Genomic DNA, 144179 nt, shown 5'->3' on the forward strand with positions numbered 1-144179 from the left:
TTGGGCGGGTCTTGTTGACCAGTAAGACCTAATGGAGGGCTTTTTGACAATACCCATATTTAGGGTGAGCCCCAAAAAAAATTTTCATTCCTGCAAATTGGTGGGCGTCCAATCTCTGGCATGGGTGGATGAAGGTTTCTGCCTTATATATTGCGTGGCATATAAATTTGTTTCGTGGACAATCTGATTTAGGATGTCGTCCGTTATAAATAAATGGAAGTAATCCATTTGGACAAAATTTGTATTGTCCACGGTTATGCCAGGAGTGGCCGTAAATCCGTGGATTCTAGGCCCAAAAGATGGGGCAGGTGCCCATACAAGAGCCTGTACTGGAGGGACGAGGCTGTCCCGTGCTACAGCGCTACTTGGCCCTGCGCTTTCATGTTCTGCAGTTTCGACTGCATCAGGGACAACGTCCCCTGAAGATGAACCTGAAGTGACGCTGTCATCGTCACTACCTAAAACAGGTTCCATCTCGGACGCCATCTCTGATGCGGTCTCCGACTCAGACCACAGCATGGCGTATGCCTCCTCGGCGCTAAACAACTTCCTCGCCATAACGTAACTAACATTAACACTAACTAAACAAATTTTTTTTTTTTTTTTTTTTTATAAAACACACAAACTAACTGCTATATATATCTACACTACTGCTAACAAAAAAATAAACCGCTATTGCTATATATATTATATATATGTGGATATATATATAATTATATACTCCCTACCTGCCTATTCTAATAGAATAAAAGAAAGGTAGATAGATAGAAAAAAAGATAGATGGATAGATAGATTGTATAGATAGATAGAAATCTATCTATACAGAGAATGTTTTAGTGTAACAGTATTTTTTTTCACTGTATTCTTCTGGCAGCAATTCTCCCGAGTCTCTTCTTCTCCTCAAACTGAAACAATGTTTGAGGAGAAGAAAAGAGGCAGGAGATTTACTGCCAGAAAAGTCAAAATAAAACAAATGTGGTCGCTGTGATAGGTTTTCACAGCGACCACATGATCAGGGACCATCAGATTGGTCCCTGATACTCTGCCCAGTGCCCAGAGCTGTTGGTAACAGCGAGGGCACAGGGCTGTGTGCACGCGATCGCGTGCACACTGTTTTCTATGCAGAAATGCATGTGATCGCTGTGATTGGTTGTCACAGCGATCACATGTTCAGGGGCCAAAAGATTGACCCCTGACATTCTGCCCAGTGCCCATGGCTGTTAGCAACAGCCAGGGCATAGAGCTGTGTGCACGCGATCGCGCGTGCACAGTCTCTGAAGTGCGGCCGTATATATACTATACGCCGGACTTTAGAGACCCTGACCGCTGGCCGTATATTTGCGGCCAGCGGTCGGGAACCTGTTAATAAAAGGCCGTGGCCAGAATTTTTAGCACCACTCCAGTGTCGTGTCTATTTAGTTAATTTGTTAATTTTTGACAATGGTTATTTTTATTATAATGTTAATAGTATGTTTTGTAATCCCATGGACTGGTTCACAGACACAGTATGAATGTCATCACTTCAGATTAGAACATGTGTATTATTAGATCTATTGGGATCTTTCCTATGCTTGGAATATAAACATTGTCCATGATTCAAATTGAAAAGGGGGGGGGGGTTTAGCCTAAATTATGTAGTGATCAATAGTGAATGCATAGTAACCATTGACTGATAAGTACATATCACTATGAGGGGTGAGGGCAGTCTACTGCGCTATTGATTCCGTTAAAAACAACTGAACCCTGTCACAGTGGTGACAAACGGAAACCATTAGCAATGTTTCAGTTTCCATTGAGATCAATAGTGACGTAAACGGAAGCTAAGGTTTCCATTTGCCTTTCCGTTGAGGGGTTCCCCCGACGGAAACCTCCGATGGAACCCCTTAACGGAAAGACAATGCTGATGTGAACACAGCCTAATAAAACGCAAGTGTGAACTTAGCCTAACACTGATGTCATATGCTCCCTCCTCTTAGTGATATATATCTACCAGAATTAAATAATGGACAATGCTTATTATTACAAGAGATCGTAATACACCTTATAATGCACATGTTCTAAACTGGGAACCCAAATATATCTGTGGATCGGTTCAATATATGCGCTGGGCAATTAGTTTATTAGCTGAAGATAGAATGATACAGGATTTTTTTGAGATGAGAGAATTAGAATATTTTTATATAAATTAAGAAATGGTCTAAATAGATTCTAGAAAACCAATAGATTATACATAACGGAACTAAGTACAAGGTTGTTGCGGAAGACGTCAATGCGGTAGTTGATAGATTGACTGGAGCACTACAGGTTAGATTGATACTAGTGAAGAAATTCTAATAAAAAATAAATTCTGCAGGACTCAGATCTATGTGATGTTTGGCGACTCTATGATAGAGAAATAATACACATATTTCTCTGCACAATCTAAGGCTTCGTTCACATCTGCGTTCGGGTTTTGCGTTGCTTTACTCCGCCAGAGGAGCAGCACAATGAAAAACCCGGAGTCACCTGATCTGTTGCATGAGGGAAAACAAACGCGCCCGACGGGAATCCAATTGATCAAATAATTATATTATTATGCTCCTGTGGTGATGTGTGTCAAAAATCTATGTACAAAGATATAGCATTTTATTTGTTTTCAATCAGTTTTTATTGAAAAGTAAAGCATATTACAAAGTGCCAAACATTGTACACAATGTAACAGTGTAATGACTGAGTCTTCATACAATGTGAATATCTACCGAGAGCAAAGATATAAGAATTTTGGTAAATAATAACATCTTAACATATGAATAAAGCAATAAAATATTACGTTTTGGGAGGGGGAGGGAGACGAATAGGGGAATTGTAGTGCGGACTGAATTCAGTTTTCTAATATTATGTTAGTTATTTACTGGATGTACGAAATAGCTAAATAGGTTGAGGATTTTATTCCTGGGAGTTGGCAGAATGATGCCATGTGTGGCTTGCGATAATTTCCATTATGAGCAGCAAACGCTTTCCAAGGTTTTAATATATTTATCTGTGGTCATCGTTTCCCAATGAGCTAGTCCCTCTATCCTACATACACAGTCGAGTCACATTGTTATGACCACCAGGTAATATCCAGAGTAACTGCCGTGGGCAGCACAGACAGCAGCTAGACGGGCTGGGAGTGACTCAATAAGGTGCCGGTAGGTTTTCTCAGGTATCTGGAGCCATGCTGACTGCAGAACATCCCACATTTGCTGGAGGGTGCGTGGAGGAGGATCCATAGAGCGAACAAGACGGTCGAGGTGATCCCACAGATGCTCAATTGGGTTCAAGTCTGGTGAATTAGGGGCCAGGGAGATACTTGGAATTCTTGGTCGTGCTTGTCCAACCACTGTCAGACATTTCTAGCCGTGTGACATGTCACATTGTCTTGCTGGAAGATTCCATCTGCTCCAGGGAAGACAAACAGCATGTATGGGTGGACATGATCTCCAGCAATGGATTCATACCCAAATCGGTGGGAACAGAGAATGCCATGAAAAAATTCCACAGACCATAACGCTGTTCCACCAGCTTGTGTTTTTCCAGCAATGGTTACAGGGTGTTTGTTCTCTGATGTTTCACATCTGACACGCGTATCTCGCCCATTCGATCGATGTAGCAGAAAACGTGACTCATCAGAGAAGGCAACCCGTTGCCAATCATCGGTGATCCAAATCCAAATTGAAGTCTTTTTTCCACTGCACCTTTATTAGCATAGGAGCAGTGACTATCCGTCTCTTTCAGAGTCCCATACGTAGTAAGGTTCGCTGAACTGTTATGTTGTTTGTCCCTCGCGCACCTTCGCAGCCGATGTTCACCTCTCACATCAATGGCACGTGATGATCCGCAGTTTTAATGGCAATTATTCCCAATGGTGCCATTTGTCCACTCACAATACACTTTCACCACAGCAGCACGCGAACAGTTCACAAACTGCGCTGTTTAAGAAATACTGACACCCTTGGCCCGAAAGCCAATAATCATCCCTTTTTGCAACTCTGATAAATCGCCCCTTTTACCCATGGCAACAACGAGTGATATGTGTTCAGACAGCCTATCGCACACCTTATATACCCACAAGGCCAGCCCACTACACATCACTTAATTCATGGGCTACGCGCTGCCGACTTTGAAAGTAGGAGGTGGTCATAATAATGTGACTTGAATGTGTATCTACTTCACATTGGTTTTTTTCTTCTCAGTTGTATAGATGGTGCATCTACTTTGCGCTATAACAATGGGATCAGTAGCTCAGCTGTAGTTAGTGAGAACATTGGAAGGTTATGTTTACTAGGTGTACATTCAGGTGATAGCTTACATAGTAATATCAGACCTGGGTCAAGAGTTAGATTTAGTGAGCAAATGTTGTCTATTTCAGTTTTATTTGTTTCCGGTATTTTTTTAATTAGTGGATAATGCCCACCATATATGTGATAGTGTCCATATTCCCTTATTACAGCTCTAGCATGTGTTTGGATTGATTAGGAATAAAAATATGTGCGTATTATACCATCTGGTTATTAATTTAAAGGAATTTTAAAGAATTTGTATGAATCTGGAGAAACCATGTGATTTTGCTAGTATGAAGTGTATTTTCGGTTTTGGCAATGCGATGTGCGGCTCAGGCTCTAGATGAACAGGTTTGTATATAGGGCTATGCTCATACAGGTTAGAAAATGCATTCTGCCAATCCTGTGATTTATTGAGAAGAGATTCCGACCATGTTAGACATTGAGGCGCTGAATACAACGTGTGGAATTTTTTTACAAGTAGTTTCAAAGTCATGGGTTTTCTAATAACATTTTTGAGTTGCATACCTGTCTTACTAAATAAGGCTTCCACATTTGGCCATGTTATTGCCTTAACCAGAGGTGTAGCTAGGTTCTGCAGCACCCGGGGCAAAGATTCAGTTTGGCGCCCCCCCCCCAACCTCTTTCTCGACATCTACTTCCCCCTCACCATGTTTGTTTTCTCTACGAATCGACGTGTCATTTCTTTTCCACATTTATTTTTATGTAACTCGAGGATAAAAACATTTGTACATTTTACAAGCAATATAGTTCTATACACAACACCAGTATAGTGCTCAGTACATAAATACATCCCCAGAACCAAGCCCAATACATAAATACAGCACTAGCACAAATACAGCTCAATTTAGTGCAACCCCCTGACGTATAGATTCACACTAAATTGTTTCCAGCTCCCAGCATGGCCCGAACAATGGTACGGATATGCTGGGAGTTGCCGTTTCACAAAAAAGAAATCATATTATAATCATACCACGCATCATCTCGCTCCAGATCATACAGTGACTACACAACTGATGAGAGGCAGAATGAATATTTACATTAAGTGACTCACCGGTGACGTCTCAGAATCTAGTTTTTTTTCTCCATCCGGTCCAGACCTCTATGATAATTTCTGCCGGTCACAGCCCATTTCTGCAGTTTGCCGCTCAGATGTCTTCAGCTTCTAACTTTTCCAACATTTCTACACCTATAAACAAAGATAAAGCTCTCATTATACCACATACTACGCCCCTAAATATAATAGCGCCATACACTGCACCTCTAATTATAATAGCACCAGACACCGTGTCCCACACACACACTGTGCCCCCTGTAGATAGTGCCTGCCATAGAGTCCATTGTAGATCGTGCCCCACATAGAGCCCCCTGTAGATAGTGCCCCCATATAGCCAACCCCTGTATAGTGTCCCACATATAGCTCCCCCTATAGTGCTATACAGATAGCACGCCCCTGGAGCAATCAGCAATGAACACAATGGTTTTGTTAAGTAGAGACAGGGTAAAGACAACAGTTTGATAGAATATGCAAGGTCCAATAGAATACCATTAGTCCTTCTTAGCACTGATGCCGAGAAGGCTTTTGATAGGTTGATCTTCCCTTTTAATAGATAATCTTAATCTTAAGAAATTTGGTATACCTCAACTATTTCTGGAAGCTATACTTTCCCTATATCACCAACCCTGCACAAGTGTAAGGGGTAAATAGTATACTATCGAAATCCTGCACTGTGCCAAGGATGTCATGTGTCTTCAACCCTCTTCATAATGATCATGGAAGCCTTAATACAAAAAATAAGACCGGACTCCTGGGATTAAAAGTAGCTTCTCATACACCCACGTTGACAGCATTTGCAGATGACTTACTAATTCTAACTACCAATCCAGCTCCATCTATAACTTCATTAACCCAACTGTTTAATACTTTTGAATTTGTCTCAAATTTCAAAATGAACTTCGACAAGTCGGAGATTCTTAATATCTTCGCTCTTAAAAGGTCACTTCAACACAGAACCCAGGGATTCACGAACCTAAAGACGCTGCACAATTTTTCCATCTTAATTACTTACCCCTATTATATAAGATAAAACAAAAAACATGCTACATTCATTAAAAATACTATATATGGAGCAATTTTTTACACAAACAATTTATTTGTCCTTTAATTAAATGAGTATATTTTAACTCATAACTACCTTTCTTACAGTAAATTCTTCCACCAGCTCAAGGGCACCGGTATGGGAAGCCCATGTGCCCCGACTTACCTGCTCCTGGACTGGTGGGGAGGACAAAATGGTGTTCTCGGAGGTGATGAAGAGTGGACCAAACATCTGGTTCTAGATACAAGATATATAGATAACGTCCTGGTCACCTGGTCTGGGGAAAAAAATTGGATTTGTGGACTTCATCAAGCACCTCAACACAAATGATTTTGGTTTACATTTTGCTTATGAGATTGACCTATCATCGATTGCATTCCTAGATGTCCAAATAACTAGGGGTGAAGACAATAGTGTACAATCGACCTTCTTTAGGAAGCCTACTGCGATGAATAACTTGTTTTTAAACTGCCCTATTTTGCACGTGGCTGCACTTGCAAACTGTTGTTATGGCAGCTGATTTTTGAAAGATATTGTTTGTCCCCTGATGAACTGTGACGCATTCATAGGGAATAATTATTAATTATTAAATCAAAGTAGATAAGTCATAGGGAAACGCGTTGGGACATTTATATTTGCTTTGCGATATTTGTTTGATATGAACATTAACTGTACTGTCTCTTTGGAATGGTCTGATTGTCTGATTAATGTTTGTCCCCACCAATAGGGACCTGTCAGGGTACATAAAAGAGGTTCCAAAGTAAGGCCGCTCTTACCAGGGCAGCCATTCTGCTTCAGGCAGGGTCTTAGGGTTGATACAGGGTGAAATGTACCTAACTACGCAGATATCCTACTTTACCCTACCTTCTCATTCAAAATGTATCTTGTGTTAACTTAGTGCGACATAGTTATAAATTCTTTATTGTAGTGTATTTTGTGTTATAACAGACGAGTGTAAGAAATGGATACATACCAAAAGTCATGGTCTAGCATAGAAAGGACGCCAACACCCGACGCGCGTTTCAGCAAATTCCTACGTCTGGGGGTGTTTTGGGCTCCTACCACTGCATAGCGGCCGTTCTGCAGAACTGCAGCTTTGCTCCTATTCAAGTATATTCATGGTGGGATTGTCTTAATAATTATATGTTTTTAATTTTTAGCTAATGTTATGGAAAATATAGCTAAATATTAACGGTTTCGAATCTGCCGCACCATACCATCTGGGAATACAGTTTGTTTACCATTGTCATTATGACCCATCAGTCCGTGACGTTGCATGCCATGGGAAATTGTAGTCTTACATGTAAAAAGCCTTTCATGCTTGTGATTGGCTCAGCACGAGCCATATATATATATATATATATATATATATATATATATACACACACATACATATACATACATACACTACCGTTCAAAAGTTTGCGGTCACCCAGACAATTTTGTGTTTTCCATGAAAATTCACACTTATATTTATCAAATGTGTTGCAAAATGACTAGAAAATATAGTCAAGAAATTGACAAGGTTAGAAATAATGATTTTTATTTCAAATAATAATTTTCTCCTTCAAACTTTTCTTTCGTCAAAGAATGCTCCATTTGCAGCAATTACAGCATTGCAGACCTTTGGCATTCTAGCTGTGGTAATCGGGAGAAATTTCACCCCATGGTTCCAGAAGGCCCTCCCACAAGTTGGATTGGCTTGATGGGCACTTCTTGCGTACCATACGGTCAAGCTGCTCCCACAACAGCTCTATGGGGTTGAGATCTGGTGACTGCGCTGGCCACTCCATTACAGATAGAATACCAGCTGCTTGCTTCTTCCCTAAATAGTTCTTGCATAATTTGGAGGTGTGCTTTGGGTCATTGTCCTGTTGTAGGATGAAATTGGCTCCAATCAAGTGCTGTCACAGGGTATGGCATGGCGTTGCAAAATGGAGTGATAGCCTTCCTTATTCAAAATCCCTTTTACCTTGTACAAATCTCCCACGTTACCAGCACCAAAGCAACCCCAGACCATCACATTACCTCCACCATGCTTGACAGATAGCTTCAGGCACTCTTCCAGCATCTTTTCAGTTGTTCTGCATCTCACAAATGTTCTTCTGTGTGATCCAAACACCTCAAACTTCGATTTGTCTGTCCATAACACTTTTTTCCAATCTTCCTCTGTCCAATATCTGTGTGCTTTTGCCCATATTAATCTTTTCCTTTTATTAGCAAGTCTCAGATATGGCTTTTTCTTTGCCACTCTGCCCTGAAGGCCAGCATCCCGGAGTCGCCTCTTCACTGTAGACGTTGACACTGGCGTTTTGCGGGTACTATTTAATGAAGCTGCCAGTTGAGGACCTGTGAGGCGTCTATTTCTCAAACTAGAGACTCTAATGTACTTGTCTTGTTGCTCAGTTGTGCAGCGGGGCCTCCCACTTCTCTTTCTACTCTGGTTAGAGCCTGTGTGTGCTGTCCTCTGAAGGGAGTAGTACACACCGTTGTAGGAAATCTTCAGTTTCTTGGCAATTTCTCGCATGGAATAGCCTTCATTTCTAAGAACAAGAATCGACTGTCGAGTTTCACATGAAAGCTCTCTTTTTCTAGCCATTTTGAGAGTTTAATCGAACCCACAAATGTAATGCTCCAGATTCTCAACTAGCTCAAAGGAAGGTCAGTTTTATAGCTCCTCTAAACAGCAAAACTGTTTACAGCGGTGCAAACATAATTGCACAAGGGTTTTCAAGTGTTTTCTAATCATCCATTAGCCTTCTAACACAGTTAGCAAACACAATGTACCATTAGAACACTGGAGTGATGGTTGCTGGAAATGGGCCTCTATACACCTATGTAGATATTGCATTAAAAACCAGACGTTTGCTGCTAGAATAGTCATTTACCACATTAACAATGTATAGAGTGTATTTCTGATTAATTTAATGTTATCTTCATTAAAAAAAAAGTGTGCTTTTCTTTCAAAAATAAGGAAATTTCTAAGTGACACTAAACTTTTGAACGGTAGTGTGTATATATATATATTATATATATATATATATATATATATATATATATATATATATATCGTGTACGGTAATAAAGTGTTTGTATAGTAATTGTTCTACTTTGAACTATTGTGGACATGTATACTTTTCCTTTAAATAGTTGCTTGTTGCATGCAGATCTAGTCTTTCTTACGCTGGTTTAGCACCACAGCATTTACGTTTTTCAGTGGTTCCCGACCTTTGTCATTGGTGTCGTGCTACATGCGCAGCACCTGGGCTATGGCAACCTGGACAGTGTTCAGTCAATACCGCAGAATAAACTTTACTGATCGCGATCTACTCAGCACCAGTCGACAATCGACTAATTGCGTGCAAACGATGGGTTGCCAAACCCTGTTTTAGAGGAACAAGGCAAGGCTGGCCCCTTTTCTCCACTTCTTTTTACTATTTTTGTGCAGCCTACACTCAAAAAGGACAAAAAGTTGTTCGTTTTAGTGACTGTAAGACAAGATTTGCAATTTTTGTGGATGATGTGAAAAGCCGGTCAATGTGTCCTTCCTTACCTTTCCTCAACAGATCCTGAGATGAATGGCGCGAGACCCGCAGCTTAAAAAAATATGATTTTTGTATACTCTATGAGGACATGTTGCAATTACGTATTGAATTTGTGTTGTGAAAGTTTTTAACTCTACTCACAGAAAGGTAAGGGTGGCACATCGGTATGTTCTAGCTGGCATGAGAGGGCAGCATCCATCTCACAACATTTCAAGGCAGGATTGGTCCCTTATAGACAGTATTTAGGGAGAACGTTTAGGATAGATGAACAGAATACTAGCTGCAGCGCTGTCACCTCTACTCTATTTTCTAACTCTCTGAGCCTGAAAGCGAAAGTTGGCTACGGTGCCCAATTTTAACAAATGAAATTTACTAAAGCATTAACATGATTGCTAGATTTAAATAGACTGTATAGGCATTTTCCTCAGGTAACAGACTTATTTTTTCATTTCTTTTAAGCCTAAATCGTTTCAAAATTCCCCTGCTTCCCTTCACACAGCCAAGTTAAATACTTAAAATTTTTGGCTGTTGCCAGCTCCCTCGGGGAGCTTAATATAGGACTTATTATTGATTTCAATGGGAGGTATAAATGTCTTGTAGTCCCTGCTGGCAGATATCGTTCTATTGTGTTAAGACTATGGACACCTTTGCATTATTTTATGTAGGCTCAAATTTGATTTCACATGATTCAAGCTTAGCATTCACGAGAAGAGGGGCTGGAGACTGTCAGGATTAAAGAGGATCTGTCACTAGTTTATTAATTCCCGATCTCCTAACTAATAGGTGCTGTCATGTTGATAACTAGTCTAATTTTTTTTTCAAAAACGTTTATTATATGCAAAGTTATTATCATTTTTCTAAAGTTTACTTTTTCTTTTCTCTCTGGACAGTGTAAAGTTTTCTGTATGACGCTGTCCAACCATCATACAGCTTCTCCCACTTCCCTGCCCAGCAACACCGCGTGATCATATATTATACAGCTTCCATTCCCGACTGTGTTTTCAACTAGTGATACCTCCGGCTGTTTCAGCAGGAACTTCTAGGTGGTCCACAGCCAGAGATACGGCTATTTGAAGTGACCCCCCTTCCCTCCAGCCTCAGTCTCTCACACTGTGTGAAGCCGCTTCATGCTGATAGGACAGCATCAGAGGCTGTGAGGGAGCTCCACCTCAGGAGAGTCGCTGGTAGTGACACCCACTTGGCTAGTATAACCTCCTTTGCATATTTAGAAAAAAGCTCAGAACTTCTAAAATAATAAACTTATTGGGACACAATTTTCACTAGTATTATCAGTGTGACAGCGACTATTAGATTAGCTAGGAAATCGGGCATTACTAAACTAGTGACAGATCCTCTTTAAGACTAAATGGAATCAAGCGGCTTGAAATGTATTTTAATACATTCGAGCTGCAGAAGCAAAACAGAAAGGGTGGAAACACAGTGACACACTGCTGGCCACATGCGGTGGTGAACGGTCACACAATTATGCTGGTAATACCACAGTTATACCCGTTAAATTGTTCAATCATTCGTCACCCATGTGGGCGTGGTTTTTAATTTTTAATAATTGCAGAAATCAGTTATTCCAAATAAAACATGCAATGCACTAAAAAAGAAAAATTATGCATAAGCCATTAACCCTTTAGTGAACAGTCTATTTTGGACCTTAATGTCTGATTTTTTTCTTGTTGATTTTAAAAGCCATAACCTTTTTTTTTTTTTAATAATTCCATAAACATAGTGATGTCAGGGCTTATTTTTTTTGCAGGACAAGTTGTATTTTTTAATGGCACCATTTTGGGGTACATATAATTTATTGATTAACCTTTATTAACTTTTTTTTAGGGGGTGTAATGAAAAAAACAAAAAACTAATTCTGCCATACTTTTTTGTCTTAAATTTACGCCATTTACAGTTTGATGTAAATAACATAACTTTATTCTGCCGTTATAACGATTATGGCAGTACCAAATTTATATTGTTTGATATGTTTTACTGCTTTTGCACAAAAAAAACACGCACTTTTACAAAGCATTTGTTTTTGTGTCGTCATATTCTAATAGCCATACGTTTTTTATTTTTCAGCTGACGTTGTTGTATGAGGTCTTATTTTTTGTGGGCCGACTTGTAACATCGGTACCATTTTTTGGCTACAAACTACTTTTTGTTTGCTTTTTATTGCATTTTTTGGAAGGCAGGATGAACATAAAACAGCAATTTTATTTTTTACCGTGTCCACCGTGTGAGTAAAATAACATAATAGATTTATCGTTTGGGTCGCTATGAATGTGGCAATAGCAATTATGTGTAGCTTTTTAGTTTGGTTTTTGTATGCATAATGAATTTTGTAAGGGGGGAAAGTGTTTTGTTTTTTTTAATTTTTCTTACTTTGCATTTTTCAATTATTTATTAGAATCTTTTTCAAACTATTTTTTAGTTCTTTTTTAGTCCCACCATTTGTCTTTACTATGCGATCATTTGATTGCTTTAATAACACTGCAATACTTCTGTATTGCAGTGTATTATGCCTGCTAGTGTAAAGCGGACAGACATTATATTATTTATTAATAGGCATACACTAATGGCTGACCTAAGGTCCATTTCTTAAGCCCCGACTGCCATGGAAACCATCGGCACCCCACAAACACGCAGCGAATGTGCCAATGGGGTGACAAAGGGCGCCACCTTCCTCTAAAAGGACCTAGATGCCATATTAGATGCATCCAAGGGTTTAAGCACATGGAATCTCGGGTAACTCCGATTTCGTCCCTTAGAGAACGAACCGGCTGTCTTTAGACAGCTTGATATACTATGCTGGGCTTATAACACAGCGCCATGAAAAGGCGGCGCTGTGACATAAGTAACATTAATGACAGACGTGAAAAGATGTATGGGCGGTTATTAAGATGTTAACGCTACGGCTATGTGAAGAAAAGAAGGGGGTGTGGAGCTCTTTATCAGAAAATTTTTGCTCTGACCACAATAAGGTTATATTATATATTTTGGACCGGTTAAGACTGAAGACAATCTCTGAAACAATTATAAAATCTTTCAAGCGTACCTAACTTTTCAGAATAAGCGGTTATACAGTGAAGGAAATAAGTATTTGATCCCTTGCTGATTTTGTAAGTTTGCCCACTGTCAAATACATGAACAGTCTAGAATTTTTAGGCTAGGTTAATTTTGCCAGGGAGAGATAGATTATATAAAAAAACAAAAACAGAAAATCACATAGTCAAAATTATATATATTTATTTGCATTGTGCACAGAGAAATAAGTATTTGATCCCTTTGGCAAACAAGACTTAATACTTGGTGGCAAAACCCTTGTTGGCAAGCACAGCAGTCAGACGTTTTTTGTAGTTGATGATGAGGTTTGCACACATGTTAGATGGAATTTTGGCCCACTCCTCTTTGCAGATCATCTGTAAATCATTAAGATTTCGAGGCTGTCGCTTGGCAACTCGGATCTTCAGCTCCCTCCATAAGTTTTCGATGGGATTAAGGTCTGGAGACTGGCTAGGCCACTCCATGACCTTAATGTGCTTCTTTTTGAGCCACTCCTTTGTTGCCTTAACTGTATGTTTTGGGTCATTGTCGTGCTGGAAGACCCAGCCACGAGCCATTTTTAATGTCCTGGTGGAGGGAAGGAGGTTGTCACTCAGGATTTGACGGTACATGGCTCCATCCATTCTCCCATTGATGCGGTGAAGTAGTCCTGTGCCCTTAGCAGAGAAACACCCCCAAAACATAATGTTTCCACCTCCATGCTTGACAGTGGGGACGGTGTTCTTTGAGTCATAGGCATTTCTTTTCCTCCAAACACGGCGAGTGGAGTTAATGCCAAAGAGCTCAATTTTAGTCTCATCTGACCACAGCACCTTCTCCCAATCACTCTCAGAATCATCCAGATGTTCATTTGCAAACTTCAGACGGGCCTGTACATGTGCCTTCTTGAGCAGGGGGACCTTGTGGGCACTGCAGGATTTTAATCCATTACGGCGTAATGTGTTACCAATGGTTTTCTTGGTAAAAGTTCCCCCCGTGTAGTTTTCGGCTGAGCTCTCACCTTCCTCAGGATCAAGGATACCCCACGAGGTGAGATTTTGCATGGAGCCCCAGATCAATGTCGATTGACAGTCATTTTGTATGTCTTCCATTTTCTTACTATTGCACCAACAGTTGTCTCCTTCTCACCCAGCGTCTTACTTATGGTTTTGTAGCCCATTCCAGCCTTGTGCAGGTCTATGATCTTGTCCCTGACATCCTTAGAAAGCTCTTTCGTCTTGCCCATGTTGTAGAGGTTAGAGTCAGACTGATTCATTGAGTCTGTGGACAGGAGTCTTTTATACAGGTGACCATTTAAGACAGCTGTCTTTAATGCAGGCACCAAGTTCATTTGGAGCGTATAACTGGTCTGGACGAGGCTGAACTCTTAATGGTTGGTAGGGGATCAAATACTTATTTCTCTGTGCACAATGCAAATAAATATATATAATTTTGACTATGTGATTTCAGGTTTTTAAAAAAAATATAATCTATCTCTCACTGGTAAAATTAACCTAGCCTAAAAATTATAGACTGTTCATGACTTTGACAGTGGGCAAACTTACAAAATCAGCAAGGGATCAAATACTTATTTCCTTCACTGTATGTGTGTACATGAGGAGAAATACTATTTCTGGCCATTATATGGACTTGTATTTTGCATTTTTAGAAGTTTTCTCCTCTGCAGGCTCTCTCCAATTCTCTATTGTCTGTGAGCTAGTGGCTGGAGCCTAACTGCTATCATGACTTCTATTCACTGGAAACATAGGGATAACGTCGAACCTGCTCTCTTATCTCTATCACATTATATATATATATATATATATATATATATATATATATATATATATAATCTGGAGCAAGTCTGTCATTTTCACAATGCTCACCCTTCCATAGACTTGTACAGGCAGCAAGTCTGTCTCTTTATCTGCCTGCTCCTCCTCCCGTCTTCATAAACTTGTATTGGCAGTGTGTTTGTTTCACCCTGCTCCCCCTATCCTCCCCATAGATTTCTATGGACAGCTTGTTCGTATTTCTCTGCTCTCCCATCTCCAAAGACTTGTATGGACAGCGTGTCTGTGTCTCCTTCTCGCTCTACTCCCTCTTCCTGCTCCCCCTTCATAGAATTCTATTAACGGGCACTTTTTGAAGCCTGTTAATTCTGCTATGTAACTAGACAGATTTTGCTTAACAGGGAGTGGGTGGACAGGATATCACAGGATGGGAGACACCTAGTGGCAGTAACTTCACACAGAATTTGCATGGATAAAACAAGTACATTTGAAATGGTAAGCATATTAGACCCCTATTCATCACATTTATTTATTTTTATTACATTATCACACAGTTCTGACACTTTCATACATACACATTTCTTTTTTACCATACATTCACACCTTAGCACTACACTAACACTCATTTATCGCACACCTTTGAGCACTTAGTTCACCACTCCCCTCAAGACTAGTGGGAGTGGCAATCACTATTTAATGCACTCTCCTTCTGAAGCATTTTTTGACCTGTCTGCGTCCTGCTGGGAACGGGTTTTCACCCACCCACCTACCTAGTAAGTATGGCCTTTTTGTGGTTTTGATATTACAAAGTTGATCTATATCCGGTAACTATTAGCATAAGTTGTTTGAAAAGTTAGTTAGTCTATTTAAGTGTTCACCCATAACCAATTCTTAAATGATAAATGTTTTAAAGAGCAGAGATAGGAGAGAGCAGGAGCTATTACTTTCTATTAAGCCTATGTGACAAAGTGATACGCTTAAACCCGCTGAAAATGCTAACAACTTCCTGGACCTGCTGTAAGAGAGATCAGAGGCATACTTGGTTGAGATCAGAATAAAATTACACGGGTCAATGATCAGAAGAACAAGCGCTCATTCCCAATCATTGCCCTGTGTAAACAGAGCAGCGTTCAGCTGACAAACGAGAAAACGCTTGTTTGTCAGCTGACCGGATATTTTATTGTCGATCAGCGCTCATATAAAATGGCCCTTACTGACAGTGCAAGATTTCTTAGCACAGAGGAGAGCTCCATTATTTCTGTGCACTGTTTCTGTAAATTATAGTTCAGGCTTGTCACCAGTGTTGGCAAACTATTATATGGAGAGTTGTTTGGCTGCCATAAGAGATCCCATTAAAATAGTGAGCCAAGATGTCACCAATAAAAACATCTTTAGGTTATCCAGGGGAAACAAGATATGCACATTGGTTACAGAATGAGTATTTTTTTCACTTATCTATCAATAGGATCCATGGAAAGACCAGTTGATATGGTTTTCCTTTTATAAAACACGGAAAAGCAAACAAACATTCTGTACTTGACACTGCAAAAAAGCTTACTTCAGGTGGTACAGTGGTTTAGAAAAGTGTATAGGATATCTTACAATGGTGACTGACTCAACACACCAGACCTGTCAATCAAATTATCTGCTCTTAAAGGCAAAGTCCACCTTCACAACCCATTTATTTTTATTGCTCCAATACAAATACAATACACAATGAAGCAACTTTTCAAAGAGTCTTCATTAAAATCTCCTACTGTTTTGGGTCTATAGCTGCTATGCAGATCTAAACATAGCCTACTCAAAGCTCCTATACAGAAATGTGTCTCCATGGTAACAGACAACGAACTCTGTGTAGTCTGATGCTGCAGTCATATTGCCATCCATTTGTCACCTACTTCTTGCTAATCAGGGACAGATGGAAGAAAGTATTACTGCAGGATCAGGCTACCCAGGGTTGTTTTGTAGTCCGTTACCATGGAGACACATATTTCTGCATAAGAGCTGTAGATCGGATATTCTAATGATTTGCAAAGTTGCTCCATTTTAAATTTCTACTGCATTGGAGAAATAATAATAATGAATAAAATAAACCTGTGAAGGTTGACTAGTCCTGCTACAGTGACACCACCACACAACATAAACGTCTATGTGTGAACCTGGGGAAATTAGGTTTTGGTCCATACGACCACAATGTGTGAACACAGCCTTAAGATGCTGATGGCTGTGTGCAGTGACACAGCAGAACCCTCAAACCCCTCAGCCCCAGAATGAAGAACACAAATCTGGAACACAATGAAGATAGGCTTGGCTGTAGTCTTTCCTTAGTTGTTTTTCTTTCGGGTTTCTTTTGCATTTTGCGTCACAATATCATCAATATGGGAGAATCCACCATGTTGTTTGGGTGTGTGTGTGTGTGTGTTTAAGTTTATTATCCATGCTTATTTAACCTCAGCTACAAATAACACACTTGCATTAAAGGGGTTATCCAGGTTGTAAACCTTGATGATCTATCCTCAGGATAAGCCATCAATATTAGATCGGTAAGGGTCCGAATGTCGGCACCCCCGCCAATCAGCTGTTTAAAGGGGCCACGGCGTTCATATGATCGCCACAGCCTCTTCATTGTTTACATGGTTCTTCTCTCTGTTCGTACTTGCATGCACTGTTACATTTGTACCAGTCATGCAAGTTATTGCACCACTAACGGCGCGTGCATGTGCGAACAGAAAGAACCATATAATCAATGAAGAGGATGCGGTCCCTTCAAATATTGATGGCCTTTCCTGAGGAGAGGCCATCCATTTTTTTTAACCTAGATAATCCCTTTAGGCTGGGTTCACACGAGCATGTTACGTCCTTAAAGGACGGAACGTATTTCGGCCGCAACTCCCGGTCCGAACACACTGCAGGGAGCCGGGCTCCTAGCATCATAGTTATGTACGACGCTAGGAGTCCCTGCCTCTCCGTGGAACTACTGTCCCGTACTGAAAACATGATTACAGTACGGGACAGTTGTCCTGCAGCGAGGCAGGGACTCCTAGCATCGTACATAACTATGATGCTAGGAGCCCGGCTCCCTGCACTGTGTTCGGTTCGGGACTTGCGGCCGAAATACGTTCCGTCCTTTACGGACCAAACATGCTCGTGTGAATCCAGCCTTATAGAAATATTAAAAACACAACTAGCTGTAGGATGTACTTGGAAGTAACTGACCCTTCACTCCTCTGAGGTCAAGTGAAGGATGAAAAACTACATTATTAATGAAAAGCTTACTACCTTAAAACAGGGTACACTTAAGAAATTCCAGAAAACCTGGGACCCCTGGACCATGTGTGCTTTCCCTCCCCAGCAGACTTCAAAATTCCCCCTCCATCTTCTATTTAACACTGTTGCCTCAAACTCTTATGTCTCATATCTTATGTATATTGTTCTGACACTTACTATAAAACACCTTGAGGGTAAAATTCCGTTTGGAATTTTAAGGCGGCTTTGCTCTGCCTGCACAGGGTTTTTCGCCCGCGGCCGTTGAGCGCCACGGGCAAAAAAACACTGCGAAATACGCTTTCTCTGCCTCCCATTGATGTCAATGGGAGGTCAGAGACGTAAACGCCCGAAGATAGGGCATGCTGCTTCTCTTTCCTGCGAGACAGTTTATCTGCTCCCAGGAAAAAACACCTCCGACTCCCATTGAAATTTTTCAGCGTCAAAAAACTCAGTGTGAACATACCCTAAGACTTGGTGATTCTCCTGTTGTATTGTTTGAAAATACAATAAAAACCATGTTTAAAAAAACCCCCCAAAAAAACACAACTAGCACAAATTTGAAATGTGTAATTTTATTGAAAATCAAAGATTTTGGTCGCTATTCTTCATTAAAGGACCAATAAACTCACCTATCATTTCCACCCTCAATTGCCATTCTGGCTTCACAAAATTGCTGGCTTCTCTGTACATATTGGGGTGGGGGGAGGAGGAGGGATATTAGTCCCATGAACAATTTCAAGGACAAATAAAAGTAGCCAAAAACGTAAAATACTTGTTGAAAGATTCAACCATTTTTGTTGGAATCTGCTAACAATCTAATGTGTATTGTGGGCAACAGACATTAGACTGTGAGAGGATCCTGCCAAAACTAGATCTGCCAACAAACATCTTAAGTATATGGCTTTTAAAAAGGTTTTAGGAGGTAAAAAAAACAAAAAAACAGCACCACTCTTGTCCACAGGTTGTGTCTGGTATTACAGCTCATCTCTATTCAAGTAAATAAGCCTTAGCCGAGTGCCAATACCAGACACAGTCCGTGGCCAAGAGCGGCGCTATTTCTGCACAGATGATTTGAATATACTGTAAGATATAAGGTCCCCTGAATACAATAAGGCTTCAACAAGTTTAGTTTGCAAATATTTCCCCCATGGGTATCCAGATGTTTTTACACTGGGTGGCATGATACAGGAACTCTTCTCCTTCTCCCTCCTGGTGGTTCTCCCAGTCTCTGGTAAGCCCGTAGTTTACCCAGGTTCGCTTACAATTTTCAGCAGATGACCACTCCATAAATTTAGATCCCTGTTGAAAGCGAATAATATAAAACAGTTATTGACATCTGAATATAAATTCTTGGAAAGGAAATTTTAGCACTAAAACTTCGACTAAAGCCGTATGGGTTTCCCTTGTTTTTTTTTTTTTTTCTTTTAATTATTTGTGTGTTGCTACATTCAAAGAGCCACAACTTTGCAGGGCGAGTTGTATTTTTTAAAAGCACCATTTTAGAGTACATAAACTTTTATTACGTCTTTTTTTTTGGGGGGGGGGGGGAGGGGAGAAGCAATTCTGCAGTTATTTTTCACATTTTCTTTTGTCTTTCACCGTGCAGTTTAAATAATGTGAATATCTTTATACGGGTGGTTACGATTGCATCGATGCCATATATGCGTATCTTTCTCTGACACTTTTGCAAAGTAAAATCTCTTTGTATGGAAATCAATTGTTTTTTTGTTTACTATGTAACACTTTATTTTTTTAAATAAACTTGATTAAACTTTGTTTATTTTTTTTAGTCTCATTACACCAGTACTCCGTATACCAAATCATTGTTGCCAGTCAGTGTAAAACGGACAGCCAATCTATTAGGCCCATAGCCGAAGTAACCCAGTGACAGAAGGAGCCCCCTCCCTCTTTAGCCACATAGATGCCGCAGTCGCCATTGATCACGACATCTAAGGGGTCAACTGTCCAGGATTGGAGTTCTAGCCGATCCCGTCTGTTATATTGCGATGTTGGCTGTATATTACAGCGGACACTCGCTGCTGCGGAGGATGATGGCTGACGGACAGCTCCTGGGCATACCACTATGTCCTATTTGGGTCAAAAGTCTAAAATTAGGATGTAATGGTATGCCCATTTGTGCGTATGGGTTAATTGAACCTAATTACATGTTATATCACAATGTAATAGTCTCGTGTACTAAATACACATCACTTGTAACAGAGGAGTCTGCAGCCTTATAGAATTATTATCAACGGGGCAATAAACTAGAATGAGCATTTCCACTCAACCTTATAGGAATACTCTTTAGAATTGAGAACATTTGTAGGATTTTCTAACTCCCATTGATGTCAGTGGAGGGATGACCGTACTTGTATGACATCGCACCAGGAACCATTCATTCATGTCACTGGTGGGGATTTTAGCTGTAAGACATCCACCAATGAATTGTAATGATCATGACATGACTGATTTGCAAGGTCCTCGTAGAAAACCCCAATAAATACACACTAAACATGTAAGCAAATGGCCTGAGGTGGTTTAGTTTGGCAGATGTCTAAAGAATCCTGACAGTAGGAAAGTAATACACTTTAATGTGAATGGATTTGGTTTGTGCCAATACAAATGTTAGTGTTCAAACTCCTAAGCAATGAAACTTGTTACGCTCACAATTACTTGGCATGCCGCTTGGATTATGAGGTTAGTATTCCTATACAGACTTTAAGTCTTACGGCTTATAAACATTTTTACTTGGATGGGTATTCTGCGCTATGTTGGTTTTACTCTCAAAAGGTGAAAATGTTATGGCGGTGAACCTACACGTAATTCCTATCTTATCGGGTAGAACAAGTGCCGGCTTAACCACCTGGAGGATACCTGCACCATTCTGGGCTTCGTGTCGTGCGGAGGGAAGGAGCTGCGAGGAGGAGTTTCTGGTCTGTAACTTAAGACCTTTAATGATATGTATATTATACATTTTCAGAAATGATTATATTAATAAAGAAGTAAGAAAAAGAGCGGTTTGATTAATGTCAAGCATCCTTGACCCAAGTCTGCCCTCAGTTCAGTACTTAGGCCATGACTGGAAGATCTAAATATTTTCAGTCCAGTTGCTAGGGACAGACTGCTTAACAACCCTATAGAAAACCTTCAATTGTTAGCGTGTGTGTCCTTAGCAACCAGTCTGTCTCAATTGCTGCACTCTTTAGAAAATAGTGTAAAATACAGGAACCCCCAACAGATCCCATTAGAAGTCATCGGAGTCTATCAGGATCTTTGGGTATCTACTCGAACACAAATCCGGCATACTGGTCATGGCATGGCTCCGTTATCAACGGAAGCCATGACGCCAGTGTGAATAGAGCATTACAGAAAGTAAACGGGAAGAAGAATAAGCTGCGTTACCTGTTCAGAGCCAAAGTACCACATGGCTTGTACATCTTGGTGCTCCACAAGATATTTGGACATATGGTCCCGACCACCAGTAAGTATGTTTACCACCCCTCCTGGAAGGTCTGAGGTGTCAAATACCTAGAAAAAGCATAATTAAAAACAATAAGTGCAAGAAACCTACACCCAATACAGATGAACAGGAATAGTTCAAAACACCCGATGACTTTAATAAACTGGTATCTGGGCAGAATAGGGGCACTGGAGCACGGCCTCATCCAACATCCCTCCGCCAGGGTAAGCTTCCCAATATTAATATTCAGTTCACCCCCGTATCATCTACACAGATGTGGGGTGGTCATTAACCCTGCTCCCCTTTAATTACACGCTAACCACTTTTGCTCTGAGATATTTCAGGATGAGCCATCCGTTGTCGGTTTATAATTTGTATGTATTGAATAAAGATTAATATTTTCACATTCGATTTTGAGCTCTATTTAGACAATGTAGGGAAAAGTAAATTAAACGGAGTAAAGAATATGTACATTGGTAGCTTGTGTCTTCATGTTATTAACCCCTTCCCTCTGCAGACATATTTTTTTCTTATTCAAATTTTTATTGAGTTTCAGAACACAAAATTTACAAAACATAGTGGAGGGAAGGCCTCCACACCTAAATAAAAACAAACAAGGTCAGTGGACCAAAGCAAAAACAAACAAAACACCAAAAGGAAAATCAATAATGTGCAACACATCTCAACATGAAAAAGAGTGGTCGGTATACAACAGTAGCATGAGTAATCCTAGAGGCATAACAACAGAATGTACAGCGAGACCACTTAATTCAAACAGAGAAGAAGAGGCACATTACCCTAGACAGGGGAAGAGAAAGTATAGAAAAAGGCCCCAAGAGAGGGAGGGATAGGAGGGAGGGGAGAGGACAAGGGGATCCTGGACTCCAGTTCTGGCGTATTATGAATGAAAATCAGCAGCGCGCAAAAGCCATAGTACATTTCACAGGGGCATAGGCCGACTCAGGTTACCGCCGTGAGGTAGGAAGGAGAAGAAAGAAACACTATCCAAGGAGACCATGTAGACGTGTATTTTACCACAGATGCCGGGGAGTGAGCCACCAAGTGTTCCATTCGCTGTATCAAGGCAACCTCCCGAAACCACTCATCTAATGTTGGGGGTATTGCCGTTTTCCACCTGCGCGGGATTACTGACTTTGCTGCCTGAAGGAGATGTCTAACTAGTGAGCTTTTATAAACTTGTATTGGCATCGGGAACATGAATAAAAGAGCTGCTTCCGGAGAGTTGGGGACATAGACTCCAGTAACCTCCAATATTAATTTAAGCACCGCATCCCAAAAACTCCTCAACAAGGGGCAACTCCACCAAACATGAGACATAGAACCTCCTACAGCACCACAACGCCAACAATTGTCAGGCACAGACGGATACCATTTATGGAGCGCAGCCGGGACCCTATACCATCTAGAGACAATTTTGTAACTAGTTTCCTGGGCCCTAATGGCTATAGAGACTTTTTGTGAGAGGGAGAAACACCGCTTCCATTGTGCATCAGTAAATGTAGTATGTAATTCTCTCTCCCAGGCCCCGCAGAAGGAGGGTAGTTGTTGGGAACGCTGTGAAAGGAGTAATTTATATATTGTGGATATGGTATGGGTAGGTGGCTGGGAGGAGACACATAGGCGCTCAAAGTCCGTCAACAACCTGTGAAGGTGTGCGCGTCGGTTAACTGTTCCATAAAAATGTTTTAACTGGGCATATTCATATATATGGCGAGTGAGGGGCACGGCATCGGGGCAGATGGAGGTTAGGGGGAGAAGAGAGGAAGCGGAGAGGACCTGAGCAAAATACATGGGGCCGGTGGGCGGCCTGCCTAGGAAGGAGCGACCAGCCTTACCAGCAGGAAAGGCTGGATTATCTGTGATAGGAGTTAAAGGACCCAGGGGGTCTATAAGCGAACATCCAGGCCCTAAGGACCTCAACGCCATGAGGGTATGGTAAACAACAAAGGAGGCTTGAGTCGGTCTGTTCCCGGGCAGGATCCACGGCAGGGATGATAGGGTACTGGGACATAGTTGTTGAGCCAAACGGACCCATAGTTTTGATTCTTGGTTATGAAAAAAATCTAAAACACGTGCGTGAGTTGATGCCAGATAGTAGAGCCGACAATCCGGCAGACCAACCCCACCCGTACCCCTGGAACGAGTCAGCAGAGCCCGGCTCAGACGTGGACGACCAGTCGGCCAAATGAAGGAGCCGAAGCATCGCTGAAGCCGCAACCAATAGGAGGATGGAATAGAGATGGGGATCGTCTGCAGGAGATAAAGTAAGCGGGGGAGGAGAGACATCTTAATAATATTGATACGACCAAACCAGGAAAACTCAGTCTTATGCCAGGAATTAAGATCAGTGCGAAACTTGGCCAGTAGGGGGATAAAATTATTTGTAAACAATTGTGTAAGGTCCCCACTTATACGGGCACCCAAATATGTAATACCCCTGGAGGGCCATGAAAAGGGGAAATTACTTTGGAGAAGCGATACTAACGGGCCTGGAAGAGAAACATTTAACGCCTCAGACTTAGAGAAATTGATTTTGAAATTAGACCATGTTCCAAAACGAGACAACTCGGACATCAGTGAAGGGAGAGAGACATGAGGGTCTGTGAGATAGACCAATAGGTCATCAGCAAATGCCGAGCACTTGTATTCCTTCCCTCCAATGTTAATACCCTTAATATCCGTGTTGCTCCGAATGGAGGCCATGAGGTGTTCCATAACCAGGACATACAACAGGGGGGATAGGGGACAGCCCTGTCGTGTGCCATTGTAAATAGGGAAAGGTGCCGAGAGGGAGCCATTTATTTTTATTTGGGCCGAAGGCGTGCGATACAATGCCATAATTTTTGCCAAGAGAGAAGGTCCTATTCCCACATGCCGAAGGGTTTGGTAAAGTGCAGGCCACGATATTCTGTCAAATGCCTTTTCAGCATCCAGGGACAGGATCATGAGCGGGATTCGGTTAGTCTGGGCGTGGTGAATGATATCGAAAGTTTTAAGGGTGTTGTCACGGGCCTCCCGACCAGGCACAAACCCCACCTGGTCCGGGTGGATTAGTTCAGGCAGGTATTTATTCAATCTATTGGCGAGCAATTTAGCGTACATTTTTAGGTCTACATTGAGCAAGGAGATGGGACGATAACTGGAGCATAATTGAGGGTCCTTACCCGGCTTAGGGATCACTACGACATGAGCCAAGGTGGAACTAGGAGGAAACAGGACCTCCGGGGAAATAGAGTTAAAAGCTAACAACAAAAGCGGTAGCAACCGGTCCGCCAACACCTTGTAGAACTTGGCAGTGTAGCCATCCGGGCCAGGACTCTTCCCCCCTGGGAGATCGGTTATAACCCTGAGGAGTTCCGAGGAAGTGAAGTCCGAATCAAGTTCCTCAGCTATCTCCCCAGACAACGGTGTGAAGGGGGATGAGAAAGAATCCCGGTCCGGCGGATGGGAGGGGGCGGGGGTGGGAGGGTCAAGGTTGTAAAGATCAGAGAAAAAGCTATGGAAGCACTCCGCTATCTCTGGGGTCGTGTGAACAACTTGGCCAGAAGGAGCCTTAGTATTTGGGATGTGTGACTGGGCAATTCTAGTTTTTACAGCTCTGGCCAACATACGTCCGCTCTTATTGCCAAACTCGTAGAATTTACTGCGACAGACTTGGAGAGCGCGCTGCTGGGCAGAGTCCAACAGCCGTCTGGCGTCCTGTCGGGCAACCTGTAACTCCCGTAAAATCGGAAGAGACAGCGCACGTTTGTGAGCCAGTTCAAGAGCGCTAATTTTTTGGAGAGCAATTTTAAGGGAGTGGGCCCTTTCTCTTTTAAGGCGCGCCCCGTGTTTTATGAGGACCCCCCTGAGAACGCATTTAAGGGCTTCCCAACGAACCAAGGGGGACGTGTCATCTTGGGCATGATCAAGTGTGAAATGTTCCACAGTTTGAAGCAAATCAGCATGGCACACCCCATCCAGGAGCAGGGACTCATTCAGTCTCCAAGTCCAGGGGCCTTTAGTGATGAAGGGGAGATGTAAAGTACAATATACCGGGGCATGGTCAGACCACAGGATACTGCCAATGGACGTAGAGGCTACCCAGGGGAGAGCATGTTGCTGAAGGAAAATGTAATCCAAGCGACTGTAGGTGCCATGCGGATGGGAGTAAAAACTATAATCCTTATCCGTGGGATGTTGAATGCGCCATGCATCACACAGTTGAAGTTGTAGGAGAGCTCGCCTCGCCCGCCTAATAGCACCGTATGCAACACTAGAACGACCAGTAGAATTATCCACCGTCGGATCCAGAGTAAGGTTAAAGTCTCCGCACAGCACCACAGTCCCCCGGACCACCGGAAGGGCGGTTTCTATAAGTTGAAGAATGAAGGGCACCTGACCCTGGTTAGGAGCATAAGCGTTAATCACCGTGAATTCCCTCCCACCAATATTAAGCACTAAGATGAGGTATCTCGCCTCGGGATCCACAACAAGATTGACAACCTGATGGGGGAGAGACTTGTGAAGGGCTATGGCAACTCCACACGATCTGGAGAGGGGATTATTACTGAAATGCCACGTAGTGTAGTGTTTGTGCTTGATAGTAGGGGCATGTCCCTCCTTAAAATGTGTCTCCTGGAAGCATGCGATGTGTACCTTACGCTTGTGTAGATGGTGTAAGATTTGCGCCCGCTTTTCAGGAACATTCAGCCCCTTCACGTTGAAGGAGGCAATATTAAGGTCAGCCATGGATGCAGACTAAACGGCTCACTGAGGTATGCCGGGTAGCGCACGAAGGATCGGAGTCCAGGATCACCAGGAGGGAAGCAGAGGAGGGAAACAAGCTAGGAGTAAAGAACAGAGCATTAGAGAAAAACACAGACATAAAATCAAACAAAAAAGGCAGTACGAAAACAACTGCCGCACAAACTAAGCGCACAATTGCGGAAGACCAAAAATTCGGTCCAAAACCTACAGGGGGAAGGTGACAACTATGCATAAGAGTTATCCGCACTCCCTAGCGTACAATAATATAAGTATTAACAGCTTAACATCATTTGCATACTTTAAATAATGAGAGAGGAAGACATTGGAAGGCATCTGAAGGTAATACTCAGAGCAACAAGCAATCTTGAAATCAGACATCAAGTAAGTAAGTAACAGGAGGAATTCCAGGAGCGACAGTCCGGATCATCATGCCGAATGGGCGGTCTCCATGGGTGGAGTAGGATCACGTTCTTGTCGGCGTCTAGATCGTCTGCGAGGTCCACGCGGAGGACGACCCTCCGCCACAGCCAGGGGCCCAGAGAACGGGCGTCTCCCCCGCGATCCCCCGCCAGCAGAGGATAACAACGAGGGCCACTCCGGTAATGCAACATGAGGAAGGTTCAAGTCCCGCAAGAAACCAGGCAGGTCGGCCGGGGATCGCACAGTATAGGTACGGCCCTCCTGTCGAACCATCAGGGCAAACGGGAAGCCCCACCTGTAGATGATGTCCCGGTTCCGGAGCACCTCCAGCAGGGGTTTGAGAGCAGCTCTTTGCGCCAGCGTGTGTCGAGATAAATCCGGCAAAATACGCAACTGCGTGCCTTGGTGGAGAATGATGGGCTGCCGTCGGATTTTTTGGAGGATAGAGTCCTTGATTGCGTAAAAATGGATTCGGCAGATGACATCCCTCGGCCGAGGATCATCAACACTTACAGGGCGGAGAGCTCTATGTGCCCGGTCGATCTCTATATGGGTATTCGGCGGACGGCCTAGTAAAGTATTGAAGATGGTGGAGAGAGTCGAAAACAGCTCAGACGCAGGAACAGATTCGGGCAATCCTCGAACACGTAGGTTGTTCCTCCTATTACGGTTTTCAATATCATCAAGGTGCTGCTGCAAAGTGAACAACTGAGCTGAGTGCTGCTGAATAGTGGATTGGATATCTGCAATAGTGGCATTATCAGCCACCCGGTCCTGCGTAAGAGTGTCCACCCTCGTAGAAAGTGAGGAAAGTTCAGCACGAAACTGTGTAAACTCCAGCTTGCATTCTTCAACGATCTGTCTGGCGAAGGACGTCATATCAGCCCTAGTAGGCAACAATTGAACAAGCTGGCGGATATCTGAGAGAGTCGCCGGCCGATTTTCACATATAGATCCAGACGACGGGTCAGTAAAACTTAATCCCCTACTGGCTGGGGTGTCCACTTCAGGCGACGGGAGTGGGTGCAATTGAGGACCTTGGCCACTTGCAGGTAGTGCAGGCATAGCCCCAGGGTGCTGGGGAGCTCCCATAGGCAGGGTCGAGGCTATGGTTGTTGGGGCATTGGGGAAGCTGTGCCATGCAGAGCCAGAGGACCAAGAGGGAGAGGCCCCCACCAGCCCAGGGTCCCTGGGTGGGAGGGGAAGATCTGGAGCTATCAGTCCCACAGCGTGTGAGGTGAGCTGGGTGATGGGAGGCTCAGGGCCTCGGTACTCACTGTGCCTCCTAGCTAGCTCCTCCAACTGCAGCACTGCAGGCAGGGCAGGTGTGGTGTCTCTCACTCCCGGGGATGGTAGTAGGCCGCTGTCGGGTCTCGGAAGGAGAGGGCCTGCAGGCCATGAGAGCAGTGACGGGGGAGGGTGGTGTCCTGGCATGCGCAGGCCCTCCGGAGAAAGCCGGCCGCCATCTTGAGAGGCCACATGGTCCTGTGACAGGTGAACGGCGTCCGCCGCTTCAGGGGCCCCTAATGCCTCCCAGCTAGACCGGGGATCTGGTGCCTCTGGGTCCGGTACCTTCTGCGTTGGCACACTCTCTTCCGGAGCAGCTGAAAGGAGGGCCGTGCTCTCCAGAGCAGGCCCGCATCCGCACGCCTCATGGTCCCGGCGGCCATCTTGGAGATCGGCAGGCGCTGTCGGCCGTGCCGCAGGAAACATCACAGCCCGGGAAGGAGACAGAGGACCGGGGACCCTCAAGATCTGCACCTCAGAGGGTGAGTGGACGTGTCCTTCTGCCATCCCCGGCCCCCCTGTGCACTGGTCCGTTGGGGATGGAGAGGTCGGGCGGCCATCTTGACCTCCGGCCTCGGCCCGCGTCGCAGCCCGCAGCTGCATCTGGGGCTGTCGCCCAAAATACTCCCCGATATCGCGCTGGGGCGATGAGGGGCATGTAGGGGCTGCTGCCTTCGTTTTTTTTTGATTCTTCCCCATAGCTGGGAGCGGATGTCAGCCGATTTCGGGAACGCTAAGAGAGGAGCTGGAGAGAGCACGTCTTCACTCTCCCATAGCTGGCCACGCCCCCCTGCAGACATATTTTGTTGATTTTTGCTTTTTCCTCCCCCCCTTCCAAAAGCCATAACTTTTTTCTTCTTCCATCGATATAGCCATATGAGCGTTTGTTTTCTGTGGGACGAGTTGTAGTTTTTCACAGCAGCATTTATTGTACCATTTAATCTACTGGAAAACTGGAAACATTTTGTTGTGGGGTGGAATGGGACAATAAAAACAGTGATCCCCCCCCCCCCATCGTTTTTTGGGTTTAATTTTACGGCGTTCACCGTACGGCCAAAAATGACATGTTAACTTTATTCTGCGGGTCAATACGATTACGGGGATACAAAATTTATATATATTTTAGTACAGTTACAAGGAAAATTGTTAAAAACATTTGCAGCGACGTATTCTGAGCGGTAATTTTTTTTTATATTTCTGTCAATTGAGCGGTGTGGGGACTTTTTTGCGGGTCGAGATGTAGTTTGTAGTTGTTCGTCAATCCATTCCTGAACAATATTTGCAGTGTGTCAGGACTCATTATCCTGATGGAAGAGGGCACTACCATTAGGGAATAGCGTTACCATGAATGGGTGCACTTGGTCTGCAACAATATTGAGGTAGGTGGTACGTGTCAAAGTAACATCAACATGAATGTCAGGACATAAGGTGTCCCAGCAGAATATTGCCCAGAGCATCACACTGCCTCCGCTGGCTTGCCTTCTTCCCATAGTGCATTCTGGTGCCATCTCTTCCCCAGGTAAGTGAAGCACATGCACTCAGCTGTCCACATGATGTAAAAGAAAATGTGACTCATCAGACCAGGCCACCTTCCTTCTTTGCTCCATGGTCCAATTCTGATGCTCATGTGCCCATTGTAGGTTCTTTTGGTGGTGGACAGGGGTCAGCATGGGTATTCTGACTGGTTTGAGGCTACGCAGCCCCAAATGCAGCAATCTGCGATGTACTGTGTGTCCTCACATCTTTCTATCATAGCCAGCAGTAACTTTTTCAGTAATTTGCGCTGCAGTTGCTCTTCTATAAGATTGGATCAGACGTCCTAGCCTTTGCTCCCCCGACACATCAATGAGCAATGAGCGTCTATAACAGTCACCGGTTGTCCTTGCTTAGACCACTTTTGCAAGGTACTAACCACTGCATACCGGGAACACCCCACAACAGATACTCTGACCCAGGCTTCTAGCCTCACAGTTTTGCCCTTGTCAAGGTCGTGCAGATCCTTACACTTGCCCATTTTTCCTGCTTCCAACACATCAACAACTGACCATTCACTGGTTGCCGAATATATCCCACCCCTTGTCAAGCACCATTGTAGCAAAATAATTAATATTATTCTCCAAGAAGTGGTTTCATTTCATGGCTGATGGGTCAGTCTATGTGAATGAATCACCTTCATATGAAACGATTATGCACTAGATTTATCTTTATTGAAAAATCACAACAATTTTTTACATATCTACACAAAAAAAAAAACTAATGTGTTAAAGTGTGGAAAATTCACAAAAGGAAAAACAGTTAAACTTAGATGATGAATATGAAAATAAACAAAAATTATTTATAAACATGAGAATTCTAGTGCAAATATAACAACAGAGTGTAAAAATAATAACACGTCCCTTGTAAGTAGGAGTCCTGCAATGTCTCCACACACGACCACAACCACGGCTTCCTCGGGGGAGAGCATTTCTGTTTCACTGTTTTTCCTTTTGCGTATTTCATTCACCTTTGCAGATTACAGGGGTTTTTGTAGGGTGCATTCACATTTTTCTAACATTACAATATATATTGGCCAGGTTTACCATAGTTTTATGTGGAGTTGTACATCATTGAGAAGCAAAAAAATATATGAAAAACTAAAATGTCTTCTCTTTTGAAGGGCAACGTAGTGCTGCGTTGTGCATGTGTTTTACCGCGGTTTGCAGTGTGGTTTTTGGCCACATGGTTTCTACATATGAAATTCATGCTTTGTTGTTTTTTTTTTTTTAACGTATCGCAAACCCAGTCCATCAATCATGCATGGAAGGAGAAAGTACAGTGTCCCAAATCAAGTTGGAGAAACGAAATACAATAATGCTATAAAACGGATAGAACAGTAATATACCTGAATGAGTTACAATATTTATGTTGCTCACAAGTATAGATACAAAAATGAAAAGGTGCTTATTTAGAAATATTTAGATACATCCAGAGTACACTTTGAATCGAGCCATAGGGCCGACACTTCCCGATACTTCAGGGTATCAGGGCAACCTCTATGCTGGTAAGTCACATTTTCATATGGAATGACGGTATTGGTTCAATTTATTGACAGACAGATCGGTTCATTGACAGTATAGATAATGGCAGGCTTTGGCCAGTAAATACATAATCCAGAAAAACTGGAAAAGACCTTTACTAACTGTATGGCGTGATGTAGTGACTTATCTGGATCTTGAAGGAAAAGGACCATGTCGTCTGTGTAAAGACCTACCACACTTGTTCCTCCCCCAAATGATACACCAGTTACCAAAAGGAGAGTGGCGGAGCCGTATGGCTAGAGCCCTGATAGCAATAGCAAACAGGACAGGTGACAACCTTAACATGTACCTCGGAAAATAGGAAAAATTTGTAAAGGGAACTCTATTCGCTACCACATTGGCCAGGATAGACATGTATCAGCAGGATCCAGGTATGGAACTTGGGACCAAAAAGAAAGCGCTGAAGACACGCAATAAAGTAGAAATCAAAAATCAAAGGCCTTCATAGTTTCAAGAGACTCAAGGACCCAGGGCATATTCTGTGACCCACCGAATGTGATAGCGGTTTGAACTCTCCTTATGTTTATGGTCGTCCACTTCCAAGGCATAAAATCCATCTGATCTGGGTCAATAGACAAAATGACCTCGATCAATCTACTAATTAGCAACTTGGTCAATGTTGACTGCAACGTGTTAACTAATGAAATTAGCCTATAAGAACCACAATCCAGGCCCTCTTTAAAAGAGAAGATTTTAGTGGGAATATTATGGTAAAAAGAAGAGAGAGGGAATTATGATCTAGAGCTTGAAACAGCGGATCATGTAACAACGGGGAAACCGGATCAATATATATCTTTTATATACTTCAACAGGGAGACTATCTGGCTTGAGTGATTTGTTTAATGCCACGTCCTGTATGTCCTCCTGAATCTCCTCTAAAAGTACTTGTGGCATCTAATCGAGCAACTTGGTCAGCAGCTAAGGTGAAGAACACAAGATCCTGAAGATATGCTAAAACATTGGAGGTTTGATACAAAGTCATTGTCGTAAAAGTTGGCATACAAGTTAATAGCCTGTGCCCGGCTAATCTCAGCGGCAAAATAGTAACTTATTTTAGGACTGAGTTGGAGCCAATTTCCAGTCTAATCAGATGGGCCAACAACTGGCTGGATTGCTTAACCATGTAAAAAAAAAATAATAATTGGCTAGTAAAAAAAAGTTAACAATTAGTTTTAAGATGTAGGCTTGGTTTACAAATGAGTGACATACCTAACCAGTTAGTCTTATTGCTTGTAGTCGGATCTAAGATGTATATATGTTTCACCGGTTACTAGTGTCTCTAGAAGTACCTTGTTACATACAGTCGTTTTTTTTAAATATAAGATACAGTAGACCTAATTCACCATCTGAAATAGGCGTTAAAAGAGTCCCAGCTAGGAGTACCGGGAACATCAGACTCTATGATTTGTAAATAGGAGGAAATCTGATCAGAAATTCGATCCCTTCAGTTTTAACCAAAAGCGATGTATTTTCCAGGTTGTCAGAATCTGATGTCCTGGGAATTCTACGTTTAAGAGGATCGGTTACTAGTTTATTAACGCCCTATCTGATAGGTGCTATGATGCTGATAACATCCTTCATGTGCCACCAGAACCACTGTTCTAGGTGGTCCACAGCCGAAGATATGGCTATTTGAATTGATCCCCCTTTCCTCCAGCCTCAGGTTATAATCGCAATGTGTAAATGGACCTTAACCCCTAGCCGCACCACGACGCAATTGTACGTCCATGTGGCCAGTGTCTTAGCGCACAGGGACGTACAGTTACTGCGTGGTTCCCGGTGCACACTGTCGGCGACAGTGTGCACCGGGAACCGGGAGGCCAGCTGTCCCTGACAGCTGACACTCCACTGTATGCCGATCAGTGACTTATTTCCACTGATTTCGGCAATTAACCCCTTAATTGCAGAGATCGATTGCAATAACCGCATTCAGGGGTTTCTAGCACATCGGCAGACCTCACAATGAAATCCTGAGGTTTGCAGATGGCTAGCATGGTGATCGGAGGCCAAGTAATGGCCTCCGTGTCTGACATGTACGGAAGCCTCCTGATAGACTTCCTGTCAGAGTGACAGGAAGTCACTGCCGTTCGCGATGCACACTGTCGGTGTCCCTGACAGCTGACACTCCACTGTTGCCGATCAGTGGCTCATTGCCGCAGATTTTGGCAATTAACCCGTTACATGGGGTGCTCGATTGCGATCTAGGGGGTTTGTATCACATCAGCAGCCCCCATCCAATTGCTGATGCTTGTGATGGCACCCGGGGGCCAGACAACGGCCTTCGGGTCTGCCATGTATGGAAGCCTATGAGGACCAGCCTCTAGTTGGTCCTCGTAGTCTAACTGTCAGAGTGACTGTGACGTCACACTGACAGTTGGAATACGTTACACACCACCTAGGTAGTGTAATGTATTCTAGCAGCGATCAAAGCTGCAGGTAAAAAAAGTAAAGAAAAAAGTAAAAAAAGTTAATAAAAATGTTTTACAAAAGTGTAAAAATAAAAGATTTTTTTTCCCTATAAGTCTCTTATTATAGTGAAAAAATTAAACTGTTAAAAAAAGGTACACATATTTGGTATCACCGAGTTCGTAACGACCCAATCTGTAAAACTATAACATTGTTTTTACCGCACGGTGAATGCCGCAAAAAATAAATAAAAATAAAAACAATGCCAGAATCACTATTTTTTGGTCACCACCCCTCCCAAAATATAGAATAAAAAGTGATCACAAAGTCGCATGTACCCGAAAATAGTACCAATAAAAACTACAACCCGTCCCGCAAAAAACAAGCCCTTACACAGCTTTTTTGACTGAAAAATAAAAAAAGTTACGGCTCTCAGAATATGGTGACACAGAAAATGTATTATTTTATAAAGTGATTTTATTGTGCAAACGCTGCAAAACATAAAAAAACTATATACATATGGTATCGCCGTAATCGTACCGACCCGCAGAATAAAGTAAAATTGTCATTTATAGCGCATTAGGAATGCTGTAAGAAATAAAGAATTTAAAATGCCAAAATCACTGTTTTTGGTCACCAAAACTCTAAATAAAATGTAATAAAAAGTGATCAAAAAGTTGCATGTACCAAAAAATTGTACCAATAAAAACTACAGCTCGTCCTGCCAAAAATAAGGCCTCACACCGCTCAATTCATGGAAAAATAAAAAAGTTATGGCGTTTGGAAGGCGGGGAGTGAAAACTAAAATGGAAAAGCAAAAAAGGATCAGTCATGCAAAGGTTAATTAATTTCTATTAAAAAAATAAATTATTACCACATGTGGGGTATTGTCATACTCGGGAGAGATTGCGTTACAAATTTAGGGCGACTTTTTCTCCTTTATCCCTTGTGAAAATGAAAAAAATTCAACATTTTAGTGGACAAAAATGTTTATATTCATTTTCACGACCTAATTCTACTAAATTCTGCAAAAAAACCTGTGTGGTATAAATGCTTACTATACCCCTAGAAAAATTCCTTGAGGGGTGTAGTTTCCCAAGTGGGGTCACTTTTGAGGTGTTTCCACTATTTTGTTCCCTCCAGGGTGTTGCAATCGCGACATGGAACTAAGAACCAATCCAGCAAAATCTGTACTCCAAAATCCAATCAGCACTCCTTCCCTTCTGAGCGCTGCCGTGGGTCCAAACAGCAGTTTATTACCACATATGGGGTATTTCCGTAATCAGGAGAAGATGCTTTTCAAATGTTGCGGTGCATTTTCTTCTTAATTCCTTGTAAATATTACAAATTTCTATGTCTTTTCAGAAAAAAAGTTGTAGATTTTCATTTTCACAGACTAACTCCAATAAATATAGTAAAATACCTGTGGGGTCAAAGTGCTAACTATACCCCTAGATAAATTCCTTGAGGGGTCTAGTTTTCAAAATGGGGTCACTTTTGGAGAGTTTCCACTTTTTGCAAAAAATATTGAGTTTTATTTCTCTGGTCAAACCTTCTGTGTTACACAATTTTTTTTATTACAAATGAATTTCGGCAAAAAAAAGAAATTTGTAAATTTTCCCTCCACTTTGCTTTATTTTCGGTGAAACGCCTAAAAGGTTAAAGAGGCTCTGTCACCAGATTTTGCAACCCCTATCTGCTATTGCAGCAGATCGGCGCTGCAATGTAGATAAGAGTAACGTTTTTTTTTTTTTTTTTTAAAAACGAGCATTTTTGTCCAAGTTATGACCATTTTTATATTTATGTAAATGAGGCTTTCTAAAGTACAACTGGGCGTGTTTAAAGTTATGTCCAACTGGGCGTGTATTGTGTGTAACATCTGGGCGTTTTTGTTCTTTTACGAGCTGGGCGTTGTGAATAGAAGTATCATCCACTTCTCTTCACAACGCCCAGCTTCTGGCAGTGCAGACACAGCGTGTTCTCGAGAGATCACGCTGTGACGTCACTCACTTCCTGCCCCAGGTCCTGCATCGTGTCGGACACATCGGCACCAGAGGCTACAGTGGATTCTGCAGCAGCATCAACGTTTGCAGGTAAGTAGCTACATCGACTTACCTGCAAACGCTGATGCTGCTGCAGAATCAACTGTAGCCTCTGGTGCCGATGTGTCCTCGCTCGTCCGACACGATGCAGGACCTGGGGCAGGAAGTGAGTGACGTCACAGCGTGATCTCTCGAGAACACGCTGTGTCTGCACTGCCAGAAGCTGGGCGTTCTGAAGAGAAGTGGATGATACTTCTATACACAACGCCCAGCTAGTAAAAGAAGTAAAAACGCCCAGATGTACGCACATAATACACGCCCACTTGTACATAACTTTAAACACGCCCAGTTGTACTTTAGAAAGCCTCATTTACATAAATATAAAAATGGTCATAACTTGGCCAAAAATGCTCGTTTAAAAAAAAAAACAAAAAAAACCCGTTACTCTTATCTCCATTGCAGCGCCGATCTGCTGCAATAGGAGATAGGGGTTGCAAAATCTGGTGACAGAGCCTCTTTAAGAAACTTTCTGAATGCTGTTTTGAATACTTTGAGGGGTGCAGTTTTTAAAATGGTGTGATTTATTGGGGGATTCCAATATATAAGGCGCTCAAAACCACTTCAGAACTGAACTGGCCCCTGTAAAAATAGCCTTTTTAATTTTTCTTGAAAATGTGAGAAATTGCTGCTAAAGTTCTAAGTCCTGTAGCATCCTAGAAAAATAAAAGGATGTTCAAAAAACGATGCAAATATAAAGTAGACATATGGGGGATGTTAGCTAGTAACTATTTTGTGTGGTATTACTATCTGTTTTACAAGCAGATACATTTAAATTTAGAAAAATGCACATTTTTGCAAATTTTCTCTAAATTTTGGTGTTTTTCACGAATAAATATTGAATTTATCGACCAAATTTTTCCACTATCATAAAGTACAATATGTCACGAGAAAATCTCAGAATCGCTTGGATAAGTAAAAGCATTCCCAAGTTATTACCACATAAAGTGACGTCAGATTTTAAAAAATTGGCTGTGTCCACAAGGCCAAAACAGGCTCAGTCCTGAAGGGGTTAAAGAGTGGGAAAAAAAATAGTACATTTCAAAGGTGTACATTGCCTTTTTAAGCTACTTTTCTAAATGATATTTAGTTATTTTAAAGTAAAAGGGGTTTTCCACCTATAAAAATAATTTAGACTGTCCCGCAGGTGACCTAAACTAATATTTATTTCCAGGGATGTACAATAAAGCTGTTACTTAGGCTATAAAAGCCATGTCTTACACTTTCTTCCTGCAGTTATTTTCCATGATGCCAGCTACGTTTATTTCTAATATACTCGAGAGGAAGCTAGCTACTTCCTCCCTCACTGATGTCACTATTAAATTACACTTCCCAGAATTCTTTGTTTTTCAGCTTGTTAAAAAGTTATTTTGTAGCCTTGTAGGCTATAAAAGAATGAAAAGCAATCCCAAGTTATTACCACAAAAAGTGACACGTCAGATTTGAAAAAAATCGGCTGTGCCACAAGGCCAAAACAGGCTGCGTCCTAAAGGGGTTAATAAGTGGAGCAGTTGTCCGTAGAAACCAATCAGATTCCCACCTCTCAGTTTTCAGAAGACGGTTGCAAAATAAAAGCTAAAATGGGATTGGTTGCTTTTGCTCCACTTTCTCCTAGCACTAGTTTTGATAAATCTCTCAATTGTGTTTAAAAGGGGTATTTCCAACTTAAACGGGATCTGCCATAAGGGTCTGCCAGGGACCCGCATCTATCCTCAGATTGGTGGTCACCCGACCCATGTCCCGCCTGGTGAGGCGGCCACCGGTCGCTCCATGCTGGCAGAGACAGAATGGAGAGACAGTCAATTGCTCGGCTGTTTCCATACCTCTGATTGTAATAAATGGAGAGCGCTGTGTATATGTGTGGCCTCCTCTCCATTCATTCTCTGCCTGGATGCGGTGGACGGTGATAGGAGATCGGTCCTGGAGACATATATGGTGTATCATGTGGATATGCCATAAATGTTTAAAGAGGATCTGTCACTTCTTTATTAATTCCCTATCTCCTGACTAATCTAATAGGCGCTATGATGCTGATAACTACAGCGTAATATTTTTTCAAAACGTTTATTATTTGCAAAGTTATGTGCTTTTTTCTAAATATGAAAACATTAGGAGCGCAAAAAATATAATCAATTCTAGACAGGGATTTTTGACTAGTTGAGTAGCAAGTATATTCTAGAGGAATGGGACGGTGATACCTCCACAGTTCGATCCAACCACAGTATCAATCAGTTGGTGTAGAGATAATATAGGGATGTCCTACCAATTTAATGCCCATTCAAAACCCATCTACGGTGGGATTCATGACTTGGTTAAAGTCACACATACAAATAAGAGGAGGGCTATTGATGGGAAAATGTAACAGGCACATGCACAGCATATGTATACAGTATTGATCTTGGCCTAAGTGATTACGAATCTGCCCTCTCGTGGACAAAAAGGGAGGCTAGCCTAGAATAGGAGGTGTGAAAAGAGTGGCAGGACCAATAAATTCGCAGCTTTTTAAGGTAATTAGATTTCTCAACAACCAAATGCGTTTCCTGGAGCCCTAGGAGGTTGGGGCTGGATCGTCTAATATGTGGGAAAAAAAAACCGGCAGTCCTCTTTTTAAAGGGCTATCTAATCCACGCACGTTCCAAGAAATACATTGCAGTGATAATGCCATAAAAGAGTAACTACTAATACGTACATAAAGTTCTGAGCACATATTAAGCGTTCAATCGGAGCAGCACAATAAATGCAGGTTAAACAAAGAGAACCAGAAGTAGGTATAAATGTATTAAACCATTCAGTAACAAAAAGGCAACCTGTGAAAGAAACACATGACAGCCAGTAAACCACCCAAAATAAGTGTCATGTAGAAGACTATTGGCAGTATATGGGGCAGACCCGACCAGTAAGTGGTTAGGCATGCTGCGTAGCAAAGTTAACCAGAGATTGGGTTAAAGCCAACAAAAGTAAGACCATCCTGAGTGCACATTATGATCATGACACGGACTGCAAAGCGCAAGGTTATTAGTAGAAAAATTGATTTAAAAAAAAATAATAAAAAAAACAAAAACCGGTTGATGGTACTTTTCTAAGTACAAGCAAAGTCGAAGCATAAGGAGATTTGTAGCTCTGGCAGGTGAATTCTTTGCTACCTACGGCTGGAACGGTATCAGCTGATAAAGTTGCCTGTAGTGGGTGAATCCGGAGACAGTGTCAGACATCCACAGGGTGCAATTGGAGCCACTTCAAGGAACACTGCAGGGGTATAAACAAAGATGGTTTTACCTTCCATTACAATTTGTAGGCACCGCAGGATGAGCCATGGAGTAGACCACTCCTCAATCTTTCAATTTCCTCTTGACTTCAGTAACTGTAGCCTGCAATTTTTGCAGGTCTGCCGAGAAGTCCTGGAATGTGGTCACCGGTGAATTGTTATAGGTGATCGTCCCTTTATCAACGGCTGTCTCAAGGCAGCATCGCGGTCTCTGCAATTTAGAAATCTTGCCAGCAGTAGTCTAGGGGATGCCCCTGGTGGAGGAGGTTTTGCTGGTACTCGGTGAATCTTTTTCACTACAAAGAAGAAAGAAAATGTTGACTCTCCATTGTGTAGCCTTCAGCCATTGCTCCATAAACGTGTTGCCCCTTTGTTTTTTTTTGGAGAGGCCAATAATACAGAGATTGTTGTGCCTCAGGCGATTCACCAAGTCGTCAGTTTTGGGTTGGCAGACCTCAACCTTTTTTGTAGTGGTCAGCAGTTTAGCCGGGATAGGCGATCCTCCAGTTCATTAAAGCGGCCACACAAGTTCAGCATATCTGATCGCAGCAGGCTTACACCAACATTAATTTCTTCTATTTTCCCCAGTTACGTACATTTTGCAAGAGTTAACGGCCGCAAGTAGCTGTGAAGACACCTGGCGGATTGTAGGCTCAGTCTCGCAATCTGAATTTATTTCCCCAACCTCTTTGCCTTTAGAATGCGCAACACGTGTAACACGTGGTGTAGAGAAGCTTTCCTGGTTATCAGCTCGTGCAAACACTGAGATTTTCGGACGCATAGTGAACCTTGGACCGGTTGATTATGAAATTCTTGTTTTGGAGCAGCTACACTTCAGGTAATATCACAGGACTGCTGGCAGGTGAGAATGTGAATGTGCACTGTACACAGATGATACTGTCCAGTAGCAGTAAATCAGAGCCTGTGTCTATGGGTCCAAAGGGCATAAAAGAGATCCTAAAACCTCAACTCCTTTATTGACCACAGCGTTCGGACCCAACATTGTAGGCCACTTGGAAGCTTAACCCCCCCCACTATTAAAAGTGCCTTATAGGTTGTATGGCTTGTGCGGGAGAACTCAAGAAATGGTCAGTGCTGCCTTCCTGTGGTGGTTGTCATAACAGGCCGTGGGCATAATAGACCGAAAACCACAAGGCGGGTGAAATGTAAACGTGGCAGTAGCAGCCCGATGTGCATTTGAGGTAGCGTAGTATTTAATCCCACTGCGGAGGCCCAGCAGGATATGTGTAGCAGCCCGGTAGAGTTACCATCCATGAAATGAGAGGCGGCCGCGGCCTATGCGGTACAGAGGTCCGACTTGTCACGAGGCCGAAACACAAGATGGAGCGGGGAGAAAGCAGGGCACATTCCCTGTCACAGCTAGAACGAAGTAGAGAAGTAGTAGACCCACATCAGGTTAACGTTGGAGCAGTATTAGGTCATTATGGCTCAGGATGATATTTGCCCCCCTGCGAGTTCAGCTGAAGCGCACCCGTCCATGTTGGCTTAGCCCCACCCCCAAAATACATGTTTTTAACTTGCTTTACTTGCAAAAACCTGAATCGTACAACTACAACAATTGCTGGTAAAACCCATGCAGTGGCACATTGCCGCAATGTGCCCTCCGCTGATGCTGCCGCAGTGTGCCCTGCGCTGATGCTGCCGCAGTGTGCCCTCCGCTGATGCTGCCGCAGTGTGCCCTCCGCTGATGCTGCCGCAGTGTGCCCTCCGCTGATGCTGCCGCAGTGTGCCCTCCGCTGATGCTGCCGCAGTGTGCCCTCCGCTGATGCTGCCGCAGTGTGCCCTCCGCTGATGCTGCCGCAGTGTGCCCTCCGTTGATGCTGCCGCAGTGTGCCCTCCGTTGATGCTGCCGCAGTGTGCCCTCCGTTGATACTGCCGCAGTGTGCCCTCCGTTGATGCTGCCGCAGTGTGCCCTCCGTTGATGCTGCCGCAGTGTGCCCTCCGCAGATGCTGCCACAGTGCCGTCAGGGGCTTGCCTAGAGCTGGCGTCCCGGAGCAGAGCCGCTTCTGGCACTCTGCCTGGGATTCCAGCTCTGCTCCTGACATCACTGTCCATATATAGACAGAGATGTCAGGGGCAACCCCAGAGCTGGAGTCCCGGGCAGAGCGCTAGTAGGCTCTTCCTGGGACTCCAGCTGGGCTCCTGACATCACTGGGACTCCTGTCTGGGGAAGCTCCTGTCTGGGACAGCGATGTCAGAGGCTTCCCCAGAGTCCCAGAGCAGAGCCGATAATAGAGCTCTGCCCGGGACTCCGCTCTGGGGAAGACCCTGACACACTGTCCACATATGGGCAGCGATGTCAGGGAATTCCACAGAGTCCCGGAGCAGAGCCGACACCAGCGCTCTGCTCGGGACTCCGGCTCTGGGGAAGCCCCAGACATCGCTGTTCATATGTGGACAGCGATGTCAGGGAATTCCACAGAGTCCCGGAGCAGAGCCGACACCAGCGCTCTGCTCCGCTCTGGGGAAGACCCTGACACACTGTCCACATATGGGCAGCGATGTCAGGGAATTCCACAGAGTCCCGGAGCAGAGCCTGTACTAGCGCTCTTCCCGGGACTCCGGTTCTGGGGAAGCCCCAGACATCGCTGTTCATATGTGGACAGCGATGTCAGGGAATTCCAGAGTCTCGGAGCAGAGCCGATACTAGCGGCTCTGTGTCCCGCGGGCCGCAGATGACAGCCCCAGGGGCCGCATGCGGCCCGCGGGCTTGAGACCCCTGCTTTAAATGGTGGTTGATCCCAAAAAAAACAACCAAAACAACCTTCTGATTGCAACAGGAGACAGGAGTAAAAGGAGAGGATATCAATCCCTAAAGAACGCAGCATACTTGTACATCTACCTCACCACATTCCGAGAACCAGAAGATTTGATAATCCAGCAGCCACCAGGTCTTATTATTGGCAGCTATTACAGTGCATATTATTGAAAACCCAGCGTAACATTGAGATTCAGAACAAAATAGTAAATTAAAATGAATGCATTGTACCTGGTAAAAGTCTAGGGCCGGCAGAGGGAACTTTTCACTTGGCACAACCACCACGGCGTTTCCACGAACAATTGCTGGAGCAAAGAGGCTCACAAAACTTAGGAGAGGATTTTCATCAGGACAAGCAATGCCTACAACCCCAACAGGTTCTCGAATAAGAACTGTAGCTCCATAAAGCAAAGTTTCCTTAAAATAATAAAAAAAAACAAGAGTAAATAAATCCAGTTCCGTCCAATCCATCATTTACACCTCCTTATATCTAATCTGCATCTTCTTTGTGACAGCCAAAATTGCCTTAATGTAAGTAATATGTAACAATTTGATGCGTACAGTGATGGTCCGACCATCTTTCTACATGGGAGACGGGTCCAATTCTAATCTCTCCAGTGTGATTTCCTTGGGAGATAAGCAGTACCATGGTTGTCTGCCAGCCGCCCATCTCCCTTCTCCGGATGAAATAACACGGGCAAGTCTGGAACATAGCTGTTGGCTGATCACAGCTATGTTATGTGTATAGTAAACTTTAGTGTGGTCAGGAACGCGGTTGTCATTACCCTGTGGAAGACAGTAAGTGATAACCACCCTGAATGCCTTTATGGCTTAGAGCTGCAGCGGTACCTTTTTATTGTGTATTTTTCTTTAGTACCAGCTTAAGGACTCCAACAAAAAAAACAAGGTGATTTAATTCGCTTGCATGTCTTACCTGTACAGTGCCACCATATTTGTCACAATATGCTCCCCAGTAGAAGAGTCGTTGAATGCTGAGGTCCACTTCTTGCAGAGCCTTCTCTTTAGACTCCCCGGTCAAAGTGTTTAGTCGTTGAGCGACCTCTTCCCTCCGCAGCTCCAGATTTTCAGCCATATAGTACACAATCTGCGCTCTGTTATGCGCTGCCCTCTTCCCCCACCTGTTAATGTTAAAAATTCAAAACTGATGAAAAATGTCATTTCACATAAAGAAGCAATGCAGGGGCATTATTCCTTTTTATACAGCACAAACCTACATTATTATAGAAAAGGAGAGCAGAACAACGTCCCTTACACTTTAAATAATTTTCATCTGGTGAGGAAATGCTTTAGAATATTGTTAACACAAAAGATGTAGTTATAGTTAGTCATAATCAATGTCAATTTGCTGCACCTAAAGCTAGCAGAATTTTGTTGTGCATTAGAAGAAACAAAGATTCAAGAAGATTATAAACCAGCACTGAAAAGAAGGGGCAAATAGGATATCAGTAATCAGGGAAGATTGCGCAAAGTAACAAAAGAGAAGGTTATGGCTCTGTTCAGACCAGGTAGTAGAGTGGTGCCAGAGAGCCTCCCTGCAGGAAACAAAACAAAAGCTATGCGGTGCAAGGAATGGTCATGATGTAGTTTGAATGACAGAATGCCTTAAAAACCATATGGGTCAATACTGAAGCGTAAGGGCAAGAATTGACAAAATCTCACAATGGGCCAGACTGCATTAAAGTAGATCAAGTCTGTTTTTGGTCCATAAAACAAAAGTTTTTTCCGTTCCCTCAGAAGACATTTAATATAAAAACTATGAAGGTCTTGAATTCCCTTATGAGACATAAAATTTTGGAATGTGATCTTAGAGCTGCTGTCAAGAAGTTACAAAAACATTTAAAGAATAAGGCTGGTCATTTTTTAAGAACCGATAAGATTTTTTGCTGCTCTTAAACATCTAAAATGACAAATCTTCCAGCAGATGAGTCTTTGTGCTTCCTGTTTCTACATTGCAGCATCACGTGGCTGCTATCTCCAAGATTATTGCAGGCCAGTAATTGAGCCAGCTGTATGTTAATAACCTCTCTTTACATAGAGATCAGTAGGCGGGTGCACAAAACTAAGCCCCTCCCAGGCTGGACATCGTAAAACGGACAGCAGGAAACGATGCCTCAGGGAGCCTGACTGACAGAAAAATGTGGTATATATACACATCATAATATTATCCAAGCCTCATCATCACTGGTGTCCTATTAGTATCCTGCAGGGGGGTAGTCCTCATTGTAAAATCATATGATTCAGTTTGGGTTTCCTATACATTGACTCCGTAGCGGCTCAGGATGGCGCTGCCCTGATTTTATGGCCAGCACAGGCTTCAGTTGCGGCCTAGTAGGGAGCAACAGGGGATCTCTAACGGCACAAAATGTAAATAAAACGTAGACTTGCATTGGTTTGTTGAGCTCCAGGACGCTGGACAACAGTTCACAAGTTTTTGACTGGAATGACTTGGACCAAGTATTGTGAAAATGTTAGGACATCTGCCGCTGTTAAAGTCAAAGGTCATACTTGATAAAATAAATTATTTTTCCATTTAAACATCTTTATATTATGTATTAAATGTCTTCTATTTGAGGGGTGCAAACCTTCTACATCGATGCCCCTCTGACTGTAAACACTATCTCACGTATGTTCTGGAACTCAGCATCATGGGAAAAGTAAATGAATCAATAATAAAGAGGTTGATAGCCCTTTGCAGACATTAATTGATGGGGTCTGACATGTAGAATTGTGAAATTTGGCATACAATAATCTAATATTCTCTTGACGTTAATGTTAGTAATGAAGTTAGTCTAGTGAATGGACTGGCTAATGAAAGCCCTGTTGTGACCATCTATGTAAAATAATAGAAGGGCCGGGTACGCCAGAGCGGGAGCCCATGATACTTAGCAGCTCTATACCCTGGCTCATAGAGACGGGGTCCCTAGTGGTGGACCCACTCTATGACATTCATATGCCCTAATAAGGCACAAGCAAAAGGGTTGTCTTAGTGAGACAACTTCATCTAGTTTTGGGCAACCCAGGCTAACATTGCAGGTCTCCTGGCCAGCAACTCATCACGTTGGCTCCAATAGTTAGAGTCTCTGCAATCATCTATTATTGGTAAGGGAACCACAACGAACAGCAAATCTTTTTCTCTAAGGAGGGAGGTAGCACTGACCCGGGAGACACCCTTGTAATATTACACCTTTATGTAAGGTCCCATTTCTGAATCGTCTTTCTAATTTATTTATTTCCACAACACTTAGGGTTCTTCAACTGTAATAAATGTACATGGAACCTGGCTTATGGTTCTGCAGAATCATTTGTCGAATTCAACTTGGAAACTATGCGAGGCAAAGCACCCAAGTGTATGCAGGGAGGGGGGCTGATGATGTCGTCATAGGGGCACTGCAACATTTTGCACTATTTATGGTTTCTTACATTCTCCTATAAACATGAATATAAGTGAAAAGCACTCATAACTTACCCAGGAGCTGCTTTGTGAGCCGCTTCCACAGCGTTGCGCACATCTTTTCTGTTGCCGTCAGCCACATATGCTGTGACAGCACCATCAGGTCCAAAGATGGGTCGAGAGTACATACCATCTGGACGTTTTTGGGCTCCGCCATAATACAACTTGTAAGTTCTGTCAACACTGAAAACATAAAATGTTTTTTTCACATTCTAATTTTTTCTTAAATACAGAACTTATATTTGGAAAGTTGGATCAAGAGGACTGGTCTGCTCTCCTGACAAGTCTGCTTCAGTAAATACTTGTATTACCCATGAAATAACTATTTTTGAGAATCTTTACTTGATATGCCCACACAAATTAGATGATAGTTGGCTGAACCTGCCAATTTTGGCAGGACTGGTCAGCTATCTAATGTGTATAGGGTTGTCTCGACTCTCCCACAACGACAGATGTTGAGGGAGTGAAGAATCGGTCATGTAGGATATCAACATGCCCGCTTCTTTGTCCTCATGGGAGAAATGCCGCTCCAGACGTGTCTGGCAACAGCTTATTTCCCACTCCTCATCGACAAACATTAATGGTGAAGTCGGGAGAAACACCTGTTGGCTACAGCACATTTAGGACTCTGCTTTGTGCTATTCCTCTGTTATTTCTCCTGGAAATGTATATACAGACTGACAACTAGGCGTTACCATTGTCAATAAGGTATGTTCTTACACAGTTTGACACGGTTAACACCAATCCTATTCCTATTTTTCTACCTGGAAACGTATGAATAATTGGACAACTAGGTGTTCCCATTGTCAATCTGGAGTACATTGACAAGGGGAATGGTGAGACACTCGACAACGGCAATGGGGATAAAAATAGTTATTGATTTCTTCATACATTTTCAGGTGGAATAACAGAGGGACAGCACAAAGCAGAGCTCTAAGAAAAGATAGTCCGGAATTGTCGTTCATCGGGAATATAAGTGGTTACCAAAGCAGACATGTCAGGAGAGAGGACAGCTCCTCATTAAAAGGGTTCTCCACAAAACACTGATCGGTGGATCTGTTCGGTGTAATAAGACCGGTCAGTTCATTAGTTTAGTGTGACAGCTTCTCGATACACTTTTCCCATTGCAGCTCAGCCGGCTTTCTGAACATCTATGAGAAAGTATAGCTCTTAGCTGGATAAAAGACCTGCGGAGATTGGGATCAGTTTGGATTAAAATATACCTCCAGTTAAAAATGAAAATGTTACATTGTTGAAGAATCCACAAGCGTAGTAAGCGAGTGAAGTCTTTTTCTACAAAAGTTCAGCACTTTTTCCTCTAGACTTGTCAAAGACTGTTCCTTTAAGGAAGTTTTGGCATACTTAATATCTCATGGGGCTGCAGTCTGGTCTCCATTCTCAAATAACTCCTCCTCTACCGCATCATGTCTGTCAGTCATTGTGATAGGCCTCCCCTAGCCACACACCCTCTTCCCCACCTATTGGGTGGAGCGAGGTAGGAGGTACAGAGACAGTCCAGTACCGCCCACACAGTGCAGGAATGGTGACGCCCCCGCCATACCTAGTAGTGTAGAGAACTGTATGTCATTGAGGAGCAAGGTCCTGGCAGGGCAGTACCAAAATATTTTTTACTTCAATGTCTGTAAAAATCAGTGTGAAACACACAGCACATTTTAAACGGGTTGAACATACAATTTTCAATACTTTAAGTAAACATAGCAGCTGTATTAAATACCCTTAAACACGCAACCGTTTTGTTTTTGTTGTTTTAAATCACTTGCAACTCAACTTTACATTTTTTGCTGAACTGAATCCTCACCCTGTCAACATTAAAATATATTTAGATCTTAATGATCTTCATTTTTGGGAACTGTCCAAAGAATTACCATACAGATTTGGGTCACATAATGTTAGTCGTACACTAGTATAAAGCAGAAGACAGCGCAAAAAACGTTACATAGCTAGGGTGCCCATACACTAGAGATGGGTGCAGTCTTGTAAAGCAGTCAATGCCAAACGTCTGATCTGCATTCCATTAATAAAAGCCCAGACCAGGCCACAGTTTGAAGCCGAGATCGATCGGCGATTTGTCGTTTTAACTATTGCCGTTATCACCTCAAATGACAACCTTCACAACCCAACCACGAACAACAAGTCATACAGAAAACGGCCATCTGAAATGACTAATGTATGGCGTGCTTTAGAGGAACACATGTACCTCTGGAAATTTTGTCTCCCAGTTATATGGATTGTGGCCAACTTTAAAAGGCAGTCTAGGTGTTAGATAAAATGTGGAGGTGTGGAAAGTACAGATTACCGTTATTTGTCCAAAATTAGATATAAATGTCAGAATATATTCACCAAAAATCTTGTGGTTCTGCAGAACCCCCACACCACACAGTTATACTGGGAATTTTCTCCACTTTTCAAAAGAACTGTCTATGGGTTATTTTCCACTCTCTCGAAAAGCAAAAGCATAAAATACAGACGTCTGCGTGGACACCAAAGAGGAGACCTCTGCGCAATAATAAATGAAATGTAACAGCTACAATGTACTTTTAATTATCAGCTTGGAAAAATAAATTGTACCTGATTTATGACAAAATCAAACAGAACTTTTACAATAACCGTTCAAAAAAAAGCAAAAAAATAAAGAAATAAAGAAAAGTGTAAAATCTAAATAGGGTAAAAATTCTTTACTGATGAATATATATTTATCTATATAGTAGGGTCGTCACGATAACAGAATTTGGACTTCTATACCAATACTTTGTGTATTTTTGTGATTCTCTATTCCAGTACAATACTTTGCCAACAATAATAATTAAAAAAAAGTTCTTCCATTTTCTGATGTGAGGCGCGTGGTGTGATTAATTCTGAACCTCCATGTGCCTCACATTAATAGGAATTAACCCCATCATGTTTCTCAGTCATAATGGACATTGGGTTAATGTCTTAATGAATTTAGTACCTCCATGTTCCTCACATTAACACCTCGTGCCTCACATTAATAAGTGAGAGAAAACATTTATTTTTTTTGCAGCATTCGAGGGAATAGCGGCTGTGATCAGGTTTCTCTGATCTCCTCTATTAGAGTAGGGCTGCAGTTTTGTAATACAGCCATTGACCCGCTCCTGACAAGTGTGTGCGCGTGGTAAGTATGATGTGATGTGGCCGGCGCCAAACTAATGAGTGTCGGTGGCGACACTGAAGACAGAATATGGAGGTGTTTTGCAGTGTGCCCACCATGTTCTCTGACTTCTGTGCCGGCGCTTATTAGTGCAGTGCCAGCCGCATCACACCATGCTGACCGCATGCACACTTGTTGCCAGGAGCGGGGTAATGGCTGTATTACACAACCGCAGCCCAGCTCTGACTACATTCATGTATCACAATACTAAACTGTGCGGCCGCACAGCTTAGTATCGAAATACATGAATTAACGATTTGAACCGTTTGACAGCGCATGGCATCAAAATAGTATCGCTATCTTGATACATCGTGCAACCCTACTTTATAGTGGTGAGAACTTTTTTTTTCTGATACAAGTTCTTCAAATCTCCTCCATACACATAGGGGGGAATTGATCAACTTTCTACGGGAGTAAAGTCGCAAACGGCACAAAATTCTCCTCCGCTCACGCCACATTTTTACAAAGTTTGTGGAGCTTAGTGGTAGGTTGCGAGGCCACATGTCGCCCAATAAAACACCAGAAACTGGTATAAATTATAGCAGACCTCTTCGTGGTCTGGAGGCTGCGGCGCTCACAACTGCTGCAGGGTCACAGGTAGCAGAGCACTAGAATGGGGATATAGAATTGTAGACTCAATGGCCTCTCTAAACAACGGTTTACTTAATATGGGGGTCACAGCTGGACATTGTACAAGCTACATGGAAGGAAATAAGTCTTATCTAAATATGGACGCCCTAACAAATATACCAGTGTTTTCTGACATAACAGAGTGTTGAAATATTTAAGCCATTATGGAGAACATGAATTGTGACTTAATATAAAAAAAACAACAACTCATTAACGAGCTGTTATAATGTCCCTTTGGGATTATTCCAGCTGACAATTCATGCGTTCACCAACCTCCACCACTTCCCTTAGATAAAGAAGTGTAGTATTTACAGCTGGCAGCAAGTGGGGTCACGGCTAAAGTCCGTCATTTCCAGTAGACAAAGATGGCAGCGCCCTAGGACTCCTGCCAATCTCCGCTATGGAGAAGACTTCAGTTTATGGGTGAAGTTCATATTACAACCACTGATTTAGAATACATACACATGTAGCAGAGTGGAGTTTCTCTAATTTAGCACTGCTCCTCAAAGTATTTTATGTAGCGCGGCAGGTTAACCTACTACATTATCTTACAGGATAACTCCAGGCTCCCCTTTTACTGAGGCGCATTTGGCTTCATATATGCACAGCATTTAGTTGATCATCTTAAAAGTAATAGAAATGCATCTCAACATGCACTGACTTCCTGCTGAGTTTGTGCTTGTACACAGCAGCCAATCTGAGCATATAAAGCTGCAGTGTAAAGCATTGTGGAAAGCCAGAACGACATCCTGTGCCTCTGATTAGGCTAAAGGTGTCTCGCAGACAGGCTCAGACTTCCCTTGCAACTTAGACTATCATGCAAGCAACAAACTGCAGTTATTGATCACAGCCCTCGCCTGATGGAACAGAGATAAAACACAGCCAACAGTGAAGAAAATAAATAGCAGCCATGAGATAGTGGCTTTAAAGGGGTTGTCCGGGCACGTACGTTTTTTCATACTGATGACTTATCCACAGGACAAGTCATCAGTATATGATCAGTGGGGGTCAGTCACCTGGATCCTGCACTGATCAACTGCTCCGGCTGCCTCTGGTCACCAGATGTCCGTGCAGTAAGCAGATGGCTCCGGTCACAGTATAGGGGCTGTGCTGCAGTACTGAATATTTGCTTCTATTCACCGGCCATTGCATAACATACAGTGCCCGGAGGCAGCCGGACTAGTTGATTGGTGCAGGGTCCAGGTGTCGGACCAGCACCGATCATATTCTGATGGCCTAACCCATGGATGGGTCATCAGTATGAAAATACGTTCGGTTCCCAGGCAACCCCTTTAATATGTGTCTAGGGACACAGAACTATTTGTTGCAGGACATGGTTCTGTTACTTCTCTGTTGGCTACAGACTCTTCGGTGGGCAAGAGCTGCACCGGAATGGAGAGGCTGCCCCTGTGCTTGGGGAGAAGTTGGCTAGAAGGTTGGAGGAGTGTTTAAAGAGGCTCTGTCACCAGATTTTGCAACCCCTATCTGCTATTGCAGCAGATCGGCGCTGCAATGTAGATTACAGTAACGTTTTTATTTTTTTAAAACGAGCATTTTTGGCCAAGTTATGACCATTTTTGTAGTTATGCAAATGAGGCTTGCAAAAGTCCAAGTGGGTGTGTTTAAAAGTAAAAGTCCAAGTGGGCGTGTATTATGTGCGTACATCGGGGCGTGTATTATGTGCGTACATCGGGGCGTGTTTACTACTTTTACTAGCTGGGCGCTCTGACGAGAAGTATCATCCACTTCTCTTCAGAACGCCCAGCTTCTGGCAGTGCAGATCTGTGACGTCACTCACAGGTCCTGCATCGTGTCGGACACATCGGCACCAGAGGCTTCAGTTGATTCTGCAGCAGCATCGGCATTAGCAGGTAAGTCGATGTAGCTACTTACCTGCAAACGCTGATGCTGCTGCAGAATCATCTGTAGCCTCTGGTGCCGGTGTCCTCGCTCGTCTGACACGATGCAGGACCTGTGAGTGACGACACAGCGTGATCTCTCGAGAACACGCTGTGTCTGCACTGCCAGAAGCTGGGCGTTCTGAAGAGAAGTGGATGATACTTCTCATCAGAACGGCCAGCTAGTAAAAGTAGTAAACACGCCCCGATGTACGCACATAATACACGCCCACTTGGACTTTTACTTTTAAATACACCCACTTGGACTTTTGCAAGCCTCATTTGCATAAATACAAAAATGGTCATAACTTGGCCAAAAATGCTTGTTTTTTAAAAATTAAAACGTTACTGTAATCTACATTGCAGCGCCGATCTGCTGCAATAGCAGATAGGGGCTGCAAAATCTGGTGACAGAGCCTCTTTAAACTAGGGATCGTAGGGAGAGTGTACACAGAGAACTGGGACTTATTAAACTGTGGGTGGAAAAGAGGGAGGGCTTAGAATAGTTAAAAGGTAAAGTTTATTTGAAAAAATTACAAAATAAAAAGAAATTGTATGCTAACCAACGCTAGAAGCCTGACAAATAGAATGAATGAACTGGAATTAATGATGTCAGAGGAAAAGTATGACACAGTGGGGATCACTTACAAACAAGGTGTGCTTCCCTATACTGTCAGTAGCACATGGAGATACAGTCTGGGTCCATAGCAGTCTATGGGACCTGTAATATCTGTTTCTACCACAGGTGCTTGCCCTGATCCAGAGATCTAAACCTCTTACCCATGCAATTGAGCAGTCTCTTATGTTGGTCTTGTAAGGTGTCAGCATTTGCTTTAGTGCCAGTATCACAACGTGACACATAAGGATAAATCTAGTTGTCCCGCCATATAGCATCCTCTTTAAAGGGAACCTATCATCCACATGACGCTGTATGCTGAGGGCAGCATACAGTAGTTACAGACACAATGATTTCAGCAGTGTGTAATGTAAACCCTACTCTGAGAACTTAAATTCACAGCCCAGGCAGGGCCACCAGGCACCAGTTCAGTGTATTCATACCGCTAGCTCCGCCCACACTGCTGAATGACAGAGGTCTCCCTTATACTGTGAATACAGAGTCATTTGTCAATCAGTGCAGTGGGCGGAGCTAGAAGAAAGCAGGCACAGCTAGCGGCAGATCGTAAATACGCTGGACTTCACTGTGGCGCTGAATGTAAGGTCTCAGAAAAGGGTTCACATAAGCAGATAAATGACAGACTGCTGAAATCAGTCACTATATTATATCCTAGAGGTAAATCACTTTTAGACTTGCCATGGTTTGTGCATTAATCCACTGGAACATAGCTGAACAATACCAGAGCAATTAACTGCTTACCTCGGAATTTGAGAATCATGAACCTGAATAACGGATGTACTGATGTTTTTTTGCCCAGGAACTGGGGGGAGATCCGCCCCATATGTAACAGCAAATGTTTTATAGTTCACATCTCCTGGGTTTGGCTCGGCTCTGCTCTCCCAGGACGGTCTTACATATTCATAGAGACCCTGTAGACAAGTTATTAAGATTAGATTGTAGATTTGTGGACATTGTATTTTGTTTAGGTATCTCCCATTATGTAATTTTGTATAAAACCCATTGTCATTTACAATTACTCATGACTTACTACCAGCACGATCTTCATATGACATCAATGAACTTGTTTTGTGGATTAAGAACTTTCCTAAAATATCAGCAAAATATTGCATGTCCTACAGATTGTAAAGTGCCGCTCTATTCAGTAACCTAGTAAGGATGAAAATAGTCACAGGTCATCTAGTTAGACCCCTGCACTGTGCTCGAGATCAAGTCTCCCTCGCTGCTTCTGTCTCATTGAGTACAATACACAGCTGTATCACTATACTAGATTCTGTTGTGTGTAGCCAGTGCGTTCATCTGTCCATCAAAAGGCAGCACCACGATCACATCAGTGACATCACATGTTAACTAAAAAAAAATTCTACATCTAATAGGACCTATCTGGGAAAACCCCTTCAAAGAATCGGTCATCAGAATATAGTGGCCTATTTAAGGGCAGCAAATTAAAGTGGTATACCCACGTCGGACATTTATGGCATATTCATAGATATCTGCTAGATAAGGGTCCACCTCTGGGACCCGCACCTATCGCTAGAATTGTGCCTCCGGACCCCAGTCCAAACGAACGGTGAACACGGGAACTTTTTTCCGGAAAAAGCCGAGCACCTTTTGCAATGCTATTTCCGGAACTCCCATAAAAGTGATTTCGAATTATGGAAACAGTATAGCACAGCGAGGATAGTGTCTCCGAGGCTTACAAGTTCCTAGCATAGCTTGCTGTGCTACACTGTTTCTGTTCCTCCCTTTAACTTGTATGTGAGTTCTGGAAATGGGATAGCAAAACGGGATTGGATATTTCCGTACTCCCGAAGACCTCATAAAAGTGACCAGAGCCCAGCGGCAGAAGGTAGGATGGGGTCAGGGCAGGGGCGTAGCTAAAGGCTCATGGGCCCCGATGCAAAAATTCTTACTGGGCCCCCCCCTCGCAAACTTCTCATGGCCAACGGTCCGCAGCTTTCAGCTGCATCGCTGGGTCTCCTAAGTGACCCAACAATGCAGCACTAGCAGCCGGGGGCGTCACTAAGGCTGGGTTCACACACCCTATTTACGGACGTAATTCGGGTGTTTTAGCATAGAATTACGTCCGAAAATGCGGCTCAAAAGCGTTGGCAAACATCTGCCCATTCATTTGAATGGGTCTTACGATGTTCTGTGCCGACGGTCGTTTTTTTTTACGCGCCGCTGTCAAAAGGCGGCGCATAAAAAAGATGCCCGCGTCAAAGAAGTGCCTGTCACTTCTTCAGACGTAAATGGAGCCGTTTTCCATGGACTCCATAGAAAAACAGCTCCAATTACGTCCGTAATGGACGCAGCAAAAGACGCCTGCACATGCCATTACGGCTGAAATGACGGTGCTGTTTTCTCCTGTAAACGGCACCGTAATTTCAGCCGTAATGTACGCTGCCGTGTGAACATACCCTCAGGGCTTAAATTGTCAGGGAAATAGCCCCAATACATATGTGTCCGCCCAAAAAAATGTGTGTATAGGAGACAGCATAGCATATCTATAGCACTACGACCCTATAAACTATGGATAGGATTAGATACAGTGGCTCAGCAGACAGTATCACACATGATAGGATTAGATACAGCGGATCAGCAGACCGTATCACACATGATAGGATTAGATACAGTGGCTGAGCAGACAGTATCACACATGATAGGATTAGATACAGTGGCTCAGCAGACAGTATCACACATGATAGGATTAGATACAGTGGCTCAGCAGACAGTATCACACATGATAGGATTAGATACAGTGGTTGAGCAGACAGTATCACACATGATAGGATTAGATACAGTGGCTCAGCAGACAGTACCACACATGATAGGATTAGATACAGTGGCTCAGCAGACAGTATCACACATGATAGGATTAGATACAGCGGATCAGCAGACAGTATCACACATGATAGGATTAGATACAGTGGCTCAGCAGACAGTACCACACATGATAGGATTAGATACAGTGGCTCAGAAGGCAGTATCACACATGATAGGATTAGATACAGTGGCTCAGCAGACAGTATCACACATGATCGGATTAGATATAGGGCCCAGCAGACAGTATCACACAAGATACGATTAGATACAGTGGCCCAGCAGACAGTATCACACATGATTGGATTAGATACACAGCTCAGCAGACAGTATCACACATGATTGGATTAGATACAGGGCCCAGCTCGCTGACATTGCGGCTCCAGCGCTGGACCCAGGAATGGTAAGAATAATAATTTTGCTTCTTTATGTGTTACTGATTATTTTTGTGTGTTTCTGTTTTTTTACAGGTTCGGTTGTTGGACTTCGGATACGAGGACTTCAATGACGGCGTTTTTTTTATTCTCAATAAAATGGTTAATGAGGGTTGTGTTTTTTTATTTCAATAAAACATTTTTTCTATGTGCTTGTATCTTTTTAAACTTTATTATCACCGCCTTAGTAATGGCCGCTGGCGGATTGACAACCTCCATTACGAAGGCGAGGCTTAATGTTAGCCGGTGCAGAGGCTACACTAACCCCCATTATTACCCCGGTACCCACCGCCACCAGGGGTACTGGGAAGAGCCGGGTACGATCCAGTACCTGACCATCTGTAGTGATGGTCGGCCACTGGGGTGGTGGCAGGCTGGTATTATCAGGAGGGGAAAGGCCAAAAACAGTGGCCCTTCCCACCCTGGTAATGCTAGGCTGCTCCTGCTTTATTGTATCTGGCTGGTTATGAAAAATGGGGGTGACCCCACATCGTTCTTTCCAATTATTATTATTTTTTTTTTTAACATGACGTGGGGTCCCCCCCCCATTTTTCATAACCAGCCAGATACAATAAAGCAACAGCAGCAGCCTAGCATTACCAGGGTAGGAAAGGCCACTGTTTTTGGCCTTTCCCCTCCTGATAATACCAGCCTGCCACCACCCCAGTAGCCGACCATCATGGTCAGGTACTGGATCGTACCCGGCTCTTCCCAGCACCCCTGGTGGCGGTGGGTACCGGGGTAATAAAGGGGGTTAGTGTTAGCCTCTGCACCGGCTAACACTAAGCCCCGCCTTAGCAATGGATGCTGTCAATCAGCCGGTGGCCATTACTAAGGCGGTAGTAATATAGTTTAAAAAAAAACACAAAGACATAGAAAAAATATTTTATTGAAATAAAAAATAAAAAACACACAACCCTCATTAACCATTTTATTGATAATAAAAAAAAAGCCGTCGTCCGAAGTAGTCCTGGAATCCGCCGTAGTCCAACGACCGAACCTGTAAGAAAACACACAAAAAAACGATTAGTAACACATGTGTTAGGCTTAGATACAGGGCCCATGTGTGATACTGTTTGTGGGACCCTGTATCTAAGCCTACCACAACGTAGGCTTAAATACAGGGTCCAGCAGACAGTAATCTTATACAGTATAAGATTACTGTGTGCTGGGGCCCTGTATCTAAACCTACAGTGTGGTAGGCTTAGATACAGGGCCCAGCAGACAGGATCATGCATGGGCCATGTATCTAAGCCTACCATGTGATTGGCTTAGATACAGGGCCCAGCAGACAGGATCACGCATGGGCCATGTATCTAAGCCTACCATGTGATTGGCTTAGATACAGGGCCCAGCAGACAGGATCACGCATGGGCCATGTATCTAAGCCTACCATGTGATTGGCTTAGATACAGGGCCCAGCAGAGAGGATCACACAATCTGTGATCCTGTCTCATGGGCCCCCTAAGCCTGCTACATCGTAGGCTTAGGGGTTGTGCAGTCCCTAAACATTGATGGCCTATCCTCAGGATAGGCCATCAATAGCTGATGTGTCTCCCGGGACCCGCAAATCAGCTGTTTTGAAGGGGCCGCAGCACTCGTACGAGAGCTACTTCCCCTTCATTTCACTACTCGCTCACACTGTGAATCGCCGACACGGATTCACAGTGTGACCGGAATGAAGGGGAGCAGCTCTCGTACGAGTGCTGCGGCCCCTTCAAAACAGCTGATTGGCGGGTCCCGGGAGTCGGACCCCGCTAGTCAGGGCTAACCTTACCTTCCTCTTCGGCCGCGGCGGGAGTTCTGTCGCCTCGATGCTGTGCGCGGCGCATAGCGTGGTGACTTCATGCGCTGCGCACAGCGCTTGACGTCAGGACCTCCGCTGCGATCCGGAACCAGGAAGGTAAGTAAAGTATGTCACTATAGTAACAGGGGCCCGCGGCCCGAGTTACTATAGTAACTTTTTATTGATGTGGTGCGGGGGGCCGTGGGCCCCCCTGGCTTCGGGGCCCGGTCGCAATTGCGACCGCTGCGACCCCTATAGCTACGCCAGTGGGTCAGGGGTCCCCGTTCTAAAGACAGGTGTGGGTCCCAGTGGTAGGAAACACATCTATCGGACATTTAAGGGAAATCCTGTGGCTATGCCGTAAATGTTTGAGGCGGAAATACCTTTTTTAAACGACAGATCCTCTGGGCTATTATACCATACAGCACAAAAAGAAATATCGTGTCGATGGTTAATAGCTGCTAAAAAGAATAAAGCAGATAAATAGTTATGAATCCTCTTTATTAATGGGACCAGTACCCCCCCACTTCTATATAGGCAGATACACAGCCGCCGTGAATCAAGGGTGAGTGGGGCGGCGAGAGGAGGTGGAGGAAGATCCGCTTATTCTTTCTTAACGGCCGTTAACTAAATGGTACAATATTTTTTTGTGCAGTTTGATATAGAAGCCCAGCAGGCCTGTTACTATAATATATGGTCCTCTAATAGGATAACAATCTGATGACAGATGTGCTTTACCAGTTCTAAAAAGATGTACCTCCACTTCACTATGATTAAAGAGGTTAACAAAAAACTTGTAATAAGGTTTTACCACTGAGGGATGTCATCAATAAAGCATCAGTGGGCGGTGTAACGCATGGATGAACCGTTTACTCCAGAGAGAGCTGATCTTTATAGCATCTCTACTCCATGGCGAAGGCTTCGTGCACACTTCCATCACCGTTTTCACGGCCGTTTTTGACGGGTCCGTGAACCCGTTTTAGCGGTCGTGTTTCCGTTGCCGAGCATGGTACTGTCCAGGGTGCTGAAAGAGCAGGGTTGTTCAGCGCTAGTCACTGTACAGGGTGCTGAAAGAGTTAATGGGCTGCACTGATCGGCGGTAACTCTTTCAGCACCCTGGACAGTGACTAGCGCTGAAGAATGACCATGCTCGGGGCTCGCAAAATGCAATTTATGAAATAAAAAAATCAGTTCATACTTACCCAGAACTCCCTGCATTTTCCTCCTGTCCGGCCTCCTGGGATGACATTTCATCCCATGTCACCGCTGCAGCCAATCACAGGCTGTAGTGGCAGTCATGCAAGTCTGGATGACGTCAGAAGGCCGGCCTCCAGGGATGACGCTTCATCCCACGTGACCGCCTCTGCAGCCAATCACAGGCTACAGCGGCCACATGAACTGCCGCGTCATACAGAAAGGTTGGACTGGAGGAAGAAGAGGGACTCGTCACCAAGACAACGACCGGGTACGTATGAACTGCTTTTTATTTTATTTTTATCAGCAGACTCTTCTCTCTGTCAGTGATTGATAGAGACAAGTGGCTGCCGATTAATGTAATATATCTGTAATGTACTTCTGTCTTCCGTGTGCCCCATTGACTTGCATGGGCCTCACAGCCACGGAATCTCGGACCAAAGTCGGACATGCTCTACTTTTGTCGGAATGGAGCAACGGGACCGTCAAAAAAACTGAAGTGTGCATGGCCCCATTGAAATGAATGGGTCAGGGTGCTAGCCGTCAGAAAAACGGCTAGCACCCTGAAGAAAAAGACTGAAGTGTGTACTAGGCCTAATAGAGGGGGTCAAAAGCATGTGACTCCCCTCTACTACAGTTATACGCCCTAATAGGAGGGTACTTGGTTTGGGAACACCTTAACCAGACAACCATTTAAATCCCTTTATGGATTACAGTAAATAAACATCTCAGTCATACGTTACTATACAGACACCGTACAATACAGGAAACCTCTTTCTTTACCTCCTTTCCACCATCGCGACCAAATCCACTCTCTTTATATCCACCAAACCCAGCGGCTGCATCAAACATATTGTGTCCGTTCACCCACACAGTGCCAGCCTTCATGCTGAAAATATAAACAATTTGCCAGTCAAATACATTTACTTTACATTACCTGCAAATTATCTTATAGGGTAAGCAGCAGCAGCCTGGGCGCCAGATACATCGTTCACACATTCATCGCCAAAGACGTTCACACCAAAGGCAGGATTTAAAGACCACAGTATATGAGACTAATAAAGGGAGGTGATGTAGAAATCCTGTACCGGAAGGGAAAGAGGGATGGAAAGCAGAGTACATGTTTTTGTATTTAGCCTCAAAATACGATCATATCAATGCATCCATCATGTATCTCCGCTGAAATCCTCAACCACCAGCAGACGGACCGTTCTGTGTGACGCAGCACCTCCCTCAAAAATGGTACATTTCGGCAGATGCGAGGGGTTAGAGAAAGTGTCACTTTATGGCTGTCTGCACTTGATGCCAGTATCCCCTCTAGGTCACTTTCTCAGGAGCTCAGGAAGTTGAGGCATGGAGAGCTTTTTGGCAATGTCCTTACAATGGAGAGCTGGTGGCCATCGCTTGTCAAGTGTAAGGACACGGCCAAACCACTTCTCATATCTTGGCTGCCTGGACACTTGTTAGGCTGGATTCACACGAGCATGTTCGGTCCGTAAAGGACGGAACGTATTTCGGCCACAAGTCCCGGACCGAACACACTGCAGGGAGCCGGGCTCCTAGCATCAGTTATGTACGATGCTAGGAGTCCCTGCCTCTCCGTGGAACTACTGTCCCGTACGGAAAACATGATTACAGTACGGGACAGTTGTCCCGCAGCGAGGCAGGGACTCCTACCGTCGTACATAACTATGATGCTAGGAGCCCGGCTCCCTGCACTGTGTTCGGTCCGGGACTTGCGGCCGAAATACGTTCCGTCCATTACGGACGTAACACGCTCGTGTGAACCCAGCCTTATTGTGACACTGGGGAGCAGGATACGGAGTTGACTGTAGTCAGATCACAATATCCGTCACTAATGCTAATACGTATGACTTATTTTTTATTGCTTGGTGTTTATAGAGAAAGAAAAGTAAGAAAAATGAAGGTGAAAGAGGGTAATATGTGAAAATTCCAAATATTCACCTCAATGCTACTTCCAGCGCTAGGGGTAGATTTTCTGTCCAGACACTTGCTGCCAATCCATATGGGGTGTTGTTCCCCAGAGAAATGGCTTCTTTCGCTGTGCGGAAAGACATTGCAACTAAGACCGGTCCAAAAATCTGGGAAAACAAAACAACAAAAAAAAAAAAAAGTCTGAATATATACTGGCACATTCTAACAGCATATAGCCGTATATACATGTGAGGTGCAGCAGAGAACATAGAGGAACACACAGTATGTAAGTGACATTCATACCTCTTCTCTGACACAGCGAGAGGTGGTGTCCACACCAGTGATCAGGGTTGGCAGGTAGTATAATCCTTTCTTAGGGAGAGGTCCGGGAGCTTGGAAAATCTGGAGGGTCATACAGAAGATAAAAGATCTGCATTAGATGGGAGCAATTCTATTTCAAACAAAGCAGGATAAAAACCAAGACAAAAATGTCATAAGAAGTTATTAGAAAGACGAATACTTTATACATTATGGAATAGCTGCAATAGTTGTCAATTAGAAATAAAGTTTAATTTGTCACAAAAATCACTACCGCTTGTTGGGCAGATGCAGGTGTATGCGATGCAGCGTAGGCAGAAATTGTGGGTCTAACCTGTAGATTTTGGTCGCTTTATCCCTCTGCCTTTCAAACATGCTCATGTTCTCTCTCCTCTGCTGTGTGGGTGGGCTCTTCCCAATGACATGCTTCCCACTCCTGCTCCCCCCTGCAGCCTCGCATACACGGTTAGGAAGAGAAGCTGCAGCTGCATCCCCCTCCTCCCGGTCTTCTATTTAATGTATTTCTTCAGGAGGTTGCATTTTTTTACTTTTATTAGTGAACGGGGACGTTTTTAAACATTAACAAAGAACCCGCAGGCAAAGAGAGGGGAACTACAAGGCTGGTGGTAGGTAAGGAAGCGGTCACTTTCTCCTAATAAGATATAATGCAAAGGTTCATGTATTCACATGGGTTACAAATTAATGTAAAAATAAAAAAAATACACAATAGAATGAGAGAGGGAACCATGAAAATTGTATCAAATCTATCAGTTTAAGTGTAAATCCAGCTAAGAATGAAAACTTGCTGAACCCTTATATCATGTAATTGTTTCTGGACAGGAAGGAGCCATCAAGTACATTGTCAGCCATATTACTTCTCGTGATAACCAAGAGTTCATCCCCTCCTTCTCTCAGCTCTTCCGACAGTCAATCACAATGAGATTACCCTTCCCTCCCATCCCTTTCATTGTGCACAGATGCAAACGATGCCTAGATGAATCTATATCTATCTCTAACGGAGGGATCCTTTCTATTAACTCCCACTTCCCTAATAAAATAGTAGAAAATGGCTAGACCAGACAACCCCTTTGAGGGGTTACCATTTATAAAACGTTCCGCCCTTTTCAAGATCAATTCTCACCTCTGCCCCTTCTGAACGAGCCTCCTCCACAAACTCAGTGATCGTCTTCTTTTGACTTTCATCGACCAGGGCTCCCATGTCAATGCATTTATCTAGACTGTCCCCAACCCTCAGGTGTGACATCCTCTGCTTGAGTCTGTGGATCAAATCTTCAGCAATGGACTCTTGCATGAGAAGCCGGGATCCAGCACTGCAAACCTATTATAAAAGAAGACAGTTAGTTGTCCACATGTGGTAACCTGAATTTCACCTACGTATCTTAATAAAATTGCCACTTGTGAATATTCATTAGGTTCTGTCCTTTTAGAACACATCATTCAGCAGATACTGAGAGAAGATTGGCTCTGCCCATCATGTGACCTCACATACTCCACTAAGCAAAACTGCTTTTTATCATCATGTCATTTTGCCGATCAATTTCTTACTTTGTCTTTATAGAATCCAAAACTTTGTTTTTCCTGATCCCTTAAAAGATCACATACTGGCTGGCTGCAGCCACCACTAGAGGGAGCTTGCTGTATACTGTATTATTACATATCATGCAATAACTCCAAGATCCGGCATATGGGATTACATCATTTTGTATATTAAATATAAAGATACAATTCAAGTGTACGTTGCATAGTGAGCACGTTTTATGTAGCGTGAATACACCAGTGCGCAGCAAGTCATGGAGCCTCCACGCTGCATGCAGATAGTATTGCTCCACTGTTACGTAACATTCGAGGCTTATAGGGGGAAGTTGTCGTCTGGTTCTTACAATCACGTGAATAAAGAGATGAGTTAAAAGATTAAACTTCATAAGTTGTCCTGCATTAGAATAAGTAATAACTTAAAACACTGTTCTACTTCATACATGCCGAGTCTAAAGACGTACGAGGGGTTAGACGGACCATCCCTTTGGTCGCACATAAATCAATAGAACTCCTCTGTTCTGGTTTGTCGCCAGAGAAATTTATGATTTTGTATAGAAATTTCATTCATCAGAGCTCTAACTGTACGTACGACCTCCCAGATCTGCAGTATAAATTACTGAGATATGTAGGCTGGGGGCCAGTGACCTTTCACAAAGATTAAACCACATGGCTGCAGACGGAAACGAGACAGTCATGGGAAGGCACCAGTTAAAGAGTCCTTGGATGAATTGAGTGTTTCCAGCTATATTTATTTTAGAAAGGACCCTTATTGCGGTACAAACAATCCCGGTAAGAGTTCTTAGACGGCAGCAGCTGCCCCACAAAATGTGGAAAATAAAAGGGTTAAGCAAATGTTAAAAAAAAAAAGCATTATGGAATTTTCTAATATAATGTGTATTAATTCTTCCGTTTTCAAGATCTCTGCTAGAAGTGGTTGAATGAAAATCTGTTCTGGTCATGTGATGATCACGCAGGTGTGCCGAACTGATAACTGCGCTATAAATTGTAACCAGTCCTTTGTGATCATCCAATGACCAGGATAGATTTTCCTGTTCTGAAATTTAGCAGTGAAGTTGACAAATAGCAGAGATGTTGAAATTGTGAGGAATTGATATACAGAGTATTTTATGAAAATACATTGCAAATATGCTGGTAATGTATTTCAAAGGGGGCATATTTTTATACAGCAGTATATACAGGTTTATCTTCATTTATGAGGAGTGCTTAGAACAAATGCAGTATGCTCCATCAGACATGTCTCGGATCTGTTTTTAGTGCTTCTAGGGGAGAATACGGTGCAATATACAGCACTAAATACAGTACTGCATTCACCGCAATACTATGCTCAGCATTGTACACCATATCACAGTGAAAGATGCACATGGCAATGTGCACAATGCCTAACACTGATGTTATATCCCTAGGATATGCCATTGATGTGTCATCAACGGGGTCCAAACATTCAAGTGAATCGAGCTTAAAGGGAACCTGTCACCAGCATTTTACCTACTGAACTCTACTCACCCCTAAATAATGGTCTGCAAACATTTTGCGCCTTTTATGGTAATAATCCATCAGTCTCTTTCGATCCTCTTCTTATGCCCGCCCACCGCTGAAAACCGGCCCACCCTGAATGCAGAAATCTCATCCGAGATCGCGCGCATGCTCCCGTCATGCATGGTCCGACATCCTTCCCTCCTTCGTCCGGGCCTCAAATCTAGTTACTGCGCATGCACCGCTATAGTGTGCCTTTGTGCGCGCGCGCACCAGATCATCGATGCAAGCGCGGGATTTCGTGTATGCTGGGGGAGACAAGGAGCTGTCAATCTAAAGTAAGGAGTCGGGGTTAAGTCGGAAAGACTCGAAGAATGAATAAATGACTCTTTTCTAACGAAGATATAACTCTTATGCTCATTAGCATACACTGTAGGAACACTAAAAAACTGAATACTAAAAAGGTACAGAGCAGACTAAGACAATTATAGGTTATATAGAAATGATTTTTCCCACACTTACACCAGGTATTGCTGGTCTAATAGGTGAAATGCTGGTGACAGGTTCCCTTTAAATACCAGACACAGTGACTGGACGAGAGTGGCGTTGTGTTTGCAAAAGCCTCTTTGTTCTTTTGGTGGGAAACTTACCACATACATGGCTGTAATATTGCTTAGAGCACAAGAATATTATTTTTACATGTATAAAAAAAAAAAAAGGATTATGGTGAAATAACTCCAGAAAAAGTGGAGGTAGCAATGAAGCCTAATTGTGCAGTAGTGCAGCCCCCAATTATCAAGGCATGCCCTACTGGCTCTTTAAAGTACAACCACACTAACATATTACAGTGATCTACTTAAGTAAATTTACAAATACTTTGCTTTATTGTGTTTGGCCTGCGTGGCCTGCAGCCGACATGAACGGACGCATGTAGAAGTAGCTCCCGCTTCTAACCTGGACTAATAGATATCCTGCTCTGAATCCGGTGTCTGATTAAGTCCTTCATATCGAATTACACCTACTTACCGACTATAGCACCTGAGGTCAGTCGAAATGGGCCCTACAAAACAGACAACAGCCGCGGAGAAGCTTAAAAACTATGCGAGAGACAGCTCCCAAAATGGCGCCCAGACATCTCTCTCTCCGCGCTCTAGACCGCTTCGTGGGCAATCCTCTGCTGCTGACTCGAATGAGGAGTCAGACCCTGATGCTGAGCTCACCTTGAAGCAAGTTTACGAGCAATTGCTCTGGGCTATCACCTCCTCACTGACCGGGTAAATCGAGGAAGCGAGGGTAGCCCTTGGCCTACTACGCCATGATGTACAGCGCCTTCGTGAGAGGGTTAAGGAGACGGAACAACGCATCTCATCCCTGGAGGATAATACTGCCAGTATGCCAGAGCGTTTACCAACTGTCAAGAGGTCAGTGGAGCTGTGGCAACAAAAATGTGATGATCTGGAAAATCGTTCCAGGAGGAACAATGTGCGCATTTATTGGTATGCCTGAAAGAGCGGAGGATTCCACTCCTGACGAATGTATAGAGCAATGGCTCAGATCTACTTTCCCTGGAGCTCAATCTTCATCTGCCTTTGATGTGGAGCGCGCCCACCGGGTGCCTGCGAAACCTCCGTGGCCAGGAATGCCTCCAGGACCTCAATTGGCACGACTCCTAAACTGGAAGGACCGTGGCCTGATCCTTCAACTAGGGAGGAACCATCAGGAGATTAAATATGACAACACCAGAATCTCCCTTTCTCCGGATAACTCGGTAGAGCTGCAGAAGAAACGTGCCACATTTATGTCTGTAAAAAGGCATCTTCGGGATCGAAATATTTCCTATTCAATGGCGTATCCTGCTAGACTCCATGTAGTAGATGGGGAGAAACCAGTCTTTTTTGTGGATCCGAAAGAAGCTCAGGACTAGATACTTAGAAGACCAAGAGAACCGCCTTAATGCTGTGTGTATGGACGCAGTCTGTCTGTCTGTTTGACCTCACTTTTCATACGTTCCTGATCGACTGGTAACTATATCCTGAATATACCCCTAGTCATCTCCTATTTTATATCATGGACTTTAGTATGATGTTTCGGCCTACTATTATTATGGCAGGTACTTTTCATGTGTTTCCATTACTTTCTGTGCAGAGCGTTTTCTCTTTGCTTATTGTATACACCCTGTAATTACGAGCCACAAAGTTACGTCTTTTTCTCTAGTTTTTCATAGACCGTTACACTGTTCTACCGTTACACTTAGATATGATGGAGGATCTCCTTTGATATGGCCCTTACACGGCCTAGTTAAAACCTTCATTCAGAAGCTTGACAACTTTGATGTATGTCTAAATTACACTACACATGTATATTATCTATGCCATGCTCTTATGACAATACTGGTACTATCTCTGCTTGTATTTGAATTTATAGCTCACACACTGCGCCTACAGGAGACCCACTTGACCTCTGACACGGTTGGTAGATTACAGAAACCCTGGGTTCAGTGGGCTAGACACTCCTGGCATACCTCGTACTCACGTGGGGTATCGATTTTAGTGCATCGCTCAGTGCGCTGGTAAGCAACTAGAACAGTTATCGATGCAGGGGGTAGATATATTTTTATACATGCATTTATAAATTGTGTATCATACGTGATTATTGGTGTGTATATTCCTCCACCAGCCAACCGGTCAGTAGTGCAGCTGGCAGCCAACTTTGTGTCTAACTTTCCTGATGCTAGGATTAGGTGTATGGGGGATTATAACATGTTACTAGATCCGACTTTAGACAGGTTTAGCCATTCTGGGGATGCTTTGCTCCAGTTGCTCTGTAAGCGGATATCTGAATTGGGTTGGGTGGAGTTATGGAGAGAACGACATTCAGGATTGAAGGAATTCTCATGTTTCACTCCTTCCAGAGGGGCGTTGTACAGGATAGATTATATGCTAGCCTCTCCCTCGGTGGCTCTTATGATCACCAAGATTGAATATGCATCCCACATTTCCCATCATGCGCCATTGCAGGTGGAACTAGAACTATATGACAGAAAAGCGAGTAAAAGTAATTGGAGGATAGCCCCGTTTTAAATCTCCCTAATTGGTTCCAATGATCGTATACCAGACCAGTTGGATAAATTCTTGGAGATTCACCAGTTTGAAAAGGATATGTTGTTGACATGGGACACTCTTAAAGGGTTATTTTTTATTTTTTTTTAATAATGCATCCTAATCAGAAATTGTTAAAATGTTAAAAAAAATTCCTTCCCCAACTACCTTTTTTCTCATTTGATAACTCAAGCATCTGGAGAACGATCGTCTCAATCGGGCATGGTAAGCGTGGTTAAGAAGAACCTCCAAGCCCCCAATTCCCTACATAGTTTTATACTATACCTGGAGCCGACCACTGATATATCCAGACGAGCGGTGGCCGGGCCGACATCTAATGCGCATGCGCTGATAAGCGCGTTCACGATTACAATGACATCATTGCGCGTGCCGACCACCGCTATATGAAAACAGTGGTGGCCGGATCCCTAGACAACGAGCAATAAACAAAGAGGGACTGACAGCGACATGGAGCACGGATATCAAGAAAACGACATTGTTTCCATAAAGAAAGGCATTTGCAAAAATTATTAACTATAACAGGTTGAGCTTAATAGCTACATTTATGAAGATGGGAATAACCCTTTAAAGCTTATTTGCTTGAGGTCCACTATCTCTTTCATAAACGAGGAATCTCATAGAATAGAAAAAGTCCTAGAGGAGTCCTGTAAACCCCTAGAGGCATTTTTTGTCAGACCCTACAGAAGATGGAAGGGTGGCATGGTTACAGGCGGGCAGGAAGTATTTACTTCACATCCAAGAAAAGAGGGATAGGAAACTAAATTCTTCCTTAAGCAAAATGCCTTTTAAATAGGTAATCAATCTAACAGACTACTAGCTCGTATAGTGCATACTAACCAATCTTCTCCAGCTATTCTACAGATCCTAAAGGAGGATGGACAGGTGCTTAACCGGGCAGAACACATTGTGGATAGATTCTACAGGTTTTATGATGATTTATATAAGTCACGTAGTAATTAATCGAACGGATCTAAGGGAATACTTATCCCGTTTCCCTCCCTGAATACGTAGGATCGGTATGCCCTGGAAGAGATACTGGCTGCTATAAAGGACATGTCCAACCGGAAATCGCCTGGACCCGATGGTATTCCCCTGGGAGTGTATAGTAAATACGTAGATGTTTTGGGTTCAGAATTGCTGAAAATGTTTAATGCTGCTTTCTCTATGGGCCAATTACCCACTTCATTATATGAGGCCACGATTGTGGTGCTGTTGAAACCGGATAAAGATCCCAAGGAGTGTAGGTCTTATAGACCCATTTCTCTTCTCAATACCGATTATAAAATGATGTCCACAATCTTAGCAAAGCGGCTCAACAATGTTATCTCTTCCTTGATCCATGAAGATCAAACAGGATTCATACCAGGCAGGTCAACCTCTGAAAATATCAGAAGAGTCCAGACGATGTCCCAAGTGGCGGTTCATGGAGGGGAGACATGGGCCTTGGCTTCACTTGATGCGGCCAAGGTATTGGATTCTGTAGAGTGGTTATTTTTGCATGAAGTCCTGTCTAGATTTGGTTCTGGGTTCTTCAAATGAGTATCCATTTTGTATCACAGCCCTAGCGCAAACATTTTAGTGAATGAGATGGGGTCCTCCTTCTTTGGACTAGGTAGGGGGAGCAGGCAAGGGTGTCCACGGTCCCCGCTCTTATTTGCAATTGCTATAGAACCATTGGCATTGAGGATTCGCCAAGACTGTGGGTATCGGGGAGCACGTGTATGGAATGTAGGATCGGCTTTTACACGGAATACATGATTCTCTTCATGTCTGATGTAGACAGAACACTCCCTAGGGCAATTGACTTCGTAAAACAATTTGGCATATATTCAGGTCTATTGATCAAATCGGCATGAATGCCTTTGTGGGAAGCAACATGGCCCGAGATTTACTTTAACTTGCCGGTAGTTGATGCGTTTAAATATTTAGGTATTTCGATCACCAAAGTACCCAGGGACTCACACTCTAGGAATGTTTACCCCTTAGAAGAGCTCTTTGTACAAAAAATTCAATCCTGGTGAACCCTTCCCCTGTCGGTGGCAGGTAGTTAACTTAATAAAAATGATTCTTTTACCTAAAGGTCTATACTTATTAGAACACGCTAATGAGTCTGTTCCCAAAAAGTTCTTTAAAAAACTAAATTCCCTGATGTCTTCCTTCGTGTGCTTTAGCTCCAGGAAACTGACTTTGGATATTCTGCAACGTCCTAAACTGCATGGCGGCCTGGCTCTACCGAACTTCAAAGTATAAATCTAGAGCGGCCAGCTGCGTTACTTAAACACATGGTTGACTGTAAGCCAGGCTTTGCCATTTTCTGAATATGGCTTGGGACAGACACTTAACCTGGTAGTCTTATGGTCTGTTTTGGAGCAACCAATGCTGTTTAAGGGCAAATTGTTATTACATAAATTAGGTCGTCAGGTATGGATGGCAGCCAAAGATCTGGTGAAATTTGGGGATATACCAGAGGAAACCCCACTGTGGGATAATCCGATGTTTCCTCATCTACAACAGTTGGAGGATGGGAGATTCTGAAAATCTCATTCTATTCTGACCCCTAATGATATTTACAAAGACGGGACACTTATGTAATTTATGCAAATTCAGGAACTTTATAATTTGGGCCGAACAGATTTCTATTGTTCTCTACAACTCAGGCACACTCTTGCTTCACAGTTTCGGGGAGGTGGTCCTCTCAAATCCAATTTTTCTCCAATTGGTATCTTAAGAACGCAGGGTCCTAAAGGGATTATATCTAAATTATATACATATGTCCTTAATTCTAGGGTGGAATCTAGGTCGACAGCGGTGGAGGAGGCTTGGAGGGAGGTTATCCCATCCCTTTCAAGGAAGATTGGGCAGAAGCTCTAGAATCGCATATGTACGTTTCTCCCTCTGTGAATAATAGGTTAACTCAATTGTACAGAACTTATCAATGTTACCTTACTCCTATTAAACTTCATAGGATGGGTCGTCGACCCCAACGGATTGTCATAGATGCCACTCTCAGGATGCCAATTTTGTACACATTATTTGGGATTGCCCATTTATCAGTACCCTTTGGGGAGAAGTGACTAGACTTCAGTCTCATATTATTTCTGAGGAGGTGCCACTTACGCTGGAGATATGTCTGTTGGGATTGTTGCCTGAAGGCCAGTGGCCTCATTATTTAAGAATTTTCCTTCGGGAAACTTTATTCCTGGCAAGGAAAGCTATTGCTCTTCGTTGGATGGCGGACAGAACCCCGTCATTGCCTCAATGGAAGTCTCTAGTTAACAATATGATACCTTTTGGGAAGGTGGTATATAATAGAAAATGTTCACGGAAAGTTGATAAGATTTGGGGGTTGTGGATTTCTTCCTATCTGACTCTTGACTCTGTGTCTTCGATATGTTCCGCTAATGCCGCAATAATGGATGTTTGAACATGTATGCATGTCTGTATGATGCCTTACGGTTTCAAATTTTCTTGTAGAATTTATATATCTGCTCCACGAGATTTGCCAGGTCATGTGATACTTCTGGATAATTTTTTTTCATGATGTTACTACATGTTCTGTATCAATGTATTATTTAAAGAGGCTCTGTCACCAGATTATAAGTGCCCTATCCCCTACATAGTCTGATAGTCGCTGTAACGTAGATAACAGTAGTTTTTATTTTGAAAAATGATCATTTTTGACGGACTTATGAACAATTTTAGATTTATGCTAATTCGTTTCTTAATAGACAACTGGGCGTGTTTTTACTTTTTACCAACTGGGCGTTGTGAAGAGAAGTGTATGACGCTGACCAATCAGCGTCATACACTTCTCATCGTTCCAGCCCAGCTTCTTTCACTGCACAGCGTGATCTCGCGAGATTACACTGTGCTGTCATTTACTCCCGCAGAAACATTACCAAAGTGCCTTGAGAGTGAATAGACATTGCCTCCAGCCAGGAAGCGATGTCTATTCACACTCCCGACACTTTGGTAACGTTTCTGTGGGACTCACTCACAGTAAGCGTGATCTCGCGAGATCACACTGTGCTAAGTACAGCTGAACACGAATGACAGCACAGCGTGATCTTGCTGGAGGCAATGTCTATTCACTCTCAAGGCACTTCGGTAACGTTTCTGTTGGAGTAAATGACAGCAGTGTGATCTCGCAAGATCATGCTGTGCAGTGAAAGAAGCTGGGCTGGAACGATGAGAAGTGTATGACGCTGATTGGTCACTGATTGGTCAGCGTCATACACTTCTCTTCACAACGCCCAGTTGGTAAAAAGTAAAAACACGCCCAGTTGTCTAATAAGAAGCTAATTAGCATAAATCTAAAATTGTTCATAACTTAGTCAAAAATGATCGTTTTTCCAAATAAAAACCCCTGTTATCTACATTACAGCGTTGATCAGATTATGTAGGCGATAGGGCACTTATAATCTGGTGACAGAGCCTCTTAAAGTACTGTACAAGCTTGTGTTTAATAAAAAGAGTTTAAAAAAGCTACTCACTAGTTTATCTAGAACATTGTTAAAGGGATTCTCCAGCACATAAGCACTGCTGGCCTATTTTTAGGGACCACACTGATCGGCAAAATGAAGGGGCACCTTTATTGTTTACTCAGGCTCAGGAACTCATCCGTACGATGGCTGTGCATGGTACGGCAGCGCCTGGTACGGCAGCGCATGCCATTCACTTTAATAGGACGAGCTGCAGTACCAGGCACAGCCACAGGTAAGGACGAGCTGTGGGGACGCAATGCTCGCAGGTGCGCCGTTAGTCCCATTAATGTGACTATTAGCAGGGGACCCCGAGTTCAAACCCCCACTCACCAAACAATGATGGCCAATCCAAAGAATAAGTCAATGTTTTTGTCTCGGAGGACCCCATTACATAAGACCCAAAAGTAGAGTTTTCCTGTAAACCATATAACGTCGTCTCTCACCACTCATTGTGCTGCAATATGGGTACCTCTAAGAATGGACAATGATGTTCATTTTTGTATTTGAACCTACCTGGCCTTGATTAAACCAAATGGCGTCCACAATTCCCTCTACCGCACTGTCTAGGTCTGCTGTATCAAACACAATAAATGGAGATTTGCCACCGAGCTCCAGGGACAACTTCTTGCCAGTGCCAGCTGTTGCTTTACGTAGAGTGCGCCCAACCTGTAAGAAGAGCATAACAATACAGAACCATGAGTCTCAAAATGAATGCAACTGGAGGGTTACTCTACATACTGCGTCAGCACGGATATGAAGTCACCCGTACAACCTATGAAACATTACATGCATCAAATAATATAGTAATGATGTAGTCGACAAGCGGTCGTAAAATAGTCTGTCTTTATTATTCATTATAGGATATCAAAACCAATAATAGGAAGACATTAGAGAATTGTTGTGTATGCAATAGACTGTATAACTGGGAGTTCCCCGAAGGGAGTCCAACAAATTAAAAGGAAACTCCAAAAACTAGTCTTAGGCCTGGTTCATACAGAGTTTTTTTGCAGGCAGAAAAAATTACCAGCATTATTTTGACGCTTTTTTTTTCCTGCATTTTTTCCCGTGGCCGTTGAATCTAATGCAAAAAACGCACGCAAAAACCATTCAAAACGAACGCCACAGTTTTTCCTGACCTCCCATTGATTTCAATGGGAGGTCAGAGGCGGATAACTCTCGAAGAAAGAGCATGCCGTGATTTGGGCCGTTTTTTTGGCACTGATTCCCAAGTGTTTTCTTTGTCAAAATCAGCGCCAGAAAATTTCATGTGAACTGACCCTTACGTGTAAGTGATCGTTTAGTTGTTCTGTAAAGGGTAACTAAACTTCAACAAACTTCTGACATGTCATAGTGAGGCGTCAGAAGTTTTGATTGGTGGGGGTCCAAGAACTGAGACCCCAACCAATCGCTAAAACGAAGCGGCAGAAGTGCTGACGTTTGAGCACATCTGCTGCTTCGTTTCTGTTCGGCATTCTCAGGAAATCAACGTATCGGAGTACGGGTTCAAAAGAGAGTCTATGAGCCTGTACTCTGCTACATCGGCTCTCCTGAAAAAGCCGCACAGAAACAAAGCGGCTGAACGCTCACACAAGCGCTTCTGCCATTTCATTTTAACGATTGGTGGAGGTCTCAGTGCTCGGACCCCCACCAATACAAACTTCTGACATGTCACAAGTTTGTTGAACGTTTAGTTACCCTTCAAACTCTATAATAAATAACTCTAATAATAATAATTATTATATTGCCATAACAGACCCTAAAAAGTTCACATCTCAAAACGGCAATGACTGCAGAGGATTGACTGGTACTGCAGTAAATAATATGTATGTGACTATTCTACAGCCTGATACAAGCTGTGAATTCTGAAATTCTACAAAAAGCACAATGGTCTAAATACATGAAATTCTGTTGAAAACCGATATACAAGCAGAGGAATATTCCACAGTATATTTGCTCCAGTCTTGGCCATTACCTCAGTGGAGCCGGTGAACGCTACTTTATCCACATCAGGATGAACAGCCAGTTTCTCCCCAAAAGCTCCATTACCAGTAACCACATTGAAGACTCCTGGAGGTAGACCGGCCTCCGAACAGATTTCCGCCAGAAGCAGCGCCGTCAATCGTGTATACGTTGCAGGTTTTAACACTACAGTATTTCCTGCCATATGAAAGTGAGAAGGGAAAAAGGAATTTGGGTTTATTTATACTCCTCGAAAAATAAGGTTATTCATTCTTAGTAATTGGGCAGAATCCGATATGGAACTTTAAACCTAGCATTTAATATCAACCCTTCGGTCCCAGGACAGCATTTTAAATATAATGGGGTATACGAAGTAATATTACCTGGTGGCCTCCAGTTGCCCTCCCTATGCTGTGGATCCACCGTTTCAGGGCCTTCTCTGTAATGTCCCAAAATGGCTGCAGCACTTCTTAGACTACGAGTCCGAGACGCACCCACTGTTCTCGGATTTGCCAGAGTTGCTCACGTGAGCATTTCTGTCCAATCTATGAAAAGAGGGAGCGTCTTAGACTCACTCTGAGAAGTATTGTGGCCATTTTGAGACAACACATAGAGGTCCCTAAAACGGAAGATCCATGGCATAGGGGGGCAACTGGAGGGCACCAGGTAATATTACTCCATATACCCCATCAGATTTATAAATTTTTCCTGAGACACGAGCGTCGTTTTAAGGGGGTGCCGCTACCTTACTGAGAACACCACACCCTTTTGTTCCGGGGATCATTTTGGGTTTTAGTTTGCCGAACCCCACTGATGCCATCTCATGGCATGTCTTTTATATCACTCATAAAAAACAGAAAGGTAGAAAATCCATTTAAAGGATTTGTCTCGTGAAGAAACCGTACTGAGGGTCCAGAGATCAGCTGCTATCATCAGGGGTATATGGTCCTGCAGAGTCCACCAGACTGAGGAGACCGCTCTTGGCTGCGGCTCTCTGCTCTGGCTGTAAAGTCCATATGCTGAGATAGGTACTAATGGGAAGTGGATGTCCTGATGGGACAACCTTTTACGAGATCAAAGCACCCAATATAAAGCTTGATCTAAAGATAGCAACATGCAGGGCTGGATAAATCCCAGGTGCCATGTAGTCAATGCCCAAGCTTGTTACTGGCACCTAACTTTTTGGGTTGTACTCTATTGAGGTCTTTTGAAAGTTCTTCTTGCCGGCCACTAATAGAAAATGAAGTTGGCCCCATGCAATTGTTAGGCACCTGGTTATGACACAACAGCTGTGTATGTGTCCGATCCTTTGCCCTCATTCAGTCTGTGCATGCTCTAAGAGAGACTGATCTGCATCACTCCTTCCAAAGCATATCCACCAAAGGGGATGGAACGTGCTGACCGTCATTTTGCATGGGTACACATTTTCTTCCCAAAAAATGACTTGTTTTGTTAGCCCCCCCCCCCCCCCAACCCCGTCTCTCAAGTCTTCCTGGCAGTCAAGTCACAGAGCCAGAAGCCTCCCCCTGACTTAACAGACAAATGCTTTCCTGAATCTATGCCTGGAGGGTATAAAACATGATCTGAGGTCAGTGACCAGATATTTCAGAAGCCTTCATTCTTTTATAGCCTACAAGGCTACAAAATTACTTTTTAACAAGCTGAAATACAAAGAATTCTGGGAAGTGTAATTTAATAGTGACATCAGTGAGGGAGGAAGTAGCTAGCTTCCTCTCGAGTATATTAGAAATAAACGTAGCTGGCATCATGGAAAATAACTGCAGGAAGAAAGTGTAAGACATGGCTTTTATAGCCTAAGTAACAGCTTTATTGTACATCCCTGGAAATAAATATTAGTTTAGGTCACCTGCGGGACAGTCTAAATTATTTTTATAGGTGGAAAACCCTTTTTACTTTAAAATCACAAAATATAATTTACAAAAGTAGCTTAAAAGGCAATGTACACCTTTGAAATGTACTATTTTTTTTTTTACAGCTTCTATTTATCCTGTATACATAGAAGCTGTATCGTTCCATCAGAGGTGATTCCATCAGTTCAGCTGAACGAACGGCTCGGCTGAAAGCTGGTCCTGCATGTCTCTGACACATCTAAGGCTTTGTTCACATCTGCGTCAGGGTTCTGTTCTAGCGTTCCGTCGGAGATTCCCGTCAGAATGGAACCCTGACTGTAACAAACGGAAACCACAGGTTTCCATTTGCATCACCATTCATTTCAATGGTGACGGATCCGGTACAAATGGTTTCCGTTTGTCTCAGTTGTGCAGGGGTTCCGTAGTTTTGACGGAATGAATACCGCTGTAGACTACGCTATTCAACCTTTTTGTGATGTGAACGAAGCCTTAGTCTTTGATGTGATCGATATTACCTGGATCCTGTGTATCAGGGACACGCAGGATCCAGCTTACAGCCGAGCAGTTAGTTCAGCTGAACTGACGGAATCGCCTTTGAAGGAACGATACAGCTTCTATGTATAAAAGATACATAGAAGCTGTATCTTTAAAAAAATTATTATTTTTTTTTTATTAAAGTACATTTTTAAATTGACTAATTAAAACATTATTTTTTTTTTTTAAGATTAAAATGACATAAAATGTTGATTTATTAAAATAAATCTCTTCAAAAGGTGTACATAGCCTTTAATGAGTAAATAAGATTGAGCGCTAATAAATACCATACATAAGCTGTAAATAATATATGTGGTGTGATTTATAGCAAAATATAGATTATTTAAAAACAATAGATAATTTGTTGATCATACCCATGGCCAGAGCAGGACATATTTTCCAGGTGAGTAACATGAGCGGAAAGTTCCAGGGAACGATAGCAGCGACAACACCTATAACCAAGACATAGAACGATGTATTGCTCAGTGCAAGCTTCACAATAAAGACATGGAAAGTAACTCGTATGAAGTCCACAGCAATGTAACAGATCTGACCCACCAAGAGGCTTCCAGTTTGCCATTTCCGTGTCCCTGAGCTGAGCCCAACCGGCATGATGATAAAAATGGCGAACCACCAGTGGGACATCACAGTCCCGAGATTCTCGGATGGGCTTCCCATTATCCATGCTTTCCAGCACACTCAGCAACCGTTGGTGTTTCTGTATAGTGCGGGCTATGCTGGGGAACAAAAAAAAAAACATTTACATAATTCAACTTAAAAACTCATGTTACAGAAGTTATCTTCAGGCTTTTTTCCATACAGAACAATAGAAATCACATATGATTGTATACAACTCAACTTAATGTTACCATGTGTACAGTTTCCGATGGAGGAACAAAGAAAAAAAAAATTGTAACAATGGCAGAGAAAAACAAATTATGCTCTAGCTTTAAAAGGCTTGTACAGGATTAAAAAAAAAACAAAAAAAAAAAAACAGCGCCACACCTATCCACAGGTCGTGGGTGGTATTGCAGGTTAGTCCAACTCACTTCAATAGAGCCGAGCTACAATACCAGATACAATCAATTGACAGGTCCAGCACGGTTTATGAAATCAGCCAAGTTACGGACATTACGGCCGAAAAGCTGCACCACAATTTGGTGCGGTTTTTCGGCCGGGAATTCCCTGCAGTGCCCAAGGCTTTTACACAGCGTATCCGTCCTGATTGAACATACCCTTATTGAATCTATATAAGCCAGGAGACTGTCCTTTAGCATATGTTGGGGGGGTATTTCATTTTACTGTATGGAACAATATAGTAGACGAATGGTGGTTTTACACGGCCAGATGTCCTGGAGGGTAATGAGCGCCGAACGACAATATAGAATGTCAATGGGCACTCGTTTAGCTCCATAAACATGGAGAAATGGTCAGAATGTAGAAGGACCAACGATCCGTAATCCGATCATTCGTCTCAATACATTTACATCTTGTCGGCAGCACATCCCCTGTTTACACATGGAGAGGTGCTACTGACAAGTGATTTTTTTTTTTAGCTGCATAAAAGGTGCGATCAGCGATAAACACGTTTTTAATCATTTGTTGGCTGATCGCTGCCCCGTTTGCAGAAGGCAATGATGGGAACGAGTGTTCGTATAAGCGTTCCTTCACTCGATCATTGGCCTGTGTAAAAGGGTTTTAAGCTATTCAAGGCATCAAGTAAAAGAAAAAAAAAAGTATATATATTTTTTTTACAATGGGATTTTTTACATAAGGGCGAGATAAGACACCGTATGCCGAAATAGTGGCAGACGTCGAAGCCTTCAGTCAGGAAATACTCCCGACATACGCCTCTGACGTGATGTGAACAGAGCCTTACAGGTAATATGGCTGCTATTACCCAGCTTGTTTATCATCACAGGACCTTTCTAACAAAAAGGATGATCCAAATAAAACTCGATTGTCAATTGTTCATATTGATGAAACATGTGACCTGTCCTCGCTTCCCCCTCCCGCATTGGATCCCCTTGGACGCTCACCTGTACAGATATCGTGCCCGAACATGACAAGGCAGGTTGCTCCATCTCTCAAAGGCTTTCCGTGCGGTGCTGACTGCCAGTTCCACATCCTCCTCATTTCCTTGGATGGTGCTGGCCAGAACATCTCCTAAAGGGACAAGGCACAGCTGTAAACAGACTGACGGAAGGACAAAGTTGAAGGCATAAGGGGGAATTTATTAATCTGTCTACACCAGGCGTAGTAAAGTCGTAAAAGGAAGTTTTTAATAAAGTGGTGGGGCTTAGCAAAAAAGGAGCAACAAATTTATTATAATTGACACCAGAAACTGCCATAAATTACAGCGAAAACCTACGCCACCTCCTAGCGGGATTGTTACGCCAGAATTGTAGCACGTGGTTAGCCAAAAGATGCAACACATTTATTAAAAGGCGTTGGCCTCTTAATAAATGTGTCGCATCTTACTCCAGCAAACGGTTTATTAAAACTGGTGTAGGACACTTCAGTCTAAATAAATATGGTATGCTACTGACGGTTTGTGATATAGAAAGGGGTACACATAGCTGGGCTTTCTACATATTAATGAGAATTAGTGAGGTCCATTTCCTTTACTGCACACGTGATAATCATTCTATCCTTGCTGTAATGGAAATCAGATGTCTATGTAATGACCTCACAGCGAGCTTGTGCTTATAGAACCAGTTATCACATATACAGCCCCTAAACCACCGCCATAGCGTTATACAGGATGGTAATATGCCTTATGCTTTTCAGCATAAGGCATAAAGTTATAAAATAGTGAAGAGTCATGGAGTGTTCAGGTTCTCCAAGCCAGCTTTGGCGGTATCCATCGCATGCGCGGTGAACCCTTTGGCATGACGTAACACGCAGATGACTACGGCATTCCTTGGGGCCATTGTCAGGCCACAGGCTACCATGGCAACCCATCAGCACTCTGCGAGTGACCTCCCTTTGTCATATACCTTAGATGCTGCAGTCGCTATGGGCCACGGCATTTAAGAGGTTAAAGTGCCGTGATCAGAATTTTCTCCAATCCCGGCACTTGAGGCAAGAGCATGGCAGTGTATTACAGCTGTGGTCCTGCTGCTGATCGTGCAAGCATAGTTACAGTGCACGTGCCGTCAATTCACTGTAATAGTACAGCGTGGTCCTCGGAGGACTCCTGCGAGCGACGTACTATTAGGTTGCTGGATGTCAAGGGGTTGACCCATGGAAAAATATTATCAATTAAATCAAGTAGAAAAGCTCAGAGCCCATTTACAATTAACATTTATGCCTTATGCACACGACCGTTGTGCCATTCGGGCCGTTTTTGACGGCATCCGAGTGGCACCCGATAGTCTTCACGGACCCATTCACTTTAGCGGGTGAATCGGGTCCGTGAAAAACGGTCCAAGTCTCTGATCCGAGGAAAGCTAGAACATATCCGATCGCTGACGGTACTCGGAAGGCACACACTGTTATTATTAAAAAATATCCTGAGATAATCAATAAAAAAAAAAAAGTGTGTATAGCGCCATCTGCTGGTTAAAGTTCTCTCCTTTTTCTGCTTCCACCTCAGTTAGTATGACTTCACAGGCAACGTTTTTAGGAAAAACAGTAAGTTTTTTTAGGTCGTTTACCCTGGCTTTTTTTGCGGCAAAATCTGCTGCGGCCATGTGTTAGGCCTCATGCACACGAACGTAAAAAGGACCGTACTTACGAGCTTGAAGTCAGTGGGGAATTATTAAACACACTACAAACAGTGTCTTTATTTATTTTTTTTAAATTGCAGCATAACTGACTTTGGCATTTTTTCCAAACATTCTGTGCCGTTTTTCACTTATAGACTTCAATTGGTATATTTTGCCTTTTCCAAAAAAAAACGCATATGTCAACGTCTGAGTTATTTTTTTTATGCCATTCTTTTCAGAATATATCATGCGTTCCAAAGAGAAAGCTTTACATCACACGATCTTTGAATCACACGATTTGCAATGTGAAAAACGTCACTTAAAAAAACTCCTAGATAGTAAAAATATTAAAACTGCATGTACCGGTTTCCTAAAAAAGGTAAATTTTGTTTTTAGAGGTTTATTGGGCAAAAAATAAAAAAAACGCCGCACAAAAAGTGTGTAAAGGAAGCCCAATGGTGGCGAAGTGGACACACATGCCGTTTTACAATAGCTGCCCTTTTCCTGGGAATGGAGTATCCTTGATGTGGTGGGAAGGCTCTCTAATGCTGCAGTGTCTTCTCAGCTTGTCAGGAGAGCTGCTGGCCAAGTGTAATGGCAGTGCCCTCCACTGACAAGCAAAGAAGAACATGCGTCAGCACAACCAGCTCTTCAGGCATTGATTCATGCTCACCAGCGGACATAGTGATTTTTATGTGCACTTTCTTAGAAGAAGGGTGCGTGTTAGTTATTTCTGCAGCATCTTGAGCCCTCACGCGCTGAGCCCGCTCCAAACTCTGCAGGTGTCAGCTGTGTATTACAGCTGACACCCAGTACTAACGGCCAGGAACAGCGATCGCACTGGCCGTTTACCCCTTACATGCTGTGGTCAATCGCGACCGCAGCATCTGAGGCGCTAAAAGAGGGGGCTGCACCCTCCGACAGCTCATAGGCTCTCGTGACGTGATCGTGGGGTGCTGATGGTTGGCCCGGCAGCCCAGGGGCCTAGACAAGGCCCTCAGGTATTCTTGCACTCTGTCGGGGCTTAACAGAAACCTGTAAAAATTACAATATACTGCAATACATTAGTAGTCCCCTAGGGGGACTAATAAAATATGTAAAAAAAAAAAAAAAAAAAAAAAGCTTTAATAAAGTTTTAAGTAGTGAAAAGTTTGTTGTTTTTTAAAAAAAAAAAAAGTTTAAAAAAAAACCTTCTACCATTTTTCCTCGTAAATGTAAAAGATAAAATTGGTATCACTGTGTCCGTAAAAGTCCGAACCATTACAATATAAAATTATTTACCTAAAAAACAAACTAAATTTAAACTTCCAAAATCGCTGTTTTTTGGCCACCTTAGCCCTAAAGAAAAGTGATCAAAAATTTTAATGTAACAAAAAAATGGTACCAATAAAAACTACAGCTCGTCCTGCAAGAAATAAATCCTCACACCGCTCAATCGGTAAAAAAATTGTAAAAAGTTATGGCTCTCAGAAATTGGCGAAACAATTTTTTTTTTTTTTATAAATAGTTTTTCCTTTATAAAACTAGTAAAATATATGTGTAAAAAAACAAAATAATATAAATTTCGTCTCACCGTAAATCGCATTGAGCCGCAGAATAAAGTTAAGGTGTCGTTTTTACCACACGGTGACAGCTGTAAAAATTAAACCCAAAAAACTATGGAGAATTCAGTTTTTTCCAATTTCATCCCGCGAAGTTTCCCAGTAAATTACATGGTACCAATAGAAACTGCAATTCCTTCTGCAAGAAATAAGCCGCTCCGTCTGACAAAAAAATAAATAAAAATAAATGATGGCTCTTGGAACGTGGAGAGTAAAAAACGAAAATGAAAAAGCAAAAAATGTCTCAGTCCTGAAAGGGTAATCACACTTTGGGGGGGGGGCTGTATCCCAAACTAAATACCAAGTAGAACATTCTGTACGATATTTGCATGACGGTTCTTCATCTTCTACAGTACAGCTGTTCACAGATTAACCTTGGAATAACCCGCAGCATATTTAATCCTCTGCCAGCGGCTGTTCTTGGGATGTTACATTTCTCTCTCATAACGTTCCGGATTACTTTACAGAGATGGCAGAATTGATTTCGCAGGTTTGAGAATCAATGAAGAGGAGAAGTCTTAAAGATTTACTCCTCTCCAAAGTCCGCCCGTCCGCTGCAGGAGAAATGTGCGGCCGCCCCAGCGATAACAGCTGCCTGCCAGAGGGTACCATAGGTTTCCGTTTCCATCACCATTGATTTCAATGGTGACGGATCCGGTGCCAATAGTTTCCGTTGTGCAAGGGTTCCATCATTTTGACGGAATCAATAGCGTAGTCGACTACAGTATTCATTGCTTCAAAACGACGGAACCCTTGCACAACGGTTTCCGTTTGTGTCAGTCAGGGCTCCGTTCCGACAGAAAGCTCAGACGGAACGTCAGAATAGAGCCCTGACGCAGATGTGAACGAAGCCTAAGCAATGTTAAAAAAAGAAATTGTTGCGCTCAACCAGTGTCTATATGATGCAATGGAAAGAGGAGGTCGCTTTTCTCTGCTCCGTTTCAGCAATAATGACAGTGTGGGCAGGTGCCAAGTCCTGATGGAAAATGAAATCATCATCTCCATAAAGCTTTCAGCAGAGGGAAGCATGAACTGCTCGAAAATTCCCTGGTAGACGCTGCGCTGACTCTGGACATATAACACAGTGGACCAACACCAGCAGATGACATTGCCCCCAAACCATCACTGACTGTGGAAACTTCACACTGGACTGCAAGCAACTTGTATTCACGCCTCTCCACTCTTCCTCCAGACTCTGGGACCTTGATTTCCAAATGAAATTAAAAATTTACTTTCATCTGAAAACAGGACTTTGGATACTGAGCAGCAGACCAGTCCTTGTAAAGGCTTAGGAAACCTTTGCAGGTGTTTTGTGTTGATTCGATGATTAGTGTGACACCATGAGTCTACAATCTGAAACATTTACCAAATATTCAAATATTCTGGGAGACTGAATTTTGGTGTTTTCATTAACTGTTACTGTTAATCATCAACATTAAAAGAAAAAAATGCTGGAAATTGATCACTCTGTGTGTAATGAATCTATACAATATGAGTTTCACTTTTTGAATTAGATTACTGAAATAAATAAACTTTTTGATGATCTTCTAATTCATTGAGAAGGACTAGTATAAGTGTATTATATATATATATATGTTTTTTTTTTTTAGCCTAACTCCGTAATTATAGGAATATAATTCAATAGTTTTCCATTTCAGAAGAGCCCACCAGTCTCAGCACTTCACCTTCATGCTCACAGAACACGCTCTACTGCCCAAGTCAGTTGGTCTTCTGTAATTAAACTAGAAGCCCCACCTGGACTCTAAGGGCGGATTTACATGAACGTGTAATACATCCGTGCAACGCGCGTGCTTTTCACGCGCGTCGCACGGACCTATGTTAGTTTATGGGGCCGTGCAGACAGTCCGTGATTTTTGCGCAGCGTGGGTCCGCTGCGTAAAACTCACGACATGTCCTATATTTCTGCGTTTTTCGCACATCACGCACCCATTGAAGTCAATGGGTGCGTGAAAATCACGCGCACCACACTGAAGCACTTCCGTGGGACGCGCGTGATTCGCGCAACAGCAGTAAAACTAGGAATGTAAACAGAAAAGCACCACGTGCTTTTCGGTTTACAAACAGTGTCATAATGATGGCGGCTGCGCGAAAAGCACACAGCCACGCATCAAATGGTGATGACACACGGAGCTGTTAAGTACCTTTTGCACGCGCAAAACGCAGCGTTTTTTGCGCGCGCAAAACGTACACGCTCATGTAAATCCGCCCTAAGTTAGACAGGGAGCAATCCTGGAGTGGCCATTTTTCTTACACTACATCCACTCCAAAATCCGTGTTATTTTCAAACAACCTGCCTGGTAATTTACATGTTGCTCAGTGCCATTTGCTCTGGGGTTCATGCCACAGAATAGCAGTCCCAGTCCCAGTGGCACCTACCTGCCATTAAGCACTTTGCCTGCTAACTGCTTACACTAGTTATAGAGCAGATGAGACAAACTGCAGGAAGTGTGTGGAGGAGGGGTCTTCACTTCCCTATACAAATCTATGGAGAGAGGAGGGGGAAGCAGGGAGAGAAAGGCACAGATGCTGTTGACCTTAGGCTATATCCATTGTTTTAACAGCCAGACAGACCTTATTGAAATCAATGGATCTGTTTTTAACGGACATTCTTCAGAAATCAATCCTTATGACGGCCGTTAAAGACGGATCTTGACCCTCGGGACTCGCTGGGCACAGCACTACTTTAGGCACGGAGCCCGGGGAAGCCCCTGATGTCACTGTTCATATATTGACAACGATATCAAGGCATTCTCTAATATGGTGTCCCTGGCTAGAGCATCGCAAAGCTCCCTGGCCAGGGACTCCTGTCTTGGGAAAGCCCTTGGCGTCACTGTCCATTTAAGGACAGTGACATTGGGGGCTTTGTAAAGCGTAGGAGCCCCTGACGTGACAGCCCATATATGTACAGCCCTGTGGCACTATCTACAGTGGGCATTGTGGCACTATCTATATGGGCACTGTGGTGTTTTCAGGGGGTTGAGACAAAACAATCTATAACTAATGAAATTTGTCTTTTTTTTTTTTTTTAACGGCCATGAAAACCGGATGTCAAACGCCCATTAAAAACAGCTGATGTAAGACAGCCATGAAAAGCAGTTCTGTTTTTAACGGCCCTTTTTTCCCAAGGTTGTGTGAATATAGCCTTAGAAGTCTATGGGGAGGGGAGAGGAGTGCAGGAGCAGAGAAGACATAGGCACACACAGATGTGCAGCAGCTGCGTACTGCTGTATAATTTCCTGCATGAATATTGTGTGTGTGTGTATTATATATATATATATATATATATATATATATATATATATATATCTGGACAATTAATTCGCCTTCAAAGGCTCTCACGATTCTGTTTTTAACAGAATCGTTGAATCGATTCTTTAGTGGCACCGTCGCGCCGTGCTGCAAGAGGAATCTCCGCCCCGCCGCCTCGTCACTGCCTGGTCTGCCAAGCTGCGCCTTCTGTCCCTGCTTCCCCACGGAACTGCTGTTCTGTACTGAACAAAATGATACAGTGCGAAACAACAGTTCCGAGGAAAAAGAAGCCCTAAGACAATTACGTGATAAACAGACCTATGCCAAACTAACATACAGCCCTTTGTCTACTTTTTCTTTAGAACTAGCTAAAATTCTCAATAAGGCTCTGGATAAGGGACTCATTCCAAAGAAAATATACGAGGGACTTCTAATTGATGAGCCCAAGATCCCAACGCTTTATTTTTTACCTAAGGTGCACAAGAGTCTTGTGGACCCCCCAGGACGTCCAATCGTGTCAGGTATGGGTGGTCTCTGTGACCCAATATGTAAATTTGTTGAATACTATCTTAAACCATGTCACCGAGCTACCCTCGTACGTAAAAGACACGACGGAAGTCCTGGGTAGGCTAGATGGAATTCAAATTGAGTCTGACATGCTTTTGGTTACGGCAGACGTAGAGTCCTTGTATACGTGTATACGACACTGACGGTCTGGAGGCAGTCCGCTTCTTCCTAGGGACCAGTAACCGGGATGGTGAAATGTGTGATCTTATCTTGGAATTACTTCAATATATTTTGACTCAACTTTTTTGTGTTCAAAGATAATTTCTATCTACAGACCAGGGGCACTGCCATGGGCGCGGCCTGCACGCCATCCTACGCAAACCTGTTTCTCGGATTGTGGGGGAGGCAGGTTTTCCTTGGGGATGGCGCTCGGGCCGCTATACATGTGCAGTGCTGGCTTCGGTACATTGACGATGTTCTCTTTATATGGCAGGGTTCTGAATGTGAACTGGCGGAATTCATGCAGCAGTTGAATCTGAATCCTTTCAATATCAAGTTGACATATAAATCACATAGACAACAAATTTAATTTTTGGATATAATTTTTTTTACTGATTATGATGGATTCCTTCAGACTGTTGTCTTTCTCAAATCCACATCAGTAAATTCACTACTGCATGCCACATCTTTTCACACACGTTCCACTGTCAAAGCCATCCCGGTTGGGCAGTTCCTTAGGATGAAGCGGATCTGCTCTACCGATAGACTCTTTGAACGACAGTCAGATGAGCTAAAATCTAGATTCATGGACAGAGGGTATAGCACACGCCTTATAAAATCGGGTTACAACAGGGCCAGAAGAACACCGCGTCCAAATCTTTTGCGAACTAAAACCCATCCCATTGTTGATAATCATATTCGTTTTATCACAACATACAACAACCAATGGGATAAAATGAGATCAATTCTTGAACAGCACTGGTAGATTTTAAGATCAGAACCAGCCCTGGCGCAATGCTTATCCCTAAAACCCATGATGACAGCCAAGAGGAGTAAAAACCTCAAGGACCTCCTGACCAGAAGTCACTACGTACCAAAACATGTTAACCCCTTTAGCTCACGAGAACCCAAAGTTGGATGCTACCCATGTGGCGATTGCATTGCATGTCCTAACATCAGTAGAGCTAATGATTTTACAACAGCAGATGGAACTAAAACTTTTAAAATCAGAGACTACATTTCCTGCAGCGCCACACATGTAGTGTATTACGCACTCTGTGGGTGCCCTAAAAGTTACGTGGGTTTGACGTCCCGACAGCTGAGGATACGCACTAGGGAGCATGTACGCGACATTACTGGAGCCAAGACAATAAGTGATCTTAGACAACTTAAAACACTGCCTAGACACTTTAAGGCTGGGTTCACACGACCTATTTTCAGACGTAAACGAGGCGTATTATGCCTCGTTCTACGTCTGAAAATAGGGCTACAATACGTCGGCAAACATCTGCCCATTCATTTGAATGGGTTTGCCGACGTACTGTGCAGACGACCTGTAATTTGAGCCGTACTTCATTGAACTCAATGAAGCACAGCTCAAAATTTCCGGCTGTCAGAGAAGCCTCGCAAAATGCGAGGAGGAGGAATTACGGCTGAAACGAGGCAGCTGTTTTCTCCTGAAAACAGTCTGTCATTTCAGCCGTAAAAGCCTCTCATCGTGTGCACATACCCTAAAGAATATCATGGCTGCAGCTCAAAGTCTCTCAGGATTCGGGGAATTGACCGCATACATTGTGGCATCAGAGGGGGTAATTTGAGGAAGGTCCTGGCTCAAAAAGAATGCATGTGGATCGTTAAACTGGGTTCCATGACGCCAGTTGGCCTCAATGAACAATTACATTTTGCGCCTTTTCTGTAACTTTCTTTAAACATCCTACCACCATTTGTTTTTATTTGATTTTTAATATGTGTCTTTTATTATGTCATTTAGGTATTTGATGCATTACCTTTCCTGACAGCCTTTTCTGGTATAAATCTGAAATTCTAAGTTGGATTCTTGTAGAAATATCGATGGAGAAGACGTGATTGTTTTTTGTGCCTGCATCCCTCATATGTGTCATGATGGGTTAATATCTTCTAATTGTTTCATTTCACTTATATTAATATATACTTCAATTTTTTTTTTACATTTTTTTTATTGTTTTTACTGGACGCGGGTTTTTTCATGTCCCATACCCAACATTTATCATGTTGTTCTTGCATATATATATATATATATATATATATATATATATATAAAATAATTTTGTACATCACGTTTTATATGGTATAAAAGTTATAGTTGTTTTTGGTTGTCCTTAATATTGTCACTATATTAATCCCTTTGTGATTCTTATAGGAGACAATTGTATCCTTGCACCTAATTCCGCAGTGACAACACTACACTAATAGTCCTAATACACACCACATTCCACAATAGTACGTATAAAGTGTTATGGATTGTCCTTTTTTTTTTTTACATAGTTTTTAACTATCATACTTCTGCCACGCACCAATTATTATTTCTTGCACTTCATATCCGAGTTGTTCTCAGATTAATTTTAACTTTTGAAACATATGCGGTCATCGGCACGTATCTTTGTATGTGGGTTTGGCTAACACTTACCTTCACCTCCCTTTCTTTTCCTTGCCCAATGAGGTGCGCGTCCCTTCTGTGCGTTGCCGATGTGTGGCCGCCCCGTTCCCGCCCCCATAGCGCAGTGCGCATGTCCGGGATCCCTGTACGCGTCGGGGATCCTGAATGTGCGCTATGGCCTGGAAGTGGGGCATGCCTCACTTCCGGTTTTCGGCAGGAGATACGCGCTGTGCTCTCCTTGAATCAAGGAACAGTCTATACACCTGTATTCTACACTATTTAAGGCTGCCTCTCATTAGACACTCTACACCCCTTGAGGAAGCATACCGCGAAACGCGCGTCTGTCAGGCTCCCGTACACACCTTTTAATGGGTAAGACCTTCTAGAAATTGGGTAACTTATGGAAGAATCAGTCTTTGACTGACTGGTAATTTTTATTTGCACTTCTTGAACAATTGATACTTGCACTAGCAGTGTATTCCTCCTATATTTACATTACTGCATACTTATGTCATGATATGTCATTTAGTGTCTTTTACATACTGTCTTTCATCTATTCCCCATATCTATCTTCTAGATTGGTTATTATATCCCTATACTTGTCATATTGAGTCTGCCATTCTTGTTACACTGGAATTATATAGAGTTTCTCTGTCCATTTGTACCTTTTTAAAACAACTTTTTCTGTGTATGTATCTATGCTCAATAAAAATTTTTCACTTTTTATCATATGGCTTCCATGCTCCTCTTTCTGTCTTGTTTATAAGTTCCGAGGTAAAGCAGGAACTCCTGGTATATAGCCACACCACCCTGTAGATACCGCCCTGCTTGCAGATCGCATAACCAACCCTCCTTACAGATCGAACCCCACCCCTTGCACATCGCGCCGCCAACCCCCCTTGCACATCGAGCCGCCAACCCCCCTTGCACATCGAGCCGCCACCTTGCACATAGCGCCGCCACCTTGCACATAGCGCCGCCACCTTGCACATAGCGCCGCCACCTTGCACATAGCGCCGCCACCTTGCACATAGCGCCGAAACCGCTCCCACTAGGAGCTGAATCCCTGGCCAAAGCGTCGGCAACTGGCAGGGGATTCAGCTCCTAGTGGGAGCTACATTGGCGCTATCTACAAGGGGGGGTGCGATACAATCTACATGGGGGTGCTATTTGCAAGGGAGTATGGCACAGTCATTATATGTGGGCACTGTGGCACTATACTGGGGGGGTGGCACCATGTGGACACTATCTAAATAGACATTGCAGCAATATTGCGGCACACGGGATCAATAGCGCAGTCGATTGCGGTATGGATTCAGTCAAAACAAAGAGAAACCTTACACTGCGGTGACAAACGGAAACCATAAGCAATGGAAGCATTACCATTGAAATCAATTGTAATGTAAACGGAATCCTATGGTTTTTCTTTGCCCTTCTGTTGAGGGGTTCATCCGACAGAACGGTCCTACGGAACCCCACTGCGGAAATCAACGATGACGTGAACCCAGCCTTAAACAATCGAGGCATTCTTTCTACAATTGCATTCAGATATTGTTCAGAAATTTCTTCCCAACATTGTTGCAGAAGTTCTCTGTGTGCAGAAGACAGGATTACAATTAGGCTTCGCCCACTAGCTGAGAGAAAACTGAGAATTTGACATTGCCTGCAGAGGGGAAAACTGCTAAATAATGCCACATACAAGTCATATAATGGTCATAAATAGTGTTATTCCTTATGTAAACACATGACAGTAGATTCTGAAAAGTTAGGTTTGCTTTAAAGTCTATGTGCACCTTTGAAAAAAAAATTTTTTTTTAATTAAACAGTGTATCAGTGTGATTGGTGCAACTTTCTAACTACTTTTTATTAAAAATTATTTTTACTTTTTGACATACAGCAGTTTTGTATACTGTATACCCAGCAGGTGTATGTTATGCTGAGATCTGAATCCGTCACGTTAGCGGGACCGACGGGTTCAGTGTCAGCGGGTCTCTGACATGCAGGTTTAAGCTGTTATGTTCAGAACTTAGATATGATCGTTAACAGCTCGATCCGACCCGCTGTCACTGAAACGTCAGTCCCGCTAACCTGACGGATTCAGGTCTTAGCGCAAGATACAGATGCTCTGCATACAGGATACAAAGCAGCTGTATCTCAAAAAGTAAAAATCATTTTTAATAAAAACTAGTTATAAAGTTGCACCAAACACACTGATACACTGTTTTATATTTTTTTTTTTAAAAGAGAAAGTTTTTAAAGGTGTACATAGGCTTTAAATATGCCAGAAACCCTAGTATAAATATCCCCTATATAACCTGAAGCCCGTATTTATTATCCTACTGTAAAAACGATATATAGTTGAGATCAAATTCCCTTCATTTAGTGATCCATAACTCTCAATGTGCAGGCATCCCGAAAACCCCAAAGGTGCTTTTATTTTTCAAAAAGACCTTCTCGTCAGCAAAAAAAAGGTTTAATTTGGAAATCTATATTTAAAGAGTAACAACACTTTCAATAAACCTTTGACATGTTAGAGACATATCAAAAGTTTGGACCCCCCACAGATGCTGAAACGAAGGTCCAGAAGCGTACAGCCGAGTGCTTTGGTCCTTCGGCTGTGATCGGCGCTCACTGTCAAGCTCACTTAGAAAGTCTATAAGAGCCGTCTTCAGCCTGACGAGGAGTGCTAATCAGAACAGAAGGCGCAAAGGGCTCGGCTGAGCGCGTCTACACCTTAGTTTCAGCAACGGTGGGGGTCTGAGCACCCAGACAGCCACCGATCCAAACTTTTAATATGTCTCTATGACATATAAAAAGTTTGATGAAGGTGTAGTTCCTATTTATACCCCTGGGTGTCTTCCGCCCCATGTTATACATACGCTCTATTTCTTTTTTTTCCTTAACCCCCCTCCATGAATAGTTTATTAAAGGGGTTTTCCCACTAAACATATTTATCACAAATCCACAGGATAAGTTATTAAATGTATGATCACTGGCGACCCAACCACTGGGACCCCCACCGATCACTAGAACAGGGGTCCTGACTCCAGTTCCCCCTCACTGTAGGATTCCAGGGAGGAGGATTCTGAGTGGAGCAGCGGCAGCACTGCACTCGTCTGTCTCCGTCAGCACAATAGACATTGAATGGAGCGGCAGCGCACGTGTGCTACCGTCACACCACTCAAAATCCTCCTCGCTGCAATCGTGCAGCGACAAACCACAGAGCTCGGGTCCCCCATTCTAGAGATCGTTGGGGGTGATAAATGTTAATTGTGAAACAATCCATTTAATTGGTTTGATCAGACCTTATTTAGGTGTTTCGTAGCAAAGGGGGTGAATATAGTTACTTTTTTTTAAAGCAAGGTATTTTATTATTCCACTGTAAAAATGTGGACTATTTTGTGAGGTCCTTTGCATAAATCAAATTTAAAATTCAATTTCATCTGTGTTTTTTCTGTTATAGTAAGAGCATATCATACTATCTGTACGAGGGGTCTAGTGCAGTTTGGCTTGGTGGCAGCTGATCTAATCTGCCTATTATTCCTGGAATTGGAGCAGAGGAGAGGGCGATCTCCTTATTCCATTGCATCATAGGCACTACAGACACTGGTTGAGTACACATTTCTTATATTGAGTGCTGCACCCAGGAGACTTGTGGATGGACGATCGTCTATTTGTTTTAAGCAGAAATAGGTAGTTCAGGACTATCAAAAACATAGATGACAAGGCACGTGGGAGACATGGTGGTCGCCATATTGGTTATCACCCAGCTTTCCCAGAAAAAGAAGAGGTTTAAAATTACTGCGGATTTTCTGATCTTTAGGGATAATACAGTATGGGCTGACATCTAGTGGTCAATGACAGTATTGCTATTGTATAAATTATATGTCAAACAGCTTTGATTTTTTAATGGAGGCAGAGGCCCCATTTACACGTTGCAGAGCTTTAGGTCCTCCGTCTGATGTTGCAGGTGAGCGAACAAGATTTCACAAAATCCAAAAACATCTGCTTTTAAGGGAATGCCTATTTTAAACAAGCAGCATGCACTATCCCTACCTTTTTTTTACTGCATTGACATAAAAAAGGGACAAGCTGGATACGAAAACTTGGTTTTAAAATGTGGATAAATGTTACCAGGACACAGTTCTAAGAACTTTTTTTTCCAGAACTGGTTCTTTATAAAAACAACAACAAGAGATGAACGTAGCAGGAGAGTCGTATACATGGTAGTGCCTCAGTGCGGGGCTGCGATTGTGTAATACAGCCATTGCCCCGCTCCTGGCAAGTGTGCGCGCGGACAGCATGATGTGATGCGGCTGGCACTGCACTAATGAGCACTGGCACTGAAGACAGTAGTAATATACCAGTACATTAAAGTTAAAAAAAAAGAAATAAAAAAAAAAAAAAGGAACAAAAAAGACACATTTTTTTTTACAATAAACATTAACCCCTACCCGCACAAGTAAGTAACTACACGTCATCGGGGGAGATTACTTCCCGCGCGAGGACGTACAGTTACTGAGTTTTTCCTGGTGCACACTGTCGGCGACAGTGTGCACCGGGAACAGGGAGGTCAGCTGTCGCCAACAGCTGACACTCCACTCTTGCCGGCCAGCGGTCCTTTGATGCTGATTTCGGCGAATTAAGCCCTTGAATTCAGCGATCGGTTGCAATCACTGAATTTTAGAGGTTTCTAGCATATCGGCAGACAAGGGTCCGAAATCGCGGGGTTTGCCGATAGTTAGCATGGCAAACGGAAGCCAAACAATGGCTTCCGTGTCTGCCATGGACGGAAGCCCATCAGGACCAACCTTTGGCTGGTCCTGATAGGCTTCCTGTCAGAGTGACAGGAAGTCACTGTGTCGTTCCCGATGCACACTGTCGGCGACAAGGTGTGCATTGGGAACTGGGAGATCAGCTGTCCCCGACAGCTGACACTCCAGTGTTGCCTATCAGCGGCTCATCGCCGCTGATTTCGGCAATTAACCCAGTAAATGTGGTGCTCAATTGCGATCGCCACATTTAGGGGGTTTGTAGCACATCAACAGCCCCCATGCAATTGTGGGGGCTGCTGATGCTTGTGATGGCCTTTGGCTGGTACTCATAGACTTACTGTCAGAGTGACTGTGACGTCACACTGACAGTTGGAATACGTTACACTACTAAGGTAGTGTAATGTATTCTAGCAGCGATCAAAGCTGCAGGTAAAAAAAGAAAGTGTAAAAAGTAAAAAAAAAAAAAAAAAAGTTAATAAAAATGTTTTCCTATAAGTCATTTATTATAGGAAAAAAATGAAACTGTTAAAAAAAGTACACATATTTGGAATCACTGTGTTCGTAACGACCCAAACTATGAAACTATAATGTTAATTTTTCCGCACGGTGAACGCCGCAAACAAAATAAACGGAAAACGTCGCTATTTTTTGGTCACCACCCCTCCCAAGATATAGAATAAAAAATGATCAAAATGTCACATTTACCCCAAAATAGTACCAATAAAAACTACAACCCGTCCCGCAAAAAACAAGACGTCCCACAGATTTTTTGACGAAAAAATAAAAAAGTTACGGCTCAGAATAGCGTGTCCCAGAAAATATATTATTTTATAGAAACGTAATTTTATTGTGCAAACGATGCAAAACTTAAAAAAACCTATACACATATGGTATCGCCGTAATCGTACCGACCGGCAGAATAAAGTAAAACTTAATTTATTGCACACGGTGAACGCTGTAAGAAATAAAGAGTTTAAAGCGCCAAAATCGCTGTTTTTTGGTCACCTTAGCTCTAAAAAAAAGATCCTGTGGGCTCAAAATGTTTGCTATACCCCTAAAAAAATTCCTCCAGGGTGTAGTTTCCAAAATAGGGTCACTTTTTGGGGGTTTCCACTGTTTTGGTCCCTCCGGGGCATTGCAAACCCGACATGGCACTGAAAACCAATCCAGCAAAATCTGCGCTCCAAAATCCAAAAGGCGCTCCTTCCCTCCCAAAAGGCGCTCCTTCCCTCCTGAGCCCTGCTGTGGGTCCAAACATCAGTTTATGACCACATATGGGGTATTGCCGTAATCGGGAGAAATTGCTTTACAAATGTTGGACGGCTTTTTCTCCTTTATTCCTTGTAAAAATGAAAAAAAATCTATGTTTCCACAGAAAAAAAGGTGATTTTGATCTTCACAGACTAATTCCACTAAATTCTGCAAAAAAAACTGTGGGGTCAAAATGCTAACTAATCCCCTAGAAAAATGCCTTGAGGGGTGTAGTTTCCAAAATGGGGTCACTTTTGGGGGGTTTCGACTGTTTAGGTACCACAAGACCTATTCAAACCTGACATGGTGCCTAAAATATATTCCTAAAGAAAGGAGGCCCCAAAATCCTCTAGGTGCTCCTTTGCTTCTGAGGCCGGTATTTCAGTCCATTAGCATACTAGGGCCACGTGTGGGATATTTCTAAAAACTGCAGAATCTGGGCGATAAATATTGAGTTGCGTTTCTCTGGTGAAACCTTCTGTGTTACAGAATTTTTTTTATTACAAATGAATTTCGGCAAAAAAAAATTGAAATTTGTAAATTTCACCTCTACTTTGCCTTAATTCCTGTGAAACGCCTAAAGGGTTAAAATACTTTCTGAATGTGGTTTTGAATACTTTTGAGGGGTGCAGTTTTCAAAATGGGGTGATTTATGGGCACTTTCTAATATATAAGGCCCTCAAAGCCACTTCAGAACTGAAACTGGTCCCTGAAAAAATGGCCTATTGAAATTTTCTTGAAAATATGAGAAATTGCTGCTAAAGTTCTAAGTCCTGTAGCGTCCTAGAAAAAAAAAAAAAAGGCCGTGAAAAAACCGATGCAAACAAAGTAGACATATGGGGGATGTTAATTAGTAACTATTTTGTGTGGTATTACTATCTATTTTACAAGCAAATACATTAAAATTTAGAAAAATGTTAATTTTTGCAGAATTTCGCTGAAATTTTAAGTTTTTCACAAATAAATATTGAATTTATCAACCAAATTTTTTCACTAACATAAAGTCCAATGTGTCACGAGAAAACAATCTCAGAATCGCTTGGATAGGTAAAAGCGTTCCGGAGTTCTTACCACATAAAGTGACACATGTCAGATTTGAAAAAATCATCTGTGTCCACAAGGCCAAAACAGGCTGCGTCTTAAAGGGGTTAAATTAAAATACAAAATACATCAAATATACACATATTCGGTATCGTTGCGTCCGTAATAACCTGCACAACAGATTTATAGCGTCATTTATGATATGTAAAATAATAAAAACGGCTTTCTTTCACTTATTAATGTGAGGCACGAGGTGTTATGAATTTAGTACCTCCATGTGCCTCATTAATAGTCATTAACCCCATCATGTACCTCACACATTAACCCAATGTTGTCCATTATGACAGTGAGAAACATGATGGGGTTAATTACTATTAATGAGGGGAACATGGAGGTTCAACGATCAATCACACCACGTGCCTCACATAAGATAATGGAAGATTTTTTTTAATTATTGTCAAAGTATCGTTTTGGTATTGAGAATCGCAATACTACACGAAGTATCGGTATCGGAGTCCAAATTTTTGTATCCTTACAACCCTAGTCCTTATTGAGATGAACGGCTGTTCGTGGTCACTAATGGCTTTCTTTCCTTGAGCACTCACTTCTGTAATGTTAACAAAAAATATTTTTTTTGTCTTAAATATTTAAATTCTAAAATCCACAGTTCTAGCCTAACAGCAAGATAAAGGTGACCACTCACCATTTGCTGGATTCTGAGTGGCATATGTCTGTCTTCCATCTGGCTTTACCCATTTACCACCAATAAAATGCCCGAAGCTTCGATCATGAGCATCAAGCCAAGCCTAGAGAGGAAAAGACAAAAAGTGTAAAATGTCCAAAATCAAGAGCTGTAAAAAGGTACTTGCCCCCTTCCAGGTGACCCCTGTTATTGCACACGTCGCACTCAATGGGCTCGGATCTTAAAATAAATAGTAATATTAGAGAACGGAAATGAGATGAATAATATACAGTAGAGAGTTTATCAAAACTGGTACAAGAAAATGTAGGAGCAGTTGCCCACAGCAACCAATAAGGCTGTAGCTTTTATTTTCCAAAAGCTTCTGAAAAATGAAAGCTGGAATCGGATTGGTTGCTCTGGTTTTCCTTTGCTCTAAAATACAGTTACATTTATTGCGGTCACTTTCCTTATTTTTTTGTATAGGGAGTTTGAGGACGGAGAGGTTACTGAATATTATTGTCAGAACTGCTCCCTTTGTAATTGGCGGCAATTCTTATAAAAAGTCAAATTCCCAGAATGCCCTGACCGTTATCATGCACAATATATGAAGTGGTTGGCTGTTGTGGACAATCCCCCTTTGTTAAAAGGGTCCTCCAAAAATAAGCTGATCATGCGGTATCTGAGAACTTGGCAGGAAGTGTTTAATTTAGCTGCAGCACTTCTACAGGTGTAATGAAGTATTACACAGTATCCATGGAAATCAATGGACTGTGTATGGTCTCATGTATTTGGCTGTATTACAGGTCCATACAAGCTCCGAGTTGTGCAGAGCCATACAACGCATCTACGGGGTTAAACGGCTGGGATCAGAGCAGTTATAGCGAGAGCCCGACTCTCGATCACCGCCGGGCTCCCGCACGGTGACGTACACGTATGCCGGTTTGCCTCAACTAAAGTCATTGTATGACGTACATGTACGTAACTTTGCAGGAAGGAGTTAAAGGGGGAATACAAAAAAAGATGATATTGTTCTACTATGTCATATGTTCATGTGGGAAGGCGGCGAAGGCCGTGATGCTGGAGGAACACGGATTTCCAGAAGGGTCTGTTTAGTACATTTAAAAAAAAAAATTAGAACTCCACCGTAAATGTTATAAAATATGTTTAGAATAAAGCCCGGGCTGGAGTTACACTGGTTATTGTTTGCAGGAAGATCCTGTTCTAATGTATAACGTACTGGCAAACAAGAAAAGAACCTTTGCCCAGTCCACAGCGATGTATATAGGAGGCCGTGTCCCAGGTCACAGCTCCCGACCAATCACTGCAGACCTGAGGGTGAATGCTCCCTGCAGCTCGCCGGACGCCCCGTCACACGCTGCCATCACGTAATGTCATTAATAGAAAGGAGAGTGGACACTACTAGCGATTCACCGAAATGGATTTCACACGTGTGAGGTTCGCCGGTGGATAAGGGTCTATTCACACGTTGCGGTTGAGCTGCGGTTAGAACTGAAACTAAAAAATTGCATCCGAAAACTGTGTGCACGTTTTCCGATGCCGTTGCGTTTTTACTGCAACCGCATAAAAAACAAACCACATCAGATTGCGGTAAAAATGCATGCGATATTTGGATGTGTTTATTCACTGCGGTTCCCAGTGCAACGTGTGAATGGACCCTAATAAGAAAAATAATCATAGGAGATTTATCAAAACTGGTGCAAAGGACAAGGGTCCTTTCACACATTGCAGTCAAGCTGCGGTTTGTACCGCATTGAAAAAACGGATCAAAAAAACCCACATGCGTTTTTACAGCGATGTGATGCGTTCTTGTTGCTGTTGCGCTTTTACCTCAACCGTAGCGAAAACGCATCAAATTGGGGTAAAGCGCAATGCGGTTTTCGGATGCATTTTTTATGCGGTTGTAACCGCAACGTGTGACACTAAGTGGAGCAGCTGTCCATAGCAACCAGTCAGATTCCACCTCTCAGTTCCCACAAGACGATTGCAAAATAAAAGCCGAAATGTAATTGGTTGCTACTGCTCCACTTTCTCCTACCACTAGTTTTGATAAAACTCTCGAGGGGTATTCACAACTTAAATGGGATGTACCATAAATGTCTGCCAGGGACCCGCACCTTCCGATTGAGGGGGGGTCATCCGACCCATGTCCCACCTGGTGAGGCAGCCACGGGTCGCTGCATGCTGGCAGAGAGAGAAGTGAGAGGCAGCGGATTTTTCGGCTCTTTTCCGTAACTGTGACTGTTAGGCCCCATGCACACGAACGTGTTTTTGCACCCGCAATTCCACGGGAGAATTGCGGACCCATTCATTTCTATGGGCCCATACACACTATCCGTGTTTTCACGGGTCTCCGCATGTCCGCAAATCCGTGCGGCAGAAACTCAGGACATGTCTTATTACCGCCCGAAAATTCGATGCGGACATGCCCATAGAAGTCAATGGGCCCGTGGAAAATGCGGGTACACCTCCGTGTGTCAACCGCAGTTTTCGGATTTGCGGAAGTGTTGCTAGGCGACGACCTGGAATGAGTTCTGTCGTCATCCTGTTATACCTAGGCTTTTTTTTTTTTTATCCGCATTTTGCGGATTACATACGGATGAACTGCGGATGAACTGCGGAGGACATTTCACGGAACACGGTCCTGGAATTTGCAGACCAGAAAAACACTACGGTCGTGTGCATGAGGCCTTAGGGTATGTTCACACGGCCTATTTTCAGCTGTTTTTCGGACCATAAACAACTTGAAAAACGGCTGAAGATACGGGGTCTGAACGCCTCCAAACATCTGCCCATTGATTTCAATGGGAAAAACTGCGTTTCGTTCCCACGGGACTTACTTTACACGCCGTTTTTTTACATCAGCGCGTAAACAAAAAACCGCTTCATACAAAAGGAGTGCATGTCACATCTTCAGCCTTTTTTGGAGCAGTTTTTCATTGTCTCAATAGAAAAACACCTCCAAAACCATCCGTAAAAAAAACGCATCAACAAACGGCTGAAAATCAGAGGCTGTTTTCACATGTATTTTACAGCTGTTTTTTGTTAAGCGTGTGAACATACCCTAATAAATGGAGAGCGCTGTGTATGTGCTTGGCCACCTCTCCATTCATTCTCTGCCTGGATGATGATAATAATGTATGGGGACCAGTGATCGGAGTAACTAGCGCTCCTCCCCATACATAGTACCATGTGACAGGAGCAAACGAGCACCGATCAACGATGTCTCATTGATCGGAGCACGCTGCACCAGTCAAAATTGGCCGGCGTAAGTGTACGGCTACACGGAGCGGCCCGGACACGGTCGCAATGCGGCCAAGAACCGCGCTGGCACTGTGTAGGCGCGGCTGTCAAATACCTCGTTAAAATGTATTCCGGTGACATGCACATCTGCACTGCCGCTCCATTCAGTCTCTATGGGAGCGCCGGAGATAGCCGAGTGCAGTGTTCGGCTTTTTCCGGTGCTGCCATAGAGAATGAATAGGGGGGAAGTTGTTGTAATCTGCAAAATCGTGCGGCCATAAAGGGTGTATTAATTCATGGCCGCACGATTTTGCAGATAAAGGGACGGTTTACCCGCGTTAACGTGCGGCAACTAACAGGCTGTTTGACAGCCGTACCGAATATGGTGTCGGCGCGGTTGTTAGCCTCGTTGCGACCGTGTCAGAGCCGCTCTGTGTGGCCTTAATGAACATTGATGAGTCCCGGAATAATGACTTGGGTCCGTGCCAGCGCCATTCATGTCGTGTGATTGTCATGTCCGTGTTCAATCCCACTGTCTAAATTTACACCTTTCAATATGAAACAAGGTCGTGTTAACGCCGCACATGCCGCTATTTTATTATCTAAGTGACAGTAAGTTACACCTCTCTGTTGTGTGACAAAAAAACAAAACGCACACATCTCCAACTGAAAGGAATAGGGGTGAGACGTCATGACAGAGTCGTGCCGCAATCAGCTGCCGCCGGCTGTGTCTACACGGGAAAGTGGGGATGCGCGACATTAAGATGTGACGCTGCCAGTCGCACCTAATAAGGCTATGGCTACACGGCGACTTTGGCCGCGACACGGGGCACACGGCAAAAGATTGCAGTGTCGCCCTGTCTGAATCACTGGTAAAAAACACTCAATGTGGCAGCATTGCGACCCGCGGGTTGCTGCGACGGTGACACGACTGTGGGTCTCATTGACTTTAAGTCGCGTAACTAGAAGTCGCCGTGTAGCCCTAGCCTTAAAGTTGCAAAAAAGTCACGGTCACAATGCGAATTCTAGCTCTCCCTAGAAACTGCAACACGGATGCAACTTATTTTCTCTTTTGTGCAACTTTTATTGTAGTCTGAGCCTTATACACGTGACGCTAAGAATAAGACCTCCTATACTTGTCATGTACCGGACACTGAAGTGGCACCAGGGGCCACATCACCCCGAGAGAAACCCCTTCGCTTCTCCCTGCATCATCCTGACACACATGATCAATATCAAGCACATCTCCGTGATCCTCCCGCCGTCCTCACCTGCGCAATGTTAGCGGCTTCAGGGGCAGGTCCATACTGCATGGAGGTGAAGATCTCTCTCACTGAGGGTTTGTGAGCCCCTATGGAGGCAGCCATGACTTTCAGTAATAAGTGACAGCCCGTCAGGCTGCTGTCCACCACAAGGGGGAGCTCCAAGTCTGCGCACTAGAAAGTCCACTTCCGCCGGAAAAAGGTCATATTATCAGCTACTGTACGGAGAGATAACATGTCATATATTATTGCTGGTTTTAGCATAGCGCTGTTACATGCGTTATTGTGATTTAATCTTGTAATCTGCCACGTTTTTCTGGAATGACGCAAGAATTGTTTGTTAGAAATTGTAATGTGTACAGGAAGAAGGTCAAAAGGAAGTGTGTGTCCACCCGGAAGTGGCCGCATGCGCGTGCAGTGAGGCAGTTACTGTTGCTGAGGTGTGATGATGCTTTAGGATTCTTGGTGAGTAATTGTAGAGATAATATAATACTTTGGGGAATGTGTCTCATGAGTAAGTGGATCTACGTGCTGGGAAGTTGACATTTGCAGTGCCAAACACTTAACTGTTGGGGTATTGAACTCTCTGCCCATAGCTGTTGGGGAGCACAGGACGTTGACAGCACATTGTTGATGGCACTCTCTGCCGGGACACTTTTGAGGGGGGCGCATCGCTCTCTGCTGGGCCACTGTTGAGGGGGGCGCAGCGCTCTCTGCCTGGCCACTGTTGAGGGGGGCGCAGCGCTCTCTGCCTGGCCACTGTTGAGGGGGGCGCAGCGCTCTCTGCCTGGCCACTGTTGAGGGGGGCGCAGCGCTCTCTGCCGGGCCACTGTTGAGGGGGGCGCAGCGCTCTCTGCCGGGCCACTGTTGGGATGGGGGAGCGGCGCTCTCTGCCGGGCCACTGTTGGGATGGGGGAGCGGCGCTCTCTGCCGGGCCACTGTTGGGATGGGGGAGCGGCGCTCTCTGCCGGGCCACTGTTGGGATGGGGGAGCGGCGCTCTCTGCCGGGCCACTGTTGGGATGGGGGAGCGGCGCTCTCTGCCGGGCCACTGTTGGGATGGGGGAGCGGCGCTCTCTGCCGGGCCACTGTTGGGATGGGGGAGCGGCGCTCTCTGCCGGGCCACTGTTGGGATGGGGGAGCGGCGCTCTCTGCCGGGCCACTGTTGGGATGGGGGAGCGGCGCTCTCTGCCGGGCCACTGTTGAGGGCGGGGCGGCGCTCTCTGCCGGGCCGCTGCTGAGGGGGGCGCTCTGCCGGGCCGCTGTTGGGGGCTGCCGTCTGTCAGGGTGAAGGTTTGTATCTGCCTGTGATAATGATAAGTTTTGATTTTTCAGACTACCTCAACGTCTGGTGAGAAGATTAGGTCAGATCACTGAGCTGCAGATCATTACCCAGAGAAGATGGCGTCTGACCAGTCGCTGCTCTCTGCAGAGCTGAACGCAGACATGGAGGAAGCTTTATATGAGCAGATGTTGATGAAGGTGCGTGACGTGACCTGCTGTATTAAAGGGGTTGTCTGATCAGAGACACGACCTTTTAGCTGGCTTTGGCAGCGGGAAGCTGCAGCCCATCAGGCCTTTACACTTAAAGAGGCTCTGTCACCAGATTTTGCAACCCCTATCTGCTATTGCAGCAGATCGGCGCTGCAATGTAGATTACAGTAACGTTTTTATTTTTAAAAAACGAGCATTTTTGGCCAAGTTATGACCATTTTTGTAGTTATGCAAATGAGGCTTGCAAAAGTCCAAGTGGGTGTGTTTAAAAGTAAAAGTCCAACTGGGCGTGTATTATGTGCGTACATCGGGGCGTGTTTAATACTTTTAATAGCTGGGCGTTCTGATGAGAAGTAACATCCACTTCTCTTCAGAACGCCCAGCTTCTGGCAGTGCAGACACAGCGTGTTCTCGAGAGATCACGCTGTGACGTCACTCACAGGTCCTGCATCGTGTCAGACGAGCGAGGACACATCGGCACCAGAGGCTACAGATGATTCTGCAGCAGCATCGGCGTTAGCAGGTAATTAGCTACATCGACTTACCTGCTAACGCTGATGCTGCTGCAGAATCAACTGTAGCCTCTGGTGCCGATGTGTCCTCGCTCGTTTGACAGGATGCAGGACCTGTGAGTGACGACACAGCGTGATCTCTCGAGAACACGCTGTGTGTCTGCACTGCCAGAAGCTGGGCGTTCTGAAGAGAAGTGGATGATACTTCTCGTCAGAGCGCCCAGCTATTAAAAGTATTAAAAACGCCCCGATGTACGCACATAATACACGCCCAGTTGTACTTTTACTTTTAAACACACCCACTTGGACTTTTGCAAGCCTCATTTGCATAACTACAAAAATGGTCATAACTTGACCAAAAATGCTCGTTTTTAAAAAATAAAAACGTTACTGTAATCTACATTGCAGCGCCTATCTGCTGCAATAGCAGATAGGGGCTGCAAAATCTGGTGACAGAGCCTCTTTAATTTACTTATCTTGTTTCAGGCCAAGCAGGAAATACAAAGCAGATTGCCAAACTTACCAGAAACAAAACAGATCCGACCCCAACCAGGTAAGAAATGTCTCATTATCAGGAGTAGATTGCACGCACCTCGGACTCGGCTTGGGTTATATTAGAAAGATTTTCATGATGACATTCTTGAGCTAATATTTATATAACTAGTGTCATTATTACTGACCTAAGTATTACTCTCCTATCTCTCTATCTATCTATCTATCGAAATACATTCAGTAATTCTAGTAGTGTACAACAGCAGTATATCGCGTGGCCCATCCCCTATGAATATCATAGTGGGGCCCCCCAATAAGGAACCCCCCCTCTATAAAGCAGAGCTAATATTGGAGGTCTCGGCACATTGAATTTAATAGACACTGTAATAGTACGTTTCCCCAGTGTCGCTGCAGGGGAAACGTGGACATGATGGCAGATTCCTCCTTCCAGAAGGAGAACACCGCGGCAATTTATCAGGAGGGTTGCTGAATTAAAGGAGGTTGTCTATATGGGATAACTCCTTCAAAGCCATTGCCTTAGCCCTCTCAGAAGCTAACACACATAGTTCAGCCGTAATATTAAAAGCCCTGACAGGTGAAGTGAATACCATTGATTATCTCGTTACAATGGCGCCTTTCAGGAGGTGCGATATAATAGGCAGCAAGTGAACAGTCCGTTCTTGAAGTTGAGGTGTTGGATACAGGAAAAACGGGCATGTGTAAGGTTCTGAGCAACTTTGACAAGGGTCAAATTGTGATTTCTAGACAAACTGGCAGGTCTTCTAGGATGTTCCCGGTATGCCGTAGTTAGTACCTACTAAAAGTGGTCCAAGGAAGGACAACCGGCAAACAGGTGACCCGATCATGGGCAGCCAGTGCTCATTGATGCACATGGGGAGCGAAGGCTAGCTATCCCATCTGGTCTGATACCACAGAAGAGCAACTGCTGCACAAATTACTGAAAAGGTCATTCTGGCCATGATGTGAGAACACACAGTACATCGCAGCTTGCTTCTGTTTGGGGCTGCATAGCAGCAGGAAAGTCAGAGTGCCCATGCTGACCCCTGTCCACTGCCAAAAGCACCTACAAAGGGCAGATAAACATCGGAATTGGACCATGGGGCAATGGTAGAAGGTGGCCTGGTCTGATGAATCACATTTTCTTTGACATCATATGGACATCTGGGTGCGTGTGCGTCGCCTACCTGGGGAAGAGATGGCACCAGGATTCACTTTGGGAAGAAGGCAAGCTGGTGGAGGCAGTGTGATGCTCTGGGCAATGTTCTGCTGGGAAACCTTGGGTCTGGCATTTATGTGGATTGCATATACTAACTACATGAAGGTTGTTGCAGATCAGGTACGCTACTTTATGGCGATGGTATTCCCTAATAGCAGTGCCCACTTTTTAGCAGGATAATGTGTCCTGTTACACTGCAAAAATTGTTCAGGAATGGTTTAAGGAACATGCAAAAAAGTTCAAGGTGGTGACTTGGCTTCTAAATTCCCAGATTTCAATATGATGGAGCATTTATGAGATGTGTTGGAAAAACTTGTCTGATCCATGAAGGCCGCACCAGGACTTAAAAGATCTGCTGCTAACGTATTGGTGCCAGATATCACATTCAGAGGTCTCGTGGAGCTGTTTTTGTGGCATGAGGGGGAACTACACAATATTGGGCAGGTAGTTTTAATGTTATGGCTGAACGGTGTATAATACTACTATTGCTTTTGTTCTGCTCCTCAAAGATCTTACAGAGAAGCCGATATCGTCAGGGGGGGGGGGGGCAGCTGTAATTTGAGATGGCTTCCTTACTGGCGGCCACCCACTAGCAGTCCCACAGTGTCCTCTGTCCTTCCTGATTTATTCCTATAACGGTATATTTCCTTGTATATTAAATATAAAGGGGACCGGTCACGAATCTGATGCTTCCCTTACCGCGGGCAGCATGACACTGTGACAAGTCTACAATCATAGTCCGCTATGTTTAACTAAAGTGCTGCTGTGTTTTCGAGAAAACAAACACTGAACATAGAAAATGCACAGGAAAATCCGAATCTATCCCAGTAATTCCTCCCTTAATCTCCTGTTTTTTTTTTTTTTTACCCCATTTGCCTTGGCCTATAGACCTAACTGTAGCGTTTACACTAGACTGTGGACTGGCTGACCGCGGCATCCACGCTAGACTGGACTGGCTGACCACACCTTCCGTCTGGCCGTGCGCCAATGGGGCAGATTAACTTTTCAAAATGCGCCAGAAATCTGGTGTACGTTCTGTGCGGCACATTTATTAATTGTTTTAGACACACTTTTTCGAAATACTCAAGAGGGGTGTTTAGTAAAGACAAGAAATGGGACAAATACGGCGCTCCCCTGGGGTATTAACGTTTCAAACGTGGGTGCAATTGGTGAGTGGTGAAACATAAAGGCGCACCTGATGAAGTAGTGCTGGATGGTCGGCACAACTCCACTTTTTCACGTATCGGGTCGTAGTGGACCTCTGTTCACCGTGGTTTGCTGGCCTCCGGAGCGGACTCTGGGTGTCTGTTCCCTGGGAATAGGCGTCCTTCCAGCGTCCAACGGATGCAGAGTAGAGTGAAGAAAAAAAGCTCCTACATGAAGCACTTCATTTTATATTAGTGTTTGTCATATTATATGTTCGTTCAGAATAAATAAGAAAAAGGAACTCATCCTCCATTATCACCAACTGGAGCGCCCCATATAGGAGCTTTTTTTCTTCACTCTATTCCTCAAAAATGGTGTGTGGCTTATTGCGAAAGGGATGTGGACTGTCTGAAAGGGTCGTAACTTAAAAGCGTCACCGAGCATCAGGTGGTATATGGAAGAGCAAAGTGTCTAGCTAAATGCGCCAAATCTATCATACAGGATGCCCCACTTTGATCAAGTTGGTTCCTTTTCTGACTAAGACTTAGACAGTATTAGTTTATCTGCCCCAACGTCTTTACCGGAGAAATGATGTACATTTAAATGCTGTGTGGGTGTTACAGATCTTACCGTGTATATTTTTTTTGTTATTGGTAGGTTTCTGCATTAAAACTCGCACTTCCAAAAATGCAAAAATCTTTATTAACATCTGCAAGTCAAACCAGATCCCAGCCCCCCCGGACCTAAGTGAGCAGGAGCTAGTCAACATCCTGGAATCTGATGATCCCTCTGGGTATCGAGTCCCCATGAGCCTTGGGGAGCCCCATGTTGAAGTTGATAATAGTAAGTATTGTAATACTTTGGAGAATACAGGACACTGACATTAACTCAATGTCTCAGATTTAGTTTCATTAGATAGAAGTCTGTAGAAGAGAAACCAAAAGCGAGATTCATGAAACTATCGTTTGCCAAAAGCAACCAATCACTGGACAGCTATCGTTTTTCAAGAGCCCTATAAGAAATGAAAGCTATGTTGTGATCGGTTACTATGAGCAACAAAGACAGCGTGTCTGTTTTCATAAATCTACCCCAATGTGTCTGTCTATTTATTGTTTTTTAACCCATTCCTGGCAAAAGACAGCAATTAGGACATAATGGTGCGCCCAGTACATGGCACATGTGCAGGAACTTTGCCCATGCCATCCACAGTGTGTGTGTGTGTGTGTGTGTGTGTGTGTGTGTGTGTGTGTATGTGTGTGTATATATATATATATATCTAAACAACATCCAGCTGCAATGTCCGTGATCGGAGATAACGCTGCCCCTGCCGTTTAACATCTTAGATGTCGCAGTCAATGGCTGTAGCTGGAAGGGTTTAAAAAAATAAATAAATAATTCTTAATGTGCAAAAAACAAATCCTCAGTCGATGGAAACTTTAAACTTATGGCTCTCGGAACACCGTGATGGATAACCGACAGAAATATTGCTGCTATTAATTTTTTATTCTTAAAACTTTGGAGACACCTCCTTTCTTCCTGTATTGACCGTGCAGCAGGATGTGTGCGCTTTATGGCAGTATCATTAAGGCCATATTCACATGATATATTTTCAGGTGTATTTCAGAGCGTAAAGCAAGTACGTTTCTAAATGCACTTTAACCCCTTCCCGACGCATTTTTGTTCGATGTGGCCACATGAGGGCTTGTTTTTTGCAGGATGACTTGTAGTTGTTCAAAGCACTATTTACAGTAACTTCACACAGAGTTTTCATGGATCAAAACAACTAGGTTTGAACAGTATAAGGTATAAATTACAAGGTTGATCCATATCAGGTAAACTATTAGATTAGCATCAGTTGTTTGAAAAGCTAGTGTCCATTTACAGGCTATGTATACTCTTTTAAGCAATTTTTTTTATACATTATTTTTATTTTTTTTTATTTTTAAGAAACCGCTTCTATGTATTCTTTATACTTAGTAGCTGTATCATTCTGTCTCAGCCAATTCCGTCAGTTCAGCTGCGAGTGGGTCATGTGTGTCCCTGACACACAGGATTCAGCTAATAACCATCACATCTAAGTTCATAACCAGGTCTCTGCATAGCCGGGTCTCATCATCGTAATCTTCTGTTCGCTACATAGAAACAGCTTTCTGCCCTGCTTGTCAGGGAAGGAGCACAGCCTCTGCAGTAGCGTGGCCGCATAGCTGAGGAGAATCCTTCAACAGGGAAAGTACGGAGGGACAATTTCTACAGCTGCCACAAAGGAAAGGGACTAATTCTGCTCAGAGCCCCTCCTTTAGCGGTACGAATTAGCTGCAGCACCAAGGGGGACAAAGGGAAGAAAAATTATGAAAAAGGTTATTTTCTTTATAAAAAAAAAAAAAAAAGACTGCATATTACTTTAAAATGGCAATTATGAAAATCAGCTTTTCAGCACTTTTGGTATGAAAATGATTCATGGGATAATCCCTTTACATCCCCCACCCTCTGCTGACCCTGTCCCAGTCTACACAGCATATTTTAACAAATTGTTTACGTTTTTGAGTGGAACTTAAAACTTTTGAGGGTAATTTTTTTTGTACAATGTCAATTTTGTACTAGTTTGCATAGTAAAATAAAATAATTTTCCTTCAAAGTATCAGTCCATCTACGTTTCTTCATGCAGGTGGAAGTGGTTGCACGGCTTATGACATCGTGATAAACAGCGCATTCTTTGAGAAAATTAAGGTAACAAAGTACAATATCTGATTTTATTCTGAAATTCTGCATAACCAAAAGCTGCTGTCTCCATCTATTTTATCCTTTGTATCAATTCCACACTGCTTTTTTATATTCTTTTATCAGAATGAGCTTTTCAGGGAATTCTTTATTACCGTGGCAATGGAAGGACTTGAGAACAAGTATGAGATGGAACTCTCTAGAGGTAACTACACGGCTAGTGCTTTATGACCTGTGGCAAAGTCTCTTATCATGTTTTCTCTGCTTTCAAAGAGGTTTTCAAACTAAGAACATTTATTATCTATCCACAGGAGAGGTGAGAAGTGTTTGATTGCCGGGACCCCCACGATCACTGGAATGTGGGTGGCGAGTATGATTGGAAAGCGTTTCATTTAAAGTCGATGTGCCTGATGGAGCCATAAGCACTTCTAGTGATCATGGGGGTCCCAGAAGTGCCCCCCCCCCCCGCAGTGATTATACGTCAGTCAGTGTGTTTGGTACAACTTTCAAATACATTTTTAGTCAAAATAATTTTTACTTTTTGAGACACAGCTGTTGTGTATCCTGTACACTTCAGGTCCGCGGGACTGATGGGTTCAGTGAAAGCGGGCCCTGCGCAGGATCCAGCTGTTATCCGTGACATATAAGTTACAGGATAGGGTACAGGATTCCGTGAATTATACAGCTGCTCTGTATACAGGATACAGAGCAGCTGTATCTCAAAAAGTAAATTTTTTTTTTAATAAAAAGTAATTTGAAAGTTGCACCAAACACACTGACTGACATTTTTATTTAAAAAAAAAAACACTTTCGAATGTTTACATTGCCTTTAACCCCTTCAGGACTGAGCCTGTTTTGGCCTTCAGGACGAAGCCGATTTTTAAAATCTGACATGTGTCACTTTATGTGGTAATAACTCCGGAATGCTTTTACCTATCCAAGCGATTCTGAGATTGTTTTCTCGTGACACATTGGACTTTATGTTACTGGCAAAATTTGCCCGATAGATTCAGTATTTAATTGTGAAAAACACCAAAATTTAGCGAAAAATTGCAAAAATTAGCATTTTTCTAAATTTAAATGTATCTGCTTGTAAAACCGATAGTAATACCACACAAAATAGTTACTAGTTACCATCCCCCACATGTCTACTTTAGTTTGGCATCATTTTTTGAACATTCTTTTATTTTTCTATGACGTCACAAGGCTTAGAACTTTAGCAGCGATTTCTCATGTTTTCAAGAAAATTTCAAAAGGCGATTTTTTTACAAGGACAAGTTCAGTTCTGAAGTGGCTTTGAGAGTCTTATATATTAGAAAGTCCCCATAAATCACCCCATTTTGAAAACTGCACCCTCAAAGTATTCAAAACAGCATTCAGAAAGTGTATTAACCCTTTAGGCGTTTCACAGGAATTAAAGCAAAGTAGAGGTGAAAGTTACAAATTTCATTTTTTTTATACAAAATTCATTTGTAATACATTTTTTTCTATACCACAGAAGGTTTTTCCCAAAAAATGTAACTTATTATTTATTGCCCAGATTCTGCAGTTTTTAGAAATACCCCACATGTGGCCCTAGTTCGGTCATGGACTGAAACACAGGCCTCAGAAGCAAAGGAGCACCTAGTGGATTTTGGGGCGTTCTTTTTTTAGCATATATTTTAGGTACCATGTCAGGTTTGAAGAGGTCTTGTGGGGCCAAAACAATAAAGACCCCCAAAAGTGACCTCATTTTGGAAACTACACCCCTCAGGGAATTTATCTAGGGGTATAGTTAGCATTTTGAACCCACAGTTTTTTTGCTAAATTTATTTGAATTAGTTTGTGAAGATGAAAATCTACTTTTTTCTGAAAAAACGTAGAAATTTTTAATTTTTTCAAGGTATAAAAGAGAAAAAACACCCCAACATATGTAAAGCAATTTCTCCTGATTATAGCAATACCCCATATGTGGTAATAAACTGCTGTTTGGACCCACAGCAGGACTCAGAAGGAAAGGAGCACCATTTGGATTTTGAAATTCTGATTTTGCTGGAATGGTTTTCAGTGCCATGTCGCGTTTGAAATGCACTGGAGGGAACAAAATAGTGGAAACCCCCGGAAAGTGACCCCATTTTGGAAACTACACCCCTCAAGGAATTTTTCTAGGGGTAAAGTTAGCATTTTGACCCCACGGTTGTTTTGCTGAATTCATTGGAATTATTCTGTAAAGGTAAAAATCGACTTTTTTTCTGAAAAAAGGTAGCCATTTTTTATTTTTACAAGGAATAAAGGAGAAAAAGCACCCCAACATTTGTAAAACAATTTCTCCCGATTACGGAAATATGCCATATGTAGTAATAAACTGCTGTTTGGACCCACAGCAAGGCTTAGAAGGGAAGGAGCGCTATTTGGCTTTTGGAGCTCAAATTTAGCTGAAATGGTTTTTGGGTGCCATGTCGAATTTGCAAAGCCCCTGAGAGGCCAAAACAGGGGAAACCCCCCCAAAAGTGGAAATTACACCACTTAAAGAATCTATCTAGGGATATAGTGGGCATTTAGACCCCACAAGTCTTTTGCAGGATTTATTAGAATTAGGCCGTGAAAATGAATATCGACATTTCTTCCACTAAAATGTTGCATTTTTTTCAATTTCACAAAGGATAAAGGGGGTAAAAGCACCCCAACATTTGTAAAGCAATTTCTCCCGAGTACGGCAATACCCCACGTGTGGTCATAAATGGTTTTTCATTAGAACGTAATTAACCCTTTCTGGAGTGATCCATTTTTTTCTTTTCCTTCTTAGTTTTTTCCTCCCCGCGTTCCAAGAGCCACAATTTTTTTATTTTTCAGTCAATAGAGCGGTATGAGGGCTTATTTATTGAGGGACGAGCGGTCGTTTTTATTGGTGCAACTTTTTGGTACATACAACTTTTTGAGCACTTTTTATTAAATTTTTAGGTAGAGCCAAGGTGACCAAAAAAACAGCGATTTTGCCGTTCTAAATTCTTTATTTTTTACGTGAGACGCTCGATACATCACCCCCCACACTACAACATGCTATGTCATGGTGCGCGCAGGGGTTAATGCGCAGCGCATGGTGCGGAGTGAAAATTACAATTTTCCACTCATATGCCATTTTAGTGCACTATATGTTATGCCCAGTTTGTGCCACTGAAGACAAATAACTCAAAATAATAACCGGGTTCTCCCGGGTATGGCGATGCCATATCTGTGGACGTAAACTGGTGTTTGGGCACGCTGCAGGGCTCAGAAGGGAGGGACGCCATTTGGCTTTTGGGGCGCAGAGTTTGCTTGGTAGTTGTTCTGTTTGGGGTTTTACTGGTGTTTCAGTTTATAATGTGGGGGCATATGTAAGCTGTGCGGGGTACATCAGGGTACATGTTATCTGTGCGGGGTACATCAGGGTATAATAGTGCAGTAAATAAATAATAATCCGCAGATATGTGGCCGGTGTCGCACTGATAAATGGCGCCCGATCTTATCCGCTTTTGGAACACTGAACATTTTGCATCGCCATATTCTGGGAGCCAGAACTGTTTTATTTTTTCTCCACCGGAGCCGTGTGAGGGTTTATTCTTTGCGGGACAATCTAGTTTTCATTGGTACCATTTTGGGGTACCAGAAATTTTTTTGATCACGTTTTATTCCATTTTTTGTCAAGCAAGGTGACCAAAAACCATCAATTCTGACAATGTTTTTTATTTGTTTTTTTTATGGCCTTCACCCTGGGCTATAAATGACCATTATACTTTATTCTGCGGGTTGATACGATTACGGCGATACCAGATGTATATAATTTTTTTATGTTTTGCAGCGTTTGTGCAATAAAATCACTTATTTATAAAATTAATTAATTTTTGTGTCCCCATATTCTGAGAGCCATAACGTTTTTATTTTTCAGTCAAAAAAGCGGTGTAAGGGCTTGTTTTTTGCGGGACGGGATGTAGTTTGTATTGGTACCATTTTGGCGTACATGCGACTTTTTGATCACTTTTTATTGTATATTTTGGGAGGGTTGGTAACCAAAAAATTGTGATTCGGGCACTGTTTTTCGTTTATTTTTTTCGCGGTGTTCACCGTGCGGGAAAAATAATATTAAAGTTTTATAGTTGGGGTCGTTACGAACGCGGCGATACCAAATATGTGTACTTTTTTTAACGTGTTAATTTTTTTCCTATAATAGTCTTATTATAGGAAAAAAAGCATTCTTTGTTTATGTCACTTCTAACTTTGATTTTTACACTTTTTCAAAACATTTTTATTATCTTTTTTTAACTTTTTTTACTTGTCCCACTAGGGGACACTTAGACTGGCAGCTCTGATCGCTGCTAGAGTACATTACACTACACACGTAGTGTAATGTGTTCTAACCGTCATTGTGACGTAACTGTCACACTGACAGGAAGCAGAGGAGGAATGGCCGGAGGCTGATCCTCCGAGGCTTCCGTACATGGCAACCCGGAGGTCATTGTCTGGCCTCTGGTTGCCGTGAGAAGGATCGCCAGCCCCCGCAAATACATGTGGGGGGCTGCCGATCCGCTGTAAACCTCTTCGATGTGGTGATCGCAATCGACCACCGCATCGAAGGGGTTAATTGCCGATTTCAGCGGCGACAGGCCGCTGATCGGCAACGGGGAGAGCAGGGCTGACACCCTGCACAGTTAACCGCCGCTGCGGTGTAGCGCCGCGCGGCGGTTAACTTTTAAAGCGCGGACGTAACTGTACGCCCAGGTGCGCGAAGTTACTGCTTATCTGGACGTACAGTTACGCCAAGGTGCGGGAAGGGGTTAAGATGGATTCATGTTAATATGGCATTGATGTTAATATTTTTGTCCTCCTGCTACAAACAGCTGCCTACGAATCCCCATGGTAACCGCATGCCAATTGCTGATTGGCTGCCACAAGGGAGAGTGAAATTAAAATAAGTCAGGAGCACCCTACGTCACTAGGTTGGGTCCGCCCTGGTGGGAGTGGCTGAGCATTTTTAAAGTCACTTCCCGGGGGCTCTTGTAAAGCCAATAATCAGTATACACCTCTGCTGGTGTATACTAAAATGGTGCGACTGTACGGTATTACTACCACTGTTTTGCCACTTTTTACATCCAGGACACCTCTGATGATGCACTGCTTTTGTTTTTAGCAGTGCAGAAAAGCGTCAGGTGGCGTGTTGCTGACACGCTTTATAGACGACACATTTTTTTTCTAGATCGTGAGGAAATTGTTAATATTTGATTACTATCAGGGAGGGCAAATTAACTGTAGTGGTACAGGCATTATCAGCACGCTATCTGTTATACCGCTCTACTATCCTCTACGTATCCTATCTAGAGCCTGAATTAAGGGAAAGTTTTAGTGGCTTAGCTTAGCCCTACAGATTTTTATATCCTACAATAAAGAAATTGTATTAATAGCATTTCATATTTAATTTACTAGTTGTACGTCTGCCCTGCATATTGATGTTTTGAAGTAATGATCTCTGTACTCCCTTCAGAATGGAAAATGCTGAAAAATCGGAAGTTCATGGGATCCATCTTTGACCAGAACATCAGAACAAAATCTAAACCTATGATCCAGGAGATGGACTCACAGTAAGTTTTGGCTAAATGACAATCAGCCGGTTTAATTACTATAGCAGACTGTATACAGTATCAATGTTCTAAGTTAAAGGGGTTCTAAACTTTGGTTGCTTGTGGATAAACCCTTGTGGATAAACAATAGCAGATTTCTCATCAAGTCTATTGGCTAAGTTGCTTAATTTTAGATGCAATGCAAAGTGTACATACCCTTACAGCTGCAGGGACAGAAGTGGTTATTATTGAGGACATTTCCCTAGTATAACATTAATGTTCATTGCCTTTATTTCTCTTATTATTCTTACAAGTCATTTTAAACCTGAAATATGACACTTTTTTTCAAGGGGAAAAAACATTTATTACCAAGTGCGGAGGGCATGCTATTCACAAGTACCGAATAAGCAAAGACCACCAGCTCTATAGTGGTAGGATAGGCAGCAGCAAGACCCCCCTCCCCATGGTGCTGCTTCTCTCCAGATTAGACAAAGAGATCATACAGGAAATGTCCATCCAATCAAATTGTAGTCTCGCCCTGCCCCCTATCCCATGGCAGCCCGCCAGAGATTTTTTTTTTTTTCCTGATCCGTTCGAAAATCTAATATTCATGGGCAGATTTCGGTTTTCTCTTTTACCATCGCAATCACTATCCATTTTATAAGGTTTATTTTGTTTCTACCTCCCAGACCCGCCAAGCTCATGCCAAGCAAGTTTCTCATCTCAGAAGTTGAAAGGTTTGTGTTGTGCTATAGTTTGATGCATGAATTCATTAATAAGAATCTGTTGATTTTGTTTTACTTATACAAGTCTTATTGAATTTCGCAGTTCGCCAGTCAAACCAGATTACACAATTGTGGCAGAACCTCCTGAAGGACACCCCAGTTTTCTGGTGGCTGAAATCTCCTTGCCTAAAGTGGTGAGATCTTACAGATGGGGTTTAATAATGTAACATTTTATAGATTTTCTAGAAAATAAACATAATTATGACAAATTTCTAAATCCGTACTTCTCACGCCACTAGTTATCACTTTCTATTGTCTTCGCGGTGACATCACTGGAGTATATTCCATCTTTTATATTTTCATTTATCGTGTTGGCCATTTCAAGCAGCAGTTAGTGGTCCGAAAACCTCTTTAAAGCGGCTCTGTCACCACATTATAAGTGCACTATCTCCTATATAAGGAGATGGGCGCTGTAATGTAGGTGACAGTAATGCTTTTTATTTAAAAAAAAAAACAATCTATTTTCACCACGTTATTAGCGATTTTATCTTTATGCTAATTACTTTCTTAATGGACAACTAGGCGTGTTTTACTATTGACCAAGTGGGCGTTGTACAGAGGAGTGTATGACGCTGACCAATCCGGGTCATACACTTCTCTCTATTCACTTCCTTAGCACATAGGGATCCTTTTAGATCAGGATGTGCTGTCGTATACGGACACATTAACGATACTGAAGTGTTTAGACAGCGAATAGACATTCCACGGGATGTCTATTCACAATCTCTGCACTTCGTTACTGTTTCTGTGGTAGTTACAGCAGAGCAAGTGTAATCTCGCTGTAACCTGTCATTTACAACGTAATCTCGCGGGATTACGCTTGCTCTGCTGTAACTACCACAGAAACGTTAACAAAGTGCCGGGATTGTGAATAGACTTCCCGTGGAATGTCTATTCACTGTCTAAACACTTCAGTATTGTTAATGTTTTCGTATAAGACAGCACATAAGGATCTAAAAGGATCCCTATGTGCAGTGTAAATGAATGGAGAGAAGTGCATGACCCTGATGGATCACTGATTGGTCAGTGTCATACACTCCTCTGTACAACGCCCACTTGGTCAATAGTAAACCACGTCCAGTTGTCCATTAGGAAACTCATTAGCATAAAGCTAAAATCGCTAATAACGTGGTGAAAATAGATCGTTTTTTTTAAAAATAAAAAGCACTGCTGTCACCTACATTACAGCGCCGATCTCCTTATATAGGAGATAGGGCACTTATAATGTGGTGACAGAGCCTCTTTAAAGTGCCATTAAAGTCGAGTACAATGGAATCAGAAAAAATGTGTCATCAGTTCTCTCCCACTGGTGGTATTCGTGTGCTGACAGAAGTTTTCGATATAAACATGCCACGAGTAGCAGGGGATTCAGATCTCTGTATGAAAGAAACAACGCTCCGAACCCAGTACATTATTTTAGGAAATATAATTTCCTAATATTTGCTGTACTTTTACCGCAAAACCGTTTCACAGTTAAGGCATTTGTTGCGGACAGGTCTTCATGTTGACACCTAGTTGCCTGCGAATTGCGGTAAAATCTTAGCGTTCTTGTAACCTGTAAGTTACGTGACTTTAGTATTTTCTGCAAGGGGGAAAAAAGTTGTAAACTGATATCAGATTTTTTACAATGGTCGCTTGGAACTTTTTATCCTATACAAAAACATTGAAGTTGCAGGGGAGTCATGGAGATGCTGCAATTTTACCATAAATTGCTGAGGACTCCTTCATGGTGGAGCCACGTGCACACTTTGGGTAATTTAGTGCAGAAAATCCGCATCAAAACCGCAGGTAATTCTGCAGGTAAAATCTCACCTAATGGTTAATTATTTTTTTTATGTAGATTTTAGTGAGGTTTTTTTTTTTCTAAACTTGTCAGATGCGTTTCCGTTTGCGAATTGTACGAAAAATTTAAATGCGGATTTCAAAATACGCACCGCAGGTCAATTTATGTGCAGAAATGTTCTGCAACGTGTAGATGGGATTAATTCAAATCTCATTTACTTTGCTGGTAATGTGTTACACTGCGGATTTGCGGCAGCAAAATATGCACGCCATATCTGCACGTAATGCGAATCGCGTGCTTTTAGCTTCAGCCTATATATAAAAATGTCTTGTCTGCCTTGGCAACATGATCAATGTTACTGATCTAGTTTTCACCTTTCAGTCTTCTACTAGATCTCTTGTACTAGACTTGGGTGAAGACAGAATTGTTTTAGTTGGACGTCCTGATTTGTATCATCTAGACGTCTTCTTTCCTTATAATATTATCCAGGAACAAAGTGGCGCACAGTTCAACAAGGACACAAAGGTGAGACAATACTGTAGATGCAGCCATGTTGTATAGACCGTTGACGTTAATAAAAAATAAAAAAATCTCCCACTTAACTGTCTCATAGTTTAAAAACGACTATTTACAATAATAGGTCACCAGACACCCTCTGTAGACTGCATAGTTTGTCAAAAGTAGAAACTCCCTTTAAGATATTCTGTGGGTGAAGGATGGTATCAGGCACAGCCATCCACTAAAAAAAAAATGAATACACGTTCTTTTTAACATGGCAGTCTTCGGGCAACTGATGGCATCGGTCGGATGCATACATTCTTTTTTAAATGTTTAAAGAAGACCTCCAGTGAAAACACAACTTTCCATATCTGCATTCCCCACCTGTTTGTATACCACACTTTACACTTATTTTATGTATACTGTACTTACTATTTGAACGGCTGCCTTGTCTGTTCCATAAAAAGCCTCCATCTTGATTCTTAGATTTCCCCAGCTTTCTCTTCCTCTCTGCTTTGCTATCAATCCCATGATGCTTCAGCACAGCATCACATGACAGGCTAAAGACCATACCATTTCTGCATGTGGGGGGGGGGGACGAACGACACTGATTATACATCTCTCTGCATTCTTCTAAATAAGCTGAGAAACCATAAGAATACAGACAGGGAGGCTGCACTATATTCTTTTACATTATACCTGTGTGACAAGAATCTGTCTAAGTATCAGTGGTAGCTGATGATTGAAGTTTCTGCCCCGTCCCCCTCGTGCACAACTAGTGTGGTACAGGAACTGCTGAAGCCTATGATGGGTGACCCATAGATCTCCATAGACTCCAGTAGAGAAAGCGTGTCAGCGAGCCGGATTCACACTGCTGCTAAGCAACCATCCCAGCCTGATATATAGAGATAGAAGCAGCAAGAAAAATAACAGGTGAGAGACTGACACATGGAATACCATAATGGTACACATGGGAAAGTTTAGTTTAGGCCGGAGTGTCCCTTTAACATTTCACGCCAAACATCTTGGAATATATCGGGTAGAGATAAGTTAAGGACACATCTATGTGTATATGGGGGAGTCCAGAATGATAGGTATCGGTTCTTGTGTTTAGCGACATTGTTTTGTGTATATGATATTGTTTAGCTGCAGTATAATAAATAGTAAAATGTGACTGTATATTTCAGGTGCTGACCATCACAATGCCGATACAGCCAGCATAGCCGTGCACTCTGAGAAGTTCAACTTTAGAAACCGCTCCTCTATATATAGATCCAGTGGATCCACCTTGGCCATTGCTGCATCACGACTGTTTACAACTATGTAAATGTATGACTTGTATTGGTAATTGTATTTGACTACAATATGACACCAGAATAAATGTTTGTCTTTGTTAAATGTGCCTAATCTTGCCGTGCTTCTCTAGGGGTGAGTTCAGACATGTTTTTTTTGTGCCGGAAATATTGCGGCAAATTTGTATAGATTTATATTGCAAATGGTGATCACTGCTGCAAATCCGAAATATGATAGGCATTCTGCAGATGTAAAAATCCACAGCATGCCCTCAAATCCGCAGCAGTGAATTTGGTATATGTGATTGGGGTTTTATAAACCCCATTCACATGTATGGAACAGTACTTTATTGCGGATTGTCAGTGGGGACTAGGTTCACGTGTCTGAATTTTGTAGCTGCTGTCCCTTTAAGAAATAGCTGAAAAGGCTCCCAGACACCAGCTTTATGAATTCCCGCTATTTCTCGGCAAGAACACATTATATATATATATATATATATAAACAGGTAAGTAATTGTGATTGTCCAGTTTATGAAGGGTATTATGGTATATTACCCCATTTTTCACAAGGTAAATAACATTAAAGCAGAATGATGCAGTTATTAGTGTTGGTGAATTTCATTATGAGCAATCGCCTGATGCAATGTTACTACAATTGCAATTACAACCAGGAATAATATCCATAATAAACCTGCAAGGCTATGAGGACATTAAATTCTGTCAAAACAATCAAGGCACCGTATAATAATAATGTTATATTATATTAGGCACCTACCAGGAGTACCATCCTTAAAATGTACCAACTGTTCAGAATAAGCGGTCATATGTGTGTACATGAGGACTAACACTATTTCTGGCCATTTATATGATTTGTATTCTGCATTATCTAGCAGTTTTCCCCTCTGCAGGCTTTATCTCTAATTCTCAGTTGTATCAAAGCTAGTTTGCAGAACCTAACTGCTATCATGTGTTCTATATGCTGCACACGTAGAAGAGGAGATTCCTGCTCTCCTGTCTTTATCACACACACACATATATATATATATATATATATATATATATATATTCTAAAACCGCATGTACGAGGTTATACAGCAGTGGTGAGCAGTGTGGCTAAGAATGCAGCACTGGGCTGACATAGACACAGGCTGCTGCTAAGATTTCTTTCTTATTCTGTTCCTGCTTCCTCTCCCTTACCCTCTGCATACACTTAAATGAAGTGTATCTGGGTGAAATGCTCACTCTCTGCTCCCTCCTCCCCTCCCCATAGACTTGTATAGGCAGGCAATGAAGACACAACCCACTTCCTGTAGTCCCTCTGTAAGCAGGTATGGACTTTGCTTGACAGCAGGAGATGGACAGCAGATTACAGGAAGAGAGACACCTAGTGGCAGTAACTTCACACAGAATTTGCCTGGATAAAGCAAACTACATTCTAACAGTAAGGCCTCATGCACACGACCGTGTTTTTGCGGCTGCAATTCCCCCGAAAATCCACGGGAGAATTGCGGCCCCATTCTTCTCTATGGGGCCGTGCACACGACCGTAGTTTTTGCGGTCCGTGCACGGCCCGGGAGCCCGGACCGCAGAAAGAACGGGCATGTCTTATTACGGCCCGGTTCTGCGGTCCGGGCTCATTGAAAACAATGGACGCGGCCATGTGCATGTCCCACGATTTGCGGGCGGCCTGCGGCTGACAGTCCGCTGACAGTCCGCAGCCGGCCGACCCGAAAATCACGGCCGTGCACACTGCTACGGTCGTGTGCATGAGGCCTAAGTAAATTACAAAGTTGTTCCATATCGGTTATACTATTAGATCAGAATAAGTTGTTTGAAAACTCAGTGTCCTTGTAAGCATCTCTTTAAATCAACACGCAAATGACAAACATGTTATTGCGAATGGTTTATTTTTAGAAGTAAAATAAATCTATCGCTTGCCTCATTTTAATAAGTACACAAAAAAAGCACGATCTGTTAATAATCCGCTACCTCACTACTTATGACAAAACAGTACTGCTCTTCAACTGATCATTCTGGTCATGAAGTGAGGTCATCGATGTGTGTGATCTTAAAGGAGCACTCCATTCCCGGTTATGTTTAATGTATGACCAGCGATTCTCTTTGGTATTTTCTAGATCCCTGTGTCATACACCGCCCCGTTCGGTTCTTCACTGTATATTACGCAGTGTATCCGTTTTACCTGAAGTTTTCCTTAAACAGATCTTGTGTATTTAGGACCAAATATACTAAACGACTAGGAAGTCTTATATCAATAAGTGTGCCTGATAAATGGGTGGCTGTGGTGCCATAACTCATAGCAACAAAAATAAAGGAGTTTTGCTCTTCGGTTTGCTAATACTACTTGTGGCGGTTTGTAGATCCATTGACTGGGGGAGGAGAAGCTTAACCACCATATGCGCAATGCATTGCTGTGCCTGAGTATTGCGATACCTGAAAACAACTGTATTCTTTAAGACGCTTCTGCACTATAGGGTGCTATTTTTTAGTTTAGGGTGGCCTGTGATCTGTGTCACTTAAATGGGGTTTTCGACCACTATAAGTCATGGCATACTGCTAGGCTATTAAAATTTGATCGGCAGGGGTCCGACTGCCAAGACCCATCTTCAGAAAAAAGTGGCCACAGCACTACTTCTTTTCTTACACATCAGTGCTCCCGACAACCACAGATGGAAAAGGGTTTTCAGTTTCCTGTACAGCGGGTGGCTGGGAGCACAACTGTGCAGGATAAAAAGCTGAAAGGACCTGGAGTTCTTCTTTCCCAGGAATGGCGGGGATCCTAAAGGTAGGACCCCCACCAATTCTAATGTTCTGGATATGCTAGCAATATGCCATAAAATAATATATAGTAATAGCCTTTTAATATTTTGGTCCCATTGATATAATAAGATGCCAGTTTAACCCTACTGACAGCTGCCATGATCAACTGTAGCAAATTTATTAAAAGCCTGCATTACATATATGAAATAACATACTGCAAGCAGAATACTTATGTGTAGATCTATAAACAGCGATGTTGCTCTTGGAAACCAATCAGATTGCAGCTCTCATTTCTAATAGGCAGGTTGTAAAATAAAAATTGTCTTGGGCTTCTCTCAAACTGGCGTTACTATCAGTTTACCTTTCTTCATTCAGAGGAAGAGAGGATCGATACATTAAATTGATAGCAACGGTTCCGTTAACATTACCATTGATTTCAATGGTAATTCTTTTGTATCAGTTGCTTTCCGTTTGTCTCCGTTCGCTTGGTTTCCGTTTTTTTGAACAGAAACAAAAGTTCTGCAGACTGCACTTTTTTGTTTCCATTCCAAAAAAACGAAACCTAGTGAATGGAGACCAATGGAAAGCAACTGATACAAAAGAATTACCATTGAAATCAATGGTGATTCTAACGGAACCGTTGCTTTCCGTTTAATGTATCGATCTTTTCTTCCTCTGACGGATGAGAGGTAAACTGATAATGGTAGTGTGAACTTGGCTTTACTCAGTTGCTGTTTTTGTTTACCGGTCTAAAATGTGCACTTTGAGGCAGAAAAAATAAAGATTAGCATATAATTTAGAATACACTCTTCCCTAGCAGTTGGCATGTATCATGCGACATCGGAGGATCTTTAAGTAGCTGTCAATCTTGTGAGAGTCTCTGCGGAAACAGTGCAGCAAGTGGTAGACCGGGAACAGGTAAGAATCTTCCTGTGACACCGTAACATCGACAGGCCCAGACCATTGAGGGTAAAAGTCTTCTAAATCAGTCAGCATCTGGAATAAACAGTGGACTATTGTGAGTACAGAATTTTCTAGAGGTAATGTAACAATGAAGAAGTCCAAAACTATATTAAAGGCCTCATTCAGATGGCCATAATGCAGTTGCTGTTTAGCGTCTGTATTATGGCCATGGGTCTAATGAGGGATCATAAGGATCTATGGTGCTGTTCGGGTCATCAGACCCACAGTCGGGCTGGGACTTGCAGCTGTAAAACAGACGCTAAAATACGTGTACATTACAGCCGTATAAATGAGGCCTTAGGCTAGCGCTGTATGGGATCCTCCACAAGTCTTGGTAAAGCCATGGCATCACTTGTAACCGGCCTCATTGTTTCCCTATGAGGGAATATGTAGCGGCGTATTGTAGCACTCACCACATCGGTTTTCTTGCGATTGTCGTGAAACGTTACTCTCCGTAAGGGAACCTTGGGGTCACACATGAGTCAGGGCAGTGCCTCAGTTTTAACGCCACTTGCAGATGACCCCAGAAACCCAAGCCCTAACGCTCATATTTATATTCATAAAAAATGGGGGGGGGGGGGTACAAGTGTTACCCAGGCCAATCTCAAATTTACCCTTCCATGTTTCACGTTCCTGCTACTTCCAGAGTAATGGGTTTAGTTCTTGAGGGTTATTACATAATTAAATATAATCTGCATAGGCCATAGGCCAAATACTGTAGAATGGATCAGGTCCGCGAGATGGTTAAGTAGTTGGCCCTGTTGCTTCGAAGCTCTGGGCCCCGGGTTTGTGTCTGCCCAGGCGCAACATCTGGATGGATTGGGTATATTTCCCACGTGCTAGCGTAGGTTTCACCCCCCCCCCCCCCATAAACATTTCATTGTCCTATAACATCATCCCTAGTGTGTGGTTACTGTGTAAAGTGCTCAGAACGACTTATTACCAAGACCCAGATTTGCCTATACCTGAGGCTATGCATAAGGGCTGCCCCCCCCCACCCCGTTTGCAATCCCTCGGTTTCCACAGCCCCCCTAGCACGGCCTTACCCTTTCGTTCCCTTGCCTCTACTCCACACTGCCCATTATAACAGCCTAAATTCAGAAAATACAAGAAGGAGATGACGCGGCTTGTTAATAATAGTGCTTACTCTTCCAGAGATCCTGTCTATTCCTCCTTGAAGAATTCTAGTGTGTTCCTCGGCTTCTTTTACCTTCTGGACCATGCTATTTGGTGCCCCCAAAGACAAGTAATGCAGGGGTTGGGACCAAGAGTGCAATAATTTATTGACAAGGTTCAGCAAGTCTTCATGCTGTTGAACCAATAGAAGACATAAGATTAAATGGATTTTCTGCAATCTCCTTGTATTGAATATTTCAATATCTCATGTATTGTATTGCAATATTTAAAAGCGTTACTACATCAAGTCGCCTGGGTTGCTCTAGCATATGGGTCCATGCACACAGCAAAGCTACATGCAAGAACCCTGTATGGTGCCACATGGCGTCTCTACAGGTCCATATTACAGACCTGCAGGCATTTCATGTGCCACCTTATGGTGCCATTCGTAAGGCACCGTATTCTCCCCTAGAAGCAAGGCTACTAGGGGAGATTTCCTCCATAATCTGGTATGCATATAGACTCGGTGGCACAGTATGAGCCTAAAGCAGGAGTCCGCAACCTTCGGCACTCCAGCTGTTGTAAAACTACAACTCCCAGCATGCCCTGATAGTCAATGCTTATTATTCTAGCCAAAAGCTGTCAGAGCATGCTGGGGATTGTAGTTTCACAACCACTGGAGTGCCGAAGGTTGCTGAGACCTGTCCTATAACATCATGACCGCTGCACTATGGACCTGTATAACACGTATCTGTATTACAGCTATGTGTCTGGGCCCTATAACCAATATACAATGGATCTTACTAGAGCGTTCTGGATTATACTAGATTACTTACTTGCACCTGCAGCGTCTGCTCTTTGTCCTCTGGGGTATTTAGGGTTGAGGTATGACAATTGTTCATTGCTTTAGTTATAATGTCCCGCCCTTCAGAATATTGTTGATCCTATAATAAAAAAAAATTCTTAAGTGATGAATATTTAGGACATTAATAAGAGAAACTGCAAAGTACAGAACATTGCGGTTACTCATAGGACACAAATTAGATGAAAAAATACTGGTGATTTAGCAAAATCCTAAAGGAGCTGTAAACCACACATTTTATTATCCTTATTTTGTTTCGTGAAAGGTAAAAATAAAATTGTGTTCTTCTATGATGCTTTTGGGAGCGTTTCTGCGGATCACTAAGGAGCACATGTATCACAGTACGTACAGCAGGACATTTTGCACGTATTAGGTGCCGTACTTCTAAATGAATTACACAATTTTGTAGAACCCCCTATTGGTAGTTCCAACATTTTTTTGGTTTTGCTATTTCTCTAACCGATACTAAATTTTTTCACACCACGCAAGACGCATATGAATTACAGGCTAGACTTAACCATTGTCACACAAAGCTTTTGCCATTTTCGTTTCAATTTATAGAGAATCTAGTTTGTACTGGGAAAAGTATTGATACGTGCTCCACTGTTTGCTCCACCCCCATAAAGTTTGTATGTACATAGCAAAAACCATGACAAGTCTCTTTTGCTAATTTCCGGTCTTCCAATCCTTCATAAAGCTGTCTAATACGAAAGTAAAAAGCTTCTTCAGTACGAACTGCAGCCAAACCTTCGTGATCACTTGATCGCCGAAGGTCCGGCTGCTGTAACCACCAGCAATCAGTTTTTATCACCAGAGGTAACTGCATGAAACCACACATTTTCCCTGCAGCGGCCACTACAGGGGGAATGTAGTATTACACAGAGCCCAGTGCACATAGATAGATGACCATGTAAAACATGGCCACATTATGTCCTCCACTCTTCCCAGAATCTCTCTGCTCTGGGTAATATAGTGGGATTCTGGGAGGGATATCCTTCTCTATGACATGAATTTGCTCTAAGGGTAAGTCCATGCAGCATAATGCGTATCGTGACTCTGTGGTCGAATCTGCATGTATTGCTGTGGATTTCTCCCTGTGCATTGCAAAGGGTCAAATCCATGGTGAAAATATGCGGTATATCTGAAAATAAATTTCTGCCATTTTTTACCGCAACGTGGGGATGGGGTTTTGAGAACTATGTCCCCGTATATTGTACTGTAAATTGCCACCGATTTTCGGTGCAATGTATGCACTGAAAACCCGCTGCAATTCTGCCACATCTGAATGTGGCTTAATAGGGCAAACTCTTTATTGAGAAATAAAAATACTCAAACTCTTTTCAACTAATAATCTCTTAGTTATTCGTTTCAGATTGATCATGATTGATCCAGCGGGTGACCACCATGATTGGCAGCCATCATAGTTTCCATAGGAGTGCTCATCTTACTTTCTGTAAACACTGAATGGCCTATGCAGTAAATTTGCATCTCTGTGCGGCGAGGATCACACGCAGGTTTCGACTCAGTACTTTTTTTTTTTTAGTTACACACAGGCGTACACACAAAAGAAAGGAGATGCATCAGTCTACACTGCATCAATCGCTTTAGTTCTTGCATTCTATTCATGAACCAGGAAGATCAGGATGAACATAGTTGTAAGTAGCTCCTGGTTAAGAGCATGTTTGTAGAATCGCACTTTAGTAGAAAGTCTTATGTGGGAAAAGTAATATGAGTACTGAAGCTAGTGTCAGCAGGATAACTACAGTAGTCCACATTCTGTATGTATCCCCCGGCCCATAACTCTAATTGTTTGTTCTCCCACAAGAGCTAAAAGCTACATATGAAACACGTTGTAGTTAAATGACTTCCCAATACTTACAATGTCCTCAAACATCTCTGTGGATAGGGAATGAATATAATGTGAAAGTCTGATTGCTCTATTGAATAGATCGCTGAGTAGAACCTGACATTGGAGACTCCCTGGAGTGCAGATTGGGCTGGAAAAGACCACTTCCCTAGTCAGGCACATATTCAATACCAGGAACACAAGCAGCAACTTTCCTGCGTAAAATACCACACATAGTTTGTAATGTGAATAATGGAGTATAAAGCATGATTATTAGAAACTCAACTTCATTACTCTGGAAACTGTCAACAAGCAGGCAAACTGAAGCATAGTAACATCGGTTAGATTATTTCCCTGTAGTATTTTACAGGAGTATAGTGTCCTAAATGGGCTGTGTCTGATTGGCTCAATCACACCCTAAAAACCCCTGTGGTCCAAATCATTAACATATGAAGACAACATGCATCTATTTGTTTGTTAATAAAGTTATTCCAATATTCAGTGATAAAGAGCTTGACTGTTTCTGTTATTCATATGTTTAGGAATTGGGCTGCAATCACATTAAAGTGGAAATAGTCCAGGATATAAAATAAAAGTACATCTTTGTGCACTCAGAGTACTGAGGAGAGACACAGCCAACCCATTATGAGATCCATCAGCAGCAGCCATCCTGCTTGTTGACAGTTTTCATATGACAATAGGAGATACTTTCACATACGGCACAAAATAACAATGGATAAAAAAATAAATGAAAATCACAAAATATACATTGAAAAGATGCTGGGTTTTATATTTACTTTATAGGAATTGTTCATCAAAAGTGGGGCTTCATTTAACTACTTACGGGGAGAATTACTTAGACTTACCAGTCTAGAAACAAAATAGGTTGGAGTAGGATGTGCCTATTATATTAAGAGGCACACGACTTCATAAATTAGGGGCATCTCTGGCTGTCTGTGTGCCTGGATGGGAAATCTACGTTTCTGACGTAAATGATAGTACATTTTTCGGGCTGCAGAAGGCCTTGCCCTTTCCTAAGCTCCCCACTTTTTGGTAAAGTGCCGTGAACGGCGCAAATTCCCTCAAAACGCCATTTGTTGCACATATTGCAACTTTTGAGGCATTTGCGGCTTTTTGATGGACTATTGATAAAATGCGCTTCTATTTACAAAATGCTTTTTTTTTTTCTTTTTTTTCTTTTTTTTTTAAAGTGAATGTCCAACATTTTGTGCTGTTTAATTTTATAATGTATTTTTATAGAGATCAAAGCTTTGCTTTTCTAATACCGGGCTCCAAATCCCCCCCATAGACATAGAGTTAAAGTGGATCTGTCACTGGTTTAGTAATGCCCAATCTTCTAGCTAATATAATAGGCGCTGTCACACTGATAATACTAGTGACAATTGTGTCCCAAAACATTTATTATTTTAAAAGTTATGAGCTTTTTTTCTAAATATGCAATTTAGGCTACACATGACAAGTGGGTGTCAGCACCAGATATTCTCCTGAGGTGGAGCCTTCTCACAGCCTCTGACGCTGTCCTATCAGCATGAAGCTGCTTCACACAGTGTTAGAGACTGAGGCTGGAGGGAAGGGGGATCACTTCAAATAGCCATGTCTCCGGCTGTAAACTATACTATATGATTACGCTGTGTTGCTTGGCTGAGAAAAGGAGAACTGTATGACGCTGATTGGACAGAGTCATACATAAATCATTACCCCAGCACAGAGTGAAAAGAAAGTCACCTCCTATTTGGCTATTAGAGCAACATTAGCATATTTAGAAAAATGCTCATAACTTTGCAAATAATAAAGGTTTTTGAAACCAATCACAGTGTAGTTATCAGCAAAGCGCCTATTAGATTAGTCAGGAGATAGGGAATTAATATTCTTTAAAATTATTTTCTATCCTCTTGAGGTGTACGTACACATTCGATACACATCGGGCGAATCCAATGTGTATAAGGGTGTCCTGACTCTCCCCTAACAGGGATGTTGGGGGAAAAGAAAGATCGGGCATGCTGGATTCCAACCTGCCCGATTCTTTGTTCTCAATGGAGATAAGTGGCTGCCAGAGATATTTTTCAGTGGCTTATTCACCTCCTATTGAAAATATATGCACGCTCAGTTGAGCCAAGTGTGCATGTGTAAGAGGAATAGCTGTTGACCGACCGTTATCTAAGGTGTATGGCCACATTAAAGTGGTTTTCCCATAATAAATATTTATAATTTATCCCCAGGATAGGTGATAAATATCTGATCAGTGGGGGTCGAACGGCTGGGACCCCCACCGATCACGAGAACAGGCTTACCTTGCCGTTCCTGTGATCCCCATATGAATGGAGTGGTACTGAGCAAGCGGTGGCCGATCCTGCACAGTACCGCTCCGTTCGTGACAAATATTGATTATGAGAAAAGCCCTTTGAGTTGTTTATGGTTTACATGATGGGTAATAGACAATTGTCATCATTACCTGTAGATAAATGAGTAATTCCATAATTCTATATTCATACCTGTAAATGTAGTTCCTCTGGTCGTAGTCATGATTAGGATAACTTTCATCTAACGTCAGGCTTACCTGCTCATGTCCACTGGAGTGGGAGCGTTGACTTTTATACCTTACAGAAACATGCTAACCATATTAATCAGAAACATGGATTCTTCATTTTCTAAACATACATATTTAGGAGAGAAGCCAAGCCGGGGTTACTGGTATCATCTTTACTTTCTACAGTTTAATTAATTTGCTCCTAAGTACAGAGGATTTGCACAAATGCACCTTTAATGACACTTTGCTGGCCCAATTTATATAGTAAATATGGTGTGTGATTTTACTGTATTGTCTATAGGTATATATGTCAGACCCCGAAAAATTTTTTGAAGCACAATGGATACATTTTAATAGACTTTTAAGACATTTAAATGGTTAATTATTAAAATAGTAATGATTATGGGTCTAGTCCGGGGTCGTAGCTATAGGGGGTACAAAGAAAGCAGTTGTGCTTGGCCCTGGTGCCTGAGGGGGCCTCAAGGCGCCTCTACCACATAAGAAAACTCCAGTATTACTGTATATATTACGATATAGGTGGCGGGCCTTGTTACAGATTTTGCACTGGAGCTCAGGAGCTTCAAGTCACCACTGTAGTAGTCTAGTAGTGGATAACTACAGTACTTAAAGGGGTTCTCTGCTTAGGACAGTCCCTTTTTGTTAAGGTCCTATTACAGGGGCCAATATGGGCCGTGAAAACGAGCACCAATCAACGAGACATATGCTCCTTTCACAGGGAGATATGATTGGTTATGTATGGGGACGAACGATTGTTACTACGATTACTCATCCCCATTAATTTCCATAATGTTGGCAGCACATTTCCCTGTTTACACAGGGCAATAATGGGGGACAAGCAATCATATGAACGCTCGTTTCCCCGATCATTGGCCAGTGTAAAACGGCCTTTAGAAGGGTCTATCGATGATAAACTGATCACAATTAGCTGTAATCTGTGGAAGTGCTATCCAGCAAGTGTTCAATTCTACTGCAGCACCACCAAAGGGGAAATTAGGCATTACACAGTTCCCATTAAAACCAAGAGGCTACCTGTGCACTGCATGTTTGTGCCAGATCCTCCAGATTCAGAGACACTCTTTGTAGCCACTGTACAGTATAGATAATAGATGAAGATCCTGAACAGGGCCCCTGTCCTCTTCTATTAACTCAGAAATCCCAAATACAGTATTTGAAAATGGGGTTTCTAAACCAGAAAAACCCTTTAAGTAAAATCTTCTGATATAACGATCATGGTTAGTTCTCATTGATGGGAATATTTCCTAATGAAGATGATTAGATGGATGATAAAATTGCTGATGGTAAGTATATAGATAACACTATTGATAGCGTAGCTGAGAAAAATGCACAGCTCCTGGCAATCCAGGCACAGGGATGTATTATATCCAAGAAGGAAGATCAAGGATCATCAGGAGTGCTGTTGTGGTTATAAACATTTTAAGGATTGGCACCTCAAAGTTCTGTTCTCCTTGCAAGAAGTATACATGAGAATCCTTATTGATAGCTCCTAAGTTTAATTTGTTCGACAACACAATGCATTTCAACATCACGCCGGTACGTGAAGAAGACACCGGTACAATGTTAAAAAGCATCATGTTGTCTAACAAAGTAAACTTAGGAGCCATCAATAAGGCTTCTCATGTATACTTCACTGATGATCCTTGGTCTTCCTTCTTGGATATAATACTTAATCATCCTTGTGCCTGGATTACCAAAGACCCCAGCAGCACAAATTTCTTTCACCTATGCTATCAATAGTGTTGTATCTACATACTTGCCAACAGTAACAATACTGAACCTCAAAATGGCCGGAGTTTGCATTTCAAGGGGCTATTCTGGTGGTTTTTGGGGCGTTCTAGAGCTAGAACAGATGCAGGACGTAAAAATGTTCCCCAATTTAGGATTTAATGGTTGGAGTGTATATCTACCTTGACATAACCTTTTCAGATGAAAAGTCACCTTAGAGTATTTTCTATATTTTCTCTATGTTAAATACTATTTACTCCTATAACAAATACTGGAGATACTTCCAAATAATCGGTAGAAAATTAAAACTAATTGCGACACTTGAGCTGTGGATAAACTCTCGTTGCAGTTACTTTGCTGTCGTAGACATCTCATTATTAATACATAGACAATTACCGGCTGGTGATGAGGTTTAGGATGCCATATGAGTGCTCCATGAATATTTGTGTCTAAAAGGTATGGGCAGCTCATGTTATCCATGTATACACACCTAGCTTTAGATTAACTAAGAATATTTCATGAATTGCAATCATAATGGGTGAGATTTGAGACACATGACACATGGTTTGCTTTGCTTTTTAATTGTGTGATGGATCAACTCATGAATTAGCTTTTTCTTCTTTTAATTCTTTTTTACTGATGGCCAAATGAATGGTGCCCTGTAAAACCCCTTCCCCAAAAGATACGCAAAAGTATATAATGATAAGTACCAGCATGGTTTTGATCCTTGTGGTAAGTACCAGCATGGTTTTGATCCTTGTGGTAAGTACCAGCATGGTTTTGATCCTTGTGGTAAGTACCAGCATGGTTTTGATCCTTGTGGTAAGTACCAGCATGGTTTTGATCCTTGTGGTAAGTACCAGCATGGTTTTGATCCTTGTGGTAAGTACCAGCATGGTTTTGATCCTTGTGGTAAGTACCAGCATGGTTTTGATCCTTGTGGTAAGTACCAGCATGGTTTTGATCCTTGTGCTAAGTGCCAGTATGGTTTTGTTCCTTTTAGTAAGTGCCAGTATGGATTTGATCTTTGTTGTAATCACCAGTATGGTTTTGTTCCTTTTAGTAAGTGCCAGTATGGATTTGATCTTTGTTGTAATCACCGGTATGGTTTTGTTCCTTTTAGTAAGTGCCAGTATGGATTTGATCTTTGTTGTAATCACCAGTATGGTTTTGATCCTTATAGTAAGTGCCGGTATGGATTTGATCCGTTTGGTAAGTGCAGTATGATTTTGCTCCTTGTGGTAACTGCCAGCATGGTTTCGATCCTTAAGGTAAGTGCCAGTATGGTTTTGATCCTTGAGGTAACTGCCAGCATGGTTTCGATCCTTGAGGTAAGTGCCAGTATGGTTTTGATCCTTGTAGTAAGTGCCAGTTTGGTTTTGATACTTGTAGTAAGTGACAGTATGGTTTTGATCCTTGTGGTAAGTGCCAGTATGGATTTGATACTTGTAGTAAGTGACAGTATGGTTTTGATCCTTGTGGCAAGTGCCGGTATGGTTTTAATCCTTGTGGCAGGTGCCAGTATGGTTTTGATTCTTTTAGTAAGTTCAAAGATTGTTTTTTTTTCTGTATCCCCTTCACTATGATATAAAAAAAGTACACTATTTTAAAGAGTAACTCTCATTTTATAAAACGATGGATATGTCATAGTGGCATGTCAGAAGTTTTGATCAGTGTGGGTCCCGAGACCCCCACCGATTGCTTAAATAAAGGGGCAGAAGTGCTTAGCCAAGCACAGTGTCCCTATGGCTGTAATAGTATAACTTCAGCATTTTTCGGCTCTTCTCAGAGAGGTGGGGTTAACTGAACATGGGCTTAGAGAAGTCAATGAGCCGTCTTTAGCCAACTCCGCCTTTCCGAGAAGTGCCGAAAAAAGCTGAATTTATAAAATTACAGCTGGAGGGACACTGTGCTTGGCTGAGCGCTTCTGCCCCTTTATTAGAGCAATCGGTGGGGGGTCTCGGGACCCCACTGATCAAAACTTCTGACATGCCACTATGACATATCCAACGTTTTATAAAATGAGAGTTACTCTTTAAAATAGTGTACTTTTCTTTTATATCAGAGATCAATGGGGGTCTTAAAATTCAAACCCTACGGATAGGGGGTAATTGTTGTAACCGGAATACCCCTTTAAGTAAACGAAATTTCTTAGCTAAACCGAGAATTCTGTCTGTGTGTCTTTAGAGGGAATTTGCTAGGTAATAATGTCATTGACTTTATTAGCAGCATTGACACTTATTCAAGCAAGCAGTGTAACGGGAGGAGTGGCAAATGTAATGTGAGCTAGCAGGCTTGTAGACAGAGTGACCGGGACCGGACTGCAGATGCCATTTTTCTGTAAAAAGGCAGATGATGATGACAACTTTCTGTTTGTTAATTAGGAAAAAGAAGAGATCTGGAGCACAAATGGCTGAACTCTAAAGGGAAAGGCTTTACAAATCACTGTACGTGAGGATCTAAGAGCATTATAATAATAATAATCTTTATTTGTATAGCGCCAACATATTCTGTAGCAATTTACAATTTAGAGGGTTCATGTACAGACAATATCAGAAATTACATAGTGACAATGCTAATTTACAATTAAAATAAGAGGAGTGAGGACCCTGCTCGCAAGAGCTTACACTCTATGAGGAAATAAGGGAGACACAAAAGGTAAAAAGTGCTTGTTTATTACAATGGTCCAGCCATCTTTTATACACATGGTCAAGTTCTGATAACGAATGTAAAAGGAGGCCAGGGAAAGACGTCAGATTAGGGAATGTTATAGGTCTGTCTAAAAAGATGTGTTTTCAGGGCACATTTAAAAATGTTAATATTCTTAATTATTCTGATTGTCTGGGGTAGCGCATTCCAGAAGACTGGTGCAGCACAACAAAAAAATCTTGGAGATTGCACTGGGAGGTTCGGATTATGGAGGATTTTAATCTAAGGTCGTTGGCAGAACGTAGAGCGCGAGTAGGGTGGTAGACAGAGATGAGGGAGGAGATGTAAGGAGGTGCAGCACTGGGGATGAGAGAAATAAGTTTGAATTTTATTCTGAAATTTTATTCTGAAAGGGATGGGCAACCAGTGCAGTGACTGGCACAGGGTAGAGGCGTTGGTGTAGCGGTTGGTCATAAATATGAGCCTGGCTGCTGCATTGAGGATAGATTGGAGAGGGGAGAGTTTAGGGAGGGGAAGACCGACTAATAATGAGTTACAGTAGTCAAGACGAGAGTGAATCAGAGCGACAATGAGAGTTTTGGCTGTTTCCACAGTAAGAAAAGTGCGGATTCTGGAGATGTTTTTGAGGTGAAAATGACAGGAGCGTGAAAGTGATTGTATGTGAGGAGTAAAGGAAACATCTGAGTCAAAAATAACCCCGAGACAGCGGGCGTGCTACTTAGGAGTTATGATCGAGACAGCGGGCGTGCTGCTTAGGAGTTATGATAGTGCCACACACAGAGATGGAGACATCAGGTTTAGGGAGGTTAGTAGATGGTGGGAACACAAGGAGATCAGTTTTAGAAATATTCAGTTTCAGATAGAGAGAGGACATGATGTTAGAGACAGCGGACATACAATCACTGGAGTTTTGTATTAGAGCAGGGGTGATGTCATGGGAAGAGGTATATAATTGGGTGTCATCAGCGTAGAGATGGTACTGGAAGCCAAATCTGCTGATGGTTTGTCCAATAGGAGCTGTGTAGAGAGAAAATAGAAGCGGACCTAGGAATGATCCCTGAGGAACCCCGATAGCAAGGGGAAGAGGAGAAGAAGTGGAACCAGCAAATTACACACTGAAGGAGCGGTCAGAGAGATAGGAGGAAAACCACGAGAGAGCCGTTTCCTTGAGGCCTATAGATGGGAGCATGTTAAGTAGTAGTTTATGGTATACAGTGTCAAAGGCAGCGGAGAGATCCAGAAGAATATGTAGAGCGTATTTGCCATTAGATTTAGCCGCCAAGAGATTGTTTGAGACTTTAGCTTGAGATGGTTTTTAATTTGAATTGTTTTTTGCCGTAATGGGTTTATAACGGCATGTTTAACCGGTTCAGGACCGGGATATTTTAAGCCTTCAGGACCAGACACCGCTTAGCCATTTTTAGCACGCGTTAGTTAAACCACTATAACTTTTTTTATTTGATGGGCTAGCGACGATGATTTTTGCATTGTTTTTTCTGTAGACAATGCCGTTTTTTTTTGTTTGTTTTTTTAGCACTTTTAAACACATCCTTAATGCTATTTTAGAATTTTTAGGCTTAAAATTTTAAAATAATAGTAAAAAAATTAGCTATTTTTTCTGGTAATAACATAGTTTTACCCTAAAATAGACCTTTTATTTGTGATAGTCATTGTCTACCATAAATTTTTATATATTACATGTCTATATTAGGGTAATTGGGTCAGGGCTAGCTTTAGGACAATGATTGGCAGGGGGGATTTTTTTGGGGGTGGGTATTTTATGTGTATTATTAATGTTTTTTTGCAGTTTATTTAACTTTTATTTTTTTGTTTATTATAGTCTGTCTTTCAAGGGTCACAAAAGACCTTTGGGGGCCTTTTTTTTTTTCTTCTTTTACACCATGTTTTTCCACTGTAACTGTGGCTGCACAGCAGTCCCAGTTACAGGGGAAATCAGCCCTCTTAGGGTCAGTTTTTTGCAGGCAGAAAATTCTGCCTTAAAATTTCGTCTGGAATTTTGAGGCAGATAGTGATCTGCGTGCACGATGTTTGCCACGTTTTTCGCTCGCGGCCATTGAGCGCCACGGGCAGAAACACAGCGAAATACGCTTTTTCTGCCTTCCATTGATGTCAATGGGAGTTCAGAGACGTAAATGCCCGAAGATAGGGCATGCCGCTTCTTTTGTCCGCGTGGCTGTTTTTCCGCTCGAGCGGGGGGGACGGGACGCCTCCCATTGAAATGAATGGGAGGCATTTTCGGCTGTTTTTTGGCGCATTTTCCGACGCGGTTTCCGCATAAAAAAACATGTCAAAGAACTCTGTGTGAACAGGGCCTTATAGTGAATATTGTTACTAATAGGGCTGTGCTGGACCCAGCAGCAGCCTGCCACTAACATGGCTACCGCTGCCTCTGTTCATATACACAGCGCTCATTGAGCACTGTGTGCAAGAGAAGATAGAAGCAGTGAACGCTGCTTCTATCTTCTCCTCTGGGTCCCCGGGAGTCACTGACTGCCGGAGACCTGACGTTCAGATGCCCGATCGCTCGGGCAGCAAGCTAAAACCTGTGCCGTAAATAGTCTATGACGCGGGTTTTAAGAACCCCGACCACCGGCTGTATATACACAGGCAGCGGTCGTGAACTGGTTATAAAAGCAGGGAAAGATTCCAGAAGAAAGAGAGAGGTTAAATATTTTAGTCAGGTGAATAGTGACAGCCGGGGAGAGAGACTGGAGGAGGTGTGAGTGAATAGGATCACTAGGGCAGGTAGTAGAACAAGCAGAAGAAAGGAGCGTAGAGACGACTTCTTCTGTTATTGGGTCAAATGCTGAAAATGAAGAAGAGGGAGTGCGGGAGGGAAGGGGATCGTTTTTACTAGGGGACTGGGAGATAATATCATGCTGGATGTTGTCAATTTTAACATTAAAATAATTGGCCAGGTCTTCAGCACTGAGATCTGTGGTCTGCATCTGCACTTTAGGACTAAGGAGGGAATGGAAATGATCAAAGAGTCGTTTTGAATTATTAGATAGTGTGGAATTTAGAGAGGGGAAATAGACTTGTTTGGCACGTTGAAGCGCTGAGTTGTAAGTTTTAAACATAAATTTGTAATGGAGGAAATCTCCTGACAAATGCGATTTTCTCCACAGACGTTCGGCACATCTCAAACACCACTGAAGAAAGCGGGATTGAGGTGTGTGCCAGGGTTGTTGTCATTGTTTGTGTCGGGTGGTTCAGAGTGTAGGGGGGGCTGCTTCATCCAAAGCATTTTTGAGAGTCTTATTGCAATGTTTGGCAGCCAGATTGGAACAGGAGAGGGAAGAGATAGGGGACAATGAGGACTGTACACTGTCTATGAGTTGCTGAGTGAAAATGGCATATAGATTTCTGTATGTCTGATACGTAGGCATGTCCTGATGAAGCAGAGAATTTTTGATAGTAAAGATGAGAAGTTTGTGGTCAGAGAGTGGGAGAGGAGAGTTAATAAAGTCAGATACTAAGCAGAGTCGGAAGAAGACCAGGTCAAGTGAATGGACTGCTTCATGTGTAGGAAAATTAGTAAGTTGTTACAGACCTAGGGAGGAGGTTAAAGATAGAAACTGGGAGGCATATATGGATAGTGATGTCAGGGACTCCTCCAGGAGCGGATTTCCTGGCCAGAGCGTCTGCAACGCTCTGGCCTGGGATTCCACTCCAAGAGTAGACCCTGACATCACTATTCATATATGGAAAGTGACGTCAGGGGCTCCCTCTATGAGCGGAATCCACTCCAGGAGTAGCCCCTGATGTCAGTGATTTAAGGGGCTCCTTCTAGGAGCAGAATCCCCGGCCAGGGCAACAGTGATGTCAGGGGCTCCTCCAGGGCTCGTCCAGGAGCGCTCCAAGGGGTCCGTCGGCAATACTCTGGCCGGGTATTCTGCTACTGGAGAAGTGGCTGACGTTACTGTCCATAGTGATGTCAGGGGCTCCCTCTAAGAGTGGAATCCCTGACCAGAGCATCGGCAACGCTCTGGCCAGGGATTCCGCTCCAGGAGGAGCCCCTGACGTCACTGTCCATATATGGATAGTGACACTAGGGGCTTCTCCAGGAGCAGAATCCCCGGCCAGAGCGTCGGCAATGCTCTGGCTGGAGATTCCTCTCCTGGAGAAGTCACTGTCCATATATGGACTGTTATGTCAGGGGCTCCCTCTGGGAGCAACGCTCTGGCCGAAGATTCCTCTCAAGGAGGAGCCCCTGACATCATTGTCCATACATGGACAGTGATGTTAGGGGCTTTAAGATGCCAGAACGCTCTGGCCAGGGATTCCGCTCTTGGAGGAGCCACTAACGTCACTGTCCATATATGGAGTCCCCGGCCATAGAGCTTGCATTGCTCTGAACGGGGACTCCATACTTAATTGCTGAAGCAGGGAGCGGACAGTTTCTTGCTTCATCATTGGATTCAACTGTATCTGCATCCCGAGGAGATACTGTTAAAACCTGGACATACCACCGTCCGCCCTGATGGCCGCGGGACTGACTGATTCAGTGAATAGCGCTAGATACATCTGCTCTTTATAGAGAATAAAGAGCAGCTGTATTTAAAAAAGTAAAAAGAATTTTAAATAAACAGTATTTATAACGTTGCATCAAACACACTGATACATCTCTTTATTAAAAAAAAAATAGTAATAATAATTGCCGTTTAAAGCCTCTGCTTTTCTCTCTCTCCAGAAACAGTTCCACTTTTGTCTATGTACTGTGTCTGGTGTTACAGCTCAGCCTCATTCAAATGAATGCCAGTTGCAATATCAGACACAGTCCATGTACAAGAGTGGTGCTATAAAGTAATCTACAACATCCTCTGTAACCACTTAACGATCAGGCCTGTTTGGTCCTTAAAGCGACCCTCCAGTCACCCCAAAAAAGATACTGTATTTGCAGTTTGATTTTGGGTTCTAATCTTGGGAATTAAAAAAAAAAAGTTTCTCCAGTTTTCACAAGTGTCTGACTATAGAGAAGGCCTGTGAGTCCTGCTTCCCTGACCACACAGTGACTGTCAGCTTCACCTGTGGACGGCCGTGTGCTTGTGTGTCGTTCACTTCTGGAAGAGATGGCACAAGGATGTACTTTTTCTGAAGAAGACAAGCCAGCAGAGGCAGTGTGATGCTGGGAAACATTGTGTCCTGGCATTAATGTGGATGTTATTTTGACATGTACCACCTCCCTGTAACGTCCGCCGCTCCTGCTCCCCACCACTGGCGTATAAATTCCTCCTCACAGCGTCCCCTGGCTCTTGCTCGGCTCTGCGTCCCAGTCAGGTCTGCATATGGCCTCCATTGCCACCGCTCAACTGCAGTTCTTAGTGCCCGAGCTGAGCCTTGCAGTCTTAAAGGGTCAGTGCATGCCAAATCTGTTACCCATCTTTCCCTGAGTATAAAGGGGCTTCACTATCCTGGACACATTGCTTGAACAATTCAGTTCACCCTAACTAATATACAGGGGCGTAACTAGAAAAGACCGGGCCCCATAGCAAACTTTTGACTGGGGCCCCCCTCCGCTGGGTATCACACAACCCCCCCCCCGTGCAGAGAGTGCCTCCCTATAGATTCCACCACACAGCGCCCCCTATAGATAGCACCATACACAGCCCCCTGTAGATAACACCGTACACAGCCCTCTGTAGATAACGTCTTACAGCCCCAAATCCCCCCTGTAAATAACGCCATACAGCCACCCTGTAGATAACGCCTTACAGCCCCCTGTACATAACGTCTTACAGCCCCAAATCCCCCTGTAGATAACGCCATACAGACCCCCCTGTAGATAAAGCCATACAGACACCCCCTGTAGATAACGGCATACAGGCACCCCCTGTAGATAACGGCATACAGACACCCCCTCTAGATAACCGCATACAGGCCCCCCCTGTAGATAATGCCATACAGAGTCCCCCCTGTAGATAACACCATACAGCCTCCCCTGTAGATAATGCCATACAGCCCCCCTGTAGATAACGCTATACAGAACCCCCCTGTAGATAACGCCATACAGAACCCCCCTGTAGATAACGCCATATAGAGTCCCCCCTGTAGATAACGCCATACAGAGTCCCCCCTGTAGATAACGCCATACAGAGTCCCCCCTGTAGATAACGCCATACAGACCCCCTGTAGATAACACCATACAGACCTCCCCTGTAGATAACACCATACAGAAGTCCCCCTGTAGATAACGCCATACAGACCCCCCAGTAGATAACGCCATACAGCACCCTGTAGATAACGCCATACAGACCCCCCTGTAGATAACGCCATACAGACCCCCTGTAGATAACGCCATACAGACCCTCCTGTAGATAACGCCATACAGACACCCCCTGTAGATAACGCCATACAGACACCCCCTGTAGATAACGCCATACAGACACCCCCTGTAGATAACGCCATACAGACACTCCCTGTAGATAACGCCATACAGACACCCCCTGTAGATAACGCCATACAGACACCCCTGTAGATAACGCCATATAGACCCCCCCCAGTAGATAACGCCATACAGAGTCCTCCCTGTAGATAACGCCATACAGACCCCCATGTAGATAATGCCATACAGACCCCCTGTAGATAATGCCATACAAACCCCCCTGTAGATAACGCCATACAGACACCCCTGTAGATAACGCCATACAGAGTCCCCCCTGTAGATAACACCATACAGCCTCCCCTGTAGGTAATGCCATACAGCCCCCCTGTAGATAATGCCATACAGTGTCCCCCCTGTAGATAATGCCATACAGTGTCCCCCCTGTAGATAACGCCATACAGAGTCCCCCCTGTAGATAACGCCATACAGAGTCCCCCCTGTTGATAACGCCATACAGAGTCCCCCCTGTTGATAACGCCAAACAGAGTCCCCCCTGTTGATAACGCCATACAGAGTCCCCCCTGTTGATAACGCCATACAGAGTCCCCCCTGTAGATAACACCATACAGACCTCCCCTGTAGATAACACCATACAGAAGTCCCCCTGTAGATAACGCCATACAGACCCCCTGTAGATAACGCCATACAGACCCCCCTGTAGATAACGCCATACAGACCCCCCTGTAGATAACGCCATACAGACCCCCCTGTAAATAACGCCATACAGACCCCCCCTGTAAATAACGCCATACAGAGTCCCCCCTGTAGATAACGCCATACAGAGTCCCCCCTGTAGATAACGCCATACAGAGTCCCCCCTGTAGATAACGCCATACAGAGTCCCCCTGTAGATAACGCCATATAGCCTCCCATGTAGATAACGCCATACAGCCCCCCTGTAGATAACGCTATTCAGAACCCCCCTGTAGATAACGCCATATAGAGTCCCCCTGTAGATAACACCATACAGACCCCCCGTAGATAACGCCATACAGACCCCTCTGTAGATAACGCAATACAGACCCCCCTGTAGATAACACCATACAGACCCCCCGTAGATAACGCCATACAGACCCCCCTGTAGATAACGCCATACAGATAATGCCATACAGACCCCCCATAAATAATCTCCATGAGAAACCTCGGACTTCCGGCGTCTGCGCAGTTCAATAAAAATGAAAGGAGCGCTTGTCACGCATGCGCACAAAATGCGACCAGTGTGCAAGTCATTTCTATAGAGCTGCAGACAGACCCCGGAAGTCCGAGGTTTGTCATGGAGAACTTCGGGGGACTTTCGGTCCCCCGTTATCCTTATCGCTGGGCGTCCCAGCGATCACACATGTATCCCCTATCCTGTGGATAGGGGATGCATGTCTTTTGTAGGAACAACCCCTTCACTGGCGTCGCGCAGTAGCACCAATAGCAGCTGCTAGTGGAGCCTCCGGCCATGTGGGGGGGCCCGTGCTGGTGGGTGGCATGTGCTGCGGGCCCCGTAGCAGCCGCTACGGCTGCTATAGCGGTAGTAACACCACTGCTAATATAGTAAATCCCTACATTCACGTTGTTGGATTTCCTGTGATTGACCTATGCTTGTACCTTTCACCATCCTTGCCTGCTGCCTATCCTATCCATGCTTGTGACCCGTGATGAACCTCAGCCGCATGCCCTGACCTTTTGCTCTGCAAACCATGAATGCCATCTGCCACCTTGCCCTGACTTTTGCTATACCTGACCTTGCATCCTGTCTGCTGATTTTGTACTATGCCTGTTTACATTGACCGTCACCAACGGAGACTACTCCAGGAGCAGCAAGCTGGGGTTTCCCAGCAGCAATGTCTCCATATAGAGGTTAAACGGTGAATACCTGGGGTCCGCTTAGGCTCTGCTTCTCTTTTAGCCCCACTTTAAATCCATTTGTGACACCGTGTGTTTACACCACCCTCGGCAGTCCTCCTGACAGTTTCATTTCCCACGGGCTCTGTGACACTACCTAAACATTGTTTTAGACCAAGTACACCCCTTCATGGTAACAGTATTTTCTAAGGGTAGTACCGTCTTTCAGCAGGATAATGTGCACTGCCACACTGCAAAAATTGTTCAGGAATGGTTGGAGGAACATGACGAAGAGTTCAACGTTTGACTTGAACTCCAAATTCCCTAAATCTTAATTTGATCGAGCATCTATGGGATATGCTGGAAAAACAAATCTGATCCATGGGGTCCCACCTCATAACTTACAGGACTTAAAAGGATCTGCTGCTAATGTCTTGGTGCAAGATACCACAGGACACCTTCAGAGGTCTTGTGGAGTCCATGCCTCAACACGTCAGAGCTGTTTGGCAATGTCGCTATCTACAGGAGGGATGGCACTATCTACATAGGCACTGTAGCACTATATAGGGGCACTATCTACAAGGGACACTGTGGCACTATCTACATGGGAACTGTGTGGCACTTTATATGTGGGTACTGGCACTAGGGGCAGCTAAAGGGGCATTATACTGTATGGGGCGGCTAAGGTGGCATTATACTGTATGGGGGCAGCTATGGGGCATTATACTGTATGTGGCAGCTGTGGGGCATTATATTGTATGGTGGCAGCTAAGGGGGCATTATACGGCATGGGGAATCTGTAGGTGCATTATATTGTATGGGGCATTATACTGTATAAGGGCAGCTATACTGTATGGGGAAGCTATGGGGGCATTATGCTGCATGGTGGCAGCTATGGGGGCATTGTACTGTGTGTTCGCAGCTATTTGGCATTATAGTGTGTGGGAGGCACTATAGGAGCATGATACTGTGTGGTCTGAGCCCGCCGTGTATGGGTGGGATTAGAGGTGAGGTATGTTCAATATTGTGGCTGCACAGAGTGTGTGTGTCTGTGTATGTATATGTGTATATATATATATATATATATATATATATATATATATATACTTTTTTTTCTTTTTTTTTTTTAATTTCTTTTTTTATTCTTATTATTGTAATAATCAAGTATTCATTACTATAGTGATATAGCTAAATGCAGCATGATTGTTGTACCACTAGCATAAATGGTACTCTGCTGTTTATTATGCGTCAGAGAACCATGCAAGACACACTATCCCAGGTATGGCTTTAGCCTCTGCTTCCCATTCTATGTTCCAGTTCTATGGCAGGTGGTAGAAGAGAAGCCTCATCTCACTAGCGTACCCGTCATACACAGGGCAGAGCTCTGTGCATGGAGCCTGTGCGCACAAATCTGTGTGTACAGATAATGGAGAAAACCTCCATACATACTGTACGGCGTCTGATTTATCATACCACAATTTTTTTTTCTGTTGCATTTGTACTCAATTTGATAGAAATACCTCCATATGCAATCTAAGACATACAACACTACAGTAGAGGCCACATTCACCTCTATGGAAGCCATATTACTGCTACGTACAACACGGAGCCCTAAAGGTATGTTCACACTGCTTATTTTCAGCCATTTTTCAGTCCGTAAACGCCCGGAAAAATGGCTGAAAGTACAGGTGCTGAACGCCTCCAAAGATCTGCCCATTGATTTCAATGGGAAAAATGGTGTTTCGTTCCGACGGGGCATTTTTTTACGCGACCGTTTGTAATAAAGGCGCGTAAAAAACGCATTGTAAAAAGAAGTGCATGTCACTTCTTGAGCCGTTTTTCATTGTCTCAATAGAAAAACAGCTCCAAAAATGTCCGGAAAAAAACCATCAAAAAACGTTTGATGCTTAAAAAAACGGCTAAAAATCAGAGGCTGTTTTCCCTTGAAAACAGCTTCGTATTTTACAGCCTTTTTAGCTTAGAGTGTGAACATATTAATTTAATTGAAAAGACTAGACTTACTGTATATTATTTTTTATTCAACTATTCATTTCAGCCACAAGATGGCAGTCTATCAGAAGAAAACCGAAATGTTCACAATCTCTGGTATTCTGAGCAGCAAATCATTATATAAAATGTAAAATAAAAGACCGAAGATAATAATCATGTTTACTGTAATATTGTCTTTATATTTCTAGGTTACATAAAATAAGAGATTGAAGGTTCCCATTCAATGACTACAAGCAGAGATCTTAAAAACCATGGGGATTTGATACAGAAAGCATATTACAACATTGTATTACTTTTTATTATACAGTTATTAAGCTTTACTTGCAGAATTCAATTTTGGTGATTGTTACCAGGCTATCCTAAAGCCCCAGAGATTTTATTTTTTTTAATAAAAAATCTTGTATATCGTACACACATCATTGTAGTAGGAACATATGTGAGATATCTCTCAATCCCCACACAGTGTAACAAATGTATGTAATAACAGGCACCTCAGCTTATAGCACTGGAGAGGTTCTAAGCCTCTTGAATCAGATGGATCCCCCTTCCACGCTCTTTTACCAATCACTCCGGGATTTCCATTGGGAAAAACCTACAATGGTTTTGTTGCATGAACCCCCTTCAAACAATCAATCTGTAGCGAGATTCCCAATTCCCAAAATGGTTAGCGGCCTCTTCTACACACAATATAAGAAACCTTTTGACTAATTGTTTTGCTTGTTGTATATCTGAAACATAAAGGTTATTAAATCGTCTTGGGAAATTCAGGACCTAAACTGGAGCATATCCTCAGCCTGTGTACACACGTCGAGCCTGCGACCGGTGACGTATGTTCCTATTGCCTATTGATGGCCAATGTGCAATGATTTCATTCAATTTTTAGACTGCTAACTGCTAATTCTCCATAAATCTTGAAGGAACCTTAAGGGTATGTTCACACAGCCTATTTTCGGCTGAAAAATCGGAAGCAGAACGCCTCCAAACATCTGCACATTGATGATTATGATTAAAACATGGCCTTACAGTTGTGCCTTAGTGCTCCTTGGGGTAGGCAGATCTGTGAATGAGAACTCCTAAATTCGGAGAAGATTAAAGTCGCATACTGTTATCCTTTTTTCTGTTTCCATCTTGCACAGACGTATCTAAAGAAGGTACAATAAAAGGGCAGAAAGCAAAGAATTTAGCATACAGGGAGCATATGTTAAAAAAGAACAAGGGAAATAAAAGTGCGCATATAGGTATCATGCATCAAAAGTGCTTGTTTTGGGCTTTAGGTTTTTTATGTAAAGCTGCCGAAAATAATGCTTTTTACGACAGCTTGTCTTATCACTAATGCATCTTAAAAAATAAACGGAGCCAATTTTTGAATAGTTTTGATGAAAAATATTTTTGTGTTTTGTGTATACAGCTCCTATGCAGAACTACTGTATGTGTCTCCATGGTTACACACCACAAACAATTCCAGTGTAGTCTGAACCTGGAGTCATACTCACTCCTATTTGTCCTCTACTTCTTCTTTGCATATGTTTTTGTAGACTACATAGGGTTTGATTTTTTTGTAACTATGGTGACACATAAATCAGTATTGGAGCAGTAGACACAAAATGGTAAGAGATTGTAAATATCCTTTAATATATTGGTTCAACCTGGACTGGAGAAAATGCCTACATCAGCACAGGTTACGCCTGTCATAACTCAATGCCATCTCTGTATGATACATATGTTCTAATATACTATACGATATACAGTATATTCTAATATACTTACCGATTCAATTTGCCTCTGTTTCAGCACCACAGGTCACCAGGGTCCCCTGCCACTTGCCATTGCAGTGTAACACCATATCATACCTCCAAACTTTTGAATTCGGAAAAGAGGGACATTTTAAGCCTCGCCCCTAACAACGGCCAATATCCCGCATCAACACATGAAATCACGGCCAGATCCTTCTGCAAATAACAAGCGCACATTCAAATTGCGGATTTCTGGACTGTCTGGATATCACAGATATTATGGATCCGCTTACATTGTCACTGCGGATCTCTAGACTGTCTGGATATCACAGATATTATGGATCCGGTTATGTCGTCTTTGCGTTACTTTTCCTATCTTGGGTATAACATTTGCTCATCACGGCAGCAGCTGCAGGACAACCCAAAAGGCTGAGAACAATGAAAGTCAAGAGGGAGACCCTGTGGTTGATGACTTTTCAATTGACAGGTAGCAGAGTTACATGATGGGGATTTTTTTTTCCAGTTCAGTAAATCTGCTACCGGTCAATGGAAAAATCATCCACCAGAGCCCCCCTGTAGATTGCTCCACACACAGCCCCAGTGTACATAGCACCAGACACAGCCCCCTGTACATAGAGCCACACACAGCCCCCTGTAGATAGTTCCACACACAGACCCCCTGTAGATAGCTCCACACACAGACCCCCTGTAGATTGCTCCACACACAGCCCCCTGTACATAGCGCCAGACACAGCGCACCTGTAGATAGCTCCACAGACAACACCCCTGTAGATTGCTCCACACACAGCCCCCCTGTAGATTGCTCCACACACAGCCCCCCTGTAGATAGCTCCACACATAGCCCCCTGTAGATAGCTTCACACACATCACCCCTGTACATAGTGCCACACACAGCCCCCTGTAGATAGCTCCACACACAACCCCCTGTAGATAGTTCCACATACAGACCCCCTGTAGATAGCTCCACACACAGCCCCCTGTAGATAGTTCCACACACAGCCCCCTATAGATAGCTCCACACACAGCCCCCTGTACATAGCGCCACACACAGACCCCCTGTAGATAGCTCCACACACAACCCCCTGTAGATAGTTCCACACACAGCCCCCTGTAGATAGCTCCACACACAGCCCCCTGTA

At 43.0% G+C, this 144179-nt stretch overlaps 3 protein-coding genes across 4 annotated transcripts; 1 reads left to right on the forward strand and 2 right to left on the reverse strand.

Annotated features, from left to right (window-relative positions):
• Window positions 1-18630: 18630 nt before the first annotated feature.
• On the reverse strand, window positions 18631-99303 carry ALDH16A1 (aldehyde dehydrogenase 16 family member A1). 2 transcript variants are annotated; one of them, XM_075839859.1, is made up of 17 exons: window positions 98975-99296; window positions 94464-94566; window positions 77010-77136; window positions 75529-75707; window positions 75345-75422; window positions 72579-72763; window positions 71120-71272; window positions 61094-61291; window positions 59938-60036; window positions 59665-59801; window positions 58483-58588; window positions 52204-52373; window positions 45126-45293; window positions 42573-42777; window positions 41870-42055; window positions 21477-21602; window positions 18631-19373 (listed from the first exon to the last, which is right to left on the reverse strand). In XM_075839859.1, the coding sequence occupies exons 1-17, from the start codon at window positions 99068-99070 to the stop codon at window positions 19200-19202; spliced, it is 2490 nt and encodes an 829-aa protein (XP_075695974.1). In that variant the 5' UTR covers window positions 99071-99296; the 3' UTR covers window positions 18631-19199. The 2 variants fall into 2 exon arrangements, 1 of the variants encoding a protein (XP_075695974.1); XR_012850862.1 differs by lacking the exon at window positions 18631-19373 and adding an exon at window positions 26194-26381 and having other exon boundaries at window positions 21515-21602; window positions 98975-99303.
• On the forward strand, window positions 99165-116600 carry PIH1D1 (PIH1 domain containing 1). Its single transcript, XM_075839860.1, has 11 exons — window positions 99165-99430; window positions 100299-100445; window positions 101456-101522; window positions 104502-104687; window positions 106510-106571; window positions 106689-106767; window positions 112057-112153; window positions 112822-112869; window positions 112961-113051; window positions 115082-115225; window positions 116386-116600. Exons 2-11 carry the CDS (start codon window positions 100365-100367, stop codon window positions 116419-116421), a joined length of 891 nt encoding a protein of 296 aa, XP_075695975.1. The 5' UTR covers window positions 99165-99430; window positions 100299-100364; the 3' UTR covers window positions 116422-116600.
• A 3481-nt stretch (window positions 116601-120081) lies between these two features.
• Window positions 120082-124238, reverse strand: LOC142661439 (prolactin-like). Its single transcript, XM_075838833.1, has 4 exons — window positions 124089-124238; window positions 122184-122291; window positions 121379-121540; window positions 120082-120264 (listed from the first exon to the last, which is right to left on the reverse strand). Exons 1-4 carry the CDS (start codon window positions 124236-124238, stop codon window positions 120082-120084), a joined length of 603 nt encoding a protein of 200 aa, XP_075694948.1.
• Window positions 124239-144179: the final 19941 nt, after the last annotated feature.

The sequence above is a fragment of the Rhinoderma darwinii genome, chromosome 10 (assembly GCF_050947455.1).
Source record: "Rhinoderma darwinii isolate aRhiDar2 chromosome 10, aRhiDar2.hap1, whole genome shotgun sequence".
Lineage (NCBI taxonomy): Eukaryota > Metazoa > Chordata > Amphibia > Anura > Rhinodermatidae > Rhinoderma > Rhinoderma darwinii.

Excerpts from the sequence above, each read along its gene's own strand:
- ALDH16A1 (XM_075839859.1), bottom strand. The coding sequence starts at position 99,070 with ATGGCTGCCTCCATAGGGGCTCACAAACCCTCAGTGAGAGAGATCTTC. Across the intron at positions 75,708-77,009 it reads CGGGCACGATATCTGTACAG|CATAGCCCGCACTATACAGA; the intron begins GTGAGCGTCCAA and ends TTTGTTCCCCAG. Across the intron at positions 19,374-21,476 it reads GGTACTTTGGCTCTGAACAG|GGATCTAAATTTATGGAGTG; the intron begins GTAACGCAGCTT and ends CGCTTTCAACAG.
- PIH1D1 (XM_075839860.1), top strand. The coding sequence starts at position 100,365 with ATGGCGTCTGACCAGTCGCTGCTCTCTGCAGAGCTGAACGCAGACATG. Across the intron at positions 106,768-112,056 it reads TGAGATGGAACTCTCTAGAG|AATGGAAAATGCTGAAAAAT; the intron begins GTAACTACACGG and ends TACTCCCTTCAG. Across the intron at positions 115,226-116,385 it reads AGTTCAACAAGGACACAAAG|GTGCTGACCATCACAATGCC; the intron begins GTGAGACAATAC and ends TGTATATTTCAG.
- LOC142661439 (XM_075838833.1), bottom strand. The coding sequence starts at position 124,238 with ATGTGCCTGACTAGGGAAGTGGTCTTTTCCAGCCCAATCTGCACTCCA. Across the intron at positions 122,292-124,088 it reads CAGAGATGTTTGAGGACATT|GATCAACAATATTCTGAAGG; the intron begins GTAAGTATTGGG and ends TTTTTATTATAG. Across the intron at positions 121,541-122,183 it reads AGCAGACGCTGCAGGTGCAA|CATGAAGACTTGCTGAACCT; the intron begins GTAAGTAATCTA and ends TTGGTTCAACAG.